Below are 144,179 nucleotides of genomic sequence, written 5' to 3' on the forward strand. Positions count from 1 at the left end.
ATGATAGGCATTCTAACAGGTAATCACAATCTCACTATGATTTTGATGTGCATTTCTCTGATGATCAGTGATGATGAGCATCTTTCATTGTGCCTGTTGGCCATCTGTAAGTTTTTTTCAAAAAATGTCTTCAGATGTTCTGACCATTTTTTAAATAATTTGTTTTTTGATATTGAGATGTATGAGTTTTTTTATATATTTTGGATATTAACTCCTTATCAATCATATTATTTGTGAGATTTTCTCCCATTCTGGTTTTTTTTTTTTTCATTTTGTCCATGGTGTCCTTTGCTATGCAAACTTTTAAGTTTAATTAAGTTTCACTTGTTTAGTTTTGCTTTCATTTCCTTTGTCTTAGGTTGTTGTTGTTTACTTGCTAAATGGTGTCTGACTCTTTGCGACCCCATGGACTGCAGCATGCCAGGTTTTCCTGTCCTCGACTATCTCCTGGAGTTAGCTCAAATTCATGTCCTTTGAGTCGGTGATGCCATCCAACCATCTTGTCCTCTGTCGCCCCCTCCTCCTTCTGTCTTCAATGTTTCCCAGCATCAGGGTCTTTTCCAGTGAGTTGGCTCTTGGCATCAGGTGGCCAAAGTATTGGAGCTGCAGCTTCCGTCTCAGTCCTTCCAATGAATATTCAGGGTTGATTTCCTTTAGGATTGACTGGTTTGATGTTCTTACTGTCCAACGGACTCTCAGGAGTCTTCTCCAGCACCACAATGTGAAAGCATCAATTATTCAGCTCTCAGCCTTCTTTATTTTTCACCTCTAACATTTGTACATGACTGTTGGAAAAACCATAGCTTTGACTATATGGACCTTTGTCAGCAGTGATGGCTGTGCTTTTTAATATGCTGTCTAGGTTGGTCATAACTTTCCTTCCAAGGAGTAAGCGTCTTTTAATTTCATGGCTGCAGTCACCATCTGCAGTGATTTTGGAGCCCAAGAAAATAAAATGTGTCACTGCTTCTACTTTCTCCCCTTCTATTTGCCATGAAGTAATGGGACCAAGATCTGTCTTAGGTGGTGTTGTTATGGTCATTAAGTTCTGTCCAACTCTTGCGACCCCATGGACTGTAACCTGCCATGCTCCTCTGTCCATGGGATTTCCCAGGCAGGAATACTGGAGTTGGTTGCCATTTACTTCTTCAGGGTATCTTTCAAACCTAGGAATCGAGCCTGGATCTCCTGCATTTCAGGTGGATTCTTTACTGACTGAGCTACAAGGGAAGCCCCTCTGTCTTAGGAGACAGATGCAAAAAAACAACAACAAAAAAAATTGCAGTGATTTATGTGTGTCCTGCTTGTGTTTTCCTCCACAGGTTTTGAGTAAAAGACTCAAGCCAGCACTTCCAAGAAGAATAGATCTATATAGCCAATATGTTTTTAAAACGGTACTCAGCTTCATTGGTCATCACTGAAACACAAATTAAAACAGTAAAGGACAGGACAGCTAATGTGAAAAACAGTCTCAAAATGGTTGAGGACATGTAGTAAATGGGACATTCGTAGACTGCCCGTGAGAGTATCAATTACTGCAGCCACTTTTGACAGTACCTACTAAAACTGAACTTACATATGCCCTAAACTTTATGACTAAGGCACCTAGAGACAAATATAAGAATATTTCATAACATCACTCTTTGTAACGTCCCAACACTGGAAATATCCAGTGTTCAACCATAGAACAAGGGAGTACTATACAGCATTAACAAATTTCAAATCCCATGCAGCCAAAGAAGGTCAGTAGTTGCTTTCAAATGTTACTTAAATCTTGAGTTCACTGTTGGATTTTATTTTTGGTGGTGACCTATTGGACTTGACATAGCCCTGTAACCTAAAATAGAACACTTCCTCTCATCAAATAGTACATTAGATGTTATATGTTGGAGATGGTGTGAAGCAGAATAATTTGGGGGAAAATGCTCAATATCTCTTTCTAACAAATGTTCAGTGTAAGTGTTACATATAAATCCATAAAGAAAATCATGTTTCATGATAAAATTAATTTCTTCTTGTTAACAACTTTTGTTAAATACATACTCTGAATCATTTCTCAATAATGTGAAATATATAGCATTCATAGATCAAAAGAGTGAGGCAAGTTAAACTGTGTTTCAGCTTTTTAAAACTGCATATTTAATTTGTTTCACTCTTGTGATCACAAGCATCTATATAAATTTTCAGTGTGGTGCTACAGCACTATAACTTTTGTATATTTCTATACAATTGTACTGAGGCTTAAACAGAGTTTGGGAGACATGATTTAAAAATAAACAAGATTAGAACTCAGTTTAATAAAGTATAAAGGGCAAATTGTCTCTCTTATATGCTTCTTATGTACAGCTTATTTATTTTGCTATAATTTTAAGAATGGATTTTGACTGGATGCTCACAAGGAAGTTATATGAGTTCTATTCAATCCTCTTTAAAAAACTATCTAACAGTTGAGTAATCTGAGTAGATTAGAATTTCATAATTCCAATTTTACTTCCTTCTGTGTGCTGTCTCAAAAGTTATTAGAGGCTGACTGCAGTTGACCATGTCTGTTTAATAATGGTTTTTATTGTTATGTAAGTACTGCATTTTAGGAATTGTTTAGAAACATAAAACTCATGATATGAGTTTCACAGGAAACCCCTGTGAAACAGTTATTATCCCCATTCTACAGAAGAAAATTAAGATTCAGAAAGATCACAAAGCTAGTGGGATTGCAACAATGCCTGTATTAATCCAAGCTTTATGTTTTAACCATTGCGTTCCTTTGCTTCATTCATTTGTTCTTTTAACCGTTTTATATTAATTTTCCTTATATGTCAGACATGGCCCTGGACACTGAGATTCCCTTGGTACATAAGCCAGTCAAGGTACAGCTCCCAGTCTGATCTGGGAGACAGTTATCAAGTAAATGAGTAAATAAATAAACAAGAAAGGTATCAGATCAAAAAATGTATGAGGTGATAAGGTAGAGACTGAGAGATCAGGAAATATATCTAAGAAGAAATATTTTAACTGAGATCTGATTGACAATAATTAACCAGCCATGACAAGATCAGAAGGAAGGTATTGCTTGGCAGAAAGAAACTAATTTAAAAGCCCAAAGGCAAGAATTCTAGGGAGAGAAGAAGAATTTAGTTCTATTGTTGAAACAGAGTGGATGATGTGAAGCATAAGGCCAGATGAATCAAGGAGGCAAGCAGAATCAAATCATGTAAGACTTTGTAAGTCAGGAGAAGAATTTATATTTTGTTTATGTATGATGAAAAACTACTAGAATTTTTAAACTGGCTATTGCGTGAATAATGAATTTTTCATAGTAAGAGTTAAAGCGAAGAGTCCAGATAGGGGGTCGCTGTGGTGGTATAGGTGAGAGATGCTGTGCTGTGCTCTGCTTAGTCACTCAGTCATGTCAGGCTCCTTGTGACTCATGGACTGTAGCCCGCCAGGCTCCTCTGTCCATAGGGGTTCTCCCAGTAACAATACTGGAGTGGATTGCCATGCCCTTCTGCAGGGGATCTTCCTAACCCAGGGATCGAACCCAGGTCTCCTTCATTGCAGGTGGATTCTTTACCACTTGAGTCACCAGGGAAGCCCTAGGTGAGAGATAATGCTAGCTAAATATGAGAGGCAATGCAGGTGGAAAGAAACAGATAGTTTTGGGTTACATTTTTGAGGCAAAGTTGATAGGACTTGCAAACTGATTAAATATAAGAGGGAAAGAAAATGGTAGAAGATAGCTTATTGACTTAAGCAACTTGTTGGATGGTAGCACTGTATATTAAAATGTGGATCAGAAGGAATTCATTTTGCGGATGTTATGACCATGTCCTATTCATTCCATGGCTGAAAGAGAGCTCCTATGTCCTAAATCATAGAAGATGGTCAAATAACAACACCTGACACTAGGCAGACGAGATGGACAACTTATTAGTCATGTACTCTCACAGCCCAGGGGAAGAGGATACCACATGCCATGGCAGGTCTAACAGGTGTTGCACTCTGGGCCACAGTGAACCAGAAGGGGCTGTGGAAGTAGGTCTTGTAGTAACAAGAGGGTGAGTTGCCCCCTGGTTCCTGCCCTCTGGTTCCTGCAGTAGGATTTGATTAGCTTGCTTAAATAATTTCATAAGTTGATAGACAGGTGATTTTGTTACCTTGAGGACCAGTTGGGGGCAGCTGGTTCAGCTAATATGGAACTAGTAAGATGGGAAACATTTTCTATTGGGTAGGAGCATTTCTGGCAAGCGCAGGGAACTCACAGCTAGAACTTTGGGACCCTCTGAAGCTCAAAGATGTCATGGCAGCACTTGAAATATTAGATCTTATAATACAGCAGGAAAATCAAGTTCTCTTTGGTCATATTATGTTTGAGATGCTTGTGTGAAGATTCCATCCAAGTAGAGCTGTGAAACTGTATATACACATCTAGAACTATGAGAGGTCAAAGCCAGAAGCAATGATTTAGGAGATAGGAATATTTAAAATGGTGAATCTGGATGGGAGAATATATTGATAGGGAAGAGAAAGGGGCCTAGGACTTAGCTTTGGATACATTTTCAAAGGTATCCAAATGTACACTGATAGAAGGAGCGTCAAGCAGACTAGGAAGTGTAGATGGTGAGATTGGAAGAAAACAAAATGGCTGAAGTTTCTTGATCGAAAAGAAGCATTCCAAGAAGGAAGGGATTATATATGACACACGCTCCTGAGTTGTCTTGTAAGATAAGTAGTCATTAGAATTAAAACATGATAACCACAATGAGAGTCTCTGTGGAGTTGTGGGAAATGGAGAGGATATTGGAGATTCTTTGTTGGTCCTCATTTAGAGTCAGCGAAACTGGTAATGTCTACTGATCTCTAACCTCTAGTTATTTCTAAATGTTGACAACACAGCAAAAGTTCCCTATGGAATCTTAGGTACACAGATACAGCAAATAAGCATGGAGTTTCCTTCCATAGAAAATTAGTCTCATCTCTCTTTCAGAGACCGATGTAAGAATTTGTGAGTTGGGTTTTATAGGGTAAGTACTTATCACCTGAGAATCACAAAAGGCAGAGGTAGAGTAGCCAGCTCATGGTGCTGCCTTCCTCTCATGTCATAGTCCCTTAGTATTTACCTCTGGAGCCTTGATAACCTTTTAGTTTCACAAGCAAGACAACTTCCTGCTTCAAAGCATTTGTATACTTTTTTTCTCTGCCTGAAAAAAGAATCTCCCGTTTTCTTAAGGATAATCTAAATCAGGATCAGCTTAGGTTTCTGTTTAAATGTCTCTTTCTCAGGAATCCTCCCCATCCTCTCAAATGCGGTTATGTTTCTCCAATTGCATTCTCACTGCGAATTTTTCCTTCACAACTCTTCCATGGTAATCATTAAATGCATATCCATGTAATTATTTGAGTACTGTCTCCTTTACTTGACTATAAGTTCTATGACGTCTCAGACTCTATTTTGTTCTTAATGGTATTTCATGTGCTCGACACAAGCGCTGGTATAATGAGAATGAACAATAAATATTTCAATTATTGTCTTCCCAGTCACAAGTGAAAATGGAAGTAATTCATTCAATAGGAAGGATAAGGACAGAACCCATTTTTTTTTTTTAATTTTATCTTATGTCTAGGATAGCTTTTTAAAAAATTGAAGTATAGTTAGTTTACAGTGTTGTGTTAGTTTCAAGTATACAGCAAAGCGATTCAGTTATACATATATATCTGTTCTTTTCAGATTCTCTTCTATTTTAGTTTATTACAAGATATTGAATATAGTTCTGGGTGCCATACAGAAGGTCCTTGTTGTTTATCTTTTTTTATATATAGTAGTGTGCATATGTTAATTCCAAACTCCTAATTTTAGGATAGCTTATTAGAATAATTTTATTGAAAATATTAGTATGTGGTGTAGAATTTCCATGCTGAACTTCATCCTTTAAAAATCTATTCAAAGTTTTAACTGTAACATTGAATTAAAAAATAATAATTCCAAGGAAGACTACCCTAGTTAATATAGTTCTTTATCAAAGTTATTTTATCTATCTTTGTAGCTATTTTTATATTGTCTATGTCTGTTAAATATTAATAAATGACAAATACGGGAAAATTTTGTTGGTGTTGGACTAGTGCCTTAGAATTATTAGTATTTTTTTTGGTTATCTCATGGACATTAGTGTTAGTAATCTACTCAGGAGCAGTAGAAAAGGTTATGAGGAAAGGCACTCTGACATGGATTCATTACCTTTACTTCATACGTGATCTTCAGCTCATTCTGAACTTGATGTCATTACATTCTTGATCTCTGTATGTTTCTTCCCCCCTCCACCTTAAGTCCTTGATCTCTTTACTCATACCCGACTATCGTCTTTTCCTTCATTTCATCCCTAATCTTAAGAAATTAGTCTCAGACATGCACTAAGTTCATCTGTTTTACATTAACGTCTTCCTGAAACAAAAATGATTTCATTAATGTTGCTGGGTTAAAATGAAATGTTATGTATCCAGTAGCTCCAATAGCTTGTGCAAATAGTGTAAAATAATTTTTAAAAAAATTTGGAACTTAGTGAGGCCTTGCAGGGCTGGGAGGCCCGGCCGGCCTGTGGCCGCAGCCGGGGAGACTGAGGCTGGGGCGTTGCGTGCAGGCGCTACCCGGCTGGGCCGTGAGCCTGCCGAGGCCTTGGGGCAAGGCCTCTCGGATGCCAGTTGGAGCTCTGTAGAGCAAAGCAGAGTCAGGGGTAGAAGGCCAGCGGCTCCACTCTCCCACGCGCAGTGGATGCAGCAGCGGCGATGGATGCCCTAGAGGAAGAGTGCTTCACGCTGTCCTTCTCTTATGCCTCTGATGCAGAATTTGATGCTATGGTTGGATATTTAGAGGACATTATCATGGATGATGAGTTCCAGTTATTACAGAGGAATTTCATGGACAAGTACTACCAGGAGTTTGAAGACGCATAAGAGAATAAGCTAACCTACACGCCTATTTTTAATAAATATATTTCTTTGGTAGAAAAGTATATAGAAGAACAGCTGTTGGAGTGGATTCCTGGATTTAACATGGCAGCTTTCACTACAAGTTTACAGGACCATAAAGATGAAGTGGCTGGTAACATTTTTGACATGCTGCTCACATTTACAGATTTCCTGGTTTTAAGAGAAATGTTTCTGGACTACCAAGCAGAAAAAGAGGGCCGGGGACTGGACTTGAACAGCAGTTTAGTGGTGACTTCACTGTGAAAATCTTCTTTGCCAGCCTCCCAGAACAATCTGCGGCCCTAGGCCCCAACTCCAGGCCGTGTGCTCTTCCTGGACGTCACCAATGCAATAGAGTGGGAGAGGTTTTGGCTAATGATGTCAGAAGAATACATACTGACTCTGTTCTGCAACTCATTAATGTTAAGTATTGATGGGTCAGAAGAAAATTACCTGACCTTCCTGGGACAAGACGTTCTTGTTTTTGGTAACCCTAGTACTCCTCCCCAAGTAGACCCCTCTCTCCGACTTCAGAGTCTGGCTCCTGCAGCAAACACAAGTCCAGCATTCCACCTGGGATTCCATCCCCAGCATTCATGTTGGGGTGTCTGTGTTGGGAAAATCCACCATCACCAACTCTCTTGGCCAAGCCAGCCTTACATAGCCTGTCAGGCTTTTTGTGCACTCACAGCTCTTTATATGGATCACAGTCCTGCAGCCTCAGTGGGCATTTTGACTGGGAGTAATTACCTAGGGGTTAACTCAAGCTATGCCCATCTCAAGCTTGCTGAAAATCCTACCATCACAGCTAGTAGGAATCAACTTAACAGAGATTTCCTTTACCTAAAAGCTAATGTGAAAATGAATTCCTAGTCTTACATGTGCAGTCTTTGTACCACTGTCTTCTACAGGTCCAGATGTTGTCCCATTGTTTCTATAACCCTCGTTGATGTGTTTTTGAAAAAAATATTTTCGTAGGTGAATACTCAGGCTAACCTGTGGATACAGTCTTGGAACTTCCATGATTACCCACTTCAAGATCAGAGTATTATATGCTGTGTGTTTTTTAGCTGTTAGTGGTGTGAAAGCTAAAATGCTTTCTACCTTGGTGGTCCATTTAACTGGGTGCCAATGAATGTATGCTGGAAGTAGTCTAAAAGATATCCTTTTCTTAGACCACGTTCAGGTTTGTGCAGGTTTGCTTAAAACCCTTTCTATATAAATCCACTCCTTAGATATGGGATAGGGGCTCTGCACTTCCTTCTTGGCTGTCAAAATAATCCTACCAAGATAACGTTCCATGGTCTAGCTTAGCATGAGTAGGAGATAGCAAACAGCTTTACTGGTCATCTGCTTAGATTCAGTACATTGTCTTATTACAGTGTTTGATAGAACGTTACTGGCCAGAAAACATGGGTGAAAGAAAAAATATAGTAGTTCAATTCCCAATGTATAGTTAGTTTTTTGTTTTTACTTTTCAAGTAAAAATTAAAATTTCTAAAGAAAATTTGTTTTATTTCCTTTACTGACTTAGGAAACACAGTGGACTCTGAGTTTGATTTGAAATGTTACAGAGGAGAAAGGCCTTGATCATTTGTAATCAGATTAGCATCCATTCTTATGATGTTGATGCATGGTTGGAAAAACCTAAGGAGAATGTGAGGAAGGCACTTTGTTTGAATCTAAATTGATGTTATAAAAGGTAACTGGCTCTGCCTAGTGGAAGTGATTTATTATTTGGCATAGTCAAGCCTCAAGATAATTTTAGGGTTGCCTAATGATGTACTGTTAGCTTTATTTACTTTTAACTTTAAAAGTAATTTAAAAGTTAGTGGGGAAAATGTAGATTATTTAGGCCTACTTGGCCCTGTACACTCTGTTCTCTATACTTCACTTTTTCTTCTCCTTGGAGAAGAGATTTATCCTTGAGGATTCAGCTCAAGCATCACCTCTCCTGTGAAAATTTTTCTCTATACATCTTTTTTTCTTCCAAATTTTCCCAGGCAGACAGAGGTGCTCTTTCCCATCACAAGGCACCTTATAAATATATTCTTTAATCCTTTGCTATATTGCAGTGAAATTATTTGTTGACAAATGAAACTGGGGCATAGCATTTTGAGGATTCAACAAGAGAGATTCAAGAGAACAGATGTTATATTCATCAGCAGTGTCTTAGTCATAGTTAAAGAATTGTCCAAGGAAAGACATACAGAGAAAACTAATAAAAGAAAATGACTATAACTCTTGTTCTGATTCCATTCTCAATAAATTTCCTGAATAATTGTTTTTCCATGTAGGAAGCTAATATGCTAGTTAGCCAGTATTCTGATATCTTCTCCAGTTGCTTGTGAGATTTGCTAATATTACTCAACTACTGAATTTGGAGTTAACTCTGGGATGCTGCAAGCTTAGACTAAGAACCAGGACTGACATTTATTCACTGGGGTAACCAGACCTCATAAGATATCTCAGAAGGTCAGGATCTTCTCTGAAAATTCTACATGTTTTGAAATGTTTGATGGTAGTAGTTCATCTACTTCAAAACCACCAAATGCAATATATACTATCCATACTTTAAAGATTACAGTATCAGAATGTGTCAGGAGTCTTTGCTTCCTAAGATTGTTAGCAGAGTCAGAGACAGATGTACATAACCTTCATTTCATTTTATGTAGTTGGATCTCACAAATTACTAGTCAAAGGTAAAGGTAGCTTCTGGAGTCAAATAGTCTGAATTCAGAGCTTTATTTTCACCAAAAGCAAGCTGCATAATTTGGACAAGATGTTTAAAATATTTGTGTTTTCATTTATTTACTAAGTTAGTAAATAAACACAGGTATAATATTTCACCTTATAAAGCTGTATAAAAATTAATAAGCTATGCATGATTTAAAAATATACTCTAAGTGCTTCAATTGGTAATAAAGAGGGAGAAGCTGATTGAGGATGATGAATTTTATTTGTTGAAATAAATATGTGAACTTTAAAAATATTTTCCTAAATTGGACATGATTTTCTCTTGCCTTCACATAAGTGTTTTTTGTTGAAAACAGACAAAATAAGCTGAGCAATCACTATGTCTACATGGCAAGGAAATCCTTATGTCCTTGGCATAATGTTATGGATTATTGTGAATGTTCTGTACCTTCATAGTCTGTATATACTCACAGTTTCTGAGGATGAGCATAATGATAAATTTTAAAATTATTGTTGTCTCAACCCTGTACTGAAAAATGAAATTTTGTATGATCATTGTGGAATATTAGTGCCAAAGCAATTATATAATGTTGCGATGGCACGAGGAGCTACCCCACGCCAGAGGTCAGGGGTGGCGGCCGGGAGGAAATACCCCACACCCGAGGTCAGGGGCGGTGGCCCTGAGGAGCTACCCCACATCCAAGGTAAAGAGCAGAGGCTGTGCTTTGCTGGAGCAGCCGTGAAGAGATACCCCACGTCCAAGATAAGAGAAAACCAAGTAAGATGGTAGGCACTGAGAGAGGGCATGAGAGGGCAGACAGACTGAAACCACAATCACAGACAACTAGCCAATCTGATTACATGGACCACAGCCTTGTCTAACTCAGTGAAACTAAGCCATGCCTTGTGGGGTCACCAAAGATGGACGGGTTATGGTGGAGAGGTCTGACAAAATGTGTTCCACTGGAGAAGGGAATGGCAAATCATTTCAGTATTCTTGCCTTGTGAACCCCATGAACAGTATGAAAAGGCAAAAAGATAGGACACTGAAAGATGAACTCCCCAGGATGGTAGGTGCCAAATATGCTACTGGAGATCAATGGAGAAATAACTCCAGAAAGAATGAAGGGATGGACCCAAAACAAAAACAACACCCAGTTGTGGATGGGACTGGTGATAAAAAAAAAAAATGTTCAATGCTGTAAAGAGCAATATTGCATAGGAACCTGGAATGTTAGGTCCAAGAATCAAGGCAAACTGGAAGTGGTCAAACAGGAGATGGCAAGACTGAATGTCTTGGAATCAGCAAATTAAGATGGACCGGAATGGGTGAATTTAACTCAGATGACCATTATATCTACTACTGTGGGCAGGAATCCCTTAGAAGAAATGGAGTAGCCATCATAGTCAACAAAAGTGTCTGAAATGCAGTACTTGGATGCAATCTCAAAAACGACAGAATGATCTCTGTTTGTTTCCAAGGCAAACCGTTCAATATCATGGTAATCCAAGTCTATGCCCCAACCAGTAATGCTGAAGAAGCTGAAGTTGAACGATTCTATGAAGACCTACAAGACCTTCTAGAACTAACACCCAAAACAGATGTCCTTTTCATTATAGGGGACTGGAATGCAAAAGTAGGAAGTCAAGAAACACCTGGCATAACAGGCAAATTTGGCCTTGGAGTACAGAACGAAGCTGGGCAAAGGCTAATAGAGTTCTGCCAAGAGAACACACTGGTCATAGAAAACACCCTCTTCCAACAACAGAAGAGAAGACTCTACACATGGACATCACCAAATGGTCAACACCGAAATCAGATTGATTATATTCCTTGCAGCCAAAGGTGGAAAAGCTCTATACTGTCAGCAAAAACAAGACTGGGAGCTGACCATGGCTCAGATCATGAACTCCTTATTGCCAAATTCAGACTGAAATTGACGAAAGTGGGGAAAACCCCTAGACCATTGAGGTATAACCTAAATCGAATCCCTTATGACTACACAGTGGAAGTGAGAGATAGATTTAAGGGACTAGATCTGATAGACAGAGTGCCTGATGAACTATCGACGGAGGTTCATGGCATTCTACAGGAGACAGGAATCAAGATCATCCCCAAGAAAAAGAAATGCAAGAAAGCAAAATGGCTATCTGAGGAGGCCTTACAAATAGCTCTGAAAAGAAGAGAAGCAAAAAGCAAAGGAGAAAAGGAAAAATATACCCATTTGAATGCAGAGTTCCAAAGAATAGCAAGGAGAGATAAGAAAGCCTTCCTCAGTGATCAATGCAAAGAAATAGAAGAAAACAACAGAATGGGAAAGACTAGAGATCTCTTCAAGAAAATTAGAGATACCAGGGAAAAATTTCATGCAAAGATGGGCTCAATAAAGGACAAAAATGGTAGGGACCTAACAGAAGCAGAAGATGTTAAGAAGAGGTGGCAAGAATACACAGAAGAACTGTACAAAAAAGATCTTCATGACCCAGATCATCACGATGGTGTGATCACTCACCTAGAGCCAGACATCCTGGAATGTGAAGTCCAGTGGGCCTTAGGAAGCCTCACTACAGACAAACCTAGTGGAGGTGATGGGATTCCAATTGAGCTGTTTCAAATCCTGAAAGATGACGCTGTGAAAGTGCTGCACTCAATATGCCAGCAAATTTGGCAAACTCAGCAGTGGCCACAGGACTGGAAAAGGTCAGTTTTCTTTCCAATCCCAAAGAAAACCAATGCCAAAGAATGCTCAAATTACTGCACAATTGCACTCATCTCACACGCTAGTAAAGTAATGCTCAAAATTCTCCAAGCCAAGCTTCAACAATACATGAATTGTGAACTTCCAGATATTCCAGCTGGTTTTAGAAAAGGCAGTAAAAGCAGAGATCAAATTGCCAATATCTGCTGGATCATCGAAAAAGCAAGAGAGTTCCAGAAAGACATCTGTTTCTGCTTTATTGACTATGCCAAAGCCTTTGACTGTGTGGATCACAATACTGTAGAAAATTCTGAAAGAGAAGGGAATACCAGACCACCTGACCTGTCTCTTGAGAGGCCTGTATGCAGGTCAGGAAGCAACAGGTAGAACTGGACATGGAACAACAGACTGGTTCCAAATAGGGAAAGGAGTATGTCAAGGCTGTATATTGTCACCCTGCTTCTTTAACTTATATGCAGAGTACATCATGAGAAATGCTGGGCTGGAAGAAGCACAAGCTGGAATCAAGATTGCCGGGAGAAATATCAATAACCTCAGATATGCAGATGACACCACCTTTATGGCAGAAAGTGAAGAGGAACTGAAAAGCCTCTTGATGAAAGTTAAAGAAGAGAATGAAAAAGTTGACTTAAAGCTCAACATTCAGAAAACTAAGATCATGGCATCTGGTCCCATCACTTCATGGGAAATAGATGGGGAAACAGTGGAAACATTGTCAGACTGTATTTTTCTGGCTCCACAGTCACTGCAGATGGTGAATGCAGCCATAAAATTAAAAGACGCTTACCTCTTGGAAGGAAAGTTATGACCAATCTCGACAGCATATTAAAAAGCAGAGACATTACTTTGCTAACAAAGGTCCGTCTAGACAAAGCTATGGTTTTTCCAGTAGTCATGTATGGATGTGAGAGTTGGACTGTGAAGAAAGCTGAGTGCCAAAGAATTAATGCTTTTGAACTGTGGTGTTGGAGAAGACTCTTGAGAGTCCCTTGGACTGCAAGAAGATCCAACCAGTCCATCCTAAAGGAGATCAGCCCTGGGTGTTCATTGGAAGGATTGATCCTGAAGATGAAACTCCAATACTTTGGCCACCTCATGCAAAGAATTGACTCATTGGAAAAGACTGTGATGCTGGAAAGGATTGGCGGCAGTAGGAGAAGGGGATGACAGAGGATGAGCTATCTGGATGGCATCACCAACTCGATGGACACGAGTTTGGGTAAACTCTGGGAATTGGTGATGGACAGGGAGGCCTCATGCTTTGATTCAAGATAATGCACTCACTTTGGAAACTAGATTTTGAAAATTCTGATGCTGCAGAGGAAAAGAGCTCAGCTTGGAGGAGAACCACATCTTCCTTATCAAAGACAGAAATTATATATTTTTTTGTTTTTTTAATTTTAAATTAGTTTATTTATCTATTTTTTAACTTTACAATATTGTATTTGTTTTGCCATACACTGACATGAATCCACCATGGGTGTACATGTTTTCCCCTTCCAGAACCCCCCCTCCCACTTCAACTTTGTGTGAAAAATAAACTGTTTAATATATTTAATGATTATTTTATAATATACATTTTTTGTTTCATGCACTTAATTGATCATTACTTGTACTAATGCAAATATGTGTTTGAAATTTAGAAGTCAAATTCTTCAAATAAATACAATATTTTGTGACTTTAAATTAGATATGTTTGTTAGGACTATTTTTAGTTTTTGTCTCTCAGGGAATGCACATCTGATTTCTGAAACTATTGCTCATTTTTAATTTGAGGTAGTTAAGCTACCAACTTTAATAAATGGTATCATAGGTCTGTGTTTTCCATATTATCACCTTGTTCTTTCCATTTTAGAGGACTAACATTCTTTCTAAAGTTTTTGAGTTTGAAGACAGCTATCTCTTTGCCATTTCCACTATTAGTATTGCAGATCCAACCTTGGGATAGTGTAAAGGTAAGATAAAAGCAGAGCACTGACTTGTCCAATGGTGGTACGGGATGGCTGGGTTGAGGAGATGCAACATAAAAGGATGAGGTAAGATGAAATGGCATTCTTGTGTAGCAGCAGGGTCTGCTTTGGTGAGTTGGGAGGTAAATTTCATATGTTTTTTGAGCACATTAGCCTGGATAACTATTCTTTAGTAGATAAACTGTTATTCTGTACCTGTACTTGCAAGGCTTTGAAATGAAGAGGTAAAGAATATTGGCCAGGAATTTATGTTCTTCTCTTCATACCTTTATTTATGCAGAAAAAGTTTAATTTCAGTCAGATCCCTTCATTCTTTAGTAATTAGACATATTTGTCAAGATTTGCCTTTTAGCATTAATTCTTTGAATATAAAAACTATTTTTAAGCATGCAACATTGTCTTTGAGATGCCTGTATTCCTTACCTTTGTGTGTGTTAGTCGCTCAGTCATGTCTGACTCTTTGTGACCCCATGGACTGTAACCTGCCAGGCTCCTCTGTCCGTAGCATTCTCCAAGCAAGAATACTGACGTGGGTCGCCATTCCCTTCTCCAGGGGACCTTCCTGACCTGGGTATCAGACCCGCGTCTCCTGCATTTCAGGCAGATTCTTTACCATTTGAGCCACCAGGGAAGCCCATTCTTTCCCTAATACCCAACATTTTTTAGCCTGTTTCTCTTACTTAAAACCCTCATACAGCTCTTCATTGATCCAAGGTCCCCATTGGACTCCCCCTTGATCTGTTGCACTTGGTTCCAACTTGCCTAATTCAGGTCCTCAGTGGCTTCTTAAGTGCTAAGAATCTGTTGCTATCATCAGTGCATATTTTGAAATCAGTTCATTCATCCGTGCATCTTGTAAACTATCTCTACTCACTAAACTTGCATTATTTAAGTATTAATGGTGCTCTGCCAAATGAAGAGTCTTATACTTTGAGGGTCTGCCTAAATTTTAGGAACACAAAGCTGAGGCTTTACATGTTTTAGTGCTTCTTTAGTCTAGTGCCTAAACATATGCTCAATGGTTAAATTCATTTAAAATTCATTTATCCTTTCAGGCTAACTAGGACTTCCCACCCAGATCGACTCAGGGTATTTGGAGGTTGGAGGAAGATGGAATCTAACAATTGAAACCTCTGGTATAGATAGTGATTCTGATTTAGAATGTAGGACAAAATTCTGATGCCTTTTAAAAAATTGGAGCTAGTTGCTTTACAATGTTATGCTAGTTTCTGCTGTAAAATGAAGTGAATCAGCTATTTGTATTCATATATCCCTTTCTTCTTGGACTACACTCCCACCCCTTGCACGTCCATTCCACCCCTCTATGTCATCAAAGGGCACCGAGTTGGGCTCCCTGTGCTATACAGCAGGTTCCCACTAGCTATCTATTTTGCACATGATAGTGTATACATGTCAATCCCAATCTCCCAAGTCATCCTGCTCTTCCTTCCCCCTGCTTCATGCGTCCATAAATCTGTTCTCCACATCTATATCTCTATTCCTGCCCTGCAAATAGGTTCATCTGTAGCATTTTTCTAGATTTCACATACATGGGTTAATATACAGTAATTTGTTTTCCTCTTTCTGACTTACTTCACTCTCTATGATGCCTTTTTGATTCATACGCTAGAATCCTTTTCTACATCCTTTCCAATACATTTTAGAATGGGTTGTGGGCATCTTGTTATAAACTGAAAAGAATGTTTCATTGCTAAAAAAAATGTCAGTCAGTTCAGTTCAGTCGCTCAGTTGTGTCCAACTCTTTGCGACCCCATGAATCGCACGCAGCACGCCAGGCCTCCCTGTCCATGAACACCTCCCAGAGTTAACCCAAACCCATGTCCATCGAGTCGGTGATGCCATCCAGCCATCTCATCCTCTGTTGTCCCCTTCTCCTCCTGCCCCCAATCCTTCCCAGCATCAGTGTCTTTTCCAACGAGTCAACTCTTCCCATGAGGTGGCCAAAGTATTGGAGTTTCAGCTTCAACATCCGTCCTTCCAGTGAACACCCAGGACTGATCTCCTTTAGGATGGAATGGTTGGATCTTCTTGCAGTCAAAGGGACTCTCAAGAGTCTTCTCCAACACTACAGTTCAAAAGCATCAATTCTTCGGTGCTCAGCTTTCTTCACAGTCCAACTCTCACATCCATACATGACCACTGGAAAAACCATAACCTTGACTAGACGGACCTTTGTTGACAAAGTAATGTCTCTGCTTCTTAATATGCTGTCGAGGTTGGTCATAACTTTCCTTCCAAGGAGTAAGCGTGTTTTAATTTTATGGCTGCAGTCACCATCTGCAGTGATTTTGGAGCCCAGAAAAATAAAGTCTGACACTGTTTCCACTGTTTCCCCTTCTATCTGCCATGAAGTGATGGGACAAAATGCCATGATCTTAGTTTTCTGAATGATGAGCTTTAAGTCAACTTTTTCACTCTCCTCTTTCATTTTCATCAAGAGGCTCTGTAGTTCTTCTTCACCTTCTGCCATAAGGGTGGTGTCATCTGCATATCTGAGGTTATTGATATTTCTCCTGGCAATCTTGATTCCAGCTTGTGCTTCTTTCAGCCCAGCATTTCTCATGATGTACTCTGCATATAAGTTAAATAAGCAGGGTGACAATATACAGCCTTGACATACTCCTTTTCCTATTTGGAACCAGTCTGTTGTTCCATGTCCAGTTCCAACTGTTACTTCCTCACCTGCATACAGGTTTCTCAAGAGACAGGTCAGGTGGTCTGGTATTCCCATCTCCTTCAGAATTTTCCACAGTTTATTGTGATCCCCACAGTCAAAGTTTTGGCTAGTTTTGGCATAGTCAATAAAGCAGAAATAGAGGTTTCTCTGGAACGCTCTTGCTTTGTCCATGATACGACAGATGTTGGCAATTTGATCTCTGCTTTTACTGCTTTTTCTAAAACCAGCTGGAACACGTGGAAGTTCACCGTTCACATATTGCTGAAGCCTGGCTTGGAGAATTTTGAGCATTACTTTGCTAGCGTGTGAGATGAGTGCAATTGTGCAGTAGTTTGAGCATTCTTTGGCATTGGTTTTCTTTGGGATTGGAAAGAAAACTGACCTTTTCCAGTCCTGTGGCCACTGCTGAGTTTGCCAAATTTGCTGGCATATTGAGTGCAGCACTTTCACAGCATCATCTTTCAAGATTTGAAATAGCTTAACTGTAATTCCATCACCTCCACTAGCTTTGTTCGTACTGATGCTTCCTAAGGCCCACTTGACTTCACATTCCAGGATGTCTGGCTCTAGGTGAATGATCACACCATCATGACGATCTGGGTCGTGAAGATCTTTTTTGTACAGTTCTTCCGTGTATTCTTGCCACTTCTTCTTAACATCTTCTGCTTCTGTTAGGTCCCTACCATTTTTGTCCTTTATTGAGCCCATCTTTGCATGAAATGTTCCCTTGATAACTCTAATTTTCTTGAAGAGATCTCTAGTCTTTCCAATTCTGTTGTTTTCCTCTCTTTCTTTGCATTGATTGCTGAGGAAGGCTTTCTTATCTCTCCTTGTTATTCTTTGGAACTCTGCATTCAATTGGGATTATCTTTCCTTTTCTCCTTTTCCTTTCGCTAATTAAAAGAGGTCTTCAAAAAAAAAAAAAAGTAGGTCTTCATCTCGTCCTCCTGAAATCTCAGACCAGGCAGAGGTTCAAGTTCTTTAGGAGGAGATTGGGCCATTCATCACTGCCTGTTTGGCTTGTCAGAGTCATGGGAGTTCCTTTCTAATTTATACTATTCCTTTATGAATGTGACATTGTATTTAGAAAGTAATTATGTTAATTTCCCCTAATTGTGATATCATCTTCCTATTAATAGCCAAATATTCTGACCTTCATAAACCTGTAGCAATTGTTTTACAAGTTGACAAGACATGGTAACCTTGAAAAAATGGAGATTCCATTTAAATAGTTTCCATTTAAATAGTTTCACTCTTCTCCTCAGAATAATACTCTTAAAATGTTTATTACTTGTGCAGCATATAATTATTAAGGAAAATATGGTTAACACAGAACAAAAAAATTGTAAACTGTTTCTTCGGATGAGCTAATGTGGTATGGTTGGTATCTGATTGTTAAAGGGGTGCAGCATGGTTTTTACTGTTATCTTGCTGGCTGCATGGAAAGCTTGTGCTGGAGTTGTTGAAAGATGGTAACGGTAGGTGCCAAGTGTTTGCTGCTGCTAGAACACTGCTGAACAGAATCTTTCCCCTTCTACATTCTGAGTTCCTTCTACTGACTCCCATTATAGAACCTAACAAATTCAAGCAATAAGAGAATGTATAATTTTACAAAATATTAGTCTTGGTTTCACAGTGAAGAGTATGCAAAAGAGGGGCTTGGTGGTGACAGACAGTTGGAAAATGTCATCTGACATACTCTTACTTGAGAAATGATGCCTATATGAAGAAATGATGGCTTCAATCTCCACTATACTTTGTATCAAACTTTTATATTCACTCATTAATTTAATAATTATTTAGTGAGTCCATTCCCTAGTAGAGTTTATATTGATCTATTTGGGAGTAGGTAATAAATATAATGAATAAGTAAATTATATGGTATTCTAAAAAATGCTTAATGCAGGCTAATGTTAGCTCAGCTGGTAAAGAATCCACCTGCAATGCAGGAGACCCCAGTTCAATTCCTGGGTCAGGAAGATCCACTGGAGAAGGGATAGGCTACCCACTCCAGTATTCTTGGGCTTCCCTCGTGGCTCAGCTGGTAAAGAATCTGCCTGCAATGTGGGAGACCTGGGTTCAATCCCTGGGTTCGATCCCTGGGTTGGGAAGATCCCCTGGAGAAGGGAACAGCTACTCACTCCAATATTTTGGCCTGGAGAATTCCATGGACTGATAGTCAATGGGGTTGCAAAGAGTCAGACATGACTGAGTGACTTTCACTTCACTTCTGTGAAAAAATAAAGAGCAAGGTGGAGATTGGGAGGAACTGGGGTAGGGGTGAGGATTTGTTGTTTTAAACGAGGTGATCAGGATTAACCTCACTGGGCAAAGATTTAAAGAAAACGATGGAGTTTGTCACGTGGTTATCTTGGTGTTAACATACTGGACAAAAGAATATTCTGAGTCGAAAGCAGGAGCAGATTAACTGGAACATAGACTCAAAAGCCAGCTCTGGAGTCCTGAGGTTGTAGCATGCTTGACACATTCCAGGAAAGAAGTTGATGTAGATGGCTCTGTGGATCCCGTGGAATATGGGAGGGAAAAGCAGAAAAACTAAGGAGGGTCATATCATTAAGGGCCTTCAAGGCCATTGTGAGGATTTTGGCTTTTATTCTGAGTGGAATGGGAAGACATGAGAGGATTTTAGGCAGAGATGTGAGATGATGTGATGCAGTTTTAAAAGAATCACTCTGGTTGCTTTCTTGAGAATAAACTTTAAGGAGGGCATGGGATGGAGACTGTTGCAATAATCCAGGCAGGAGGTAATGGCGACATGGATCAGGTTCGTAGTGGTTGATGTAGTGTGAATCTATAGAACATTGGATATCTTTTCAGAGCTTAGAAGATTTCCTGATGCTTTGGATATGTGGTGGCTGGTGAAGATATCTTGCTTTTTTCTTTCCTTCTCGCTTCATGATAAGTTGTTGGGATAGGTAACGATTGCTTGTATCTAAATGAGGTTGACAGACTGAATCAAATAAGATGTCCTTGCAGCTGGTGGAAATGGAGAGTCAGTGTGGGTCTTTGCTGCCCCCTGACCTGAATTTGTCCTGAAGCACTCTTCCTTGGAGCAGTCAGTAATGCTGCCAAGGAAACTGGAAAAGACAAATTTCTGCTTTTCCTCCCTCATCTCTTATCTTCTGAAGTTTAACATTTTTATTATTCAACCTAAAAGGCTTGCACCATTCCTAAGAAGTAAGTTTAGTTTCATGTGTCCGAAGCTACTCCTTCTATTAATTGACCACGTCTAACCCTTCACCTGTATAGCTTTCCATACTCAGGGCCCACAGCCAGATGGCTAATTTCCAGAACACTCAGGTAACCTCCAAGATTTTGTGCAGACTCTGAAAACAGCCCAGAGCTCAGAGATAGGAGGCTATAGGCTACTTCTGCCCCTCAAGGATCTTTGGACGAGAGCAAAATGATACAGGCAACAAGGGTTTCTCTAATCCCCCCATGCACATGACACCAATGATGTTTCTGAACATTTATTTAAGTTTGACCCTGCCTTATTCATGCACTAGCTCATTCAACCCTCACATTAGCACTTTGAAGAAATTAGTATTTTCTTTTTTCACTGATGAGTTAAGTGAGGCTCAGAACAGACAATCATTTGCCCCAGATCCTCTAGCTAGCAGATGGTGGGGCTTAGGTATAAACTCGAGTCTGTCACTTGTTACAGCTCTGATGCCAGGGCTCTAAGATGCTCTGCTCCATACTCAGCTACATGAACTTGTTTTATTGGTGTATAATTGCTTTACAATGTTGAGTTAGTTTCTGCTGTACAACATCATGAATCTCCCATATGTACATATATATCCCCTCCCTCTTGAGCTTTCCTACCCCCCACCCTTGCATCGCACCCCTGTAGGTCATCACAGAGCACCAAGCTGAGCTCCCTGTGCTGTAGAACCGCTTCCCACTAGCTACCTGTTTTACACAGGGTAGTGTATCTGTGTCAACGCTACTCTCTCAGGTCATGCCACCTCTCTTTCCTCACTGGGTCTACAAGTCCATTGTCTATGTCTGCGCCTCTATTCCTGCCCTCTAGCTATATGCACTTTTGAGTGTATGTTCCAGTTAGTCTGCTGCTGCTTTCTACTCAGAATATTATTCTACAGTTTAATATCTTTGCTCCCCATAGACGCTTTTTCTGAACCAAAGTAATTTAGGAAAACTAGACATTTATGGGGTTTCCTAACTGGCACTAGTGGTAAAGAACTTGCCTGCCAATGCAGGAGACCCAGGAGACGTGGGTTCAGTCCTGGGTTGGGAAGATCCCCTGAAGGAGGAAATGGCAACCCACTCCAGTATTCTTGCCTACAAAATTCCATGGACAAAGGAGCCTGGTGGGCTACAGTCCATGGGCTCACATAGAATCGGACATGAGTGAAACAACTTAGCAGTGGCACTAGACATTTTATGAGGAAAAATAAGGGAGGAAGCACAAAATAGTGTTGAGGGATGGTTAGGTATGTTTAGATAAGATAGAACTTTCCATAACATATGTTTTGCTAACCAGTAGGAAAATATTGACTGCTTTTATTTTTAATATTATTTTTAATGATTTTAAAGGAAAATAAAAATAAATTAAATCTGTTACATATACCACACATACAAAGGGTAACAAATGTATTAAATCTGTTAATGCTCAGTATAATTATCACAACTTGAAAATACTTTATTCACCAGCTACAAACCTTATATACATTTATTTCTTATGTACACAGAATTTTTGCCAAGCTATTTACAACACACAGTTACTATTGGACATTATTCTTCATTCATGCTTGGCCCGAAGTAAAATCTCACAACCTGGCCAATGTCATGCTTGAATTTTCTTAACTTTTGGCACACTGTCAACAATAAGTGGTATCTCAGATTGTTACTGGTAAAAGTATGAGAAATCGCTATAATTCTCCTGCCTTTATATTTGATGAAATAATTTGACAGACACTAATCAGAAGTTTTCTGATGGAATTCTGCATTGACAAAAATCAAATTCAAGTTCTGAGCTAGCCAGCATTGATTTTTCACATTTATTTTGTGCTTCTGAGGTTTGATACTAAGCTTCTTGGCATTCTTCTGTGTGCTTTGTAAGGTTGGAGCTCACTTTGAAGTACCTAGGATCTCTGTTTATAAGAGATTGGCCAGATCTGGAAAAGAATATGAATTTGGCTGCTGGGTCAGAAATGTCATCATCATGAATTTGGAAGACAGAATAATGCAGTAGCATACTAAGCTTGCTAAAAAAAAAAAAAAAAAAATGAAAGCTGTTAGCTTGTATTCTGTAGTAATCACATTTGCTTTAATTTTTTCCCATGCAGGTAATTTAAAAAACATTTTGTCCAGATGCAAAATAATAAAAATACAATGTTAGTTATTTTTTATCTTTAAAAAGAATATTTTAATTGGATCTTTTTTTGAGACCTTTTAGAGTGCTGTCAAAATAGTTTGTATTTTTCTGCTGCTGATCTAGGTACAAAAAAATCTAGAATGTTTTGACCATCTGCTGGTATTTCCAGTCAGTGTTAGCCTACAAACAATGAAAAAGATTCACAGTGAACTTGAACATGAGAGAAGAGAGTGAACTTTGGAGGCCAATTCTTCCAAACCCTGACAAATATGAAAACACTGGCACAGCTTTATTTAAAATGACACCTACTAAAGCTGGTTTCCATGTGTTATTCTACAGTTCTCAGTGTGAAGATTCAGACAAAAGGACTAAAATCTTATCTCTTTCATTCTTTCATATTGTACTCATTTATTTTATTATTATTACTTCTTAAATTTTTGAACTTAAAATATTCTGCTTTATAAGGTCTCAGTTTAAGAGTCATGAGCATTGAGTTAATGATGTCAGTTTTCTGTAAAAAGTATTAAAGATACTGTCTGGACCTCAGGTATTTCCATCATGCCAGAAGGATGATCCTTGGCAAGCAAAGCAACAACAACAAGAAAACAAACAAAACAGCTGATTGGAGCAATATTTTCCCTTAAATGTGCTACAAAATTATATTGAGTTTCTATAATGTGTGAAGGCAGGAGTTATGTTTTTCAGATGTATTAATGTGCTTTGGTAATGGCTGATTACATTGAATTTGAGGGCCGGATTTCACATTCTAATCTACAGCTGAATATGGTGCCATGCATCTAGAACATTCATTAGTGCTAGTCTCACAATCATTCATAAGTTTAAGAAGAAGAAATGTTTGCTTTAAAATGTTAGGCTTTTTCTTGACATTTTCACGTTGTACGAAAAGCATTTACATGTTTTGGAATGAACACTTAAACACTATATTCAATGACTAGGAACTAAATAATAATACATTTGCTTATCTAAAGCATGCGTACAAGCTTCACAGACTTTATTGAGCTGTTTGTGGCAACTCTGTAATGGCCACTTACTATTTCAGCATTCAGTTTTGAATTTAATTCTTTGAAGTTTTTGCATACATTAAACCGATTGTATGTGTCTGCACACTTGCATATTTATGTATATACGTGTATCTGTTTATTAGTGTAATTAAAATAAATTTAGCTAAAACACTTATGATAGGGGTGTTTAGACTTTTAACACTTTGTAACAATTAGATACTTCTGATGCTGGATCCAAAACAGGGGAGGAAGATTGAAAAATTTAATGTTGTGGCAGAAAACACCATGTATTCTCCTGAAATAATTGTTTTTTATCTTGTTCTTAAGAAAAATGGTCCTATATTGATGGAGGCATAACAGTCCAGTAAAGTGTCACAGATAATTGTAGTTGGATAGCTTTAAAAATCTAACTGAATATTTTGAAGGAGAAATTTGTACTACACATCCACATTCTCAGAAGGTTACTGCTTTCTTGAGTGGGATTGGTGATATCTCTAATTCAAGAAAAGATGGCTTTTAAACACTGAGGTCTGGAAGATAAATTCCACACTTAATGGTGTACCTTGATTTGTTATAGCTCTCAGAAATGTGTCAGTATATTTTTTTCTTATAGTAAAACAGGTTCTTCTTTAGGACCATTAGCTCATTTCTTTCTGGGGGAATTTCTGAACTATCTAAGCAGATAAAGGAAGGCTGTTTCTGTAGAAATATGTATATTATACTCCTATTTGCCCGGTATTAGTTCATGTGTATCCGCATTTTGTCCAGTTTTTTATTCTAACAGTTGATTCCGTTTTCTACATCTTACTTGATTTACCTATATGTATGCTAGTACATCCCATGGAGGAGGGCATGGCAACCCACTCCAGTCTTCTTGCCTGGAGAATCCCATGGACAGAGGGTCATGGCAGGCTACAGTCCTTAGGATCACAAAGAGTCGGACATGACTGAAACAACTTAGCATACACTCAAACTAGTACATATAAGTAGTACATAGACTTCTGTCCTAAGGCTTTGCATTTAAATATATTTTACGATACCTTCTCCTAGTCCTTACTCTTTTTTTTTTTTTTCCAGTGGGGGAAGGAGAGAGAATAAGGGCACTAAACAATTGTTAATACTCACCTTAAACTTTTTCCTTGGGTTATGGAGGAAAAATACATTTTCCTTTGGAGCTAATAGATGCTTTTGTCTGCTATCATAACTATGAATTAGTATCTTTAATTCTTGCCTAAAAATTGGTAGTCAGTTTCAGAAATAAATGAGATTCTTCCCTTCTTCATTAGAAAGCCTCTTTACTATTATATAATCCATTTTTTTCTTAAACCTACAAATATTTGTGAAAAATAAAATAAGGAGGATCATAGGGATTTGCTTTGTCATTTTAAAGTTCTATCTTTGACTATTTCTTAGTTTGGCTCTTTAAAATATGTAATAGTCAAAAACTAAATGATTATGTTTTTCTTTTGAAGACACTTTCCCAGAAAAATAAAGAGAATTATGTGTGCAGCTGCCTAATAATTTGATCAGGTTTCTATTTCAATTATATTTCATGGCGAATATCTTTGAATCTCAAAAAATTTTTATCCTACAGAGTTAATTCTCTTTAGCAAAGATTTTCATTAATTTTTACTCTTAGAGGTTAATTTCCCATCATTTTAGTGGTAAAATAAGTCATATAACTTTTTTCTGTAATAGCTATAGGTGAAAAAGTTTCATTTTATATAGATTTTATTTTTATTCACTCATATCATTATATTTTTATGGTTATTTAATCTTTTGGGGAAATCATATGTCACTTTAGTGTCACAAATATATATTGAAATTTTTCAGTGAGAAAAATGAAACTCTTTACAAATATTTTTCAGAAATATTTTCCTGTTAATACAATTATTAAGTTTTTCAAAGAATAAATTTAAAGCCCATTGTATTTTTGAGGGGGAAAATACCTTAATAGTGTCTTTGTTAAACTCAAATGCTACCTTTCTCAGTTGAAACACAGTTGCCTAAAAATTGCCCCTCTTTTTCACAGAGGCTATGTAGGACAGGGCTGACAATCAGGAGAGTGTGGACACTATGGTGACACTATGATGGCCTCACTCTACTCTTCCCACTCAGAAAATGAATTTAAGAATATTCATCCACAGAAGTATAGGGTGAGCTTATGAAACTTGAAGTGGTGGAGCCAGATTTGGAATTCTGGCGGGAGCAACCACTGAAGCTTGGGTCTCTTGGAGGCGCTCTCTTCTTCCGACTGGATTTGGTATTATCTGCATCACTAGGGTCAAACACCACCGTCATGGACTCCATCCTGGTCACAGTGTACAGACTGCTTTGCCGAGTCGGGTGAAACCTGGTAGTCTTGAGCTCCAGCTCATCATAGCTAGAAACTTCAATGAAAGGACACCAGCGGAATGCTCTCTTGAAGCCTGCTCGAAATCTGAGGAGAAGCAGGCCACAAGAAGAAAAAGTCATATTTTCAAGTGGAAATTTCCTCCAACTTCTACAGAAAGCTCTGGTTAATACAATTAAGCCAACCCATTTTTTGAATTTAATTTCTAGTCTAACTTTTAGAATTTATGCCACAGTATTGGTACTAGTTTTCTAAGTCCTTTTTGTTTGAATTGAATCTTAATTTCCCATTGATTAAAAGCAAGTCATCAAAGAGTAAAAGTGCAGTAGGGGTAATCAATATGCCAAAGAAGCAGTGTAGGTTTCTTCAATAATTTTATACATTTGCATAAGTGAATTAAACTTCCTGGGTACGGCCCTGAAAAATGACATATTTTGAAATAGATTCTTACGGTAATAATTACACACTCATAAATTAGTCTCATTTAATATTAAAATTAATTGCTCAGCTGGATGTTTTTATCTAATTGTGTATGAAAGTACAAAATCCTTGGTTTTGTAAGCCATTAAATGAAGTTGATTAAAAATATATGTTCTGCTTTTGAGGTTATTTGAATTGATATATGGCTTGTGCAATTACCGAAAAAAAGTAAAAATTAAATAATAGTTTTAAGAAACTTAAGGAATGGTGTGGTAGAGGTCTAACTGAAAATAGAGCTGAGAATTTAGGTTGAGTAGCTACTTATATGAAGTCCCGTTTCTACTTGGCTATTATTCACCTTATGAAATTTAATGCTACCCCTCTCTCCATGTGTTGACCTTACAACTAAGGTGTTTTTAATCTGGAAACTACAGTTTACCTTTTTTTCCCAGTCTTAAATTTAATTGTGAATATTTCTCCTTTTCTTTCCAACTTCACTTTAAAACTAGCTTCCGCTCTTCCAGAGGCTGCACCCTGTCTTACTCACTGACCTCATCATACTGGAGGGAGGTTTGGGATTCTTCTCCTTGGTGTTGCTTCTGTTACTCTTATAACACCTTCTATTTTGAAGTCTAATTTACAAAACATCCTTCTTCATAGAGTCCACTCAGATATGCCATCATCTCTCCATCTGTGCATTTTTACAGTGTCTTCATTTCTTTGAGGACTTGAGCACACCTTCACCTCACCTTCTTTAATAATAGGACATTGCTTTTTCTTTGGCAAGTAAAATTCTGAAGCATTTGGAGAGAGAATTTGGCCTATGTAGAAATCAGCCGTTTACAACTCCCAAGAGCATTGTTTTGAGGGGATAATTCTTAAGGTGAGATAGTTCATTAAATAGGAAGGAGTTGGGTTTCCCTGGTGTTTCAGCTGGTAAAGAATCCGCCAGCAATGCAGGAGACCTGGATTCAATCCCTGGGTTGGGAAGATCCCCTGGAGAAGGAAAAGACTACCCACTCCAGTATTCTGGCCTGGGGAATTTCATGGACTGTATAGTCCATGGGGTCACAAAGAGTCAGATGCGGCTGAGTGACTTTCACTTTCACTTTTTCACTAGAAAAATACCTAGCTCTGTGCTCCTCTCAGTGAATTTTTCAATTTTCCATTCTTTTTGAATTTTAACTGTGTACCAAGAAGCTTAAACAATATTATATACTTTCAGTGAAGCCAGAAGTGACAAGGAACTTGCATTTGGCAATCTTATTTTTACCTCTTATTCAGACAGCAGTAGATGATGGGGTTGTACATGGTTGAGCTCATTGCCAGCCAAAAGCTAGCCAGATAGACCTGCTGAATATATTTCCACCTGTTTAGTTGTTGATAGATTGCAGTGAGGATGAAATAAATATGATAAGGCAGCCAGCAGATGGCAAATGTCACCACCACAATAATCATCATTTTTACAACCTGGAAAGAAAGAAAGAGGTCATTTTTGGCAAATATGGAAGTCACTATATTAGTTCTAATAGCTTACCACAAATTGTATTTTGTTGCCAATAGAGTTAAATATATGGCATGCCTAAGAAATAGTCAATAAGTTAAAAAATGGCAAGGTAATATCAGGATAGTTACCTAAGTTTCAAGAAAGCATTCTTGTGTCACCTAGTGAATGGGTGGCACTCACTCAAATAGAAATATATTTTAATTGGCTTGAAGAAAATAAGTGTTTATAAAACAACAAAGAGCCTGGGGGCAGAAAGGAGAAAGAGCTAGGATTTGGCTGTGCTAGCCCGCACTATAAAAGAGTGAAGACATTATACCTAGAGACACTGACTGTTGAGTGACAGTGGGGGTATATCAGACTGTAGGGGCTGAGCAAGTTCCTCAGTATTTATTATTGCTTGAGTATAGCTCATGACTATTCAGATTTCTTTACTCTAATACCATGCTCACTGGGAAACCTTCAGAATGTTAATTTGGTTTCTTTTGTAATCTGATATTGGGAAAGTTTTCTCTTGATAGTGATAAAGGATATTCACATTAGTCTGAGAAAATATGACTAACTTTAAATTTGTAAGTAGGCAGTTGTCTTATACACCTGGTCTATACATCGACTTCTGTGATTTTGGCAAGCATGGATTATTTCCTCTATTTCCACACTTTTGAACTACAATATGTTTGAAAGCTCCTGTCAAAGTAGAATGCAATCTCTCCTCCACTAGTCTTTAAATTCCTAAAAGGCATAGAGAATGTCTTAATTATCTTAATATCCCCAGCATCTAGCACAGTGTCTAGTATATTGCTAGAGATAATTAGATATAAGATGAATGAATAAGGAATGACTGTACAATTTGTAACAAGAAGTTGAGTGGGAGGATGTTTTGTATGTCTCTAAATAGGATAAAATAGGATAAAATTTGCTAGACTGAAAGTAATCAACACAGTGATTACTGTGATCACAGTGATCAACACAGTGATTAAAGTGCATAGAAAGCCAAGTGGCTTGGCTTGGTTTCTAAGTGAAAGGGAAAAATTAGTAACAGCATTCTAGAATAATCTCATTTAATATTCCTCATTTACTCAACCAATCTGTTGAGTAAATTTGTTCATACTTCTTTTGGGAATCTGTAGAAAGTTTAAAATAATGCATATTAAACAAAATGAGGTTTACACATAGTCATATTAGAACACAAATCAGAGAAAGTCCTGATGTAAATGACCTATGTAGCATCTTGAAACTATGAAAATACATTATTTTATTTAAGTACTGGGTTCATCATTTGATTGCAAGTGGGGATTCAGATGAAAGTTGACAAGGTTAAAAATCATGAGAGACATGATTCTAGAAATAGACAAAGCATGAAATGGATCAGTGTGTAAGGCAAATCTTTCCCAAGAGTCTAATCACGGTAACATCCAGGTATCTGGTATTGGGTGATAACAATTGGCCATCAGAGCTGAAAATCCAGATCAGTAGCTCACAGAATGTCATCATTGGCCACATCATGTAAAATGTTTTGATTTTTTCCCATGTTTTTTCAATTGCATTCTTTTTTTCTGAATAACTGTGTTCAGAATTCTGTACTTTATCTCTCTTATTTTTATTTATATATTTGTAGAATACAAGTAAGGGGCATATTCAAATATAATTTACATTTATACAATGCTTCACACATCTAACAACTTACTAATTGGTTTTCAATTGGACTTTAGGAAGCTAAGGCAAAGACCAAAAGACTTGACCACTGTGATTCATGAAATCTAAGTTAGATTTTTTAAAACCCAGACTCTTAAGTCTTTTTTTTCTGCTTACAATTAATAATACTTACTGAATGTCTATTGGGTCTAAAAACACATAATAGAGAAAGATAATGGGTAGAGAACCAATTCCTTATCCTGAAGAAGATTATGATATAATGAAAAATATTGAAATATACATTAAAGTACATAGAAATCTGAATATAAACATGTGTAAATAAAGTAAAAAAATAATATTTATGAGACCTTGAAAGTGAAAGTCGCTCAGTCATGTCAGACTCTTTGCAACCCCATGGACTATACAGTCCATGGAATTCTTCAGGCCAGAATACTGGAGTGGGTATCCTTTCTCTTCTCCGGGGGATATTCAATCCAGGGATTGAACCCAGGTCTCCCACATTGCAGGCAGATTCTTTATCAGCTGAGCCACAAGGGAAGCCCAAGAATACTGAAGTGGGTAGCCTATCCCTTCTCCAGAGGATCTTCCCGACCCAGGAATTGAACTGGGGTTCCTGCATTGCAGGCAGATTCTTTGCCAGCTGAGCTATCAGGAAAGTCCATTTATTAGTTTATTACAAGCAGGAATGACTCAGTGGATGTTACCTGTAGATCAGGGAAGATTAGACTGAATGACATGGGTTTGGTTGATTTTTTTTCATTCTTGAGTATGTGAACATCATACTGTTCCTCCAACATGGTACACAGAAGTTCCTGTCCAAGATTATTTTCCCTAGCTCCTCCCTCTCCCTAGCTTTCCCCCTCCTCCCTATCTCCTCCCCCATCTCCCTAGCTCCTCCCCTTCCTCTTGCCCCAGTTTTTCTCACTGACTAACAACCTCTTCTCCCACAAACTTTTGCACAATTACCATTTTTTCTATGACCAGCCTATTCAAAATTGCAGTCTGTCCTTCCAGCACTCCCTAAACCCCTTAGCCTGTTCTTTATTATCAGTTTATGTGTCATGTGTATTCTTTACTTTGTGTTCTGCTTGTCTTATTTACTTACATATTTCAGGCATCTAGACTAGATTTCACACAAAATTGGTGTTCAGAGTTTTGAAACATAAGTTAATTAAACTGAATAAAAAAAGAAAGAAACTAAAAGACATGTAGTTGGTAAGGTGATGCTCATGAGTTTACTCTATCATGAATTACTGGTATCATTTGTCCTCCAACTTTAAATGAGCATATATGTAATATACAATGAATTATTTCCTTTTCTAGGTAAACAAATTCAAGTAAAGTCTTGAGTGCACAAGCAATATTATCAATATATTATTTTGGATGCATGAATGCATTGCATTTCATTCTGAATAAATGTTAAGAGCAAGAAAAAAATATTTATGACAGTGTGAACAAGGTTCAAACTACTATGTTAAATACAGTATCAGTAAACATACATAAAATTGCTTTTGTACAGACTAACCACAAACTCCCTTTGCATGAAATTGTTTTCCAACAATAGCTGAAGAGCTGCAAAGGCTATCAGAACCTTTTAACGTAACTGCCAACCATCAGTGTGGAAGAAGTCCAGAAAGAAGGAAAATTAAAGTGCGTGTGTAGAAACAGTATCAGATAACTTATAATTCACATACACATGGCCTTAAGGATTCTGTTGCAAAACATTTAGAAGCTTATTTGAAGGTTTTTAGGAAAAATCTAAAAGAATCTAAGAGAATGGATCTTTTACAGTGAAACAACTGCTGTATTTTATTTATTGCTATACAATGTTTTAATCACTACCATGGGTCTCTTCTCATAAAATTTTGTGAAATGATTTCAGATATCAAACTCTCAGGCCCCCCAGGTTTGATGTAAATGCAAAAGCAGTCTCTCGGGTGGACAGAATTCTTTTGCTTTATGAAATACTGAAATCATGAAATTGTAATCATCTTCCTCATAAAAAGGCGAGGGAAAAAGCACTTTGAAGCACAAACCTTGAGCAATGATAGATGTGTAACTGCTCAGTTCCCCCCATGTCTCATGGCTGGATAATGGCACCAGCTCAGATAGGCTCTAAATGCTACTCAGGAAAGTTGGTAGACTTGATATATTTTAGGCAAGATAAGAGACTGGGATGGAGATTATTCAAATCTCTCACCATGTCTTAACAAATTTTATTGTGACTTGATACAAAGATGGATTGGTGTTGGGTGTTTCTTGAAGCTGAAAGACATACCAGCTTCTGAGGCAATGGGATTTATTTTCCACAGCAACATGGACACTTGTGGCCACCCTGTCCTTGGTACAGGCACTTGTTAGCAGAAGAAGGGAGGTGGGACAAGTGAAGTAGCTCTTGTAACAACACTGCCCCTCTTTAATAGTTTAGAATCCACTTTACTCACATAGGCAGGATTGAAATGCATATTGAAAGTTAGTGAGAATAAGCTTTGGGCACATTTTATTCATGTATCTAAGGGAAAAATATTCTTTGATTTTCATATCCTATGCAGATTAGACTGGAATGCCTGCAGCTGTTCTTATCTATCATATTAAATTAATGCAGGATGGATGATTTTGAGGTTTTTAGTTGTAAAAGAAAAATGGATCAGTCTAGGAGATTGAATGAAATATTGCCAACCTTAAAAAAAATCTGGGAATTATACTCTTCAAGGCAGAATTTATTCTTTGTGAATGTCTGGATTGGAAATGGTCAACTTGTAGTGAGAAGAAACATCCTGTTTTGAATAAAATCTCAGAGCATGTTTTAAAGAACCATCTCATGGACTATACCCTACTACTTCTCTGTAACTTTTGTCTGTACAAATGTTGTTAAATGACAAATATATCTGTTTAGGTCAAAATTACGCGCTTACTTATTCTAGCTTCATATTAGCAAATTAAAATGATATTCTCAAGAATAATATATGGAAAAAATTAATGACAAACATCAAAATATAAAGTACTGCATCTTGGATTATTTAGGTGGGCTTTTTTGTTGCTTAATTTTCAAAGAACACATTTAAAAATGTCAATCCCAAGTGAAAAAATAAAACTAAGTAGTAACACTTGTGACAAAAGTTGAGAGTAGTCCAGAAGATGAGTTGAATTTTCCCAATAATTTCAGAATTAAATGAAAATATTGTGTTAGTGTCATTCAAGAAATTTGACACTGTTGCCAAATCCAGCTAATGTGACAATCCAGTTAACATTAGCTTAGAGCAATGCCTGTATGGAATTATGTTGAGGCCAAACAAACAGAAAACCATATAAGTATATGCATGCAAATGTGTAAAATGCTTCTGTGTGTATGTGTAGGTTGTGTATATGTATAGTATTGTGTTTAGATTCCACTTCTTTACATTTCATTGGTTGTTTCACTTTTAATGTAATTTTACTTTTCCAATGAAATAAGCCTTTTAAAGTATTTTTAATTTCAGGTTTATGATCACCTGAAGCCAAAACAAAAGTGATGTCACATAAAGGAAAGCAAGAAGACATTAGAAAAGAAAGTACATTAAGGCAAGAGGAATAAAGACTGATGTTATGGCATCATGGCTAGAGATAAAACTTACAGAGGCTTATTATGGACTGAATTATGTCCCCACACCCACATTTTTAAAGTTTACTTATCCTTTAATTTATTAAAAATTTTTACCAGATTTATTGAGATATAATTGGCTCATAACATTATGCAAGTTAAAGTGTACAGCGTGATGATTTGATACATGTACATATTGTGGGATGATTATTTAACACCATCACCTCACACGGTTACTTGTGTGTGTGTGTGTGTGTGTGTGTGTGTGTGTGTGTATGTGTGCTTGTTGAGAACATTTAATATCTACTCTGGTGTAACATCTATGAGGCATCCCCAGTGGCTTGTGAACTGGCTTCCTGATGGGATCCATGATGGGTTAGTAGGATCTGAATCCCTTTGACATGTTCAGTTTGGAGCCCTGCCTACTGCTCTCCCAGCTCTCTCCATCCCCTAGCTGTGCAGATCTCCACAGTCCTCTGGATAGAGGGAGACAGAGATGGGCTCTTTGGCAGGGCTCCCTCCACACATATGAGGAAGCTGAGAACTCATCCCTCACATCCTCTTATCACCACAATCCCATCCCTCAGGGAGAAATCGCAGCTGAGAAGACCCTCTTGGTACGTAGTTGCGTCGCCATGGGGAGGACATGATGTGTACGAAGTCAGTTTGTTCCTATTACTCTTTCTGGGGCATCCAATCTCAGATTAGTTTTTGTACTGCAACTTCTCTATTGGAATCCTGGACTTCTGCAAAGTTTCTCTGATCCATGGGTGACCATCTAAATCAGTTTTTTTTCAAGGGACTCCTGGTTCACAGCTAAGGGCCACTCCAGGGTTCATGGAGTGAACAGGATTCGAAGTCTGTATGTTTATTATCTGACTCCCAGTGGGCAAGACTCTTCCCAGGTATGGTGCTGGTGACAGAACCAAAGCCAGATGGGGAAGTGGTTAAGTCCCCTGAGGTGTGGAGTTGTTTCTGGGTCTATAGCTGGGACCATGGTAGGTAAGCCATCCTCCAGGTGCAGGTCTAACTTCTCAAAGTGATTCTCCTCATTCTTGTACTGCACTGTGCTTTTAGTCTCCTACCTGGATCCCCCAGCTACCAGAAGGCACTGTTGTTTATGGATAGATGTCAAACTGTTGTTGTTGAGGTGGGTATGATGAGGGGATCTTATTTGGCCATCTTGTGGATGTCATTCCCCCAAATTCATATGTTGAAGTCCTAATCCTCAATACCTCAGCGTGTGACTGTATGCGGAGACAGATCTTTACAGAGATAATTAAGTTAAAATAAGGTCATTAGGGTGGGACCTAAACCAATATAACTGGTGTTCTAAAAGGAAAAGACAATTAGAATACAGACACACAGAAGGAAGGCCATGTGAAGACACAGGGTTACAGCCATCTGCAAACATGGCTGACAGGTGTTAGAAGAAACACTCTTGATGACACTTGAACTTATGCTTTTAGCCCCCTGAATTGTGAGAAAGTATTTCTGTTGTTTAAAGTAGCAGTCTACGTTATTCTGCTATGGCAACCTGAGCAGATTAATACCATGTTTGAAATGCTGAGGACAGTTTAATATGTATCGCTTCATTCCAGCAAACTAGGAGGCAAAATACTATACATTTTCCCAGTGTAAACAGAGATTTCAAGAGAGATTCTGATTGCCTGAGAATTGCTTTCAGGGAAGTAAAGGACAGACCAGGATCTTTATTTCCATCAGTCGAGCCTCTCTTATGTTATATATGGCCTTCCTCACAAGTGCTGTTTTCCATGATAATTCCTTTGCAACAGAAATGACAAGCACACAGAAAGCTTACTTGCTGGGCAAGGTGATAGATTCTTCGTGGTGGTTATATAAATCAAAAATCCAATTGAATCTGTCACTTGAGCTTAGACTGAAGAGTGGTTCCTTTCTTTAAGGAAAAAGGCTTCTTTGTTATTACACTTAGATATTCTCTTCTGAAGGAGCAAATCTGGCTTGTTAGTATTTAGAGGAAAATAATTAAAATAGAAAATAGCCATAAAAAATTCTATGGTTTATAAAACAATACAAGTAGATCTATTTGCCAGTATTTCAGCTATTCAATTAAACAAGACCAATTTCAACAGGGATTAACAAAAAACAAATTGTCACATATTATGAATACTGGGGCCAAGTCATGTTTTTGAGGCTTCTTTTATGGTAAAATAGGGAAGCACATTAAAATATGGTTTTAAATGTGGTTTACTTTAAAGGCATACATCTAGCAAATAGCACAAAATTGTAATGAAATTAAAAGTGTGTGTGTGCTCGGTCGTGTCCAACTCTTTGAGGCCCTATGGACTGTAGACTGCCATGCTTCTCTGTCGATAGAATTTCCCAGGCAAGAATACTGCAGTGGATTGCCATTTCCTGCTCCAGTTAAGGTTTAGGATCTTTTGACATATAGAAGGGGAGAGAGTCAAGAAAATTTCTGCCTCAATTACCCTTCTACGGAAGAGGGTTTAAGAGAGGAAAGAGCTGAAATCAACTGCCAGGTCACCTCATCTTTCTGTGTTCTAGAAGTTGCAAGGAGAGATCTATTTTCTTGAGAATGGACCTGGGCAGAAGAAGGACTAGGCTGACATCATTTGCCAAAATAACAGATTTCATGTCTTGCTATGTGTTGACATAGCTTGTCCTTTAAAAAATATTATTAATATGTTATTGTTACTATATTGTGGTCCAAAATGTTGAGCCAGCCAGTGTCTTTTGCAGTTGACTTTTTATCTTGAAGGTGTGCATATTTTGTTTTTTTGAAACAGCATAAATCTGGAATATTTGAGATTACTCTTTTCTGTATTTCTGTAGAAAATAAGATCAGTCACTGAAAATTAATTTTTTCTCTACAGTATATGACACACTAAAAAACATGATTTGTAGATGATCCTGTCCTTATTTGTAGTTACCTTGAAATAAGTCTGCATGATTTGTACATACTTACCCCTGGAAAGTCCCAATCCAGTTTCTTTCCCTGTAAAAATTTCTACTGAACCTTTGGGAGAGTACCTCTCACTCTTGGAGTAGCTTCCCTCATATTTCTTCATGCAGGTAGGGTTTAGATACTTCCTAATTAGACCTAGCGGGCTTCCCAGGTGGCACTAGTGGTAAAGAACCCATCTGCCAATGCAGGAGGTGTAAGAGAGGCAGGTTCGATCCCTGGGTCAGGAAGATCCCTTGAGGAGGACATGGCAACCCACTCCAATATTCTTATCTGGAGAATCCCATGGACAGAGGAGACTGGTGGACTACAGTCCATAGGGTTGCAAAGAGTTGGACACGACTGAAGCAACTTAGCACACATACATGCAGTTAATCCTAGCATATAATATCTTATAACACAGATATATATTATAGTCAAGCCTGTTTCTATTTCCTTCTCTCTGAATATGGGCAAGTGCATTATTAATCTTTGTGTCTCCAAAACTTAACATAATTCTTGACATTCAATAAATACCTATTGATTGAGGATATCTTAACTTTACCGTCCATATTTGAAAATTTTGATTGCAAGAAATATCATTTATCTTTTTCTTACCAGTGTTTTGCCCTATCATATACATAATAAGAATTCAAAAATAATATTTAAGTAAACTTAAAAGCAAAAATGATTTCAACTGTTTTAAATCTAATTAAAATCATTATTATTGCCCTTGGTCTTTATATTTAGCCGAACGTTTGGAAAGGACAGTTATATGAACCATGTAAAGTTATAACCTTAAGAAAGAAGTTCAGTTATCTTTGTTTACTTAATCAATTATATCCTTAAATTACAATTGTTCTACAATAATGCCACTTTTCTAGAGAAACCAAGGCCCTACGCTCTAGAGATACAGTGCTAAATTAAAAAGAAAATATATTTTCTGTTTTCACAACACTTACATTATACTAAAGAGGTAGTCATTAAATAATAATACATAAATATGTATAACACTACAAATTATGATGAATTCTATAGAGAAAAAGAATGTCTAGGTTATAGAATACAATGGAAACTCTATTTGAGGAAGTAATATTTCAGCTGGAATCCAGAAGATGTACAGAGAGAAGAATCAAGGGCACATCAGTCTACATCCTGATAACAGTGTGAATGGAGACTGAGAGATGGAGGAAAGGGCAACGGAAAGCAAGCATCATTGGAACATAGTATGGGAATAGTGAAGTTGCATAGAATTAGGATGACAATAAATAGTAAGATTTGCAAGATTCTGCAGGACCCCATAAATTGTTTTTGGAGTTTGCAATTTTTTTAATCTATTTTCTTAAATATATTGGAGAACCACTATAAAGCTAAGCAGATTGCAAGAATTGATTTAGAATTTAAAAACATCATTTTTTACAGCATGATGACTGCTGTTAATAGTACTGTATTGTATACTTAAAAGTTGCTAGGAGAGCAGGATCTTTGAGGTTCCCATAAAAAGAAAAAATTATACGTACCAATGGACTTATTGTGGTATCATATAGGAATATATACAAATATTGAATCTTTATGTTGTACATCTGAAACTAATATAATGTTATATCATAAATTACATCTCAAATTACATCTCTTGGATGCTGAATAGAGAATAAATCTGAAGAGCACAGGTGTAGATCTGGGGAAATGAGTTGGAGAGGCTGTTGTAGTGGACCTAGTGGCTGTTGTAGTGATAATATCTTGGAGAGTTATTTTAGTGGAAGTAGAGAGAAGTACAGAGATGGGAGATATTTTTAGGGAGGAGGATCAATAGAATTTAGTGATGCATTAGGTGACAGTGAGAGGGAAAGGGAAGTTTCAAGAATGACTCTTCAGAATTTAACATCTGGGTGAATGGAAGTAAAAAGTACTAGTATTTGGATGACTTCAGGAAGACTCTCCTTTATGCCAGATATGAAGACAAACTCAAAGATCAGTTTTGTATATTATAATTTAAAAATACCTCAGAAATAACAAAAACAAGGACATCAATTATGCAGCTGATTATTGTATACACTTAGAGCTAATGGAGAAAGAACTCACTTGGAATAGACACATCAGAGTCAATGATCTTAAGATGATATTTAATGTCACGGAAATGAATGAGTATAGGAATGAATATAGAAATAGAGTAATGAATATATTGTATACAATTGGTTCTTTTTCTATGGAGAACTCTAATACAGCTGTAATATACTTAACAGCTCCCTATTATATACTCTATATTTTTGGCCATTCTAGAAGAAGTAGTCCAATTTCTGAGCACTTTCATTTTTATATAAAAATATATTTGATCTAGGGGAGAATACATTTTTTTCTGATCATCTATTCTATTCCTCATCAGTATCTAATGCCATTCATTCACTGGCATTATGGCATTGCTTCATACTTTGTTAATCCATTGATTCTGCAAATGTTTATTGAGCATTATATGTTATTGGCTCAAACAATTCAGAAGTCTGAGAAGTTCCACAGTTTGTCATTTGCAAGGTGGAGACACGGGAAGGCTGGTGTGGTGGAGAAAATTGATATAGCAACTCAAGTAGTCAGACAGAGAGCAAATTCAACCTTCTTCTGCTTTTTAGTTGTATTCAGGCTCAACATGATGTCCACCTACACGGGGGGGGGGGGACCATCTGCTTTACTTAGTCTACCAATTCAAATGCTAATCTCTCCTGGAAATATCCTCACAGACACACCTAGAAATAATATTTAACCAACTCTCTGGGTACCCAGTGTCTCAGTCAAACTGAGACATAAAATTAACCATTACAATAGCATAGGCTTCCTTATGCCATTGAATTGAATTTTAGTATATTACTAATTAGAGTATATTACTAATTAGTATAGTTCAGTCGCTCAGTCTTGTCTGACTCTTTGTGACCCCATGGACTGCAGCATGCCAGGCTTCCCTGTCCATCATCAACTCCCAGAGCTTACTCAAACTCATGTCCATCACATCAACCATCCAACCATCTCACCCTCTGTCATCACCTTCTACTCCCACCTTCGATCCTTCCCAGCATCAGTGTCTTTCCCAGTGAGTCAGTTCTTCACATCAGGGAGCCAAAGTATTGGAGCTTCAGCTTCAGCATCAGTCCTTCCAATGAATATTCAGGACTGATTTCCTTTAGGATGGACTGGTTTGATCTACTTGCAGTCCAAGGGACTCTCAAGAGTCTTCTCCAACATCACAGTTCAAAAGCATCAATTCTTCAGCTCTCAGCTTTCTTTGTAGTCCAACTCTCACATCCATACGTGACTACTGGAAGAACCATAGCTTTGACTAGACAGACCTTTGTTGGCAAAATAATGTCTCTGCCTTTTAATATGCTGTCTACGTTGGTCATAGCTTTTCTTCCAAGGAACAAGCATCTTTTAATTTCATGGCTGCAGTCACCATCTGCAGTGATTTTTGAGCCCACCCAAAATAAAGTCTGTCATTGTTTCCACTGTTTCCCCACCTATTTGCCATGAAGTGATGGGACGGGATGCCATGATCCTAGTTTTCTGAATGTCGAGTTTAAAGCCAACTTTTTCACTCTCCTCTTTCACTTTTTATCAAGAGGCTCTTTAGTTCTTCTTCACTTTCTGCCATAAAGGTGGTGTCATCTGCGTAACTGAGGTTATTGACATTTCTCTTGGCAATCTTGATTCCACCTTGTGCTTCATCCAGCCTGGCATTTTGCATAATGTACTCTGCATATAAGTTAAAGAAGCAGGGTGACAATATACAGCCTTGACATACTCCTTTCCTGATTTGGAACCAGTCTGTTTTTCCATGTCCAGTTCTAACTGTTGCTCCTCGACCTGCATACAGATTTCTCAGGAGGCAGGTCAGGTGGTCTGGTATTCCCATCTTTTTAAGGATTTTCCGTAGTTTGTTTTGATTCACACAGTCAAAGGCTTTGGTGTAGTCAATAAAGTATAAGTAGATGTTTTTCTGGAACTCTCTTGCTTTTTTGATGATCCAATGGATGTTGGCAATTTGATCTCTGGTTCCTCTGCCTTTTCTAAATCCAGCTTGAATATCTGGAAGGTCACAGTCCATGTATTGTTGAAGCCTGGCTTGGAGAATTTTGATCCTTACTTTGCTAGCGTGTGAGATGAGTGCAATTGTGTGGTAGTTTGAGCATTCTCTGGCATTGTCTTTCTTTGGGATTGGAATGAAAACTGACCTTTTCCAGAGATATTTGTCTGCATTGCTCATTGCATTCTGTTTCAACCGTGGCTAGAGAAACTATTTCCATACACAAACTTACTTTTATAACATGTATGATTATGTCAGTGCAGATATATTTTTACCCTAAGGTAAATATAAGTCAAAAATGCATATTCTAGAAGCTTGTACTTTCTTCTCTTAATAGAAGCAGTGTTAAAAAAGAAAGAACTTGCTTTTTTATTTTTTAATTTTTGCAATGTTGTGTTGGCTTCTGATTGCAAATCAGAACTACAATGAGGTATAAGCTCACAGCAGTCAGAATAGCCATCATCAAAAAATCTACAAACAATAGATGCTGGAGAGGATGTGGAGAAAAGGGAACCCTGCTGCACTGTTGGTGGGAATGTAAACTGATACAGCCTTTATGGAGAAAATTATGGAAACTCCTCAAAAAAACTAGAACTTGCTTTTTATTGAAAAGAGTAACTCAGAAAAGAATAACAGTATGTAGGTACATTTATTTTTAAAAGACTGTTTAAGAAAGAGGATGGTAGATAAATAAATAAATGATAAATAAAACTTCAAAAAGTAACAGTAAGGGACAAACAGTTGCTTCCTGAAGCAGAAGGGAAACTAAAACTCGTTGAGGCCCTTTTATGTGCAAGGTACTCTGCTTGCATTGTATGCTCATTTTAATTAATGCTATTGGTATATATTAGAAGTGCCTAGCATGCTGTGTTTTAATTAAAGTGAAATGTCTAGTACGTACAAATTTATTTTCTAATAGAGAGTGTTGTCAAGGAGTTACAGAGGCTGATTCAGGAGGTAAAGGTAAATAGAGCATTTTTCTGTACATGAAATTCTATTCAAGTGAGTGACTCCACATTGCTAAGCTAGACCTCTCCTCTAACCTGTTATTTTTTGCCTTGTGATCCTTAGATGTTTTGCAAATCTGTTTGTGTTTTGATGTATTTCTTCACTTTTCCATGGTAACATCTTTCAACAACTGGAGTTTTAAATTTAAAAATGATACATGTAATCTCCTTATTTTCATGCCATAATTAAGAGATCTTATCTTTTCTGTTTTAGTTCATGAAGTAAACTTATTCTAGGTACTCTGGTTCTTTGTCTTGTTTCTAGCAGGTAGATTCCTCAAGGTCTGTTTTTATTTCCTTTTTGTAAGTCCAGGCTCTATCACTGTTTGCCTGTAAAGATAAACTGAAAGTGTTCTTTTCAGGACAGTAAATCTGGACATCATAGAAGGAGCACAGGCTTCTCTCCTGTTGGACAGCTATGTGTCCTCAGAAGATGGAGCAGTCTGCCCCATGTGTCCCTAGTGGGTGCATTAGCCCTTTCACAGTCTCAGGAATAATGAGGTTGTTGTATAAAACCCTCTGCTTTTCTCCGCTTGATTGCAGCACCCACTTGGCTTTAGACACTCCTCTGAGCTCTGCCGACTGTCCTATCACAGTTGCTGTTTCACTCAGGAGATTTAGCAAGTGGCAGATGAGAAGGTAGAATTCAGGCCACCATCTTCCCCAACAGATAATCTGTCTGAATATCTCCAAGACATCTCAAATGTTATGTATTAAAAAAGCTCCCTTCATTCTCCACTCCCCCTCCACCCCACCTCCAAAGCTGTGCTTTCTGTGAATTTCCCAATCTTAGTAAGTGGCACCATCACCCATCTAGACACTTAGAAGTTATGCTTGTTTCTTTGCATCCCCTCATTTTCACTGCCCTGTTCAATACCTAGGCAAATCGTGTAGGCCATGTCACCAAAATATCTCAACATTTCTGTCTTAGCTCTATTACTATAACCTCTGATCAAAAATCATTATCTTTCTCCTGGACAAATGCAAAAACCACCAAATTGGATTTTACCGAAAACGTGAACTTTCGCTTCAATTTGAAGCAAACTTTGAAGTCTGCATTGCACAGTCGTGTACAGCAGTGTCGAGAGCACTGGACTCAAATACTTTGATTTAAATCCAGGCCCTGATTGTAAATAGCTATGTAAAATTGGGTAAATGACTTAAATCTTTCTGAACATCAATAATCTTGTTAGTAAAGAAGAGATAAGAACACTCATCACACAGGAGATTGTGAGGATTAAATGGAAATGAGACTGCCAGGCTCATAAAATACTCAGGGCATGCTGAGGTATTAATTTTTACTTCATTCCCAAGAACTGACTAACTTATAAGCATATTTTAAAGTTATTGGTACTATGGCCTAAACTGATTATGAATTTTGTAAAGGCAAAGGAGGGCTCTAGGGGTGAGCCGGGGGACAAGATGTAAAGTGAAGATTGGGTACTGAATAACCCAAGTTTTCTGTTAAATTTTGTGATAGAAGGTATACAGACAATAGGAGTTTTAAAAACAGTTCTTTTTAAGCATCATAGTTCCTGCTCTCTGTGTTTATATGACTGTGACTAGAAGTAGAGATGGCATCAAATCCATGTTTTTCATTACAGCTTAAAACATAACAAGCCCAGTCATTTTATAGTTACAATGGCTTTGTCACTTCTTCAATACAGCATATTTCTATAAAAGAGCAAGATAACTGATATTCCTTGAAAAGCTTTCTACAAGAAAAATGATTAATATTTTTATAAGAGGGGGAAAAGAAAAATAAATATTCTCTTCTTGATATATATTTTAGTTTTATACTAGATAAGTAGCAAATTGAAATTTATTTAATAAAATATTAATTTAACAACAAAAAGACCATAAATATTTTAAGAAGTTAAAAATACTTAGACTTACCTGGCCATGTATTTATTATCTATAATATTTACAGCATAAAATTAATCCAAGGCATATAATCTCAGTATCTTTTTATTAGTATTTAAGATTTCAATTTGTTTGCAAAATTTATCTGACAAAAATAAAAATAATCTGTCTACATATTTACTCTTTTAGATACATGAATAATTTTTGGAAAAGAGAAATGTCCTCTATTCTAACAATTCCAGAAATATATTTTAAAACATCAAATTTAAGTCCTCATGATATGACAGGAAAATTGGGGATGTTCCAGAAAATTAGCTTCTTATTCCTTGCCTGCTCCTGCAATGTACAGGACAAAACTATGAGCAGTTAATTAGGTGAAAAACAGTTGAAAGCTTTTAACTATGATAAATATGTTAACTGAAGTATTTACAGAAACAGATAGTTATAGTGAGTTAAAAGGAAGAGAATTTCAGGAGATAAGGGAAAACCGTAAAACTAAAAAATTCATGTGGAAATCTTAGAACAATATCTGAAATCATCTAATAAAGTCCTAGATGTTTCATTTCAATTCTGACTATGTAAATATTGGATAATACATACTAGATAATGCTTGATTCATTTTGTCAGTATCTCTTATCACTTTCCAAGATTGTATTCCCAGAAAAACACATTTCTTTTGTTTTCACTACTATTAGAAGAGAAAAATACTTTTTTAGGACCATGGAAGTGCTAAGTTCACGTTAATTGATGCTCTTTCTGGCTAGAGTCTATTCTTGCTAGCAAGTCACACAACTTGGTACATTAACTGTACCAAGAATTGGTACATTAATCAAAAATGATTGCTTCTTCTCAGGAAAGCTGTGACAAACCTAGACAGGGTATTAAAAAGCAAAGACATCACTTTGCCAACACAGGTCTGTATAGTGAAGGCGGTGGTATTTCCAGTACCTGCAGTTGGATTGCTCCCATTTGGAGAAGTGCAGAGTGACTGCCCAGTTGGGTGGGAACAAAACTCAGATGATCGTGGCTGCAGTAGAATCTTGCTTGCAGGTGCATCTCATGGCCTTGGACACTAAGGCAGAGTGCCAAAGAATTGATGCTTTTGAACTGTGGTGCTAGAGAAGACTCTTGAGAGTCCCTTGGACTGCAAGTAGATCAAACCAGTCAATCTTAAAGGAAATCAACCCTGAATACTCATTGAAAGCAGTGATGCTGAAGCTAAAGCTCCAATGTTTTGACCACCTGATACAAAGAATAGACTCATTGGAAAAGACCCAGATGCTGGGAAAGATTGAAGGCAGGAGGAGAAGGGGATGACGGTTGGTTAGCATCACTGATTCAATGGACATGAACTTGGGCAAACTCTGGGAGATGGTGAAGGACAGGGAAGCCTGGTGTGCTGCACTCCATGGGGTTGCAAAGAGTTGGTCACGACTTGGTGACTGAACAACAACAACAACAAAAATGAAAACCAGATTTGGAGAGTCAAAATGAGTCATGATCTTTTAATATTTTGAGTCATAGATGTTAGAAGATCGTGAATCATTTGAGTTGTGGTTTAAGACAAATAAGCAAAGAAACATAGAAAACTTTCATTCATTTTGAAATATTCCATCCTTCATAATAAGTGTGACCTTTCACATGCAATAATAATTCTTTTTAAAGTAATGATTCACTTGAGCCCTTACGCTTTGTAAAATTTGTTGGAAGAGCTAGTTAAGCAAATTGATGTTTCCTGTGTAATGTTGTAAGTTGCATGCTAGAGTTTGCCATGTGATATGATAGGAGCACATGGACAAACACTGAATGCAGATTGGGGGTGGAAGCTTGAAAGAGGCTTTCTAAAGGAAGAAGTGCCTGTGATACAGTTTTAAAGACAAATAGGAAATAGCCAGGTGAGAGAAGCAAAAAAGGAGTGGGAGAGAAGGGACAAGAGTGCCCTAGTCACTGAAATAAAATATGCAAAGCTCAAGCCTCCCTATAGTACTACAAACAGTTTGATGGTGATTTAGTGCATAATATTATTATGAGATATGCTGATGGAGAAAGTGAGAGCGATAGATGGAAGTTAGATTAGGGGGGGCTAGAGAAGCCACTATAGGACTTTTAAGGAGATTATTAATAAATTTGGGGCTTCCTGGTGGCACAGATGGTAAAGAATCCACCTGCAATGAAGGGGATCCTGGTTCAATCCCTGGATCGAGAAGATCCCCTGGAGAAGGGAATGGCAACCCACTCCAGTATTCTTGCTTGGAGAATCCAATGGACAGAGGAGCCTGGTATTCTACAGTCCATGGGGTCACAAAGAGTCAGACATGACTGAGCGACAACACATACACACATTAATAAATTCAGATTTCAGAAAGATTACTTTGAAGGCAGTGTAGAATCAATTTTATTTGAATCAGATCTAATGGATGCAGGAAAATCTTTAGTTGACAAGCATATTAATCTAGGCAATAAACTGTGGGTGTGTGCACAGTTGTGTCTGACTCTTTGCAACCCTATGGACTGTAGCCCATTAGGCTCCTCTGCCTGTGGAATTTTTCAGGAAAGAATACTGTAGTGGGTTATCATTTCCTACTCCAAGGGATCTTCCTGATCTAGGGATTGAACCCATATCTCTTGTGTCTCCTCCATTGACAGGCAGATTCTTTACCACTAGCTCCACCAGGGAAGGCCACTTTACTAGGCAAGAAACTATGTAGGTCTAAACATAAGTGAACCAAGAGCTTGGGAAAGAAAAATATATATGTGAGTTCTTTTAGAGTTAATTTAAAGGACTTTGGAATTAACTGGATTTCAGCTGAGGAAAGAGAGATGTTATAGATCATTTTCAGTTTCTTTTGTCTTTGGCTACTCTATGGGTATCAGTAATATTCTGTGAAATGTGAAGAGTTTCAAAGAATTGATGAAAATGATTATTTCATTTTGACAAGCTTATTTTGAAGTGTCTATTATACACAGCCCTGGTGTGAGAGATGGTTAATAGGACTTACATCGAGCTCAGAGCCTGAATCTTAGAAGTCTGGATATGAACAGAATGTTAATGTCAATTTGGAAGTAATTTTCCAAAGGTGTTAATGTCCTGGGAGTGGATGAATTTATCCAAATAAGACTGTATTTGAAAGCTATAAAAATGTGAAGAATTGGCTTCTGTGGTAAAGAACAGCATTTATGTGGTAGAGGAAGGAAAGTGAGTAAAGGATACTAAGAGGAATGGCCTGAGGAGAGAAAGGAGGTAAAGAACATGGGAGGAGAGACCTCTGAAGTAGAGAGTGATCGAAAGGTTTCTATTGTGTCAGTCTGGTCAGGGAGTGAATATATCCAATGAAGTTAGCAACAAAGAAAGCAAAGGTAACTTTGGCAAGACTAGTTTCAGCAGAATGGTATGTTGGAAGTCACAAAGCATTAACCAGAGGAGTAAAAGATTGGTAAATAGGAGAAAGCAAATATGAGCAAAACAAGATGGAAGAGCTGTGCTTACATTTTGAAAGGGAAGTACAGTGAAATGAAAGAGGTCATGGTTCAGAAGAGAAATGGTTTAATTGAGGGATGACTGCTCTTGAGAAGGAGGTGCTAAGGATCTAGAACACAGGTAATGCATGGATGAAGAACATAAGAAGACAGTGACAGAGGAAGGAGGCAGCCACTTGATGAGGCATGCGGACAGTGGGCCTCGTCAGCAGTCCATGACCACTTGAACCCCCATCCCCACACTGAAGGGAATCCAAATGTAATACTGCAGAAGAGCTATGTTGCTGTGAAGATGTGGAGCTTAGTTGCAAGGAGCAATCAGACCCAGAAGAGACCAATGTCAAGGTGACTGGGTAAGGGTATTCATTAGCTGTAAGGAATCACACTTCCAAAAATAAAATGAAGCACATAGTTTTAACCAAAATGAATTGTAAGGAAAAATGATCAATGGGAATGTTGTGAATTCATTTGCTATATCTATCTGCTCTCAAACCTACCTACAACTCTCAGGATTCAAAATGAATAGATTAATTCTCTTTCCAAATACTTAAAGCTAATATAAATAAAGCTATTAATATAAGTTTTCCCCACTCAACTAGTGTAACCTGGTACTTTAGTTTGCATGAAAAAAAATGATTGCATGTGAAGCAATCCATTTCAGAGAAGTGAGAATCTGATAAGTGCTGTTAAATCACCCAAAGACACAGACTCTGTGACTTTCCTCTAAAACTTTAAAATGCCATTAGCAAATTCATGTGTGGAAAATAGTTCCTTTTGTGTATGATAATTTTTTTTCCTTTATTATCACAGAATATAATAGAGCAGCCATTGCTATACCTTATATGTATTCAGAAATGAAATCATGTAGCAAAACTCTCCTAAACTATGCTTCTCATCTCAGGCTATGAGACTTGAAGAAGGTGTTGGTAAACACTTTGCCCTTTGAATCATTTGCTCAAACCTGCCTAAATTCTCAGATATAGGAAACAGATAAGAAAGCAAAAGAAATGAAATTGTAAGGTATAGGGTCTCTCATTCATTGTATTATAGGTGATCCTTAAGCGAATGTAGGTTCTCTTTATTAACTCAAAGCACCGGAGTTTGTGCTCATTGTACTGAATACTTCCTAGTGAAAATATGTGGTCTGGTAATGAGATGTTCCAGGAGATGCCTCATGAAATCTTATGTCTAGAAGATAGACAGTAATGTTCCAGGTATTGTAATGATGGAGATCTGGTTTGTATTCTCAGTCAAGTAAAGGATCTTCTAGTTCTCCATAAAGTCTTGTCTAAAATAAAATACTCTCCCTTGTTCAAGCTGGATTAACTGTGGCATGCAAACTTATGGTCACCAATCATTAGTTTTCAATTTCCAAATAATGCACTATGTATGTAGGGAATTATTATCACTTGATTTTCTGCTTTTTAATCAGCATGGGTGGCATTTGAAGGATGTTTATTCTAACGACTACTGGGGTTCCTATTCCCTTTGGTTTGCAACTACTATTCTGTCCATTGTTTTCAGTTCTTTTAGGATGCTGCTTTCCTTTACAAATTTAATATGTGAAACATATTCCTTTAAGGTATCAGTGAAAATTCTTGTTTTCATCTGGGCTTAGATGGCTGTGGCAAAAAGGCTTTAGAAATCCCTATTTCAGAGGCTTATATAATTTGTATGATTTATATTTCAGATCATGTTGGAAGATGATGAAATAATGAGGGTAATACCTGAGAATCCAAAGTTAAGAAGTATCCATAATATATTATTTCACCAGTTCTAAATATTTCCAAATAGAAACAGATTAAAGAAAAGTTTGGGAGAAGTACACATGTACAAATTTGAAAATTTGTAAGTTTGGAAATACACTGAGTGAGGCATATAGAAGTACAGAGAATCATCGTCCTTTTGGGATCTACTGCTTAAGCAAAGTAGTAGAAGAAAGTCTCTATGAAATCTTTTCATAAGTGAAATGAAAATGAAAACAGTAGAAGAAAAACCTATGGAAAGACTTGGAGCAAGTAATTAGAATTACATCCATTAAGGGTTCACGTGACGACAGCATTAGTTTTCTACTTATAGTCCTCTTCTGACTTGAAGGACAGTGAAAGTGGGTCTATGGAGATTATTTTGTTTGCTGAGAAGGGTAGTGGATGTAGATGGGGATTGTAAGTTTGGAATCCTTTGAATCATAGGATCTGTGCTACAGTTTGAATTGTAGGAACTGTGCTGGATTTGTTTGGGAAAATTATGGGTGAATGGTCTTTCTGAGGCAGAGAAATAGAAATAGATGAAGGAGAGACTACAAGAAGGAAGCGTAAAGAGGGAGAAGGAAAGTGGGAAGGAGAAGAGGAAAGAGAGACATATACATATTAATACAGTCGCCCAGGAGCGACTAGAGAAGAAATGCCAGAGGAGTTTTGTGTTCCCAGAGGCAAATTCTTTGGACTAACATGCAAAATTCTCAGCAGAATTTACATTCTTCTTTTTTTTTTTTTTTTTAAATAAATTTATTTATTTTAGTTGGGGGCTAATCACCTTACAATATTGTAGCAGTTTTCATTTAGGTTACATGAAAATGAAAAAAAAAGTGATAGACATGAAGATAGTTAAAATTTGGGTCATATAAATAATGGTAAATGAAAATAAGTAGGTTATTGGGAACTAGCTATCATACAACATCAAGGGTAAGAATCACTTAAAGAGCACTATGTGGAGGCAGACAGTGTGTGATTCTAGGCTCTTCTAAAGACTGCACTCTCCCCTGATGGAAAAAATAAGTAAAGATGGAAAGGCAAAATAATTTCAAAAAGAACTGTCTCCTCTAAGGCAGGAATGAAGAAAGAGGGGTAGAGGAGAAAGGGAAAATAGAAGCGCTCTCAAAAGTAAACTGCCCACTGAGAATGAGATAAAGGAGTAAAACGTTCAAGTCAAACAAACAGAAAACAGTTTCGTCAGTTTTCTTTCTGCTTAAGGATATGCTGTTAGAATGAAGCGGAGAGGAGTGATACGCTGGTCTCTCATTAAAGAGCACTTCCACAGGCCAAGGATCATGTACCTTCATAGCAAAGCAGAAATCCTTCTTGGTGCCCAGAAGCCCTTGACTCTATCAACCCCCGTGTCCTCGCTGTCAGCCAGGGGGACACTAAGAAAGAAATATACTCATGTATTCTTTACATTTTAGAAAGGAGTTTTGTTTTCAGGAAAATTATTTATACCTGATGTTACCAGCTGAAGGGCTGGAGTAGAAGGGAGGCTCGTGGAAATATTTGCTAGGCTACTAAAACTCTTTTGGAGATATTCACCACTTAAGCCCAAGATTATAATCCCTGTGATCCATCATTCTGTTAACTGAACCTCTCAATTATTTTCTCGACTAGGCAATTTATATTTGATGTTGATAAAGTTAGTCTTGCAGAACATTGAAGTGTTTTTTCCCTCTAAGAAAGAAAGAGGCAATTTTTTTTTTTCCAATGTAGTTTGATGTTAAGGGAATTCGGAATTTTACAATGAGAAGTATATGCATGGTATAAATTCTTTTTACTAACTATATATTGTTTTACTTGTGGCAGGCCTAAGAAATGTTTTTATTTAATGAAATATAGAAAACTTTCAAGAACAGTTTAATTTATTCAGCAATAGATGAGTAAACCTCATTTTTAGTTCTGAGGATATTAATATAATCCTGAAGACACGCATTTTGTCCTGAAGATTCAGACCCAAATGTTTCCTCTGTGTGCTGGGTCCAGGGGTAGAGCATCAGGTTGGAACTCAGGAGAGTTAGTTCTCCACCTAATAATTTTTGACCTTTAGCAAATCACATCACATGCCTACATTTTCTCATATATAAAATGAGAAAGTAGTAGCTGATTCACAAAACTTCATTCTTTCAATCATTTATTAATTCACCATCCATCCATCCATCCAGAAAGTATTATGCTAGGCACCAAGGAGACAGTAGTGACTGCAGCACACCTGTTGTTCAGTAGTCTACAACAGATCTGAGAATCTACCTGTGATAAAATGCCCCCCCCATTTCTTAGGGGTATTACCAAGCATCATTTTAAATTAACCTAATTTTAAAGTACCTTATTCTTTACTCCTCTATTTTTTGTGTACTGTAACAGTACTTGAACTTACTTGAAAATGAGGTTTAATTATAAACTGAAGAAGTGTCAATGGTTATTAGATGATATATTATTGTTGACATAGTGAAATTTCAATTATTCATACATAATCTAGTTAAGACTATTTAAATTTACTTTAAGAACTACTCAAGCAAGGTACAATAGGAGAATATGATTAACACTTAGCAATGGGCATTAGTTTTAGGAGCAGGGAAAAGACAGCACGATCGAGGAGATTTACATTTATCAGAGTAGAAGTGGAAAACATTGAAATGCATTTTGTCAAGAAGAGACTCAGAAGACCTTCACACTGCTGGGTTTCAAGGAAGATTTTCAGATGGACGTTTTTAAGGTCCTGGCGGCCATCCTACATCTGGGCAATGTACAGATTGCAGCAGTGGGCAACGAGAGATCGGTGATCAGCGTAAGATACGTGACCTAAGTCAAGAATCTCGTCAACTGAAAACCTGCACTTAAAGCTGAATGAAAGGACATGAACAAAGAAAACCATACATTAAAGGACAAAGACCAGCCTATTTCCATAAGAGGTGCCATTAGAAAGGTAGAAGAGCGTTTTAGCCTTAAGTGCAGAATCTAACAACTGGGCTTCCCGGGTAGTGCTAGTGGTAAAGAATCTGCCTCTTTCCACCTTGCTAGATTCTCCTCAAGTAAATTTATCTTCTTCATCCAAAACTGCTATATTTTCTCACAGGCTTCATATTTCTTGTCAATAATGTCCTAATTTTCTCAGTGATTGAGTCTTTAAATAGAATTTGTCAATTTCCTCTCCCTCAGACTTCTGATCAAACTGATGATTATTTTAAAAGTTTTTTTTTTTTTCACATAGGTGTTCAGTTGCTAAGTTGTGTCCTACTCTTTGACACCCCATGGACTGCAGCCCGCCAGGCTTCCCCGTCCTTCATTATTTCCCAGAGTTTGCTCAAATTCATGTCCACTGAGTTGGTGATGCTATCCAACCATGTCATCCTCTGCCACCTCCTTCCCCTTTTGCTCTCAGTCTTTCCCAGCATCAGGGTCTTCCAATGAGTGGGCTCTTCACATCAGGTGGCCAAAGTATTGGAGATTCAGCTTCAGCATCAGTCCTTCCAATGAATATTCAGGGTTTTCCAGACTGATCCCTTCTATTTTGCAATTACCTTCTCTAGCTTCAACATTTCTGCTTATTTGTCTTTAAAATAAAACATTTTCCATTTATTCCAGAGTATTATTATGAGGTAAAATTTAAAAAAATGTGTATAGATTGCATTCTGTAAAAATAGAATTGGGAAAAAAGGAAAAAAAAATTGGAAAAATTTTTCCTCACAGATTCTGAGCTAGTTTTGGACTCCATGATTGCTCTCTTGCCTTGCCATCTAGGGCACATATATTTATTATGTGTATTTTACATGCATTCATATATACATATTTATAAAGGTAATGGATAGAGAACTACTATATGTAAACAACATGACATTGCACTATAAATTGATGCTCTATGTATTAATATTTCCTGTGATTTTCTTTCCTGTTTCTGTCCCACTAGTGTGCCTATGAAACACTTACCTAAGCATAGGTCAAAGCATGTATTATTTTCTTTCCTCAAACTAGATAGGGCTAGAGGTAGGAGAAGAAGGAAGTGGAGGGGTGGCTTGAGACTGGAGAGAAAAACTGTAGGAACAGAAGTCCTACAAAGTAGAAGAAGAGCAAATTTTATTTTTGAATGGGGGGTGCTTCATGCTGAACTGACCTTAAGTATTGATCTCCCCATCCCAATCTCTGCACAGTATCCTTGCAAACAACAGTATAACATGAGTGACTGGTTACTTATGTGGGGTCAAAGGTGTGAAGGAATATGTTGCCTCCAACTAAAATCAACTACACAGAACCCATTAGAAAATTTTCTATAAGCTTTGCTCACTAATATTTATGACCTGAAATATACCCTCTTTTATAGGATTTTATAAGGTTTAAATAAAGTCACTTGTACACAATGCCTGGTCCACATTAGATGTTAAATAAATATTTGATGATCTCAATCATGGATATGTATAGCTGGAAGAGAACTTGGAAGTGATCTGCTTCAATCTTCTCATTTTACATAGATGACAATGAGCCCAGAGAAAAGTGATAACTCAAACAAAGTAAGTCTGAAATAAAATACCATGTCTGGAACTCAACTGTCCAGAGTCCCAGTTCTTCCACAGTAGTATCTCTTCTATCTCTTGTTTTGTATCATATCTATCACTCTCTTTCCTATTATGTCTCTTTCTCATTCAGGCCCACACAAGACATTGTGCTTATTTGGCTTTACAAACCTGAATTTTCTCCAGATATGAGAAACAATTACATTTATATCTGTCTATTTGGCAGTGATGATGTAATTATTCTGGAATATTTTTAGTTGCAGGAATATCAATATCATTATGTGTTAGGGTGTTATATTAACTAGAGAGAATTTAAGTGACGTTGTGTATTGTTTTTATTCGGCGTATGTTAGAGGAGCTTGAAAGTGTTTAAAAAACTCATTTGAACTAGAACAAAATTTTTAACAATCAAAATCAGATTTTAGTGTATATTTTTGCAGGTAAAATAGATGCCTCCTCACTTTGGTAACTGCATGCAGTTCCAGTGTACAGATAAACTGTTTTTTATTGTTGTAATTTTTAAGTTGATTGTTGGTACTGGAAATAAGTGTTAAGTTGACTGGTGGTACTGGAAGATAATTTTTTCTTAAAAACAACATTATATATTTTGGTCAGTTTAACCTACAAGAGCTTTTAAACTCAGAATACATGAATAAATAATACAATAATGTATTCAGTTGTACTCCTGGTAATGAAACAAGTAGAAAGACAAGGAAATAATTCAGTTCAGTTCAGTCACTCAGTCGTGTCTGACTCTTTGAGACCCCATGAACCGCAGCATGCCAGGCTTCCCTGTCCATCACCAACTCCCAGAGTTTACACAAACTTCTGTCCATTGAGTTGGTGATGCCATCCAACCATCTCTTCCTCTGTCGTCCCCTTCTCCTCCTGCCCTCAATCTTTCCCAGCATCAGAGTCTTTTCATATGAGTCAGCTCTTCGCATCAGGTGGCCAAAGTATTGGAGTTTCAGTTTCAAAATCAGACCTACCAATGAACACCCAGGACTGATCTCCTTTAGGATGGACTGGTTGGATCTTCTTGCAGTCCAAGGGACTTTCAAGAGTCTTCTCCAACACCAGACTTCAAAAGCATCAATTCTTCGGTGCTCAGCTTTCTTTATAGTCCAACTCTCACATCCATACATGACCACTGGAAAAACCATAGCCTTGACTAGACAGACCTTTGTTAACAAAGTAATGTCTCTACTTTTTAATATGTTGTCTAGGTCGGTCGTAAGTTTCCTTCCAAGGAGTAAGAGTCTTTTAATTTCTTGGCTGCAATCACCATCATCAGTGATTTTGGAGACCAGAAAAATAAAGTCTGACACTGTTTCCACTATTTCCCCATCTATTTCCCATGAAGTGATGGGATTGGATGCCATGATCTTAGTTTTCTGAATGTTGAGCTTTGAGCCAACTTTTTCATTCTCCTCTTTGACTTTCATCAAGAGGCTCTTTAGTTCTTCTTCACTTTCTGCCATAAGGGTGGTGTCATCTGCATATCTGAGGTTATTTGTATTTCTCCCAGCAATCTTGATTCCAGCTTGTACTTCTTCCAGCCCAGCATTTCTCATGATGTACTCTGCATATAAGTTAAATAAGCAGGGTGACAATATACAGCCTTGACGTACTCCTTTTCCTATTTGGAACCAGTCCGTTGTTCCATGTCCAGTTCTAACTGTTGCTTCCTGATCTGCATACAGGTTTCTCAAGAGACAGGTCAGGTGGTCTGGTATTCCCATCTCTTTCAGAATTTTCCACAGTTTATTGTGATGCACACAGTCAAAGGCTTTGGCATAGTCAATAAAGCAAAAGTAGAAGTTTTCCTGGAACTCTCTTGCTTTTTCGATGATCCAGCGAATGTTGGCAATTTGATCTCTGCTTCCTCTACCTTTTCTAAAACCAGCTGGAACATCTGGAAGTTCATAGTTCACGTATTGCTGAAGCCTGGCTTGGAGATTAAGCATTATTTTACTATGGTGTGAGATGAGTGTAATTGTGCGGTAATTTGAGCATTTTTTGGCATGGCCTTTTTGGGGATTGGAATGAAAACTGATGTTTTGCAGTCCTGTTGCTGAGTTTTCCAAATTTGCTGGCATATAGAATGCAGCACTTTCACAGCATCATCTTTCAGGATTTGAAATAGCTCAACCGGAATTCCATCACCTCCACTAGTTTTGTTCGTAGTGACGCTTCCTAAGGCCCACTTGACTTCACATTCCAGGATGTGTGGCTCTAGGTGAGTGATCACACCATCATGATTATCTGGGTCGTGAAGATCTTTTTTTACCGTTCTTCTGTGTATTTTTGCCACCTCTTCTTTTTTGTTGTTATTTGCCACCTCTTCTTAATATCTTCTGCTTCTGTTAGGTCCATACCATTTCTGTCCTTTATTGAGCCCATCTTTGCATGAAATGTTCCCTTGGTATCTCTAGTTTTCTTGAAGAGATCTTTAGTCTTTCCCATTCTATTGTTTTCCTCTATTTCTTTGCATTGATCACTGAGGAAGGCTTTCTTATCTCTCCTTGCTATTCTTTGGAACTCTGCATTCAAATGGGAATATCTTTCCTTTTCTCCTTTGCTTTTCTCTTCCCGTCTTTTCACAGCTATTTGTAAGGCCTCCTTAGACAGCCATTTTGCTTTTTTGCATTTCTTTTTCTTGAGGATGATCTTGATTCCTGTCTCCTCTACAATGTCATGAACCTCCGTCGATAGTTCATCAGGCACTCTGTCTATCAGATCTAGTTCCTTAAATCTCTTTCTCACTTCCACTGTATAGTCATAAGGGATTTTATTTAGGTCATACCTGAATGGTCTAGTGGTTTTCCCTACTTTCTTCAATTTAAGTCTGAATTTGGCAATAAGGATTTCATGATCTGAGCCACAGTCAGCTCCTGGTCTTGTTTTTGCTGACTGTATAGAGCTCTCCATCTTTGGCTGCAAAGAATATAATCCATCTGATTTCGGCGTTGACCATCTGGTGATGTCCATGTGTAGAGTCTTCTCTTGTGTTGTTAGAAGAGGGTGTTTGCTATGACCAGTGCATTCTCCTGGCAGAACTCTATTAGTTTTTGCCCAGCTTCGTCCTGTACTCCAAGGCCAAATTTGCCTGTTACTCCAGGTGTTTCTTGACTTCCTACTTTTGCATTCCAGCCCCCTATAATGTAAAGGACATCTTTTTTCGGTGTTAGGTCTAGGAGGTCTTGTGGTTCTTCATAGAACTGTTCAACTTCAGCTTCTTCAGGGTTACTGGTCAGAGCATAGACTTGAATTACCGTGATACTGAATGGTTTGCCTTGGAAACGGACAGAGATCATGCTGTCGTTTTTGAGATTGCATCCAAGTACTGCATTTTGGACTCTTTTGTTGACTATGATGGCTATTCCATTTCTTCTAAGGGGGTCCTGCCCACAGTAGTAGATATAATGATCATCTGAGAAAATAATTACTTTGTCTCATTTATCAGAAACCCCCAGCAAAGTACAGAAATGATCATTAAAATATAGAAATTATGATCACGTTCTCTAGAATTAGACTTTCTGGGTTTATATCCTGACTTTGTCATTCAATAGACTAGGCAATTACTTAACCCAGCTAATGACTGTTTCTTCATCTGTCAACAATAATGCCTCCCTTATGTGGTTGTCAGAATTCAACTGGCTAAACTATTTAAAGCACCTAAATCAAGTGTCTGGCACATAACAAGCACAGTAAATGCTTGTTGCTTATATAGAGCTATCACAAGAATTGTACTTTATATTAGTGATGATAATTAGGTTTATTTTTGTCTCATAAGTAGATGAAGATACATGCAGATTGGAATTGCATGTTTATGACATTAAGTACCAGACACATTAATACATACATTATCTTGATTAGCCCTCATCAAAAAACTTTCAGGAAAGGGAACAATACTTTCATATACTATGAATGAGAAAATGGACAGGAGACTAGTTCAAGGTAGCTGCCAATTCTTTGCAGTTCAGTGTAATGGAAAGAATGCATTCCACAGGATTGAAAGGGCTTACTGATAGTATTACTAGCTGTATGAATTTGGAATTCACCTTCCTAGACCTTCAGTTTCCTGATTTGTTAAAAATGGAAGAAAACAATTTCCACTATGCCTACCTCCTATTGATCCGTTGGATCACAGAAAAAGCAAGAGTTCGAGAAAAACATCTACTTCTGCTTTATTGACTATGCCAAAGCCTTTGACTGTGTAGATCACAACAAACTGTGGAAAATTCTTCAAGAGATGGGAATACCAGACCACCTTCCCTGCCTCCTGAGAAATCTGTATACAGGTCAAGATGCAATGGTTAGAACTGGATATGGAACAATAGACTGATTCCAAATTGAGAAAGGAGTAACTCAGGGCAGCATATTGTCACCCTGTTTTTTTAACTTGTATGCAGAGTACATCATGCGAAATGGCAGGCTGGATGAAACACAAGCTGGAATCAAGATTGCCGGGAGAAATATCAATAACCTCATGCAGATGACACCACCCTTATGGCAGAAAGTGAAGAGGAACTAAAGAGCCTCTTGATGAAAGTGAAAGAGGAGGGTGAAAATTTGGCCTAAAGCTCAACATTCAGAAAACTAAGATCATGGCATCTGGTCCCATCACTTCATGGAAAATAGATGAAGAAACAATGGAAATGATGACAGACTTTATCTTCTTGGGCTCCAAAATCACTGCAGATGGTGACTGCAGCCATGAAGTTAAAAGATGCTTGCTCTTTGGAAGAAAATCTATGACCAACCTAGACAGCATATTAAAAAGCAGAGACATTACTTCGCCAACATAGGTCCATCTAGTCAAGGCTATGGTTTTTCCAGTAGTCATGTATGGATGTGAGAGTTGGACCATAATGAAAGCTGAACACCAAAGAATTGATGCTTTTGAAGTCTGGTGTTGGAGAAGACTCTTGAGAGTCCCTTGGACTGCAAGGAGATCCAACCAGTCCATCCTAAAGGAAATCAGTTCTGAATATTCATTGGAAGGACTGATGCTGAAGCTGAAGCTCCAATACTTTGGCCACCTGATGGGAACAACTGACTCATTGGGAAAGACCCTGATGCTGTGAAAAATTAAAGGTGGGAAGAGAAGGGGGTGACAGAGGATGAGATGGTTGGATGGCATCACCGACTTAATGGACATGACTTTTAGCAAGCTCCAGGAGTTGGTGATTAACAGGGAAGCCTGGTGTACTGCAGTCCATGGAGTCACAAAGGGTCGGACATGACTGAGTGACTGAACTTACTTACTTACTTACTTACTGAGGCCTACCTCTTGGGGCTACTGTGATGATTAGTACAGTCTATGTATGAGAATGCACTTCATATAATATAAGTAATACTTGGACGTAAAGTATCAGTCTGAAACCTATTCCTTTGAGATAGCTCTCTAAAAGAACTCATCTCTAAAAACTTTGTTTAGGATTCAAGTCCAAGTTCTGCCACTTATTGATTTTGTGAATTTGAGCCTCAATTTCATTTTTCTATAAAACAAGAAAAATTCACATAGATAATGTGAGAATTAAATAATATTCATATGAAAGTTATTTACAAACCGTGACTCATGGTAAAATGTAGGTCAATATTATGTTTAAATAGATAAATGACCACTTTTATATCTCTTTACTTTTCTACCACATGATTCTTTCTGATCTTCATAATAAAGTGCTTTATATAGTCAAAGTAAAGTGCCTATGTAATAAAGTGCATATATATACAAAGTGCCTTAAGTAACAGGTACCATTTACTGAGAATAGTTCTATGTGCCAGGAACTTTTTGAAGTGCCACTGGTATTATTTTCAAAGTATGCCTATTGTTAGGCAGGACAAATGTAAAGGTTGAGTGGGGGTGGTTAATCCTCAATTTTCTGACAGCTTCACGTTAGTTTAACTTTTAGACATGTTAGGTTCTATATAACTTAGACATGGAATTTATTTCCACTGGCTATTCTTCATAGAATTTAATCTTCAGGACTCAAAACTGAATACAGTCCCTGAAGACCTTAAGAAAAAGAGAAATGGAAGCAATGCTTCTTGGTAGTTGCAAAGATCTTCTCAGTGTTTTGACTAAAATTTCTTAAACTTTTCTTTATTCTTATTCACGTGTCTGGGGGAGCTCAGTCAGTAACTGCTGTTCTTTTATTAATAGTACATTGACTCAGAGTTGTTTCTGGAGTTGTTTTTTCCCAGCAGTCATGATGAATTTGCTCTCTTCTAACTAATACTCTCTTATTTCTCAAGTCCAATCTGTAATATCAAAGATGTAATCTCTAGGAGACAACATATGATTAAATGGCCCATCCAGGGTAAAATTCATATATTTCACCTGAACAGTCATACTGATATAAGAAAAGAACATAATTACTAGAAATAACTGTACTCCAAACTGTACTAGACAATATTTAAATTTTAAATGAAAAAATTAAAGAGAAGAGCTATTTTTATTTTGAAATTTTAAATTTTGGGGCAAAATGAGGGTTACTTTCACAGTACTAATGGTCGTATCAGTCAGTGACTGTGAAAGAAACCTAAGGACAAGGTTGTTTATTATGAGAAGCCCATGTCATAAATGTCATTTTTTACTATTTCAGCCGAGATCACAACCTGAGAAATAGAAATATGGATTAGAACTTTTGTATATCTTAATTTTTGAAATATTCTAGAAGAGTCAATCTCTCAGTTTGAATTGATATTTATACTTTGAAATTGCAGAGTAATGTAGTAAAAATGAAATATACATGCCATATTCTCATCTGCTATAGGGGGTAAATGCAAAAATATTCCCTCTTTCTTTTGTTCCCTCTGGGATTCAACTCAAAAATAAAAAGGAACACTCAGATTAAATTTTTATCTCTTCCTAGAAAAATATTACATCAATATTAAGAAAAAGGAACTATAATCTATAATTACCGAACTTATTTTAAGTTGTGTAGCATTGAACAGGGGAAAAGTGTTTTAAAAATGCTTAAACTAGTAGGAAAGAAATAAAAGACAAGAAAGTAAGCAGGAAGTACAAAGACAAGTGATTCTGAAATATAGTACGTAGAATATTGGGCTTCCTTGGTGGCTCAGTGATAAAGAATTCTCCTGCCAATGCAGGAGATGCAGGAGCCACGGGTTCGATCCCTGGGTCAGGAAGATCCCATGGAGAGGGAAATGGCAGCCCACTCCAGTATTCTTGCCTGGGAAATCCCATGGACAGAGGAGCCTGGTGGGCTACAGTCCCTGGGGTCGAAAAGAGTCAGACATGACTTAGCAACTGAATAACAACAACAATGTAGACTATCACATCAGCTATTTAATGTGATTATGCCTAAAACACAGCTGTTAGAAAATACGCTCCCTGCAAAGAGTATCCTGCAGCAAGATCAAGATGTTAGAAAGTGAGGATCAAAATAATAAAGGAGAAGGAGAAACTGTTCACTTAAGATGATTATATTACTAAAGTTCTGCTAGTTCTATGATTCTTTTTATTTTAATGTGGTAAAGACATAGTTTGGTTGTTTGTGCACTTTATTTTTAAATTTTGTTGAAGTATAGTTGATTTACAAGTTTTGTTAATTTCTACTGTACAACAAATGATTCAGTTATACATATATACATTCTTTTCCATTAGGTTTTATCACAGGCTATTGAATATAGTTCCCTGTGCTATACAGTAGAATCCTGTTGTTTATCCATTCTAAATGGAATAGTTTGCATCTACTAACCCCAAACTTACAGGCAATCCTCTCTCCTTCCCCCACTTTTCCTTGGGAACCGTGACCTGTTCTCTATGTCTGTGAGTCCGTTTCTGTTTTGTGTGTGGTTGCATGCATTCTAAGTCACTTCAGTCGTGTCTGACTCTTTGCAACCCCGCGGACTGTAGCCCACCAGGCTCCTCTGTCCATAAGATTCTCCAGGCAGGAATACTGGAGTGGGTTGCCATGCCCTCCTTAGATAAGTTCATTTGTGTCATATTTTAGATTCTACCTATAAATGATGTCATATGGTATTTGTCTTTCTCTCTTTGACTTACTTCACTTAGTATGATCATTTCTAGGTCCATCCATATTACTGCAAATAGCATTATTACTTTCTCTTTATGACTTGGTAGTATTCCATTATATATACATATATATATATATATATATATATACACCACATCCTCTTTATCCATTTGTCTGTAAATGGAAAATTAAGTTGTCTCCGTGTCTTGGCTATCGTAAATAGTGTTGCAGGGAACACTGGGGTGCATGTTCCTTTTTGAATTATAGTTGTTTTCTCTGTATATATGCCCAGCAGTGGGATCATGTACTTCATTTTTAAGGTTTTTTTTTTCCAAAAATAAATAAAATGAAATTATATATATTATCGGCTGAAATAATTAAATTGATGTGAAAAAATATTTGCTTTCAAATACTCAACCTAATGATAAAATGCTAACCAAACATAAAGTCTTGTCTGTTTGTCAACAGAGAAAAAAACCTATTAATGTTAAAATAGAATCTATTTTCTATACTAGATTTTTAAAACCTGATTGATTGTTGTTAACTGAGTGTCGGTAAGTAGTAGCTCTACATAAATAAATGAATCATAAATGGAATAATAATAATTGACATAATCAGTGTGTCTCACTTATCCTTGGAAAACTTTCTGTGATTTGCACTAGGTACTCATCACTTGGAGAGAGGAAGATGGAATAGATGATTCTAAGATTCCTTTTAACCATGCAAATTTATTATAAAAAAAATCTCACTCACTGAGTCACATAATAGTAGTCAGAAAAGGAAACAATGAAAAAATAATCCTACTAAAATGTCACTATGATAATTTTTATAGGTTTTCTTGCTTAATGTGAATTTTTCAGAAATAATTTTTATCTTGTCACCCAGTAAGCTGTACAACAGTATTAATGTAACTTCATCTGTTAATCAGATAGCTGTGTAGAAACCAGATAAAGAATAGGGGTGGAATGTGGGGAGGTGTGGGGAAGGGAAGAAGAATAGGATACATAAATGGATATTACAGAATTATAGCACATACTAAGAGAGATGCCTTTCCTGGGATAAATGAAACTTCTGAAAGATTATATAGTACATCACAGGCATTTTGTTTATTAAAAGACTAAGATAACTAGAGCTGAAGAAATACAACCAACTGTGACTCCTACAGTGACATTTCAGAAGTTTCTGGTGGTATAATTAAGAATATTCTGCAAAAGGTAATAGTCTTTCTGTAAGAAAGGGACTACTCTTATCGTAAACTGCTATTGTACATGACTAGTGGCTTATAGAAGATAAAAAGAAAGCAAAATTTAAAAAAAAGAAAGAAGGGGGAAAATAAAAGTAGGAGTAAAGCATCAAATTATATATTAAAATGCCATAACTAGATTTTTTTTTTCCTTCTCTGATGCACCACAATTTACACAAATGCTGGGAAAGTTATATGGAACAGTACCTTTCTTTTAGCCTTTAGCTGCTCATGATACTTGTCACAGGTGTCCCCTGGGATCTCTCCTCCCCAGAGGGTGATTCCAACGATGGTGTATGTGATACCCATGACAAGCAATGGGAAACAGTACACTAGTATAATAACAATAATATGGTAACTGCAAGATATAAGAAAAAGACATGCTGAAGAGCGTATTGGAGTAGAATAATAAGACTTTGAATTCATTCCATTTTAAGTCATAATTGAAAATGCCAATGATTATCCCACATTTTCTCTAAGTCCTCGTTTCACAATTTCACCAAAACACCTAGCTACCTGTACTGGGTGCTGTGCTCAGTTGCTTCAGTCGTGTCCAACTCTTTGCAACCCCGCGGACTGTAGCCCACCAGGCTCCTCTGTCTGTGGGATTCTCCAGGCAAGAATACTGGAGTGGGTTGTCATGCCCTCCTCCAGGGATCTTCCCGACCTAGGGATTGAACTCATGGCTTCTGCATCTCCCACATGGTAGGTGGATTCTTTACCACTGAGCCACCAGGGAAGTCCCAGCTATTGTCATCTACAATCATCCAAATACTACCAGTTTAACTTTGTCAATTTTTACTTCACATATGAAAACTATAGCATTCATACAGAGCTCATTTAAACTGCACATTTCCCCTTGTCTAGAGGCTTCAGGATGAGTACTTTTCCTTTGCTTGGTAATCACTAAGCTCACCTAATTAAATAGAGAATCAGAGGAAAAGAGATGGCACAGAGTAAACTGATCAACTGATACATTTTCTTCTGTGTAAAGCTATTACATATATCTTGCAACATCAGTTATATTTGAAATAAATCATTTTTCATCCAAAGGAAAAAAATGTAACTAGATGTTCTGAGTCATATTAGAGTTTTTTCAAAGTCATGACACATTTGATTGCATCACTAAATTTGGTAAATAACATATGGAGGTATTAGTCACATCAAAGTAATTATACTATAAATTATCAAACTAAATTTTGGGATTTCTTAGCTTCAATAAAAATTATAAAAATATTATTATGACAGACTAAGACGGCAGCCAATAATATAGTAGCCAAATTAGAATTTGTATAAACTTTTGAGTGACTTCTACTGTCTTAGGAAGGCTCTAAAGTAATTAAAGATTTTGGTATACTAATCTCAATATCTGTGTTTATTTGGTAAAGCTGTCTTCCTGATAGCTTATTAAGTGTTAAAGTCAGTGGTGAATTGATTCAGTCAACAAATAATTTAATTATTATTATTATGAATAATTTTGTTTTGCTATCATACACATAAGATATATTAGTATTACATAATGGAAAAAATGCGGTCCTCAGTTTAATAACTGCTGCCTGCTTTTCCTTTAATAAATACTCCTCAGTCTTTTTCTTTAAAAATCTGGACTCTGAGTAGAGCAGAGTTTGATAAAATATCTGCTTTAAAAGATGATCATTGTATTTGCATTATTTGTTAGTTTTTAAAGGAAAAAAAATAGATCACTAAATAAGAATTTTATTTGAAATAAAATTTAAATGGTCAGAATAAAAAACAAAATGCAAACAATTGAACAATTGTTTTGTTAGTTTGCTTTTTTTAAGGTGTGTCCAAAATATGAAATACCAAATTCTAACATAGCATTCCTATCTCCTTTCTGACCTAAGAGTTTAAGTTTTTAATGCTAAAACAAAGGAATACAACCAGGAACAAACCAAGACTCCCTTTCCTTTCAGCCAGGCTTCTTACAAGAGCAATCCACACCTTTGGGTTTCAGTTCCACCCTTCTCACTCATTCGTTAATCCATAACAACTTGGTTTTCCTTTGTGCTTTCATGTCCAGTTATCTTACTGTCTTCTCTGGAAACTCTCCAGAGCTACCCCATATAGAGGTCATCACATTTTTCCAATTAGAAATCATTATAACTTATACAAACTAATTGATCATATCATACTGTACTATATACAAATAGTATAGTATTTTTATGTGTCTTTTTTCCCAAGTAGTGTTTGAGCCCTTGAGGGAACTGTCTATGTCTTATCTGCTTAACTGTTGCTCCCAACCTATAGTTTCTTAAGAGCTCAATGCATTTAGTTGAAGATTATAATAGATAATTAACTTACGTGAAATGCTGTTTGGGGCCTTCTGGCCATTGCACGTAGCAAAGAGTACGGCCTGGCATGACTTTGGTTTTGGAATAAAGACACTGAGGGAATGCAAGTAGAAATGCTAGAATCCAAATGCCTCCAATGACAATCTTGGTTGCGGTGGCAGACAGTCTGGGCTTCAGGGGGTCAATAATGGCCATATACCTGTATAAAAACAAACAAAACCATTTTGTTGGGTCTCTTGTTAGTTTAAAGTGAGTTTCAGAGGAGTTTCAAGGGCCATGGTTATCTCTTTTCTGGTAAACAAATTGATAAAAATTTTTCTTGCATAGAGACAGCATAGAGTAATTATGGCATAGTCTTATCAATCAGGCAGATCAAGGTTCAAATCCTATACTGTCACTTATTTAACTTTTTGAACTTCAACTTTATTATTTTTAAAATAGAAATAAGAACACCCCCTCTTAGTGGTAAAGTCAAGATCAATAGAAATAATAAAAGTGAAAGGTATCAATTATTTGGTGCTGTGCCTAGCACATTATCAGAACTCGGCTGAACGGACTCGGAAAGGTGTGCATTAAGTGCTTAAAAATATGAGTTCTGTATCCCAAAACCTCTATTTTTCTTGTGTATGTTTAACTTTATAAAAAGAAAATTCTAGGGAACTAATATGGATAATGTCTACATGATTGACAAATATGAGGAATCCCTAGGAAAGATATTGTCAATATATCCATTGAAAAGCATCTAGAGATAAAGTTCAGAATTTAGATAAGGATGAATAAATCAAGTTTGACTGAGGCTATGCTCTTACCTCCAAAACTGAGTTCATACTACATCATATAAATCTTCATAGTGTCTATGTAACTATATATAACATAATTGTTATAGGAAAATATATTTAAGGCTCTAAGAAACATAAGCACGTATTATTTTTAGAGTGCAACTTTTTGGGAAATTAGAAACTCTTTGAATATGGTAACAAAAGTCAAGCTTTATTCACTTGGTAAAATAGTAACGCTATGTCCGGGAGGATCAAATTCTGGTTTTAAATTGGATAACGTGGCTCATTGCCAACTTATAGCCAATAATCAGAGTAGAAAATAATGTAGGCTAAATTAATTGTATCTTGGCATTTCTCTCAATAAAGCATATTATTTAATCATACTACTTTTACTGTTGGCCATTTTGTGTTTCTCAAAGGTAACAGTTTTATCAAAGAATGAATATTACTTAAACCAAAAACATTTAATCTTATGAATAAGTATTTCAGAATAAGAGTAATTCATTAATTTGCTTAATGCTCTTTGCTTTTGCAACTATTAAGTAGAACTAGATCTTCAGTAGATATATTCGTACTTATATACTATTCATAATGTTAGCTTTAGTTGTACTTTACTTAAAGGAAACATCCTTAATTTATTATATATGACAGCTAATGTGTCTGACTCTTTGCAACCCTATGGACTGTAGCCCGCCAGGCTCCTCATTCCGTGGGATTTTTCAGGCGAGAATACTGGAGTGGGTTGCCATTTCTTTCTCCAATGACAGCTAATAGGCAAAAGTGAATGTTAGATATGACAAAAGTAGCCATAAAAAAGTACCCTGGTTTAGGCAAATACACTGCCTAAAAAAGAAAATAAAATGCATACGTTTGAATCTGAAAACTGTTTAAAATTCACCTCTCATGCTTATATTGGTATAAATTAATTCTAGCAATATATATTGATTGCTGAGCCTAACCAGGCAACTTATTACACATACACACACACACACACACACACACACACACACACACACACACTGTATATATATGTATATACATACATATATTTAACATCCAGAAAAGTTCAATAAATCAAATAATACTATCTCTATTTTACAGAAAAGAAAACTTGAGGCTTAAGGTTTAAGTACGTTGTTTAAAAATGTCCCATATGGTAAGAATTGGAATTCTAAGCCAGCTCTGCCAATCCTTGAAGTCTATATAGGTACAGATTATGGCTTTGAATGTTAACTATTCATATAAAGAATTATGGAAGGGAAAGAGAACTATGTAAGGTAGATGTCTTCCAAAGACTCAGAAGTCACATTTTATCTGTAAATTCAAACATTTATGTGTAACATTAAAGACAAAAATCAAATATATAAAGGCAATGATTTTGGTTGGTTATTTCTGTTCCCCCTGCTGTGGACTGTAGCTCACCATGCCATTTCTCTCAATATATTGAAGTGTTGCTTTATGGTGTTTACAGAGTCAGACACCGAACTTATCAATAAATGTTGTACCGAACTGAATATTCCTCAATCCTATCATAATCTTTGCTTTTTTTGCTTGTCCTGGAGATTTATGAATCCAATTTGAATGTTTAGACAGTTGCTATTTTGAGACTAAAATGAGAAGTTGAGTGACATGAGGTTTAAAGTCCTGTACAGCCACTTCAGCATGGACAATTCAAAATAAACTGCAAAGTTCTCATTGATCTTTTTTTTTTTTTTTTTTTTGGTCTATTAGTTTAGTGTTAGAGAAATTTTTCTTACAGGTAGAATACTATTTCACTTAAACTGTATGGAAACAATCAATTTATGTTCTTGCCAACACTTCAGCGAAAGTAGAAATTTTGAAACTTCAAGCTGACATTTTTGTCATTTTTGGTTTGATCTATTATTCATTCATTCAACCAAATATTTATTGGATGCCTGCTGTAACATTCCAGACACTGAAGTAATACAACAGTGAGAAAAAATGACCTTTGCAGAACTCACAAGTCGAGTGAAGTAGGTAGATATTAATCAAATAATCTCACCAATAAGTTTAAAATTACAAATATAATAAGTGTTACAAAGGCAATGTTTATGGCTGTTTTAGTGCATTTACTGGAAAAAAAACATTTAAATGATCAATCAGTTCTCCCTAAGAAAAGAGTTCTGGGTTGAAACCAGAAAAGGTGACTAGGCAAGGTAGCAAGCAGAAGGGTGAGGGTTGCAAAATAGATTTCCAGGAGAACAAGCAACACATGGAAAATTCCTGTGCAGATAGTGGGGTTTTCAGTTCAGTTCAGTTCCATCACTCAGTCATGTCTGACTCTTTGCAACCCCATGGAATGCAGCACGCCAGGCCTCCCTGTCCATCACCAACTCCCGGAGTCCACCCAAACCCATGTCCATTGAGTCGGTGATGCCATCCAACCATCTCATCCTCTGTCATCCCCTTCTCCTCCTGCCCTCAATCTTTCCCAGCATCAGGGTCTTTTCCAATGAGTCAACTCTTCACATGAAGTGGTCAAAGTATTGGAATTTCAGCTTCAACATCAGTCCTTCCAATGAACACCCAGGACTGATCTCCTTTAGAATGGACAGGCTGGATCTCCTTGCAGGCAAGGGACTCTCAAGAGTCTTCTCCAACACCACAGTTCAAAAGCACCGATTCTTCTGCGCTCAGCTTTCTTTATAGTCCAACTCTCACATCCATACATGACTACTGGAAAAACCATAGCCTTGACTAGGCGGACATTTGTTGGCAAAGTAATGTCTCTGCTTTTTAATATGCTGTCTAGGTTGGTCATAACTTTCCTTCCAAGGAGTAAGCATCTTTTAATTTCATGGCTGCAGTCACCATCTGCAGTGATTTTATGGGTTGAATTATGTTCCCCTAATAAAAGATACATTCCAGTCCTAATACCCAGTATCATAGGAGGTGACCTTGTGAGGAAATAGTTTTACATAGGTAATCAAATTAAAATAAGGTCATCAGGATGGGCCCTAATTCAATATAAGGTATAAAGGAGAATCCTAGAAACAGAAAAACAGAAAGAATGCCATGTGAAGATGGAGGACTGAGTGATGTGTCTACAAGCCAAGGAATGCCAAAGACACCAGCAATCCACCAGAAGCTAGGAAGGGCGGGCAGAATTTCCTCATAGGCTTCAGAGGATCATGACTCTTGCCAACACCTTGATTTCAGACTTCTAGCTTCCAGAAATGTGAGAAATAAATTTCTGTTAAGTCACCCAGTTTGTTCTGGTTTGTTACAGCTTGATAGGTAAGGGTGGGAGAACCATGTGCACTTTAGGAACTGAAGGCTAAAGTAATTGAAATGCTGAAAGTGAAGGGGGAAAGTGATTTGAGATGAAGTTGTAGTGCAGGTCATGGAATTTTGTCCTCTCAAAAGTAATTGAGGTGATTCAATCAGGAAGGGAAAGTAATCAGATTTTAGCATGGAGAATGGATTGAAAGAGGGAAAGAATGGAAGCAGGGAAGTAAGTTACCTCATTACTGTTTTTGTTTGGGTGAGAGATGATTGCTGCTTGGGATAGAATATTACCACTGGAGACTGAATTACATTAACGACTGAGGAAGATAAAGAAATGTTGAAATATTGTAGAAAGGGAGAGCCAGTAGGCCAAAGAAATAGGTGGAACTGCCAGGTACTGCTGAAGAAATTGGTGATTGAAACTGGTGATTAGGAATTCACTGTGGTATCAATATTTCCTATTATGCAACTCTCTCTAGGAATAATAATTTGTTCAACAGTAACATGAAGAAAATGGATCCTTAGGGTCTGCAAATAAAGATCCTTTGGACCTTGAGGAGAAATGATCAAATCCAGGATATAATTTTACTCAAATGATTGTCAGTACTTTATTATTCCTTTAAATAAATATATATCTTTGATATGATCACATTCGATTTTTCTAGGTGTTTGTTTGAGCTCACTACCATTCTTCCCTCACCAAACAGATTCTCAAATTTATTAGAGCCCCCTTAGTATGACTTGTTTCCCAAAAAATAGCTATGATTGGATTCTTCACTCTTCTGCTTAGTATATCACCTAAGGAAGTTTTAAAGTCACTTTTTTAAAAGATTTTTTTTTTTTTGATGTGGACTATTTTTAAAGTATTTATTGAATTTGTTACAATATTGCTTCTGTTTTATGCTTTGGGTTTTTTTGGCTGCAAGGCATGTGGGAATTTAGCTCCCTGACCAGGGATTGAACCCGTACCCCCTGTGTTGAAAGGCAAAGTCTTAATCATTGGACCACTAGGGAAGTCCCTATATACATCAGAAGCTCACATTTAATGCCATCTTTTATTAGTTTTCCTTTTCACTGCAATACTAGATCACTTTCCTTTATCATTTACTTCTTTTTCTGATATGATTCAAGGGGTCTTTTTCATCAGAAAGATGTCTTTTGCAAAATAGAATTCTTTGACATAACTGCTTACTCTTAGTAAGTAAGCTTTTCCATTTTGTAATTGTTCTTGGTATGTGGTATAATTCTTCCTTTTGTTAGCCTTTTTATAAGCTCTGTTTCTGGATCTTTATACGCTTATACACACTTAAAATTTTGGGTATAAAGACAGTGCAGCCTTCAAATGTTTGCTTGATTACATTAAGTATTATTTACCTGAAATAATACAGATTTTACTATTTTCCACTCTGCTTCTGCCAGAGTAGACACTGCTTTAGTATGTAAATTCAGGACCCTCTAATCTGAAGTGAAGAGATGAAGCCTTAGGAAGAAGCACTTGGTAAGAAATATGTGTACAGCTGGAGACTTAGCCAATTTGTAGCAAAACTGAAAGGCAAGAGTGGTACATACATCTCAAAAGTTATCTTCTTCCTGCCATGCCTTCTGGGGGTCTACATTAGGTAAAGCCAAGAGGCCAGAGAACAAGCTATTGATATAGTCAGTCTATAGAAGTAGTCAGCCTGGTAGGCAGGGTCAGAGAAAAGAGTGGAATAGACAGTGAGTAGATATGAATTGAAAAGTGGAAATTATCCAGCTCAGATAGTCATTTCAGGTTTTTTCACATGCTGATTTCCTTGCTGAAGTGATTTTCTCTTGCTCATACATTATTCTAAAGTTCTATGGCTGGAAAACTTCTATCCATCCTTTAATTTCCACTCAGATTACAGAACGATCATTGTAGATTTTTTTCTTCTCTCTATCCAGAGTTTGTTTTTATGTCTTCAGTGCTGCAACAGAATTATGCTCGCACTTTGATTTTAGCTCATTGGAGATATGATTTATTCTTCAGTGTTTTCTAGCACCTAACAAATTATCCATAGTAGTCAGCTTGATTGTTGAATAGTGACTGCAAATAGTTGTTGAATATTTGGACAGATAGATAAGTGAATAATTGTTTACAAATGAAAACTTCAGAGTGTACACAATTTTAAAAAGGAAGAAAGACGAAAACAAGGGAGGAGAAGACAAACTGAAAATGATTTGGGAATATTGGCAAATCTCAAATGGTTTGAGACTGAGCTGAATTTAATCTGTTGTGACATTTTGGATGTACTGGACAAACACTTCATTCCAGCAGCTAACACTGGTGAGTCCAAGGTTTTCTATTATAAAATGAAAGGGGACTACCACGGGTATCTGGCTGAATTTGCCACAGGAAATGAAAGGAAGGAGGCTGCAGAGAACAGCCTAGTGGCTTATAAAGCTGCTAGTGATATTGCAATGACAGAACTTCCACCAAAACATCCCATTTGCTTAGGTCTTGCTCTCAATTTTTCTGTATTCTACTATGAAATTCTTAATTCCCCTGATTGTGCCTGCAGATTGGCAAAAGCAGCTTTTGATGATGCAATTGCAGAACTGGACATGCTGAGGTGAAGAAAACTATAAGGACTCTACACTTATCATGCAGTTATTACGTGATAATCTGACACTATGGACTTCAGAATAAGGAAGCGCTGCAGGATGTGGAAGATGAAAATCAGTGAGACATAAAAGTCAACAAGAGAAACCATCTCTGACCACCCTAGACCTTCCCACCCCACCCCTCTTGGAAATTCCCCCATTGTCACTGAGAACCACCAAATCTGGCTTTTACATTTGGTCTCAGAATTTAGGTTCCTGCCCGGTTGGTTGTTTTTTTTTTTTTTTTTTTTTAACATTTTTCAAACATTCTTAAAGGCAAGAGTGAATTTCTGTAGATTTTACTGGTCCCAGCTTTTAGGCTCTTTAAGAACACTAACAGGACTGCATAGAGGCTTTTTCAGCATTACTGTATTGTCCCCTGCCAGATGTGGCAAGATCACCATTAGAATGGAAATTACATTCATTCGAAAGCCATTAGAATTTTACGTGATGCAAGCATCTAAGAGAAAGGTTAATCACACTGTAGAGATGTATGTGCTATTATTTTCCCTTTTTGTAATTGTTTAAACTGAATTCTATACCAGTGTTTAAAATTAATTGGATGTTAGCTTGAGGTGGTAAAAGGTTGTTTGGGGACTTTATTGTAATGGTTTTGCTGAAAGTGTTTCAAACTCTGCTGAAATGTTGCTGAAAAGCATGGTGCTGGTAACAGTTCAACAATCCATGGCTGCTCATTCTTGCCTACTTTTACTGTCCCTCTGAAGCAGATTAGCATTGAAGGTGGTATGGAAAAGCCTGCATGTGTGTTCAATTCTTTGTTTCTTTTCCTTCCCTCTCCCCCTGGGCCCCGCCCCTCCCCTCCTTGCCGGCTCAACCTCTGTCTTTTGTTCAGTATGTGTAACTTGAAGCCAATTTGTAATACTGGATATCTGACTGGAGCCACAGACACAGAATCTGTATTGTTCTTATTGAAACACAGCATGGATTAACATTAAACTAATAAAACAAACCTAAATTAAAAAGGAATAGCTTTCTTTGTTGCTGTTCAGTCATTAAGTCGCTTAGGTTTCTTAACTTTGCTAAATGGGAATAATAAACATAATGCAGAGTTTAATTATGTGGTAAAAATGACATTAAATAACATAGTGTATACAAGGAGACTTAGATAATATCAGGCACAGTAGACCCTCAAATCACTCTAAAACTATGTTGAATACAATTAAATTAACACTTGAAACTTAAAAACCAAGCTGCTGTGGTAAGCTTGAGACAAAACCAAGCAAAGATCTAATGCGGTTCTTAGCTAGTTGTGAATAGAGTGGAAAGAAAAACAAGTTCATGCCAAAGTTCTGACCTAAGGATTAAAAGAGTTTCTTTTGATATTATCCTAGCTCTTCAACAGAAACTATTTCATCAAGGTAGTGCATTATAGGTTATTTCTCTTTCAAATCTCTCCTTTTAGACAATTTCCAGTATGGAGAGTAGTAAGGTCTTTGCAGCCTCAGTCAGGGCAACTTGTGCTCAATGCTTCAGTGATTAAATAGCAATGTTCAGTGTTATACTTGGAGACTCCGTAAGTTCTTTGAGTGCAATGGGAATTAATTTCCCTCAATTTTAATATGGATCTATACCATCTTAAAATCCTTTTTGAAGTGGCCTGTGGCAATTCTACTCTGTTATCTTTAAAATCAGAGAGAAGGTATTGTCAATCAAGCATAAGGAGTTCTACATCTTCAGGTATTTAAGTTGTGATGATGTAAATGCTTACTTAACTGTGCAAATGGAAGAAAAGAGGTATAGATAACCTCTAAACTAGAATAATAATATAGTCTTGGATATCATGGTCATGCTCAGTCACTTCACTCATGTCCGACTCCTTGCAACCCTATGGCCTATAGCCCACCAGTCTCCGCTGTCCATAGGATTCTCCAGACAGGATTACTGGAGTGGGTTCCCATGCCCTCCTCCAGGGGATCTTCCTTACCCAGAGGTCAAACACAAGTCTCCTGTGTTGACTGCATTGCAGGCAGATTCTTTACCTCTGAGCCACTGGAGAAGCCCATTCTTGGATATATACTTAATAATAAATATATTCATAACATCTGGGATAATACTGCATATATTTGGCACCCATAACATATTTATTGGGGCTTCCCTGGTGGCTCAGTGGTCAAGCACTCACCTGCCAATGCAGAGTATGTAGATTCGATACTTGGATTGGGAAGATCCCTGGAGCAGGAAATGGAAACCCACTCCAGTATTCTTACCTGGGAAATCCCATGGACAGAATAAGCCTAGTGGGCCACAGTCCATTGGGTCACAAAAGTCCGACACAACTTAGTGATTAAACAACATATTTATTGTATAACTAAATTAATGAATGAATGGAGGCAATTTTAAAAATTGTTTTTCTATTATTTCCTATCATTGAAAAATTTGTACTCAAATTAACTTAATACCATGAATATATAATTTAAAAGAAAAATCAGCTATGAAAAGAATAGCAAACAATAGCAACAATAACAACTACAAAGAAAGAAAGAACGAAAGAAAAGGCATCCAGATTCAACAGGAGTACTGTCTTTATTACTTACAGGAGTAATACTGGCAGAAGTAATACTGCTTTTCTTAGCAGATGAAATGATCTTCCATATTTCCATTGCCTACTCCAGTTGAAAACCCTAAGGAATCCACAGAACTCAAAACCCATTAGGATTAATAAATAAATTCAGCATGGTCACAGGATACAAGTTCAATCAACTGTATTTCTATATACTAGTTATGTCTTGCCCACACAAGTAGTAGATATGGGCAAGACATAACTAGTATATAGAAATACAATTACATCTATTTCTGTGGGCAAGAATCCCTTAGAAGAAATGGAGTAGCCCTCATAGTCAACAAAAGAGTCCTAAATGCAGTACTCAGGTGCAATCTCAAAAATGACAGAATGATCTGTGTTCATTTCCAAGGCAAGCCATTCAGTATCACAGTAATCCAAGTCTGTGCCCCAACCACTAATGCTGAAGAAACTGAAGTTGAATGGTTCTATGATGACCTACAAACCTCCTAAAACTAACACCAAACAAAGATATCCTTTCCATCATAAGGGACTGGAATGCAAAAGTAGGAAGTCAAGATATACCTGGAGTAACAGGCAAGTTTGGCCTTGGAGTACAAAATGAAGTGGGGCAAAGTCTAATGGAGTTTTGCAAGATAACACTCTGGCCATAGGAAACACCCTTTTCCAACAACACAAGAGACGACTCTACACGTGGGTATCACCAGATGGTCAATACCAAAATCAGATTGATTATATTCTTTGCAGCCAAAGATGGAGAAGCTCTATACAGTCAGCAAAAACAAGACCAGGAGCTGACTGTGGCTCAGATCATGAACTCCTCATTGCCAAATTCAGACTGAAATTGAAGAAAGTAGTGAAAGCCACAGGCCCATTCAGGTATGACCTAAATCAAATCCCTTACAATTATACAGTGGAAGTGAGAAATAGATTCAAGGGATTAGGTCTGATAGACCAGGTTCCTGAAGAACTTAGGAGAGAGGTTCATGACATTGTACAGGAGGCAGTGATCAAGACCATCCCAAGAAAAAGAAATGCAAAAAGGCAAAATGGTTGTCTGAGGAGCCGTACAAATAGGTGAGAAAAGAAGAGAAGCTAAAAAGAGACAAAGGAGGAAAAGAAAGACATACCCATCTGAATGCAGAGTTCCAAAGAATAGCAAGGAGAGGTAAGAAAGCCATCCTTAGTGATCAATACAAAGAAATAGACGAAAACAATAGAATGGGAAAGACTAAAGATCTCTTCAAGAAAATTAAGGATACCAAGGGAATATTTCATGAAAAGATGGGCACAATAAAGGACATAAATGGTATGGACCTGACAGAAGCAGAAGATATTAAGAAAAGGTGGCAAGAATACACAGAAGAACTATACAAAAAAAAAAACAAAAAACAAATCTTAATGACCCAGATAACCACAATGGTGTGATTACTCACCTATACCCAGACATCCTGGAGTCTGAAGTCAAGTGGGCCTTAGGAAGCACCACTACAAGCAAAGCTAGTGGAGGTGATGGAATTCCAACTGAGCTATTTCAAATCCTAAGAGATGATGCTGTGAAAGTGCTGTAGTCAATATGCCAGCCAATTTGGAAAACTCAGCAGTGGCTACAGGACTGGAAAAGGTCAGTTTTCATTCCAATCCAAAGAAACGCAATGCCAAAGAATGCTCAAACTACGACACCATTGCACTCACCTCACACACTAGCAAAGTAATGCTCAAAATTCTCCAAGCCAAGCTTCAACAGTATGTGAACCGAGAACTTCCAGATGTTCAAGATGGATTTAGAAAAGGCAGCAAAAGCAGAGATCAAATTGCCAACATTTGTTGGATCATCGAAAAAGCAAGAGAGTTCTAGAAAAACATCTACTTCTGCTTTATTGTCTATGCCAAAGCCTTTGACTATGTGGATCACAACAAACTGGAAAATTCTTCAAGAGACGGGAATACCAAACCACCTTCCTTGCCTCCTGAGAAATCTTTATGCAGGTTAAGAAGCAACAGTTAGAACTGGACATGGAACAACAGACTGGTTCCAAATCAGGAAAGGACTATGTCAAGGCTGTATATTGTCACTCTGCTTATTTAACTTCTATGCAGAGTACATCATGCAAAATGCCGGCTGGATGAAGCACAGGCTGGAATCAAGATTGCTGGGAGAAATATCAATAACCTCAGATATGCAGATGACACCACCCTATGGCAGAAAGCAAAGAGGAACTAAAGAGCCTCTTGATGAAAGTGAAAGAGGAGAGTGAAAAAGCTGGCTTAAAGCTCAACATGCAAAAAACAAAGATCATGGCATCTGGTCCCATCTCTTCATGGTATAAGATGGGGAAACAATGGAAACAGTGAAAGACTTTATCTTCTTGGGCTCCAAAATCAGTGCAGATGGTGACTGCAGTCGTGAAATTAAAAGACGCTTGCTCCTTGGAAGAAAAGCTATGACCAACCTAGACAGCATATTAAAAAGCAGAGACATTTACTTTGCCAACATAGGTCTGTCTAGTCAAAGCCATGATTTTTCCAGTAGTCAAGAATGGATGTGAGAGTTGGACTATAAAGAAAGCTGAATGCCGAAGAATTGATGCTTTGAAGTGTGGTGTTGGAGAAGACTATTGTGAACCCTTGGACTTCAAGGAGATCCAACCAGTCCATCCTAAAGGAAATCAGTCCTGAGTATTCACTGGAAGGACTGATGCTGAAGCTGAAGCTCCAATACTTTGGCCACTTGATGCGAAGAACTGACTCATTTGAAAAGACCCTGAGGCTGGGAAAGATTGAAGGTGCAAAGAGAAGGGGATGACAGAAGATGAGATGGTTGGATGGCATCACTGACTCGATCGACATGTATTTGAGCAAGCTCCAGGAGTTGGTGTTGGACAGGAAAGCCTGGTGTGGTACAGTCCATGTGGTCGCAAAGAGTCAGACATGACTGAGCGACTGAACTGAACTGATACTAGTTATGAACAATCTGAAAATGAACTTCAAAAAATTTTATTCAATAGCACAAAAAAGTAACATTTAGTAAAATTTAATAAATATAGGAAGAAATGTAAAAAAATAATTGTTACTTGTACATTGAAAACTATAAATCATTGTTGAAAGAAATTAAAGAAGACCTCAATAAGTGGAAGTCCATGTCCATGGATTGGAAAACTCAATATTGTTGAACTGACAGTGCTTTCCAAATTCATTGAAAGGCTTAAGACGATCCTTATAAAAATTCTTACTCCAATTCCAGAATTTTTAAAACTTACCCTAAAAGTAATTTGGAAGTGCAATTCTTTTAGAATAGTCAAAAATTTTTGAAAAATAAAAAGTTGAAGTACTTATACTTTCTGTACTTCACAACTTACTACAGGCTACAGTAATCAAGATAGTGTAGGACTGGCATAAAAATAGTCATGTAGTCATAGTCATGACTATGACTATATTTATAGTCATAGTCATGACTATGACTATGATTTATTGATCATAGTCATGATCAATAAATCAAAAATATCAAGAGTCTAGAAATAAACATATTTGTGTTCAATTGACTTTTGGCACATATACATCCAAGGCAATTTAATGGGGTTAATAGTATTTTTTTTCAATAAATAGTGCGAGGACACTAGCTATCAAGAAAATTTACAAGGCATGCCAAAAGACACATACACAAAAATTGAAGAGATCAAGCAATCTTCAGAACCAGTCATAGAAGGGATGTTGGAATTATCATGCTGGGAATTTAAAACAACTGGATTAATATCCTAAGGGCTCTAATAATAAAATAGATATCATGTAAGAATTGCTGGGCAATGCAAGTGGAGAGACAGAAATCCTAAGAAAGAAAGAAACAAAATTAGTAGGTTGAGCATGGCTGAAGAAAGAATCTCTGCGCTAACTTATATATAAGGTTCCGAAAACCTTAACAGACATATCACCAAAGAAGATAGGCAGATGGCAAATAAGCATACAAAAATATGCTCTGCATCATACATCATCAGGTAATACAAATTAGAACAACAACGAGACAACAATACACATCAGTTAGAATGGCAAAAACCCACACCACCAGATGCTGGAAAGGAGGTAAAGCAACAGAAACTCTCATACATTGCTAGTGGGAATGCAAAATGGTACAGCCATCTTGGAAGACAGTTTGGCTGCTTCTTAAAAAACCAAACATACTCTTACCATAAAATCCAGCAATTGTGCTTCTTGATATTTACCAAATGGAGATGAAGACTTATGCCCCCCTACCGCTCCCCCCACAGCAATCCCCCCACCCTGCAAAAAACCCTGCACATGGATGTTCATCACAGTTTCATTCATAATTGCCAAAAACTTGGAAGCAACGAAGATGTCCTTCATTAGATGAATGAATAAATAAACTGTGGTGCATCAGATAATGAAATATTGTTCATTGCTAAAAAGAATTTGATATCAAGCCATGAAAAAGCATTAACAACATTAAATCCATAATTAATAAGTGAAAGATGAAATCTGAAAGAGGCTACACACTGATTCCAACTATCAGTTCAGTTCAGTTCAGTCTCTCAGTCGTGTCTGACTCTCTGCGACCCCATGAATCGCAGCACGCCAGGCCTCCCTGTCCATCACCAACTCCCGGAGTCTACCCAAACCCATGTCCATCGAGTCAGTGATGTCATCCAGCCATCTCATCCTCTGTCGTCCCCTTCTCCTCCCGCCCCCAATCCTACCCAGCATTAGGGTCTTTTCCAATGAGTCAACCCTTCGCATGAGGTGGCCAAAGTATTGGAGTTTCAGCTTCAACATCAGACCTTCCAATAAACACCCAGGATTGATCTCTTTTAGGATGGATTGATTGGATCTCCTTGCAGTCCAAGGGACTCTCAAGAGTCTTCTCCAACACCACAGTTCAAAAGCATCAATTCTTCGGGGCTCAGATTCCAACTATACGATTATGGAAAAGATGAAACTATGGACACAATAAGAAGACAGTATTTGCTAGGGATTCAGAGGAATAGCGTTGAATAGGCAAAGCACAGAGAATTTTCAGGGACGTGAAAATACTCTGGAGGAGATCATAATGGTAGATACATGTCATTATACATTTGCCTAAATACATTGAATGTATAATACCAAAAGTGAAACCTAATGTAAATGATGGGCTTTGGGTGATTATGATGAGTCAGTATAGGTTCATCAATGGTAACAAATGTACCAGTCTAGTGGAAGATGTTGATAACAGGGAGGCCGTGCATAAGGGGGATGGGCAGAGGCTATATAGGAAATCTCTGTACCTTCTCCTCAATTTTGCTGTTCACCAAAACTGTCTCTAAAATAAACTCTTAGAAAAAAAAGTCCTGAATGTGAATATTGTTTACTTTATTCTTTCATATAACATATACAAAGCCAACATGTTTTTATATCTTTGTGTGTTTGAATTGACTTCAACATTTTATTCTTGAACTTGGAAAGTATTGAAATATCTCTGAGAGGTTTTGTTTTGTTTTTTAATATGACAATTTTTGCCAGTGTCTCTTCCTCAGACATCTTCCTCATTTGTCAGTATCATTTTCCTCATTTATGTTGATAAATTCACCTTTACTAATTTCCCCTGGCAGCATACTTTGAGTCTCTTGTTAAGTGACTGTCAACATTCACATATGCAGCTGTTGTTCTTCTTTATCTTCACCTATATTGGACTTGAATTTCACTTTCAGTGTTAATACTTTTTATTTCTTCACTACACTTTCTTCTTTGTTGGCAAGGCTTTCTCTTGATTAGTCATTTTTCCAAGATGTCATTTGAGTTCATCACTGAAAGACAATGAGGCAATGCAACTATGTCCTTTGCTATGTGTGCATGAACCAACTAACAGATAATCAGTGACCAGTCAGTAACAGATTTTGAAAAATAGGAATATGATTGACCACTGATTATGAAGTGCATATGTTATTTGTGCAATAATTCATGGACTGAAGAGCTAACAGCTTTACTTTATGCAAATACTTACAGTTAATATGACATGGTAACAAAAGCTTGAGCTTGCTCTTGAGGGGACTGGTATTATTTTATATATATATGTATAATATATATATACATATATAACTATTATGTATATTACTATATTACACATACATGTATAAATATATAACTAAATAATCTTGGTTAATTGAAATTTGTGGAAAGCAAGGAGTTCATGTATAGAATTGTGCATGCATATAATTTGTTGAGTATGTGTGTGTTCTTTGGCATATGTGTTCTATTTTTGAGCTGCTAAAACTTTAAAATAGTATCCTTTTATATGTTTCTAAGGAGACCTGTTCCATTCATTTTCATTAAAGATAGTCTCCACAATGGTTTTGTGACTAGTCAATGGGGATTGTCAGTGATTTCGTATGTAGAAAAACTTTGTAATCTATTATTTTAAAAATATTATTATACAGTTTTGTTTCTAAATATCAGAGCCCTCAACATGAAATTTAGATTATGTTAATTTTTGTTGAAGAGATATTGAAAATATTTTTATTTTTGAAGTAAAATATTTTAAGCTAATGAAACAAGAAGGAAGTTTAAGAGTTTTGAATTTATTTTATACCATGTAGTTAACTTAATGGAGAAAATAGCCTTCATATATCCATTTAGTTTGAAGGTTTAAAACTATGGTACTGTGACATATGGTACTGTGATATCTTTTAAATTCAGTTAATTTTATTCATCTAAGAATTCTGAATTGTGATTTAGAGTACTTATGCAGCATAAACACTCCATTTGTATTTTAATTTCTTCAGAATTGTTCCCTTTGCTCATTTGAAAATCTAACCTTTTTCTTTATAGATAATTCAGTTTAATATGATAGCTACATATTAAGCTGTATAGTTATTTTAAATATTTCATTTTTATTTAAATAGTAACTACTCATAGCAAATTTACTAGGAGAAATTTTCTACACTTTTGTAAAATAACTAAAAATATTTCTAGACATATTCCCAGTGGTGGGATTGCTGGGCCATATGACAGTTCTATTTTCAGTTTTTTGAGGAACCTCCATACTGTTCTCCATAGTGACAGCATCAATTTACATTCCCACCAACAGTGCAAGAGGGTTTCATTTTCTCCACACCCTCTCCAGCATTTATTGTTTGTGTATTTTTTTGATGATGGCCAGGATGGGATTGGGGTGGAAGGGAGGAACAAAAGGTAGCCGATGTATGTATACATATAGCTAATTCACTATGTTGTACAACACTGTAAAGCAACTATACCCCAATTAAAAAAAAATACCAGTGTTTCACAAATAAAGGTGATCACCATGTGAAAAAAAATGCTTCTACATTTCTGTGTTTTTCTGCTCTAACACTATAAAAGTGCTTTCCCTTGCTATGTGTTCTCATAGTTACCATAGACTCTATCTATTATTCGTTTACTCCATACAGATGAGCTGATTATATAGTATTTTAGAAGGTGATACAGATACATGTGGCAAAGAAAAATTTAAAGCAATTAAAACAACAGAGTGCTCAAGGTCCAGAGTAGTACAGGTAATGAACAATGTCGCTGCCTGGAGGAAGAGTATTTCACACAGAGGGTAAGATCCGGAGGTGGAAACATGCTTAGTATGTTGATGTAACAGAGGAGTCTAGAGATGGTGGAGCAGAGCTGTGACATGGTGAGTACTAGGAGATAAGGTAAGAGAGTAACAAAGGATCGGTTATTATAAAATCTTACAGACCACTGTAAGAACTTTGATTTCTACCCTGAGAGAACTGAGGAGCCATTGGAGGACTTGCAGAGGGGATCAGTGATCTGACTCATTACAGGATCACTTTGATAGTTGCATTGAGAAAGGGAAACAGAGCAGGGATAGAGAAAACTGTTCAGTTCAGTTCAGTCGCTTAGTCGTGTCCAAACTCTTTGCAACCCCATGGACTGCAGCACGCCAGACTCCCCTGTTCATCACCAACTCCCAGAGCTTGCTCAAACTCATGTCCATCAAGTCGATGATGCCATCCAACCATCTCATCCTCTGAGAAAACTGTTAGGTGAGAAGCAATGTTGACTTGGACTAGGGAGGCAACAGGGGGCTTCCCTGGTGGCTCAGATGGTAAAGCGTCTGTCTGCAATGCTGGAGACCTGGGTTCAATCCCTGGGTCGGGAAGATCCCCTGGAGAAGGAAATGGCAACCGACTCCAGTACTCTTGCCTGGAAAATCCCATGGACGGAGGAGCCTGGTAGGCTCCATGGGGTCGCGAAGAGTCGGACACGACTGAGCGACTTCACTTTCACTTTTCACTTTTGTTCATTGGAGAAGGAAATGGCAACCCACTCCAGTATTCTTGCCTGGAGAATCCCAGGGAAGGAGGAGCCTGGTGGGCTGCCGTCTATGGGGTCGCACAGAGTCGGACACTACTGAAGCGACTTAGCAGCAGCAGCAGCAGCATTCTCAGAGCAATGAAGCATAGGGAAGTAGGACAATCCCTCATCCTGGGCATATGGTTTAGAGCTGAGCCCCATGGAGAGAGAGTTGCAAGTAGAAGATGAAGGAACACTGGTCATTAAGAAATTGTTAGTGGAGCAAAGCTTAGGGACAAGATAATTTCTCTGAATTCTATATGGAACACAAATAGAAATCACAAAAATATCAGGCAGAGGGCAGTTTGTAATTTAAGACTTTTGCAGGTTTGGCTGCAATATGCCCAAAACAGTGACCAGGAAAGGGCATGGCTTATTCCGACACACTATTACACTATTATGCTCTGTACCGAAGTGTTGACATTGCTTTTTCTTTTTTGTCTCTCTGTCTCTCTGGCCAGGGCGGAGTAGGGAGAATGGAAATGCTAAAGAAGACTACTGATAAACTGTTATCAGACCTTTCTAGGGATTCTTTGAAATAACTGGAGACTAGTTGTTTTTGAAATAACTAGCAAGAAATGGTTTATAAGTAAAGGTTATGGACTAAAAAGTGTTGGATATGTTAATGTTAGCACATTTATATATATGTGCCTAGAGACTTGATAGAATTGATGTTATATTCAAATGTAATTTCTAATTTTCTAAGTAAAATTTGATTTTTAGACGCTTCCTCATTTATTTGCTCATTTCTTTTTGTTGGGGGTTTTAGCTGTTATCAGTTCTTTGAATTTTGATTTGAAAAATAGTTTTGAACCTTTTGGAAAATTGCACCCCTGAGAGACTTTTGACAATACATATCCAACTACTGCTGCTGCTGCTGCTAAGTCGCTTCAGTCGTGTCCGACTGTGCGACCCCATAGACGGCAGCCCACCAGGCTCCCCCGTCCCTGGGATTCTCCAGGCAAGAATACTGGAGTGGGTTGCCATTTCCTTCTCCAACGCATGAAAGTGAAAAGTGAAAGTGAAATCGCTCAGTTGTGTCCGACTCTTAGCGACCCTATGGACTACAGCCTACAAGGCTCCTCTGTCCATGGGATTTTCCAGGCAAGAGTACTGGAGTAGGTTGCCATTGCCTTCTCCTAGATTAAATCATATAAAATAATGACACTTTAAGCTATAAAAATTGGCAGTTACATATGGTTCAATCTAAAAGCATGTGTAAAAATGTCATATTTACTACAAGCATAGCAATATCTGTAAATTTTAATGGAAAAAGGTTGTATCTCATCACCTTAATTTTTATTTGATTACTTTTATGATTATTTTATTCAGTAGTTTGGATTGAGTGCTTACCATGTGCCAGCTAGTATGATAGACATAAGGATACAATAGGGGCTAAGCACAGAATAAATAAATTTTAATAACCCTGTATAGTAAATTTAAAATGACACAATAGTGTGATGCTATTTTATTAAGTTTAGTAATTAAAAATGTATCTTTATTTATGCATATGTATAATGTACTATGCATGAGTTGTTTATATATATGTATATATTGATATACATATGTATAAAATACATACATGTGAGATAAATATATCACGAAAAATGAGAGGAGAGTTAAAATGTGAACGTCAAGATCATAGATTGGCTATATTTGGGGTGTAGGACAATTATGGGTAAATTTAACTTTCTAATATTTATATGTTTAATTTTTTCACTATGCCTGTATGCTCTTTATAATTAATCAGGGGAAAATACGTTTAAATAAAAGATTGGTATGGAGGATGGATCAGGATCAGAGATTGGGGACTGGAATGAGAATGATTTACAGAACTTTTGTCATATGTTACAACTTTGAATTATCTGATTCTTAAGCTATATCCAAAGTTCAGGTAAAAAGATACTTTTGGAGGAAATGCATTTTATCCTTTCTGGCAGTTTTTTCAATTCAACAAATCAGGCCGTCTGGAAACTGTAATCAGATAGAGGTTTTACAACTTCATTCACTGAGTTTGCTTTGGCAGATGCCTGGGCTTCCCAGGTGGCTCAGTGGTAAAGAATGGTGTTGAATCCACCTGCCAGTGCAGGAGATTTGGGTTCATTCCCTGGGTCAGGAAGATCACCTGAGGGAGGAAATGGCAACCCATTCCAATATTCTTGCCTGGAGAATCCCGTGGACAGAGGAGCCTGGAGGGCTACGGTCCATAGGATCGCAGAGTCGGACAGGACTGAACAACTGAGCACGAGAGAAGGTAGAGGAGAATGAAGAGATTGGCTCAGGCACTAGAATGAACGACTGATAAAGGCATTTAAAAAAATTTACTGAAGTGTTTATAGCCATAACATTTAAAGCAATGGTAAAATTTACCACAGTACATTTAGATAATCTGTTATCAGATTGAGGCCTCATGATTTATGATTGTATATTTTCATCTGTCCATAATAAATTTCAAAAAAATCAAGGTTCTATGAATATTTTGCATAACATTTAGCTCTATGAAAAGCAACTTTTAAAAAGTATAGCATGCAGGTAAAACTTTAATTTATTTGGATAAAACAGAAATTATTTCAGTTAGATTAAATATTTATTTTCATAATTATTTATGTTAGGTGTCCCTGGGTTTGAAGAATATAAAGAATTTTTTGCTGTGTTTGTTAAGGCTTTTGGACTATTAAATAAAACACATTAAATTACTTCCTTAAGGTTTCCAGGTAAAAGACAGTGACTGTCACTTAAAAAAGTCTTTAAATATTTTAATTAATACTGGACTCTATGCCCTGAAATTGTCCTTTACTGTATATTAATAAGGGTTTCCCTCATAGCTCAGTTGGTAAAGAATCTGCCTGCAAAGCAGGAGACCTGGGTTCAATCCCTGGGTCAGGAAGATCCCCTGAAGAAGGAAATGGCAACCCACTCCAATATTCTTGCCTGGAGAATCCCATGGACAGAGGAGCCTAGCAGGCTACAGTCCATGGGGTCGCAAGAGTCGGACACGACTTAGCGACTAAACTACATATATTAATAAACTTTCCTAGAGTTTCTAACTTAAAAATGTGCTTATAAAATGGAAGAACATATTTTCTAATATCCGTATATATCAAGTGGTATATACCATATACTTAAAAAGATAATATTTCTATTATATTAACCATTCTATTAATAATTTTCTAACATCTGCTTTCTCAATTAAAACATAGGTAAATATACGTGAGATGTTTTATATATACATGTAAAATATATAACATAGACAAGTGCTAAATTTTAATATTAACCTGCAGTTGTCGCAACTACTTAGGAGTCATAAGAAAGTGTAGAGGTTAAGAACAGTAGGGGTCCTGGAGTGGACTGTAGTGGTTTGCAGCGTTACTGCGTGATCCTGTGAGAGCTGAACATCTTTCAGATAAATGTGTTCAAATGTTACATTTCAAAATGGCAAATTTGGGAAGGATAGTGGAGAGAAACAGTGACTCTTCATTGGCACTAATTCCACTGTGTGTGTGTGTGTGTGTGTGTGTGTGTGTGTGTATGGTGAAGTAGCCTTATAGGCAAGAAAGAACTGTGTAGAACTTAAAGATGATGTTTTGGTCTATAGAACATATATAAGATTTGCAAGAATTTCTAACAAAGCAAATGGATAGGATGTTTCAGGATAAGATCAGAACCTGTGAACTCACATTCAAATCTTTAGTAGAATTATTAATTACGTTAAAAATGTGAAGTTAGAAATCAAGCAATTATTCCAGTGCAGAATGAGTACAAAACACTTAAAGGAAAACACAGTGTTTTTATTCAAAATGTGTGACTGTTGGTTTGAGGTTTTCCATGTGTAAACTACAAGTGTTCATTAGAGAGGATCTGCAACCCTTTTCAGGTCTAAGATTTCTGAGGTCAGAGGAGGTTGTAAGCATTTTGCTACAGCTGAAGCAAAGCCATAAGTGCCTGGGTCAAAGCTGAAGTAGTTTTAAACCTCAGAAGATCTTTTTGGTTTTAGGCAGAGGGACACAAGGGCTTCCCAGGTGGCACTAGTGGTAAAGAATCCATCTGCTAACGCAGGAGACACAGAGATGCAGGTTGGATCCCTGGGTTGGGAATATCCCCTGGAGTAGGAAATGGAAGCCCACTCCAGTATTCTTGCCTGGAAAATCCCATGGACAGAGGAGCTTTCAGGCTACAGTCCATGGGGTCACAAAGAGTCAGACATGACTCAGCACACACACATGGAGAAGGACACAGTGAATTCAATACATTTTTCATTTCGGCTGGGAAGACACAATTCAGTTTATATTAAACGGGAATAGAGGGGATTCCCAGGTAGCACTAGTGGTAAAGAACCCACCTGCCAATGCAGGAGACATAAGAGACATGGGTTCAATCCCTGGGTTGGGAAGATCCCCTGGAGGAGGGCATGGCACCCCACTCCAGTTTTCTTGCCTGGAGAATCCCATGGACAGAGGAGCCTGGTGGGCTACAGTCCATAGGGTCACAAAGAGTCGAACATGACTGAAGCAAATTAGCACAACGCAGCACATGGGAAATTATACTCAAGGTCTTGTAATAACCTATAATGGAATGTAATCTAAGAAAACAATGGGAATAGAAAACACTCACAATTCAATAAGCCAAGTGTTACTATCACAGTCTAAATGACGTAATCCTTTATCAATTAAGACCTAAGTAGGGCTTAATTTTCTAATTTTGTGGTTATTTCAATAAAGCATTAATTATATTGGGAACTAAAATTTCTTAAAGCATATACTGTTAACCATTGTATATGGGACAGGGTGTCCATACAACCATAACCAAAGGCACCGTCATTCACCTGAACTTTCTAGGAGGGGTCGACCTTGCCAACTTGAATCAATAAAATGACTGCAAATACCACAGGACTAGTATATTCAGTTCGTGTTTGGTAAGACACCAATGCAGATAGATTCTGTTGACTGGTAAACTTTTGAAAATTCTAATAACTGTTATATTTGCATACCCTCAGGTTTGTAAAAATTATCTCTGTAATTTTTTTATCAACTACGTGCTCAAATGAAAGCAATTTTTAAATTAATGATTCTGAAAAGATTTTCAATATCTGAACTGAGTGTGCCTCAGATTTTGTTGCAAATTGTATAATCCTAAATTTTGAGTAGTTTTGGTAATGAATAATGTTTTCTAGTAAGGAAATAGTGAAGTATAAGTAGTAAAGCATTCATTGATTTCAAGCCAGTGAATGTGATGAAATAGCATTACATTTTCAATTAGAATAACTTCAATGTTATTTCAGATTTTGCATAAATATTGGCAGAAAGTAACTGGGAAAATGACCTTTTTTTCCCCTCACATACTTGAAACACTAATTTTTTTTTTCCCTCACAGACTTCACACACTAAATTTTCATCAAATTTCATAATGTATCGTTAACATTTTAAGAATATTGTGAGAATCCTATAACCTGATATGCTAATGCCTTTCCTCCAGATTATAGCAAAGAATAAATCAAACCATAACAAAACTAAAGACAGATGCTCAAACCAAAGAAACATTCCTTTCTATCTCAGTGGAGCAAGATTAGAGGTGGTTTCACTTGTTTTCCAACTTGGAACTGACTTTGTTTCTTCTCTGTACTCACTTTTGTGCCTACAAAAATGAAGGAGTGAGATACTTGAAAACTAGAGACAGAGGGGAAAAGAAGACTGGCAGTTTTAGAGGATTTAAAAAATGTGGTTTTGTGCTTACATATCCTAGTCAGTGGTGACTAACCACTGCTCCTTCAATTTAACCCCACAGGCCCGGCATTTGAAAATTGTTTCTAAAGCTTTATGCCTTCAATCCCTTCAATTTTAAAACAATAAACACAGAGGATGGACTGATGGGAAAAAGTAGGTTTTTTTTTCTTATTTTTTCTCATAATGGTGACTTAATGTAGTAAGAATTAATATTAAGCTCCATTTTATTTTCAAATAAGTTTGTTAATATAGAAAAAAGTATTCTTTCCTTTTCATGGATGAGAACACTGGTACTTGAAATTAAAGTCACTTCACCTCCCCCACCTCCATCAACCCCATGCAAACTGCCAACCACAAAATGGAGACTAAAACCTACTGGTGTGGTTCATTTTTAGCATAATATTGAATTAAAGTGTAACCATCAGTAACAGGGCTTCCCTGATAGCTCAGTTGGTGAAGAATCTGCCTGCAATGCAGGAGACCCCGGTTCAATTCCTGGGTGGGGAAGATCTGCTGGAGAGGGGATAGGCTACCCACTCCAGTATTCTTGGGTTTCCCTTGTGGCTCAGCTGGTAAAGAATCTGCCTGCAATGCAGGAGACCTGGGTTCAATCCCTGGACTGGGAAGATCCCCTGGATAAGGGAAAGGCTACCCACTCCAGTATTCTGGCCTGGAGAATTCCATTGACTGTATAGTCCGTGGGGTCTCTAAGAGTCGGACCAATTAAGTGACTTTCACTTTCACTTTCATTAGTAACAGGTAGATATTTACCATTGTCTTAACACAGTTTGCATTGTCTATAATATTCAATATGAGGAAGCAAACACACACTGAAATTTCATAAACTGGATTATGAGAACAAATGTTGGCTGTATCTCCAGCTTCTTATAATTGCTTAAGAATCTGGGGATTCCCAATGTAGATGGAGGAACATTCTAAAAGATTATCTTTAAACAGTTATCAAGTGGCATGCCTCATTTCCTAACCACTTAGTCTTTGGGCTTTTTCTTGCCTATCATCTGAATGAGTCAGATACCATCTTCCAGGCACAGGGTTTACCTAGCTCATAGTCTCCACAGATTACTGGAAGTGAACGCTAACCTGAAGAACTGGAGAAACTGCTGGCTGATAGCAATCATTTGGAGGGAGGTTGTTGCCTCTGATGGATCCTCCATAACTGGGAGACCAAACCAGTGCTGGCCTTGGGGAAAGGATCAGGTACAGGATGGATGGCACTAAGAAGCAGCAAACCAGAGAGAGGAGGTGGATAACATTCATTTTTCTGACAGAATAGTGACTGACAGGAGGAAGCCCCAAAAGTACAATTTATAGATAACATAGTTTTTGTGGCAGTTGTTTGAAGCCATTTGAGAAAATGTACTAGTGTTAAGTGTTTCTAGTTGAGTTTGTCCTACCTGGAATGACAGGTTTTCCCATCTCTTTCATTCACCTTCTTCATTCCCTCTAGATGACCTCAATGGGGATTAGGGGTTTAGGGTGGGATGGGGAGACCATAGAAATAGAACAAGTTCAGCCATTGATGGGCCCTTTTGTAAATGGGTTCATCATCATCAGGGTTAGTCACTCAGTCGCGTCCGACTCTGTGACCCCATGGACTGTAGCCCTCCAGGCTCCTCTGTCCATGGAATTTTCCAGGCAAGAATATTGAAATGGGTTGCCATTTCCTTCTTCTGGGGATCTTCCCAACCCAGGAATCGAACCCGAGTCTTCTGCATTGCAGGCAGATTATTTATTTTCTGAGCCACCAGAGTTAGTGACCTCCTTTAAGAACTTTCACCTAGTCCCTTTCATTTAATCAGATCCGTTTTGTCACCATTTCCTTTTAACCTTATCCCACTGCCCAGCTTCTCTGTCAGCCTCCTCCTCCTCCTTCCTCCCAGTGTTCTCCTCACCTGTCCACCGAAATGGCTGTCATAGAGTAGATGCTGGCGAACACCGCTGTGATAGGAAAGAAGTTCTGGAAGCGACAGTAGTTGGCCCCGAAGTACCACTCGCTGTGTAGCGCATAGATGAAGTTGACCAATGTGTTGAAGGCGGCCATGGAGGCGTCGGAGAAAGCCAAGTTCACGAGGAAGTAGTTGGTGACGGTTCTCATGCGCTTGTGCGCCAGGATGATCCAGATGACTATGAGATTCCCGAAGACGGCCACGGCCACCACCACGCCGTAGGCGAGGGACCAGAGCGCGATGCGCCAGGACGGCTGCACGAACTGGTTGGTGATGTTGGACCGGGACTGCGAAGGCGCGGGGGAGGCCGCCGCCAGACCCAGCGGGGAGAAGGAAGCGGAAAGATTGCCGGCTTGGACGAGCAGTTGCAGCCACTCAGTCTCAGCCTCTCCCGCGGCTGCCCCAGTCTCGAGCGCGGCACTAAGGTTCCCGGTGTCCGCGCCGGCCGTTCCCCAGTCCGTCCAGTTCTCGGCTACGGGGAGCGAGGCCATAGCGATGGGTGTGCAACCTGAATTCCCCTCGCTCACCCACCGTCAGCCCGGCCCGTCTCCCGCGAAGTTCTTCTCTGCCTCCCAGTCGCTTCGCTGCTGAGCGGACCTCAGCCCCGCCCCGACTCGAGATGGAGAAGGTACCACAGCCCTTGCTGGTTAAGGGATGCTTTGACCCTGCAGGTGATGGGGAGAAAGGAGGCGCTTTCTCCAAAAGCGACTTTGAGAATCTATCGGGCAGGAAGGATGAAACAGTCTGAAAAAGTGATGTTAGGGACTGGCGCCAGCGGAGATCCTCCGGGATCACTCCTGCGGGAGTTCCCCGGGCACCAGCTGAAGCGCTGGGGCTCAGGAGCCGCTGCGAGCTTTATAGTCGCTTACAGTGCTCTGCTTCGGTGACGTTGTGGGGGCCGCAGAGCTGACAACCCCTTCTTGGAATACGACTGCGCTCCTTTCCTCCACCCCCGCCCTCTGGGTTTCATTCATTCGCTACTCGCTGGAGCTTGGAGGTTGACAGGCTCAAGGAAGGGCTGCACTTTCTCATATGTAATTAAAATCTTGACAAGATTGTTTTTCGTCTTTTAACTTCAAGATATTTGGCTGAGGTCCACTGGCTTTTGGAATTTTACTCGAATTTCTGCTTGTGTGTTTCTGTTCTCCCTTCTCAGATCCCGTTGCTTTTCCCCCTTCCCAAACCAACCCATTCCCTCTCTGCCTATAATCTCTATCACCGGAAATTTGTCCCCTCCTCTCTCCTAACCCCCAGGCAGAGAGAGACGTTGGTCTTTCCCAGAGGATTCTTCTCAGGTTGGAATGCTGTAACACACTGAGGGTAAATCAGAAATATTGAGATGTAGGTTTTCTTGAAACACAAGGACAAGACTTAAATTTCATCATTTCTCTGGGATGAATGTATCCTGTGAACAATCTACATAAGTACACAGGGCTGTAGGGTTTGAACATTTCGAGCCTTGGCTTTCAGAGCCTAATCATGTGGATACACTGATGAGAATGAGACAATAACCTTAATTTCATGGGCAGGCCTGACTTCTGAGCTTTGGCTGAGAGTGAGCTGGAGTGTTCTGTGGAGTGTGAGCTGGAGTCTGTGGATCTCACCAGCCATTTATCAGGATGTTCCAGAGCCAAGACTCTCTTTTATTACTCTCTTGTGGAAGGGATTTAGGGCTACATGTATTTTAGCAGTCTCCCCAAAACACTTGACGTCTTTTTCCCCCACTTGAGCTCTTTTTTCTCCCCACTTGAACTCTTTGTGCCTTGATTTCCTCACTTGAAAATGAAGATTTTTTTAAAAATCTAAATTTCAGGGTAAACATGGGGATGATAACAGCCTTTCAACAACACCAAGCAGGAGAGAGACCTCAATAAATGTTAGTGCCCTTCTCTCTTGTTACAATATGCATTACAACCAAACATTTTCAGGTAAGGTGTATTGGAGAGCAAGTTTGATTTGCTTCAAGAGAATGTAGCATGTGATTTGTGAACACTATTCTTTAGTGTAAGTACCTATTTCTTAAAAACCCTAATTATTGCATATGTGGACTTAGGGTGATGAATAATATTTTCTTTCTTATAGTTTTTATGACAAAAAGTTAGTGTATAGAAATAAATTTGAGGCATCCTGATAATAATTCTATGGACACAACCCTGCCTCAGAATAAATGCATGCTGAAAATGATAATTATCAAAGGCTATTATTTTCTATTTCTTCCCAGAGAGACCTGAAAAACATGTGATAAATCATAAGTTAACAGATTCCATACTTCCTGCTAATTAATTCTAAATTAAATTGTTTTCTTTTGAAAGGCAAATTACTTCTTTCTGTCAATTTACCATCTTGAAATTACTTGAGTTAAAATGAAAGTCTTTCTTCCCTAATGAGATTAGTTCAGTTCAGTCGCTCAGTTGTGTCCGACTCTTTGCGACCACATGAACCACAGCACACCAGGCCTCCCTGTCCATCACCAACTCCCGGAGTCTACCCAAACCCATGTCCATTGAGTCAGTCATGCCATCCAGCCATCTCATCCTCTGTCATCCCCTTCTCCTCCTGCCCCCAATCCTACCCAGCATTAGGGTCTTTTCCAATGAGTCAACTCTTCGCATGAGGTGGCCAAAGTATTGGAGTTTCAGCTTCAACATCAGTCCTTCTAATGAACACCCAGGACTGATCGAACACACGTCCTCTGCATTGCAAGGCAGATTCTTAACCACTGGACCACCAGGGAAGTCCAATGAGATTAAGAAAGAATTTTTTTAAAGTTCTCTCGTATGACACACACCATTTATCAAGATTATGAAACGGGCCACGTTGTGGTTTGGTAATTATAACTTTAAATATTTGATCAAAATATGCATAAAAGTTACTTTTTTTGTGTAAAAATCTATTCAGTTTACACTACTGTTTTACTTATCTATAAGTGTTAGTTGCTTCAGTCGTGTCCAACTCTTTGCAACCCCATGGACTGTAGCCTGCCAGGCTTCTCTGTCCATGGACTTTCCCAGTGACTTTGAGAGATATCCAATGCTCCCACAGCTAGAACCTGGAAGTATGTTTGAGTATGCACCTATGAAAATATCTGAGGATCCTGGGAAGTAAGCCAAGCATGGTACCTTAGGAGACATTAATAGGTTTTAGACTTAGTGTGTAAATCTTGGTTTGATGGAATAAATGTAATGCAAGTTATGATCATTTGTGTGAGTGCTTATAGTTTGTTCCTAATAACCAAGAAATGTTTGCCTATTTTACTGTGCATAATAGATTACATTTTTCCAAATTTTATTTACTCTCCATATTTTTACTTATAATATATACTGATTATGTGCCCCATTAATTTGCTAACAATTTATATTAATAGAATGGATCCTGGCCATGTACTATTTTTTTCTTCTCTTACAACTCAAGGAAACAATATGGCATATTTCATGCTTATATTTTTATTTTTAACAGGCCTCCCCAAAATAAACATTTCAGGATAGAATTTCAGGTACTGTTGCTGGCTAGTGAAGGAGTTATTTTCAGAAAGGAAAAGTTGTCAAATTTCCAGATTTCTATCTCTGACAATAATCTGTTTGACAGTTCTCCAGCACTTTTAGTTTCAGTATGTTCATTATTCCCCATTATGTTGAGATATTCTTTTTCATCAATATCATTTCCTGATAAGTCTACTCTTTGACTCTCGCTTTATTGGTTTCCCTTTATTATTTCATTGTACCTGCTTTGCAGTTACACTGGGTCATTTCCACCCTCTGAGTTTTGGGCTGCTAAAATCAAACTGCTCAGTATTGCTGGCAACCCACCAATTAATCAATAATCGATCATCTCCAGTTAATTGTGTAGACAGCTACTCAGCAATATTTGCTGTCTACCAGATACCCTTTCCATGTGGGTCTATGATCAGTTTCCAGCCATTCTTCAGTTCTCTTTCTTCTCCATCTTCCTCTTTGTGTTTAACAAATTATGTTGTTTCCAAAGTATCTGACAAAAGAATTTCACATTTCTGTGCATTCCATCCATCTTTTAGGAATTTATTCTTGTCTCTGTGAAAGTGGTTTATCTTCTTTCATCTGTACTATGATGTGTTCTTTCAACAATTCCAATCCTCTCTCTCTTGAACACTTACCTTTCTCTAAGATTGAGGCATATTTAAGAATCTATATTAAATAACCCTTTTCCTGACTACATTCCATTTTGGTTACCACTGTTCTCTCTCTTCTTTTGTTTCTAGATGAAATTTTTAAACAAAATATCTAAATTTAATATTTCCACTTCCTCACTCACAATATCTTTAGGTATGAAAATACTTAATGCCGTTGTGTCAGTGTTTAGTCCTATCAATTACCTGCACATTAAACAAGTTTTCACTTTCCATCCTTAACTTTCTGGATCTCTCTGTAGCATTAGCATTTGACATTTGCATTAGTTTCTTAGGGCTGTCATAACACATTACCACAAACTGAATGGCCTACAACAGCACTTATTTTCTCACAGTTTAGGAGGTTAGAAATCTGCAACCAGGATATGAACAAGGTCGTTTTTTTCTTCTGGAAGCTCTGAGGGAGAATATGTTCCACATCTCTCTTCTAGTATCTGTTGGTTGTTGTCAATCTTCAGTGTTTCTAGGTTTGTAGATGTATCACTCCAATCTCTGCCTGTCATCACATAATGAACTTGTGTGTCATTTTATCACATCCCTATATGTTGTTCTGTGTCCAAATTATCCTTTTCTTATAAAGACATTAGTCACTGGCCTAAGGGAAACCCCAAGCCAGCATACCTCATCTTAACTTGCTTACATCTGCAAAGACCCTATTTCCAAACAGTGTCTTCACCTGTATAAATATATTCACTTTAACCCAACATGCCCCAAAGTTTTACCTATTCCAATGTCAAGTCCAAAATCTTATTAAATATTAACTCAAAAAGCTCCAAATCTTATCATTATCAGAAATGCAGAAGATTCTGTTTATAGTCTGTCATGCAGCAAAATTCCTTTCCGTTTATGGATCTTTAAAAATAGAAAGCAGGTTATCTGTTTTTAAGATACAGCGGTGGGGGCTTCCATAGTGGCTCAGTGGTAAAGAGTCTGCCTGCCAATGAGATGGGTTTGATCTCTGGTCTGGGAAGAATCCACAAGCTACGAATCAGCTGTCACTGTGCCACAACTACTGAGACTGTGCTGTAGAGCCCAAGAGTCACAACTACTGAGCCCACATGCCATAACTACTGAAGCCCATGTGCCTAGAGCCTGTGCCCTGCAACAAGAGAGAAGCCACTGCAATGAGAGAAGCCGGTGCACCACAACTACAGAGTAGTCCCTGGTTACCACAACTAGAAAAGACTCATGCAGCAGTGAAGACCAATACAGCCCCAAAGAAATAATTATTTAAAAAACACAATGGTGAGGCAGGCATTCTCCTCTGAAAAGGGAGATAATGGAAGGAATGAAGAAATCACAGTTTTAAAGAAAATTCACAATTGAGCAAGACAAAACCCATTAGATATAAGGCATGAAAATTACTTTCTGTTGCTTGGTGCTCTGTCCTCTAGGTCTGCAGATTCCATCTGTCCTTGCTTCTGAGTCAACCAAGGCCCTGTTGGTTCCTGCCTTGGGCTCTTAGTGGTAGTCCTGCCATTTTAGCTTGAGGTTGTCCCATCCTGCTGGCCCAAGGAGGGGGTAGCCCTATCCTCTAGAAATGAGGAGGTGCCATTCTGCTGACCACTCAACCAGCAGGATGGTTGAGTGATGTTTCTTTCCTTTTCTGGAAAGTCAACACACATTTACAGTCTAGTATCACTACTAGTTTATTTCTTGTTTCCTACCAACAGAATTCCAAAAGTCCAAATGCCCTTCTTCATTTCATCCTGTCCCTCTCTGCTTCAGTCCAAGATGGCAGTGTTTCTGCTAAGATGATTGTTTGGATCCATCACATGCCTAACCTTTCCAAATTTTGTCCAGCCACACTCTTTGTGTTTTCTCCAGAGCACAGTATTCTCATCTTTTACCATATGGACAGGCTGAGAATTTTATAAACTTTCTCAAATTTTCTAGTTCCTTGTTGCTTAGCAGTGCCTTCTCCAAGTGAACACTTGCGTTTTATTACTAGTCGCAAGTAGAAGCCAAGCCTGAACTTCCATGCTTTGCTTGGAAATCTCCTCAGCTAAATATCCAAGTTTGCGATTACAAGTTCTACTCTCCACTCAAAAGCAAATCTCCATTCAGCCAAGTTTAACAAACATAACAAACTGGAAACTTTCTTGCAGGTTCCAGTAACCTATTCCTTATTTTCTTCTGAGATCTCATCAGAATCACCTTGTACAATCATATTTCTTTTCTCTTTTTACTATTTTCAAAGTCTTTACTGAATTTGTTACAATATTGCTTCTATTTTTGTGTTTATGTTTTTTGGCCAAGAGGCATGTGGGATCTTAGCTTCCAGACCAGGGATTGAAATGCCCCCTATATTGGAAGGTGAAGTGTTAACTACGGGACCATCAAGGAAGTCTCTTCAACCATATTTCTAACAGTCTCTTCAAAGCAATCTAGGTTTTTACTACCATATACCTCAAAATTTCCTGGAGAAGGGAATGGCAACCCACTCCAGTATTCTTGCCTAGACAATTCCACTGGCAGAGGAGCCTGGCGGGCTACAGTTCACAGAGTCACAGACACGACTGAACGACTAACACACACACATGCACACACACACACATCCCTCAAAATTCTTCCAGCCTCTATCACCCAATTTCAAAGCCAATTTCACATTTTAAAATATTTTTTACAGCTGCACCCCACTTTCTCACAATGTAACCTAAAGCATTATTATTAATTTCTTCATTCTTAACTTCCTCTCCCTCTATGAGGCTGTGGAACAACTATCTGCTGCTTTCTCCTTCCTCCCTATATCCAAAGAATATTTGAAAGCTTTACTTCCTCTGACTACCATTTATTTTTGGTATTTTCAAAGATTACTGTCTTGATCCTTTGCTTGTATTTCTCTGTATACTCTTCTTGAGATATCTAACTTATGCAAATACAAATCTCTGCTGCCATTAGTCATGGTGTCTACCAAATCTGCTTTTCCATGCTCATATACTCAGCTACCTGCTGGACATTTCCCTTCAAATATTCTACAATCACTTCAGACTCTTCAGTACCCAAATTGAACTCACCTTTAAGGTCTTAAACCTGTTCTTTCCATTTTTCCCATGTTGATAAGGAAATAAATCTGGCTGAATTTAATTTTTCAAAGTACACACTGGGAAATTATTCTAGATTTCTTTGCATTTCTCTTTCTCCCCTTATTCCACAAATCCAATCACTTACTGACTCCAGTATAATAGATTCTACATTCTTAGGAGTTCTTACATCCATGGAATAATTGAGATTGAAAGACTGAAAGTATCCACTGGTGGATTCATACTTTCAATCTTATTATTTCTTCTGTGGATTCTGTGACAGACTCATGGATAACTCTAGTGAATGGATCACTGCTGATTTTAGTTAACACTCTTCCTGTCAACTATTTTTTACAATGGTTTGGAGAGATCTTTCTAAACATAAATTAGATCAATCATTTCCCTGCCAAAAAATCTTTCAGTGGAAAGCAATAAGACTGTTTATTATTGGGGTCCTGTTTGCTTCTTTAACTTCACCTTTTACTTCTCCCTTGCATGGTTCTTCTCGTTAACTATCTAAAAGTACTGGCAGTTCTTCCAACAATATCTTATTTTTTTACACATCATGTTTTCCCAGTCCTGGTCTCCCCCCCTGGAATATTTCTTCCCTTTCTGTACTTTATCATCTATTCTTTAGACTTCATTTTGATTATTTTGAAGAGGCTTCCTATGATGGAGGCAGTCCACTCTATTACCCTTGTTTATGTCATTCAGTTCAGTTCAGTCGCTCAGTAGTGTCCGGCTCTTTGCGACCCCATGAACCACACCACACCAGGCCTCCCTGTCCATCACCAACTCCTGGAGTCCACCCAAACTCCTGTCCATTGAGTCAGTGATGCCATCCAACCATCTCATCCTCTGTCGTCCCCTTCTCCTCCTGCCTTCAATCTTTCTCAGCATCAGGGTCTTTTCAAATGAGTCAGCTCTTCGAATCAGGTGGCCAAAATATTGTATGAAATAAATACTTAAATAAAATATGAACTTAATTCAGCAGGCTAGCTTAGAACCTATAACAAGTATACGTGAATGGAATAACAATGCTGAACAGGCCAGTTCTTTCTCTATATAATATGAAAGTAACAACCCTAGATTGGACATTGAATTATTTAAGAGCACATTTGACTTCTAAAATGTGACCTTTTAGAAATAAAGTTTTATTTTATTGGGTTTGTTATTTATAGGTGAAATTTATTTTGTATTGAAAATGGTAATTTTAGAAGTTAATTTGTGTAGTAAATTCTGTTAGGAAGAAATAATTGTTTTATTCAGGAAGATATACTGTGACATTTTACATAAGAAATGATCCACTGGCCTTTTCCCCTTATCCCAGAGACCTTGAGGTTAATACTGTCTGCCATTATTACTATATTTATAGAAGATCATATTAGATTTTACTTTTATAATAAGTTCATAATTGTCTCAAGATATATGTTTATGTGTGCTTAATCGAATGGCATAGTTTTATGAATTCATTCAATTTACATACACACACACAGGGTATTCAAATACCACATTCATTCCTTGTAACAAAATATCATATTCACAAAATTTTAGTTTTTGTCCCCTTTTCATATAAAATATATTGAAAATGAGAATTTTCTTCTATCTGAGTAAGTTCACTGGAAACATTGAAATATTTGATTATATATCAAATACTGAAGTATCCTCTAATAGCATATTAATAAAAATAAATATTATGTGACCAAAATTACTGATTCAATTTATCACTGTTACTGGTAACATCACCAATTCTTATGTATATTTACCCTGTCAAATTTCAGGCAAAGAAATGCAATACAGATATGTATAGTTTACGTTTCAAACAATAAGTCTGAGAAAACTTTGGCTTTGCATATTAAGTCAACTGAGAAAGTTTTATAAAATCTCAATAAAGGAAAAGTATACAGTTCCACTATACTGATTGGAAATGTAAGAAATTAAGTTATTTGAAAGTCCACTTGGTTTCCCAGATGAATCACTTGTGGAAAAGAGACAGTAATAGTTCATGATACATGAATCAGAGAACTATGTTAATTTTATATTATAATTAACTTTCCTTAAAAATGTACTATTTTCATAAAAGAGAATCTTAATCTTTCTTATTTTGCTTATTTTTGTCATTTTGTATTGTGATTCAGTTCTATGTTCATATGTGGAATGAATTTCCACATAATATGAACATAATGAATGAATCATGCATAGAGTTACTTCTTTTTCTGCTACTTTTATATAAAAAACAATGATCCATATAGCTTAGGTAAAAAGAATAGTGAGATCTTTGCAACATAGGAAAATACTTTGGAAGCATAACTCTCATTTTTGGAGTAGCTATGGTTTAAAGACTGGGGCCATGGACTTGAGCATATGGATATGAGCTATAGTGATGACTCAGAAGTGATTGATATCCTTATTACCAATGTTTTTAACCATCCACATGCATAATCACAGATTACATGAAGATTAGCTCTTACAGTTTGAAGAGAAAGTCACATTATTGAAGTCACCCTTGAGAATCCTCTGTATCACCTATATAGTATAATATGTACACACACCATATTTCCTAAGGGTTAATATAGATGGTCTTCAGGCTGGAATATATTGCTGCTTCTTCAGTTTAGCACGTGATAAAGTATTAGATTGTATTTAGAGTCCAGATGGTATAAAATACACATTTAAACACTAGAATTACACTTATTTGTACAAAACCTTTATACAGAGAGTTGAGAATGACTGAATAGAAGATTCATGTCTCCCATCCCTCTTCTCCCTGGGATTATGCTAAATGAAAGAAAAGACAAGTGTATTATATGAATAATGCAAATTATTTCTCTCCTTCCTTTCTTTTCTCCCTACCTCTCATTCCCATTTTTATCTTCTTTATCATTTTCTTCTTTATTTTCCAAGTATATCTATTGGAGTTTTAGAAAATAAGTGCATATATAATGTAATTCCATAGAATTATATAGTGATGATAATTTTGCCACCTGCATTTATACTCTCAAGTAATTTGGAGACAATTTCCCAAAGAAATAAAGAACATTTTCATACAAATGAATTAAAAAATAACTGTAGTAACATTAGAATTTGTTTATTTTTGTGTAAGGAGAGAAAGTGTTCTATCAAGTAAGTATAGGGTGATAAGTTAGACATCTGTTGATTATCTGCAGATGCTGGGATTTCTTGTATAGATTCAAGAGATACAGGTGACATAATAAAGAAAAAAATTAATGTTTCAAAACCATTAAAGTACATATTTTTCTAAATTTAAGAACTGCTGAATTTGAGGGGGAGTAGTTAGTTGAGCTTCCCTGATAGCTCAGTTAGTAAAGAATCCATCTGCAATGCAAGAGACTATGGTTCAATTCCTGGGTCAGGAGTATCCCCTGGAGAAGGGATAGGCTACCCACTCCAGTATTCTTGGGCTTCCCTTGAGCACAGCTGGTAAAGAATCTGCCTGCAATGCGGGAGACCTGGGTTGGGAAGATCCCCTGGAGAAGGGAAAGGCTACCCAGTCTAGTATTCTGGCCTGGAGAATTTCATAGAGTGTATATAGTCCATGGGGTTGCAAAGAGTGGGACATGACTGAGCGACTTTCACTTTCACTTTCAGTTGAATAATTCAGCTTCTTTTTAATCCTCAAAATGAGACTCCTTGGAGAGCTCCCATCTGGTAATTGAATCAGAGTTAATCAGTACAATTATAGGATTGCATGATTGGTATACAATTTCTGTGCCACGCATTCATTTACTACCATTTAAAGGAAGAATCACAAATTATTAGGTACAGGAGGTGCTGATATATTTATTGACATATGGTTGGCATAATTTTTCATATGAAATATGATCACTGTATAAGCTCCACAAAATGGAAGTATATTACAGAGAAAGTAGGTCAAATTTACTCATAGTAGTGCATGAAATTTTCTGGATACACATTTATTCCGAAATGTTCTTAGTGTTCTAAGAAGATTTCTAAGAACATAATCTATAAACAAATCAACATTTGACATGGTTTAATCTAAATATGGTTTAGCTGGTTTAGATTAAAAATTCATATATAACATTCTCTCAGGTATAAATTATATTCTTTTTTAAAAAAATTATTTATTTTTGGTTGTGCTGGGTCTTTGTTGCTACGTGGACTTTCTCTAGTTCCAGAAGAGTGGGGGCTACTTTCTAGTTGTGGTGTGTGAGCTCCTTATTGCAGTGGCTTCTGTTGTTGTGGAGTATAGGATCTAGGGCTCCTGGGCTTCGGTAGTTGATGCACATGGGTGCAGAGGTTTTGGTTCCCAGGGTCTAGAGCACAGGCTCAATAGTTGTGGCACACAGGCTTAGCTGCTCTGCATGTGGTATCTTCCCAGATGAGGGGTTGAACCTGTGTCTCCTGCATTGGCAGGCAGTTTCTTTACCTGTGCAACACCTGGAAAGCCCCACCTAATTGGTATGAGAATATAAATTAAATGCAAATTAATTGTAAATAATTTAAAAATATGTTCCCCTTTATTTTCTTTTTCATTCTGTTAGCTTTTAAGAAATATCGGTGCTTTTTTTTTTTTTTTTTTTTGGTCTCACCTTATTTTCTACCCTTTGTGTGATGTAAAACTAGATTAGCCTCTTCCAGTGACTTCCCAATTAAACTGAGGCCAGAGAGTAGGTGATTAAGACTATAAGTTTTCCTGTTGAAACATTTGGATTTCAATCCTGGTCCTGCTAGTTCAGTTTCAAATTACCTCTCTCACTTTTCCCACTCACAGAGATGTTAATAACAATTACGGCATTCTTAAAAGTTACATTTTAAAAAATGAAGTTACATTTTAAAAAACAATGGCAGGGGAAAATACTAGTGGCACCTCTTCATTTCAGTTTGGAGGTTTGATCTCTGGGTGGGAAATGGCAACCCACTCCAGTATTCTTGCCTGGAAAATTCCATGGAGAGAGGAGCCTGGCAGGCTGCGGTCCATGGGGTCACAAAGGGTCAGACACAACTCAGAGACTGAGCACATAGACACACATAGGCACATACCAATCAGATGTTTTTAATGCAAATAAGTTCTTATCAATTTCCCACAAAAACAAAACACCTATGAGGATATTTTACTTGATAGTTTCATTATTAATTTGAAAAATCAAAGTCCTAATATAATCAAGTTACTTAACAGAAAAAGATCACGGATTTTTAGGAAACAGGCCAAATATCTAATGGTGGTAGAATCTGGGAATTATAAAGTTCTGTGATCAAGGACATAAAATAATTTTTTCTCTCTCTCTTTCTTCTTAACAGGAACCAATCTTAATTTTATAGGTAGATTTAAAGAAAACCATGCTTCCTAATCTGTGAAGTAAATTGATTTTAATTTGATGCTTAAATATGGGAGAATTACATTAATTTTGAAACAATTCTCACGGTCTCATTATTTTTGTGTTTTCTATGGCAAAGCAAAATTCTCAGAATGGTTGAATCTCTAGATTCAAAATTCTCATAGGGTTTTGAAAAATGTACTAAGTATATATGAAATAAACCAGTATGAAAATCTGAAAATGCTGAGAAAATTAACATTTAAAAATCTCTAGGAATAACAATGTTCATAAAACAATGAAGTGGGAGGCATTATTCCATTTAAATAAATATGAATGGTTCTAACTCTAGAAGCTCTCCCATTTATTGTTGGTCTCCAAAGGAGGTATGTATATACTACATGCAGTGCTAGAGGTGATTCATTAGGAAATGAGAAGACCTATTTGAACTTTTATTATTTTATAATTTATCTTGTCCTTCAAAGGTTTTATGTTGTTAGTACGTTTTAAAATTTACATATTAGTAAAGTAGAACAAAGATACAAATTGTACATTGATGACTGTGTGTGTGTGTGTGTGTGTGTGTATGTGCGCGTGCGTGCGTGCATTGCATGCATTAATGTTTCAATTGGTAGAGATCTGTTATAAAATATCTTTATGCTGTCCTTCCCTTCCCTATACAATTTCTCCCATTGACACCCCATTCCCTAGCCAGAGAGAAGGTGCCTTGCTTTCTGCCCCTGACAGATATCTCTGTTGGTTTAATGTAGCAGCATTGTGAGCGTGCTGGGGTAACAGAAGACCACATCTACCCTCTTGTTTGTGTCATCTTCCTGAGTCTCAGTGGTGGTGTGAAAATTCAGTTCAGTTCAGTCGCTCAGTTGTGTCTGACTCTTTGTGACCCTATGGACTGAAGCACGCCAGGCCTCCTTGTCCATCACTAACTCCTGGAGTTTACTCAAACTCATGTCCATTGACTTGGTAATGCCATCTAACCATCTCATCCTTTGTTGTCCCCTTCTCCCACCTTCAATCTTTCCCAGCATCAGGGTCTTCTCAAATGAGTCAGTTCTTCCCATCAGGTGGCCAAAGTATTGGAGTTTCAGCTTCAGCATCAGTCCTACAATGAATATTCAGGACTGATTTCCTTTAGGATGGACTGCTTTGATCTCCTTGCAGTCTAAGGGACTCTTAAGAGTCTTCAACACCACACTTCAAAAGCATCAATTCTTCAGGACTCAGCTTTCTTTCTTTTCTTTCTCAACTCTCGCATCCATATGTGACTACTGGAAAAACCATAGCTTTGACTAGACAGACCTTTGTCGGCAAAGTAATGTGTCTGCTTTTTAATAGGCTGTCTAGATTGGTCATAACTTTTCTTCCAAGGAGCAAGCATCTTTTAATTTCATGATTACAGTCACCATCTGCAGTGATTTTGGAGCCCAAGAAAATAAAATCTATCACTGTTTCAACTCTTTCCCCATCTATTTGCCATGAAGTGATGGGGCCAGATGCCATAATCTTAGTTTTCTGAATGTTGAGCTTTAAGCCAACTTTTTCACTCTCCTCTTTCTCCTTCATCAAGAGGCTCCCTAGTTCTTCTTCGCTTTCTGCCATAAGGGTGGTGTCATCTGCGTATCTGAGGTTATTTATATTTCTTCTGGTAGTCTTGATTCAAGCTTATGCTTCATCCAGCCCAGCGTTTCTCATGATGTACTCTGCATAAAAGTTAAATAAGCAGGGTGACAATATACAGCAATTGATGTTCTCCTTTCCCTATTTGGAACCAGTCTGTTGTTCCATGTCCAGTTCTAACTGTTGCTTCCTGACCTGCATACAGGTTTCTCAAGAGACAGGTCAAGTGGTCTGATATTCCTATCTCCTAAAGAATTTTCCATAGTTTGTTGTGATCTACACAGTCAAAGGCTTTGGCATAGTCAATAAAGCAGAAGTAGATGTTTTTCTGGAACTATTCTGCTTTTTCAATGATCCAACAGACGTTGGCAATTTAATCTCTGGTTCCTCTGCCTTTTCTAAATCCAGTTTGAACATCTGGAAGTTCACGGTTCACGTACTGTTGAAGCCTGGCTTGGAGAATTTTGAGCATTACTTTACTAGTGTGTGAGATGAATGCATTTGTGTGGTAGTTTAAGCATTCTTTGGCATTGCCTTTTTTGGGGATTGGAATGAAAACTGACCTTTTCCAGTCCTGTGGCCACTGCTGAGTTTTCCAAATTTGCTGGCATATCGAGTGCAGCACTTTCACAGCATCATCTTTCAGGATTTGAAATAGCTCAACTGGAATTCCATCACCTCCACTAGCTTTGTTCGTAGTGATGCTTTCTAAGGCCCACTTGACTTCACATTCCAGGATGTCTGGCTCTAGATGAGTGATCACACCGTCATGATTATCTGGGTCATGAATATCTTTTTTGTTTAATTCTGTGTATTCTTGCCACCTTTTCTTAATATCTTCTGCTTCTGTTAGGTCCATACCATTTCTGTCCTTTATTGTGCCCGTCTTTGCATGAATTGTTCCCTTGGTATCTCTATTTGAAGAGATCTCTAGTCTTTCCCATTCTATTGTTTTTCTCTTTGTCATGATTACTGAGGAAGGCTTTCTTATCTCTCCTAGCTATTCTTTGGAATTCTGCATTCAGATGGGCATATCTTTCCTTTTCTCCTATGTCTCTTTTTAGCTTCTCTTTTTTTTTTTTTCTCTCAGCTATTTGTAAGGCCTCCTCAGACAACCGTTTTGCCTTTTTACACTTCTTTTTCTTGGGAATGGTTGATCCCTACCTCCTGTACAATGTCATGAACCTCTGTTCATAGTTCTTCAGGCACTCTGTCTATTAGATCTAATTCCTTGAATCTATTTCTCACTTCCACTGTATAATCATAAGTGGTTTGATTTAGGTCATACCTGAATGGTCTAGTGGTTTTCCTTACTTTCTTCAATTTATGAAAATTTGGATTATATAATAGCTATTTTTTACCTTTAGGAACTTATACTCATAATTGCTATTCTGTCTGGCAGAAGTTTAATCTGACCCTGATGTTTTGCATTCTGTTCTAGTGTTAATCCTTTATCCAGAAAGTTTAAATTGTTTTTCCAGGAATATTAGACTAATAGACTTATTGATATTTTTCCTAGTTTGTTATTATGTTAGGATAGGGGTTTTCCTGATGGCTCAGCAGGTAAGGAATCTGCTTGCAACAGAGGAAAAATGGCTTCAATCCCTGGGCTGGGAAGAGCCACTGGAGGAGGACATGGCGGTCCACTGCAGCATTCTTGCCTTGAGAATACCATGGGCAGAGGAGCCTGGCAGGCTATAGTCCATGGGGTCGCAAAGAGTCAGACCTGACTGAAGTAAGTAACTGAGTACACACATGTATTAGGATAGATGAAGTGTAGTGAGAGGGAAAAGTCTGAGTACACCATTCTTAAAATGGGAAAATTGTGATCTTAACCTTTGCTATTATCACCACTTTATTTTTGGGTTGTTATAATTCCTTATTTGACAATAAAAAATATCCACTGAGCTATAAATAAGGCTGTGTCTTTGAAACCTTAGAGGGTGAACTTATGAAAAGATGCAGCTATTTATAGAAGTGTCTCTTCAGACAGACATTTATAACTCTTCAGACAATTGTTCTCCCTGGGCTTAAAAGAAACTGATTGGTTATCTCCATAAATAATTTCCTTGGATGGCTGAAGAAATAAAATCAAGGGAGAGAAAAATTAACTCAAAAGTATTCAGAAGTCTCTTATTTTAGAGGGACTGTTGTAATCACTTAATCCAAATCTCTTAGACAAGAAGAAGTTGAGTCACCAGGACTTGACAAGTCATTTGTGTATGTATAGATAAAATGACTTAGTGATAGTGCAAAAACGTTACTAGTATTGCCGGACACTGGTGCTCAATGTACTGTCATACCTAGTTAGCAATTGCTGGAATCAAAATTTCTGGGAGAAATATCAATAACCTCAGATATGCAGATGACACCACCCTTATGGCAGAAAGCAAGAGGAACTAAAGAGCCTCTTGATGAAAGTGAAAGAGGAGAGTGAAAAAACTGGCTTAAAACTCAACATTCAAAAAAACGAAGGTGATGGCATCCGATCCCATCACTTCATGGCAAATAGATGGGGATACAATAGAAACAGTGACAGACTTTATTTTCTTGGGCTCCAAAATCGCTGCAGATGGTGACTGCAGTCATGAAATTAAAAGACACTTGCTCCTTGGAAGAAAAACTACAACCAACATAGACAGCCTATTAAAAAGCAGAGGCATTACTTTGCCGACATATGTCTGTCTAGTCAAAGCTATGGTTTTTCCAGTAGTCATGTATGGATGTGAGAGTTAGACTATAAAGAAAGCTGAGTGCTGAAGAATTGATGATTTGAAGTATGGTGTTGGAGAAGACTCTTGAGAGTCCCTTAGACTGCAAGGAGATCAAACCAGTCAATCCTGAAGGAAATCTGTCCTGAATATTTATTGGAAGAACTGATGCTGAAGCTGAAGCTCCAATACTTTGACCACCTGATGGGAAGAGCTGACTCATTGGAAAAGACCCTGATGCTGGGAAAGATTGAAGGCAAGAGGAGAAGGGGATGACAGAGGATGAGATGGTTGGATGGCATCACTGACTTGACGGACATGAGTTTGAGTAAGGTCCGGGAGTTGGTGACGGACAGGGAAGCCTAGGGTGCTGCAGTCCAGGGGGTCACAGAGACTCTTGCAAGACTGAGTGACTGAACTGAACTGAACTGAAGTAGTTCTTCGGGTTTAGTTAGAACTTCTATTGAATAATGCAGTTATTATGAGACCTGCAGTACCTATTGCAGCCTGTGTTGTAGCAGATCATCATCCCAACAGAGTGGGAAGTGCATGGAGTCTTTCCCCAGAAAGTGGAAATGGTATATGCAAGAACATGCAACAGGGGAAAGCACTGTGGGTACCAACCAACCAAATCAATGAACGTGCGTGCTAAGTCACTTCAGTCGTGTCTGACTCTTTGCAACCTCATGGACTATAGCCTGCCAGGCTTCTCTGTCTGTGGGATTCTCCAGGCAAGAATAATGGAGTGGTTTGCCATTTCCTTCTCCAGGGGATCTTCCCCACCAGGGATAGAACCAGCATTTCTTACATCTCCTGTATTGGCAGGTAGGTTCTTTACCACGTGTGCCACCTGGGAACACATGACTGTTATTCTTTGGGTCTCTTGTTAAATTTTCCTGAGGAACTATCTAACATTCTGGCTAAATGGGAATTTCTTAATAATCAGTTTCCTGAAGATGATAAGAATGCAACGCAATTTACAGATGTCTCAAGAGAGGAGAAAGTGAAACTGAAACTGAAATTTGCTCAGTTGTGTCCGACTCTTTGCGACCCCATGGACCAAACAGTCCATGGAATTCTCCAGGCCAGAATACTGAAGTGGGTAGCCTTTGGCTTCTCCAGGAGATCTTCCCAACCCAGGGGTCAAACCCAGGTCTCCTGCATTGCAGGCAGATTCTTACCAGCTGAGCCACAAAAGAGGAGGGTTGGCCCTTAATCTGGAAAGCATCTATACTGTGACTGGTCAATAATAAGATATTAATAGAATAGATATTTAACATTTATAGGATAGTAGTCAATGAATCAGCAATATATTTATTAAAAATGAGCCTTAGATAAAAAGACTCTCAGTAGTGCTGTTACAGAAAATATTATGAATGTCAAAAGGGAGAACTTGCTTATTCATGTGTCTCTGATCATTTGTCCATCATCTAGGAGGCTATGGAACAGCTGGCAGGCTGTCAAACAAGGTTGATAGATGTTGCAATCTCTTTTTCCTCACTCTCTTCTATTCTCATCCCTCTTCAGCATTGCTCCAATTTCTCTGTCTGATAGGTAGTTTAGTAATTTTGATCTTTAATTTTAATATCCCTTGAAGTATGTGTGTGCATGTGCTCAGTTGCTCAGTCATGTCTGGCTCTTTGTGACTCCATCAAGTGTGGCCTGACAGCCTCTTCTGTCCATGGGATTTCCCAAGCAAGAATATTGGAGTGGGTTGTCATTTCCTCCTCTAGGGGATCTTCCTGACCAACAGATTGAACCTTCATCTCTTGCGTTCCCCTGCTTGTCAGGTGGATTCTTTACCACTGTGCCACCTGAGAAGCCCAAATGTGATTTTGCACATTTGAACTAATTGATAATTAAACTAATTCTCAATTTTAGTACACATTATTTGTCTTTTGGTGAATATTTTTTATCTTATTTTATATGTATATATTGTAAAATTTATTTTTTGCAATTTTTTCTTTGTTTTCTCCATCTTCAAGAAGTTTCCTGGATTGCATCCCACTTTCATAGTAGTTTGTAGATATTATACTATTTTTTAAGTACCAGTATGGGTTTCCTCAGTGGCTCAGTAGGGGAGAATCTGCCTGCCAGTGCAGTAGACCTGAGTTTGATCTCTGGGTCAGAAAGATCTCCCAGAGAAGGAAATTGCAACCCACTCCAATATTCTTGCCTAGGAAATTCCATGGCCAGAGGAGCCTGATAGGCTATAGTCCTTGGGATTGCAAAAGAGCTGGACATGACTGAGTGACTAAACAACAACAAATTATAAATAAAGAATTTCAATATAAATTTTATTTTTTTATTTTGTAGATAAGCATTTGACTTCCATTTGTAAACTTGTGTGATTATTTATTTTATTCCTAAAGTTCAGATTTTTTTAAAATTCAGAAATGACATGAGCAGCTGTGAATTTTTGTCAGTCTTCCAGCTTTGTTTCTCTTCATCTTGAGGACTTTTTTTTTTCTATTCATAGCTTAATTTTTATTTCTCTGCATCTATGCCTTCCTTTAAAACAATTAGCTACTAATATTTATACTTCATGTGCATTAATATATCCTCCAATCCCCTCATCTTTCTTTTCATTACATCCATTCCAGTTTTGCTCTGTGATTTAGATATTTCTTCAACTTGATATTTCAAGCCATTAACTTATGTTATAACTATTTCTGTCTCCTCACTCAATTAATCTATTGACTTTTTTAGCTGGAAAATCATGGTTTTTTTGTTTGTTTTTTGTTTTAGACTTAAAAAGATTTTTTTTATGCCACAGCATGTTTTTCTTAATTTGCATAATCATCATCATTTTTCAGTTCAAGTTTCTCTTGAGTTCAAGAGCCTCTTCCATCAACTCTGTTTTGCTGGATATCCTTCTGTTTAACTCATCTTTCTCTCTTTAGGCAACTCGATCTTTCTGAGGTACTAGAAGAAAGCCTGTTTCCCTTCTTCTTCATCTTAGGAAGCAGAAACAACAGAGTAATTCCTTCAGACTTTTAATTGCCTTCCTGGGGCCAGAGAGACTAGGCGTAGGCGTAGTCAAGCTGCCAATAATATTCTATTCCTAATGGCACCTGCACATCTCTTAGAATAAATTTATTTCCAGATAGTGAATTGTGGCTTTGCAATATAGTATCTCTTTTAAACTGTTCTCCAAACATATCCCCTTCCATAGATCGAAATACCTGTTCTCAGTAGAGATTCCCAAATACCTGAATGAAACACTCTAAAGTCCTCAGAAATCATTTGGTTTAAAAGAGAAAGATGGAATGGAGAGAAACCAGGGAGGAAGGAAGACCTCCTATGCCAGTTAGTTTTGTTCTCAGAATCCTTTTACATCTATCTCAGTAGATCTGTCATAACTGAAATGCAAAACATAAATTCAAGAATATGTTAGTAACCTTCCTGAAGGTAGAGAATGAATTTTATTACATTAAAAAAATTTATTCAGCAAAGGAATGTAGGAGATAAATAAATATCTAATTGATTACAGAGGCCAGCATTTCAAAAGAGTACGCATGAACATCATTCTGTGTTTTACAATATTTTAAGAAATCGTTTGTTAAACCTCTGCTACCTATGCTATCTAAATGTGAAGCAAATTTCTTTCTCATAAAATATACATCCCTTTAACTTTTGCTTTTCTGTGAAAGGTTAACAATTTAAAGGAAACTTATATGTATAGACAACTATTTATATGTAGAATTTTTGTATTCTGATTTTTATTTCAAGGCACAACAAAAACATGAAAATATTATATTTTAAATATATTTTGTATGTTTAAATTCATACCACAATGTGAAGAATAGTCCTAAGTATTTTTTTTGGAAAAATGAATTGCATATGTAAAACTCTTTTGCTCATTTGCATTATTACATACTTATTTATTGGATGTGCCATGTGGCTTGCAGAATCTTAGCTCCCTAACCAGGGATCGAACCTTCATCCCTTGCAGTGGAAGCATGGGGTCCTACCCACTGATTGCCAAGGAATTCCTTGAATAATTTTTTTAAAATCATTTAAAAGTATTTCTTTATAGATTTTTTTGATCCATGAAATTGGAACTACTAGTATTTTGAATAAAATATTTCCACTAACTCACTATAGCTCTATCTACTACAAGGAGTCGCATAGTGAAGAAAAGAATGTCTCCTATTGTAGTTGGTGCCCACCCAAGAGTCTGCATGTAGCTTGCTTATAGTGGTAAGGTATTTTCTCATTAGTTTTCAGGAGCATACCACTGAAAAGCAATATATCAAGAACTATACTACAGAAAGCAAGATAGCAAGAAGAAAGAAACTGTGATAATGCTGTGTGAACTTTATTTCTACAAATACTCAGGGTTTTCAGTATAAATTTATGTGGAAGCATAACCTAATGAAACATAAAAATAGCTCTACAGATTATACTTATGTTTAATCAACTAGGATCTGATTTTGGATAGCGTAGATAGTTACAACGGCTATTAGAGGATGTGGAGTAAGATAAAGATTTTCTCTTTGTGTGTGTGAATTTCTAAGGCTGAAGAAGTAGGAGAGAAAATAATTCAGAATTTGAGTGTGACTATATTCTTAATTATGTTAATTCTTATTATTCTTAATTGCTCTAAACTGTTTTATAACTGTGTTTTTTTTTGTTTGTTTTTTTTTTTACCACCATAGGGATGCCATAGAGAATTTCTCTGAAGCCTCAGAGGGAAAAAAATAAGAGAAAGTGATTGAGGTACTGTTTTCTCTCTTCAATAAAATTAGATTTTATATTTAAAGATTTTATTTAAAGGAAAAAAAAAATCCATCATTAAAAAGTTTAAAAACACTGCTCAGGAGGGCCTGGTAATCTCAAATGAGAGAGGTCATGGTGACCAGTTCCAGTAAGAGACTGTTCAGATTGAGTTGAGTAAGTAAAAAACCTACTGGTCATAAGTACACATTAATTGCTTTGAATATATTAGAAAGCTAAATTATTAATTTGCATTTTGCAGAGTGAAATGAGCTCAAACTAGATCAAATTTATTCTTCCTGGGAAGCGATTCCGAAATAAAACCAATTAACTCTTTCTTGCAGGAGGATGTTTGTATATTTTTTCACCTTGCTTATAGTTTCCTTTGTTGTGCAAAAGCTTTTAATTTTAACTAGGTCCCATTTGTTTATTTTTGCTTTTATTTCCAATATTCTGGGAGGTGGGTCATGGAGGATCCTGCTGTGATTTATGTCGGAGAGTGTTTTGCCTATGTTTTCCTCTAGGAGTTTTATAGTTTCTGGTCTTACGTTTAGATCTTTAATTCATTTTGAGTTTATTTTTGTGTACGGTGTTAGGAAGTGTTCTAGTTTCATTCTTTTACAAGTGGTTGACCAGTTTTCCCAGCACCACTTGTTAAAGAGATTGTCTTTTCTCCATTGTATATTCTTGCCTCCTTTGTCGAAGATAAGGTGTCCATATGTGCGTGGGTTTATCTCTGGGCTTTCTATTTTGTTCCATTGATCTATATTTCTATCTTTGTGCCAGTACCGTACTGTCTTGATGACAGTGGCTTTGTAGTAGAGCCTGAAGTCAGGCAGGTTGATTCCTCCAGTTCCATTCTTCTTCCTCAAGATTGCTTTGGCTATTTGAGGTTTCTTATATTTCCATACAAATTGTGAGATGATTTGTTCTAGTTCTGTGAAAAATACCATTGGTAGCTTGATAGGGATTGCATTGAATCTATAGATTGCTTTGGGTAGTATACTCATTTTCACTATATTAATTCTTCCAATCCATGAACACGGTATATTTCTCCATCTGTTTGTGTCCTCTTTGATTTCTTTCATCAGTGTTTTATAGTTTTCTCTATATAAGTCTTTTGTTTCTTTAGGTAGATATATTCCTAAGTATTTTATTCTTTTTGTTGCAATGGTGAATGGTATTGTTTCCTTAATTTCTCTTTCTGTTTTCTCATTATTGGAGTATAGGAATGCAAGGGATTTCTGTGTGTTAATTTTATATCCTGCAACTTTACTATATTCATTGATTAACTCTAGTAATTTTCTAGTAGAGTCTTTAGGGTTTTCTATGTAGAGGATCATGTCATCTGCAAACAGTGAGAGTTTTACTTCTTCTTTTCCTATCTGCATTCCTTTTATTTCTTTTTCAGCTCTGATTGCTGTGGCCAAACTCTTCCAGAAAATTGCAGAAGCAGGAGGATGTTTGAAAGTGTTATGTAGAAGTGTTTCATAGGATTATTACAAGATTGGTCATTAGTTTTTCCACTAAAAAGTAAGTCATTTATTTCCAAAGTATGTAGACTAAAAAAAAAAGTACAGAGAGTGCCACATCCACTAAAGAGTAGCACAAATATAAGATGTAGCTCTCAGATATAGAAAGGCAGAGGGCTTTCAACAAACAAAAATGATTTCATTAACTGCAAAGCAGTTAACTATCTTGAATTGGAGAGTTTCTTAGTCTAAAGCAAAATTTTAGTAGATATCAGTGGCAGAACAAGGAAACAAGCAACAATACTTAAAGGCTTTATTTTGAGCAAGAACATTAGCAGATAGACACTTAAGTCTATGCTATCTAAGATAGTGGCCATAAGTCACACGTGGCTACTGAGCCCTGGAAATGTGGTCTGTCTAAATGTAGGTGTGTGTGAAGTATAAAATACACACCAGACTGACTTCAAACACTTACTATGAGAGAATAAAGTAAAATATCTCATTAACAACTGTATATTGATTACACATAGAAGCAATAAGGACATATTGGTAAAGGATTATTATTTGTGTCTTTGCAAGGTTAGAAAAAGAGTACAGAAGAACATATTGATAATTATTTTATATGACACATAAGAAACTACATGTAACTCAAGTGCTAGAATTTGGTTCAGTCACTCTCAATAAATACTTTGTTAATTTTAATCCTCTCTGTAAAATGAGTCTTTTAGATATTGAGTGGGATGAAACTTACCTGGTTATTAGAATTAACATTTTCAGGCCTACAATGAAGTAAATGATGTGAGCAATTTACTGCCAGATTTTGGTCAAATGAGACCGTTTCCTGTTCCAGTTCAGTTCAGTCACTCAGTCGTGTCCGACTCTTTGCGACCCCATGAATCGCAGCAAGCCAGGCCTCCCTGTCCATCACCAACTCCTGGAGTTTACCCAAACCCATGCCCATCGAGTTGGTGATGCCATCCAACCATCTCATCCTCTGTCATCCCCTTCTCCTCCTGCCCCCAATCCTTCCCAGCATTAGGGTCTTTTCCAATGAGTCAACTCTTCGCATGAGGTGGCCAAAGTATTGGAGTTTTAGCTTCAACATCAGTCCTTCCAATGAACACCCAGGACTGATCTCCTTTAGGATGGACTGGTTGGATCTCCTTGCAGTCCAAGGGACTCTCAAGAGTCTTCTCCAACACCACAGTTCAAAAGCATCAATTCTGCGGTGCTCAGCTTTCTTCACCGTCCAACTCTCACATCCATACATGACCACTGGAAAAACCATAGCCTTGACTAGACGGACTTTTGTTGGCAAAGTAATGTCTCAGCTTTTAAATATGCTATCTAGGTTGGCCATAACCTTCCTTCCAAGGAGTAAGCATCTTTTAATTTCATGGCTGCAATCACCATCAGCAGTGATTTTGGAGCCCAAAAATATAAAGTCTGACACTGTTTCCACTGTTTCCCCATCTATTTCCCATGAAGTGATGGGATCGGATGCCATGATCTTAGTTTTCTGAACGCTGAACTTTAAGCCAACTTTTTCACTCTCCTCTTTCACTTTCATCAAGAGGCTCTTTAGTTCTTCTTCACTTTCTGCCATAAGGGTGGTGTCATCTGCATATCTGAGGTTATTGATATTTCTCCCGGCAATCTTGATTCCAGGTTGTGCTTCCTCCAGCCCAGCGTTTCTCATGATGTACTCTGCATATAAGTTAAATAAGCAGGGTGAGAATATACAGCCTTGACGTACTCCTTTTCCTATTTGGAACCAGTCTGTTGTTCCATGTCCAGTTCTAACTGTTGCTTCTGACCTGCATACAGATTTCTCAAGAGACAGGTCAGGTGGTCTGGTATTCCCATCTCTTTTAGAATTTTCCACAGTTTATTGTGATGCACACAGTCAAAGGCTTTGGCATAGTCAATAAAGCAGAAATAGATGTTTTTCTGGAACTCTCTTGCTTTTTCAATGATCCAGCAGATATTGGCAATTTGATCTCTGGTTCCTCTGCCTTTTCTAAAACCAGCTTGAACATCTGGAAGTTCATGGTTTATCTATTGCTGAAGCCTGGCTTGGAGAATTTTGAGCATTACTTTACTAGCGTGTGAGATGAGTGCAATTGTGCGGTAGTTGGAGCATTCTTTGGCATTGCCTTTCTTTGGGATTGGAATGAAAACTGCAGTCCTGTGGCCACTGCTGAGTTTTCCAAATTTGCTGGCATATCAAGTGCAGCACTTTCACAGCATCATCTTTCAGGATTTGAAATAGCTCAACTGGAATTCCATCACCTCCACTAGCTTTGTTAGTCACTGTAATAAACCTTAACTGTTAGTATAACAGCTTTTTCTGAGTCCTGTGAGTCCTTCTAGGGAATCACTGAGCCTGAAGGAGGTCATGGGGACTCCACCACAAATCCTTAACATTAATCATAAATATTTTGATTTCTTTTCTGGTAACACCAACATGTGTGTAATATCTGAGTCTAGTTCATTTGATTGTGTTGTCCTTTTTGACTGCGTGTTTTTGCGTTTTTGCATACCTAATGACTTTTTTTTGAGAGCTGTACATATTGTATTGAGTGTGTGTGTGTGTGTTAGTCACTCAGTCATGTCTGACTCTTTGCTACCCCATGAACTGTGTCCTGCCAGGCTCCTCTGTCCACAGGATATTCCAGGCAAGAATATTGGAGTGGATTGCCATTTCCTCCTCCAGGGGATCTTCCCAACCCAGAGATCGAATCTGGGTTGCCCGCATTGCAGGCAGATTCTTTACCATCTGAGCCACCAGAGAAACCTTGATGTATTGAGTGCTGCTGCTAAGTCGCTTCAGTCGTGTCCAACTCTGTGCGACCCCATAGACGGCAGCCCACCAGGCTCCCCCGTCCCTGGGATTCTCCAGGCAAGAACATTGGAGTGGGTTGCCATTTCCTTCTCCAGTGCATGAAAGTGAAAAGTGAAAGTGAATTCGCTCAGTCGTGTCCGACCCTTAGCAACCCCATGGACTGCAGCCTACCAGGCTCTGTCCATGGGATTTTGGCAAGAGTACTGGAGTGGGGTGCCATTGCCTTCTCCAGATGTATTGAGTAATAGGACATAAAATGAATAGGCTTCTAGTGGGAGGATTTATGTTCATCTGTATTGCAGTTGAGCTGTGTTTAGTGTTTGTTGTAGCTATATGTACCACAGCTTCAAAATCCTCTAATGTCCTTATTTTAGTCTTTTTTCCTGGCCTAGAGGCTTCTCTGTGTATTATTTTTTTTTCTGTTCTTTCTAAAATATTTTATTTATTTTTTAATTGAAGGATAATTGCTTTACAGAACTTTGTTGCTTTCTGTCAAACCTTAATTGTTCCTCAGAGGAAGTCAGCTTTGCAGCTTGTTCAGTTGTTGCTGTTATTACACGAGAACCCTTTTGCTGGCATGGGAAGGTATAGGAGAGGGAAATTTATATAGTCCTTTGATTAAAACTCAGACTTTTCATGAGACTTTGCCTAGGGCTGTGACCTTCGCAAGTGCTCTTGATCCTCTTCCGGGTTACATTTTTTTAAAAAAAATTTGTCACTTATTCCCTCCCTGAATAAATAATTCCTAATTTATATCCTTAAGTCCCCATTTCCTGTTCATTTTAGGTTTTCCCCATAGGTGAGATAGGAAGATGGGAAAAGCTGGAAAGAAAGTGAAAAGTGAGAGTGAAAGTGATGTCTGAGTCTTTGTGACCCCGTGGGCTATACAGTCCATGGAATTCTCCAGGCATTCTCTAGAGTGGGTAGCCTTTCCCTTCTCTAGGGGATATTCCCAACCCAGGTCTCCTGCATTGCAGGTGGATTCTTTACCAGCTGAGCCACAAGGGAAGCCCGAGAACACTGGAGTGGGTAGCCTATACCTTCTCCAGAGGATCTTGCTGACCCAGGAATCGAACCGGGATCTCCTGCATTGCAGGTGGATTCTTTACCAGCTGAGCTATCAGGGAAAAGCCGGAGCAGGCAGGAATTCCCTTTATCTTACTGAAACAGGATTTCAGAATTGTGCTTCAGAGTTCTTACCCCTGGAGAGACAGCTTCTGACTGGAGAAGGTTTTGGGAGTGTTTCATGGTGGATACTCTTCTTCTCACCCTAACAGAGCCACAGGGAGATCTTTCCTGGAGCTTCACAATGAATACCAGGTATTCATTCTTGGGGGCTTCTCTTGTGGCTCAGAGGTAAATAATCGGCCTGCCAATGCAGGAGATGTGGGTTCGATCCCTGGGTCAGGAAAATCCCCTGGAGAAGGAAATGGCAACCCACTCCAGTTTTCTCGCCTGGAGAATTCCATGGACAGAGGAGTCTGGAGAGCTACAGTCCATGAGGTTGCAAAGAGTAGAGCACTACTGAGCAACTAAACAACAACATTCATTCTTGGAGGGGGAGCCCACAGATGTGGGAGTTCCTCTGAGACTGTAGCCCTACTCTCATGCTAGTCCATCCTCAGTCTCCAACAATTATTACCATATGTTTCTTCAGCTTTAGAGCTCTGTATGCTTCTGTTCCAGGTAAGCAAATTTTGGTTGCTGTATCTCTCTGGATACACAACTCTCTCCACATTTGGGAGGCCTCTACCTTTGCGCTATGACCTCAGTTCTCTGATAGGTCCAAATCTTGTTGTCAATTTTTAGTTTATCCAACTATTCTTCATTGTAAGGATAGGAGTGAAGACTTCCAAGGTCTTTACATGTTACACCTGAAACTTGAAGTCTATTAGTGAACTTTTAGAACATCTATTTCATATATTTCTGCCATGCTTTTGTGTACTATCAAAGTAATGATTCTTGCTGTGTACTGTTTTTTTTTTTTTAATGCTTATATCACAACACTGAAGTACTTTATACTGTGTTTAGTAAACATTGTCATGTTTTAAAATGATTAAGTAAAATTAGAATAGACTATATTTTATATAGGATTATTAAATGTCTTCTAAGATGGTACCGATGAACCTATTTGCAGGACTGCAATGGAGACACTCAGTCATGTCCGACTCTTTGTGACCCCATGGACTGTAGCCCACCATGCTCCTCTGTCCACATGGTTTTCCAGGCAAGAATACTGGAGTGGGTTGTAGCTGATAAAGAATCCACCTGCAGTGCAGGAGACCTCAGTTTGACTCCTGGATTGAGAAGATCTGCGGGAGAAGGGAAAGGCTACCCACTCCAGTATTCATGGGCTTTCCTTGTGGCTCAGATGGTAAAGAATCCATTGGCAATGCAGGAGACCTGAGTTCAATCCCTGGGTTGGGAAGATCCCCCGGAGGAGAGCATGGCAACCCACTCCAGTATTCTTTCCTGGAGAATCCGCATGGACAGAGGTGCCTGGTTGGCTGCAGTCCATGGGGTCACAAAGAGTTGGACATGACTGAGCGACTAAGCACACACAGCAATAGAGATGTAGAGATAGAGAACAGGCTTGTGGACCCAGTGAGGGAAGGAGAAGGAGGGATAAATTGAAAGAGTAACTTTGAAACATACACACTACCATGTATAAAATAGACAGCCAATGGAAATTTGCTGTATGACACAGGGAGCACAAACATGGTGCTCTGTGACAACCTAGAGGGATGGGATGAGGTGGGAGGTAGGAGGGAGGTTCCAGAGGGAGGGGACATATAGATACCTATGGTTGATTCATGTTGATGTATGGAAGAAACTAATACAATAGTATAAGCAATTACCCTCTAATTTAAAAAAGTGTCTCCTAGAAAGTTTATGTTGAATTGTGTAAACTGAAATAGAAATAGAAAAGGTACTGTGTGTCTTAATAATTTGTTTTACTTATCATGGAAGTAAAGGAATGGACAGGGTTGTTTAGTGAGAAATACAATTAGAGTTTGCAAATGCACATAGTCTAGAGGAAGCAAATGAGGTTCTTTTATTTGAATCACATTTTAGCAATACCACACCAGATGGGAGAGTGCAAGATATAATTGCATAAAGTAGCAAGAATGTTAAGAGGAAAACAGGACTTACCATATAAACAAAAATTGTAATGGTCAAGGGAAAATGATATCAAATCTTGGTGGATAAAGCTAGCCTGCTGAGGATCTATTGTTTCAAAAATGGCCTGTTGCTGAGTCATCTTATCTGTGGCTCAGTGTGCTTTGTAATCCTTAGATGTGTTTCATAAACAGACATAACTGTTCAATACAGAAATATCATTTTATTATGTAAGGAATTTTGATTTTTAAAAATTTGATATAATTTCAGTTGTTTCATTTTTATATTTGAAACTTTACTACTAATCTACTAATTAATAATACACTTAGCTAGTATATTCAGAATTTTTCAGACAACAGTTTTCTGTTATAAAAATTGATTTTTTATATTTATATTCTTATTATAAATTGATTTTTTGAGAGTTAATTCATCTTTTCTAGCTTTTCAGAGACAGAATGCTATTTCTGGCAACTGATGTTCAGAAAATATCTTTTCTAAAATGAGTTTTGAATCAGGCTGGCTGGCAAGATTTTTAAAGTTAAAGATACTCATAAAGTATTGTCCAAAAGGTATTTAACATGAAATGGAACAATCCATTCAATGATATTCTTTCAGTGAGGAGTCTCTGTATTTTCTATCTTTATTTCTTTAACCTTGGATTTTGTGAACCTGAGAATTTTGTTCCTTTCCATAATTAAACAAAATTTTGTATTAGCTATATTAAGAAAATTGTTATTATATTAATAGCTATGTTTTACTCTGTTTTGGGCTTCCCAGGTGGCTCGGACAGTAAAGAATCCGCCTGCAATGCAGGAGACCTGGGTTCAGTCCCTGGGTTGGGAAGATCCCCTGGAGGAGGACATGGCAACCCACTCCAGTATTCTTGCCTGGAGAATTCCATGGACAGAGGAGCCTGGTGGGCTACAGTTCATGGGGTCACAAAGAGTCGAACATGATTCAGCGACTAAGCACAACACAGCACGCAGTCTTAAATGTTCTTACCCTTATATTGGTCATTGTCAATAATACCAAAGTTTCCTTCCTCTTTTAAATACTAACTCTAATAAAAAAAATTGGCAGAGTATAATTTGTTCTAAAGGGAAAATGGAGATCAGCTAGGCATCGATTTTTTTTTCTGAAGTTGATAGGAATTGTTAAAAGATATCACATCTTTCAAGGCCCAGTTCAGAGCCAGCCTCCTCTATAAGGTTAATTTTTCCTAGAGTAGCTTTCACTGATACCTACAATTCCTAATATTCATTCAGACTCGTTGTTCAGTCACTAAGTTGTGTTCAATTCTTTGTGACCCCATGGACTGCAGCATACCAGGCTTCCCTGTCCTTCACCATCTTCCAGAGTTGACTCAAACTCATGTCCATTGAGTTGGTGATGCCATGCAACCATCTCATCTTCTGTCATCCCCTTCTCCTGCCCTCAGTCTTTCCCAGCATCAGGGTCTTTTCCAGTGAGTTGACTCTTCAGATCATGTGGCCAAAGTATTGCAGCTTCAGCTACAGCATCAGTCTTCCAACAAATATTCAAGGATTTAGTCAGTCCTTTAGGATTGACTGGTTTGATTTCCTTGCAGTCCAAGGGACTACTGGAAAAACCATGGCTTTGAATATATGAACTTTCATTGGCAAGGTGATGTCTCTGCTTTTTGATATGCTGTCTAGGTTTGTCACAGCTTCCCTTCCAAGGAGCAAGTGTCTTTTAATTTCATGGCTGCAGTCACCATCTGCAGTGATTCTGGAGCCCAAGAAAATAAAATCTGTCACTGTTTCCATTTATTCCCCATCTATTTGCCATGAAGTTGATGGGATTGGATGCCATGATCTTAGTTTCCTGAATGTTGAGTTTTAAGCCAGCTTTTTCACTCTCCTCTTTTACCTTCATCAAGAGGCTCTTTAGTTCCTCTTCACTTTCTGCCATAAGGGTGGTGGTCGTCTGCATATCTGAGGTTATTGGTTTTGATTCCAGCTTGTGCTTCATTCATCCTGGCATTTTACATGATGTACTCTGCATATAAGTTAAATAAGAAGAGTGACAATATACAGCCTTGACATACTCCTTTCCCAATTTGGAACAAGTCTGTTGTTCCATGTCCAGTTCTAACTGTTGCATTTTGTCCTGCATACAGGTTTCTCAAGAGGCAAGTAAAGTGGTCTGATAGTCCCATCTCTTTAATAATACAAAATTAGACAATAAATTTGTTCACTTTTTAATATGATCTATATTATTTATGTATTGTACTGCTATATCTTTGTGACAGATGATATTTTCCAAAGATGTTTGCACTGATATTTCCCATCCTATATATCCTTTGACAATTTGATCTTGACATCCTTCTCTTTCTCTCCTCTTGTAGGCTATGAGTCAATTATAGCCAATAGAATGCAGTGGAAGTAATATTGCATGACCACCAAGGCTATTTCAGGAGAAATGATTAACTTGTCACTGGGGCATTTGCTTTTGGCGCCCTGAAATGTTATTTAAGATGTTTTATTACTCTGAAGCAGCCATGTTATGAGGAAATTAAATTCTCACGAAAGGTGATGTGGAAGTCTCAGTTGAGCTCCCCCTAGACATCCAGAATCAATTGCATGATGCATGAGTAAATAAACTTTTAGTTGATTGCAGTCTCAGGCTGTTGAGTCAATGTCAATCATCTAGTCTTCCCAGCAGAAGTGAGCCATAATTGCTTCCTTCATCCACAGAATCCATGAGAAAAAAAATAGTTTTAAGCAACTAAAATTTGAGGTATTTTGCTATGCAGCAATAGTAATTTGAACAATCTTAAATTATATGGTAAGCTTAGAGGGAAAGAGATCTGTATTACAGTTATTTTATTCCTGTGTAGTCTTCTGTAGCAGGTGAGGGGGGAAAATTTGCTCTACCTATCTTATTAGTCCTTCAACCAACTAGATGAGTCACTACAGATGTTCAGATTTGAAGTCTCTGATTGAGTCATGATTGTAAATTGGTGGAGCTGCTGAACGAGAAAGTCATGCACAAAGGTATGGAACTCTCCTTCTACCTTTTGTGATAAAGAACCCAGGTTTCTGATGCATAGGATAACACCCAGCCATCTTACTTACTTTTTATTCTCTTCAAAGTTACTCAAAAGATTCTGCTGCTGCTGCTGCTGCTGCTAAGTCGCTTCAGTTGTGTCCGACTCTGTGTGACCCCATGGACTGTAGCCTACCAAGCTCCTCGGTCCATGGGATTTTCCAGGCAAGAGTACTGGAGTGGGGTGCCATTGCCAACTCCCCAAAAGATTCTGGTAAAATTTAAAGATGTGGGCCAAGGCCTAGAAGAGAGAGAAGTTCCTTAAAACCCTTACTTAAGCCAATACTCTAGCTCATCTCTACATTATTCCTAAGATTAGAGTTTGATGATCAAATCCAAGTGGACTAGACGGTACTTTATTTTCTTCTGTCATTCATTGTCCTGTGCTTTCAACTCTCCTGAAGCCTTCCCTCTCTTGAGGGAAAGAATATGAGTGCCAAAATTTAAGTGCCCTTTGTGGATCTATTAGTTCAATACTACTTACTAATTCTAATTTGCACAAGTAGGCAGAGGTGACCTATTAATTTCTAATTGGAGAACTCAAAATGCTGGTTAATTAGTTGAGCGTCAGCAACCAAAGTATATTACTTGGAAAACAATTGGTAATACTAAGAAGAATGACAAAAATAATAACATCTGTAATTTATTGAGAAGTTTATATGTGCTCACCCCTTTCCTTTGCACGTGTTCCCTCTTTTAATGGTTCTATCAGACTTGTAAAGTAGATATTAGATAATATTTTAGAGGACATATTTCTATTTTGGACATGAGAAGGCTAAGAAGCAATTGTTTATTCTAGGTGAACAGCTAGTGAGCAATGGCTCCAGAATAAACTCAGGTATCTGACTGGAAGAAATTACTTCCTTAATCTACATTTTGCTGAAGCTGAAAGTAGATTGTTTGGGAGATTGTATTTTTGTTGTTGTTCAAGGACTTTTCATATATTCAAGAACACTCATGGTTACTAGAGTCTTCTCCTACTGGAAGACTAAATTTAGAGTAAGAAAATACTTTCAGTTCTGAGGTATTTTTATTATTGAAACTTCAGATTAAAAAAATTTAGTATAAAGCATATGAACATTTTTATCACATAAAAGAGCTTACCCAGACTAAACAACTAAACATAAAACCAGTTTGTTTTAGTATAAGTCCAATTTTTTCATCCTTTAGTTTATTATATCTTGTGACCTATGACCCGATATTTCACTTCACTGGTTTAGTACCTTCGATTGACCTAGAAAAAGGAATTTTGTTAACCCAACCTCAGCGTGAAGATATTTATTCATATAAAATACATTCCAACTATAGAGTTTAGTGAATTTAGACACAACATAGAATGAAATGAGTTATTAATACTTGGAGGCAAGAGATATTAATAACTGTATCAAATTCATAGTCACCCATCACAATAATGAGGTAAGCCCTGATAAAATATCTTACAGATTAAGCAGAGATGCCAAAGACAAAGATATCATAAGATTATATCTTGTGGTTCTTTTTTCAAGTGTAAATATTACTTCATGCTTCAAAATATTGACCACTGCCAATGCAGGAGATGTGGGTTTGTAAAGGCTGTTTTTGTCATTTATTGCACAAACTAATTTAAAATTTTAGTATCATGTAAGAGACTTTTAGCTACATTAATGTTTTTTTCTCTACTACATGGAAATATTTATAAGATTTTTTCTGTATTTTTTAAGTATTTTTATTCCTAGTAGACTTATTACTGCAGAACATGGTTTTGGGAAAAATTTGAGAAATGATTGTTGTATACACAATTTAAAAGAGAACTTTTATTAGTAGAATGCTTTAATTACAAATGACATTAATTCAAGGATTTAATAGACAGCTAAAGGAATAAAAATTTGAAATTACATATAAAAATGTTCAAAGGCAAACTTTCAAAATAATGATATTTATACTACATTTTCATAATAAAAACAAGTGTGCACAATTATATATTTTTGATAGAGTGATAAATTGGCTTACATTTACTACATTTTAAAGGCTATACATAGATGAGGTTTTTTAAAATTTGTAAATTGAAAGTTATTGTTAATTTAAATACCCATCAGAGATGTAATAAATGAAGATAACTGATTATCAACAGTTGTGAAGTTTCAACAAGAACATTTGCCTAAATAACCAATTTTAAATTGGCTTCTCTGCTCATTTTCTTTGGAACTCATAATAGGGCTATTATTTGGACTTTAAATTCAATGTAAGGGGTGAGACAGAAATAATTGTACCTCTTAGTGCATGTGAAAATTGTCTTACTTTTAAAGTGAGAAGCTTTATTCCACCTCTGTTTGGGAAGTTAGGACAGACAACTGTTTCCCATAAGTCTTCCTGTCTTTCCCACTCCATGCAGCTTTACTGTATTTCCTAAATGCTCTCTTAATTATCATTTTCTCTGCACTTACATTATTATTGTACCTTTTCCTCTTCTCTGTTTATTCACTCCACTTGTTCTCATTGTGTACATCTTTATGGTTAAAAATAATTCATTATAATAAAACAATCCAAGTATTACTTTATATACACTACTATAAAACAAGAAAAGAAATTGCTCTTTACTGAATATAGAGTAATAGCATAAACACAAAACACTATTATTAATCACTAGAGATAGCTAGTGGGAAAAAAAAGGAGGTCAGGGAAGTGAAAGGATTTTGAATTGTAAATTGAATTTGGTCCTCTAGTGTAATATAATGTTGGTCTATTGATAATAGTGAGCAAGCAAAATAATAATTTAGTGTAATGATTATAATAAATCATAATTTAAAGAACTTAAAATTTTAATGAACTCCAGTTAATGCTTTGTTTGGTGCTGCTAAATTAGGAATTTTTTTCCTTATCTCTAATTAATATGAAGTTATTGGCATAGTTACTCTTTTCTTACAGATGTTGAATACAATTTAAATAGCCACAATGTTCTGACATGGTAGTTCCTTTTTTTTTTTTAAATAAATTTATTTATTTTAGTTGGGGGCTAATTACTTTACAATATTGTAGTAGTTTTTGCCATACATTGACATGAATCAGCCATGGGTTTACATGTGTTCCCCTTCCTGGGCCCCCCTCCCACCTCCCTCCCCATCCCATCCCTCTGGGTCATCCCATTGCCCCAGCCCTGAGCATTTGTCTCATGCATCAAACATGAAATGGTGTTCTGTTTCACATATGATAATATACATGTTTCAATGCTATTCTCCCAGAACGTCCCACCCTCACCTTCTCCCTCAGAGTCCATAAAATTGTTCTATGCATCTGTGTCCCTTATTCTGTCTCGCATATAGGGTTATCATTACCATCTTTCAAATTCCATATATATGCATTAGTATACTGAATTGGTGTTTTTCTTTCTGGCTTACTTCACTCTGTATAATGGGCTCCAGTTTCATCCATCTCAATAGAACCGATTCAAATGTATTTTTTTAATGGCTGAGTAATATTCCATTGTGTATATGTACCACAGCTTCCTTATCCATTCGTCTGCTGATGGACATCTAGGTTGCTTCCATGTCCTGGCTATTGCAAACAGTGCTGCGATGAATATTGGGGTACACGCGTCTGACATGGTAGTTCTACAGATATTTTTCATCTGTCTTTCTGCTTGTTGACATAGACAGCAAGTTTTTATTGTTTTCAGAATAGCCAGAATTTTCTAATGATAGTGATGAGGAAATCAGTTTTGTTCAATTGTATTAGTCTAGTGTGAGTCTCACAATGTATTCGTTTATTGAAACATTGCATCCATTCAGCTACTATTGATTAAATGTCTCCTGTGTGGTAGAAATACAGTGCATAGCATAGCAATGTCTACCCTCTTGAAATACGAACTGTGAGCTTCCTGCAGGCAGTCACAATTGGGAGGATTATCACAGGAGTACATGTAAGGTTGAGTGGGGGAATAGTCTATGATTTCTTGTTTTTGTTGTTCAGTCTCCAAGCCACGTCCAACTCTTCTCCATCCCATGGACTGCAGCACGCCAGGCTTCCCTGTCCTTCATCACCTCCTGGAGTTTGCTCAAACTCATGTCCATCGAGTCGGTTATACCATCCAACCATCTCATCTTTTGTCGCCCCCTTCTCCTCCTGCTCTTAATCTTTTCCAGCATCAGGGTCTCTTCAATGGGTCAGCTCTTCACATCAGGTGGTTAACAATATTCACTATTACATATATGTGTATTGCATATATACATCACATGTATCACATATAATTGTAGCTGCTATGATGATGTATGTAGTAGTGTATATATATGTATATATATATATACAGTGCATATCACTTATACATATATTTAATATATTATCTTATTATTGCTACAAAAATTCTAAAAGTTTGTAACAATGTATATATTATATATGTAATATATAATCCAACTTTGGTTGCATATCAAACTTATCTGTGTCACCTCAAGTCAGGCCTACTGAATCAACATTTCCTGGATTAAGCTCAGGGATGTATATTTTTATAAAGATCCACCAATGATTCAGGTCTATAAAGAGGAATAAATTCATCCAGTGTGGTGCCAAAGGGAATACACTTCAGAATGACATAGCTCTGGGTTCTGCACTGGACCGGGCCCCTACACTTCACCAAGTAAAAGCTTCCCTAGCCTTAGTGCCCTTAATTATAAAGTCAGTATGATACCTTTATAATCATAATCTGGTGAGGTTAAAATCCGTGCATTGATTTAACTAATATAATTCTTATTATGTGTAGAGCACTATTCTATATACTTTGGATACAATATCTTAAAACAGGCAAACAAAAATGGATAAATCTCTGTCCCAGTGGGAGGAAAAAATCTAAAAATTAAAAAAAAAAATTAAAGTCAAGTTATAAGATACTCAGTAAAGAAAAGGAATACAGGGTAATACAGGGTAAGAGGTTTCTCTTTCTGAGAAGGTGACGTTTAGCAAAAACCAAAGGAAGAAGGTTAGCAAATCATGGAAATATTTGGAGCAAAAGCATTCTCGGTTGAAGAAATTGACACAGGCCCTGAGACAGGGAAATGTTTAAAGCATCTCAAGGTGGCCAGTCTGGTTGAAGTGAAGTAAAATGTTAAAACTGAAGTGGTAAATTGATTTTGGAGATGTAGTAAGATGCCAGATAAAAAAGACTGTGTAGGTCTTCTTTTTCTTTTTTTTTAAGACAAGTTTAACTTATTGGAGAAATTTCAGCATTAAGTGATATTATCTGAACTTAATGTGACTGGCATTTTATCAGAATTACAGTTTGTACAGTGAAATAAATGAGACTACATCTGGGATGGTAGCCTAGGCAAGGACTGTTGGTGACTGGAATTTGGTAGTCAAGGCAGAGATCCTGACAGTTCATCAGATTTCAGATATATTTTAAAAAGTAGTGTCAGCAAGACAAAGTAGATGTGAAAGTTCATTGTAATATTCGGACATAGTTTCTTTTATTATTTCCTTTCTACTGTTCTTGTAACATTTTTGTATACTTCATAAACAAAACATAGCTTTCTCTACCAACCCTAAACTCAGTTTAAGAAATAAAAAACTTATTCAGTATCTAGCAGACTGTTCATACTTCAAGTTAAATTAAATAACAGAGCTTTAATAAAAACATTTTAAAATTCAGAACATTAAAAATCATTATGACAGAAACATCAATGTATTTGACAATAAATATACTACATATTTTTTGTCATTACATAAGTTAAACACAGCAATTTTCAAGCACTAGACCATGAAATCTTAGTAATTCTGTTTATTTTCTTTATTCACTGTGATGAAATCATCACTCCTACTAAGCTGTTAGTACAAAAAGAAACCTTTAAGCCTAATAACTTTATGATGGAGGAGAAGAGGGAAACAAAGCCAACATCAGTAGTTTTAGTGGAAGCAAAACGAATTATAATACATTATATACATATAGGTGTCATGTTTTGTTGCAAAGAGGTTCCCAGAAGCTTTGTTCTTTTTTCTCATGTAATTTTCCGCTGAAGATTTATTTTGGCTGTTTTATTTCTAAAATTTGTTAACATTACAAATTATAATAATGTTTTTTTACACGTCCATATACATATAAGTATACACATATACGTATACACATACGTTTGTGTGCATCTCCTTTAGCTTTGTCCCTTGCCTTGTTTCACTCTTCTTAATTTATTTAGATAAAATTGATTAATCATCTTGCAACTATTTAATACTTATTTTCAGCCATTATAGATTATATTAAGATGAACATGGTTATACATAAATCTTAATTTTTTTTTCTGTTTCACCTTAGTTTTAATTATTTTTCACAGAATTGTGAGTCAAAGTTTTGAGCATCTTTAAGGGGACGACAGAGGATGAGATGGTTGGATGGCATCACCAACTCAATGGACATGAATTTGAGTAAGCTCCAGGAGTTGGTGATGGACAGGGAAGCCTGGCATGCTGCAGTCCATGGGGTCACAAAGGGTCGGACACGACTGAGCGACTGAAGTGAACTGAGGGATCCTGATATATATTATTAAATTGCTTTCCAGAAAACTGACATGAATCATGAATTTATGTATCTACCAGCCTTGTGTGAAAATGTTTGCTTCACTTGATTTTCTATCATAGAAGTCATTAAATGTAAGTCATTATCCTATCTTTGGGACTTTGTGAGATTACTAGCTGTTTACATAAAGTATAAAGTATTTTTATCAGCTCTAGCACAATACACCATGGACATGGGAGGAGGCAGTACAAATTCATGTAGGCTGAATATTGACAATCTTATTCTCCTATACTTAATACATTTGGAGTCAGTGTCAATGTGATTGGATTAATCAAATTTATAATGCTTCTAACTTATAACAAATTAAGTTGGTGTTAGTGTTTTCTGAGTCTGTTCAGTCACTGAGTCTTGTCCAACTCTTTTGTGACCCCATGGACTGTAGCCTGCCAGGCTCCTCTGTTCATGGGATTTCCCAGGTAAGAATACTGAAGTAAGTTGCCATTTCCTACTCCAGGGGACCTTCTCAACCGAGGGATTGAACCCATGTCTCCTGGGTCTCCTGCATTGGCAGGTGGATTCTTTACCACTGAGCCACCTCAGAAGATATATAATGTTTAGGATGATTCACTTAAGAATTAATATTTAGGAGAGATCAAGATGGTAAGTAGGATGACACTGGGCTTACCTTCTGTCATTAAGATATCAAAACTACAACTAAATATAGGGTAACCCTCAATAAAATTGATTGGAAAACTAGCAGAATAGCATTTCTACAACCAAGGCTATAAAGAAAGAGCCACATGGACTCTGATAGGAAGGAAGAAGTGATCTAATCGGGATTTGCATCCTGAGTGGGGGCCACAGAAGAGGATGGGATATCAAAAGCTAGAGGATCTTCCCTGGGGAGCAAGGGATTTGAGCCACATTTTAGGCATCCCGTGCATGGGGTCTGACACTGGGGAGATGGTCTCTCTTGGTTTGAAAACCAGTCTTACTGGAGAGGTTTAAGAAACCAAGACTCTGCTCTTGAAGACTGCACACATAGACTTGCTTTCTTCCAGTCACCCAGAGCAGAGGCAGCATATTGAAAACTGCCTGGGACTCTGGCCAGCTTGCAAGGACTACCCCAGTGTTCCCCCCACCCCAACCTGCACTGGGCTCTGGCTTGAGCCCCTCTTGCTCAGTGCTAATCCCCACTAAGATGGAGTCTGCCATTGCCAATGAGAATGTGCATACTTGGAAGGAATGGTGCCAGCTTGGACACCAGCCTTACCTCTGACCAGGGTGGAGGTAGCCATTGCCAGCTCACATGTCCCTGCACACACTCTAGAGGAGTGAGGCTAGATCCAGTATGGAGACTGCCATTACCAGAACCAGCAACCCCATGCACAACGGAGGGAGTGGGGTCAGATCAGTGTGTGGAACCAACCCCTGTGGTCTGAACCAGCCTGTAACTAAACAATGCACAACAGGGAAAAAGTGAAACAAGGACAAGAATGCAATTGCAAGCCCTCAGATGCCGGAGTCCAGCTCCAGCAGGTCCAGGGGTTCCCTCAGGATGGACGGCGTCGGCGATGCGAATGAGAAGACACAGCGAGTCTCGGTGTTTCCAAGTGTCTCCCAACTTTATTGTTTTTAAGACAGCTTTTATATTTTTAGTGGTATATAGAAACAAATGTGAAGTATAGAGTCATACCAATTCAGCTTAAGGGACATACCGATTCAGCTTAATGGGTATATCTTAATGGGCCTATCAAGTTAGCTCAATGCGCCAGAAGCTTCGACCCTCATGGAAGCCGTTTGCATGTCTTTAGTTACAAAAAGGCCTCATTTTGTTTACATCATCTTCTGGCCTGGTGGCCTGCTAACACCTTGTGACTCTCTATTGATAAAGGTTGATCAATCAGAACACTTTTGTATAGGGCACATCAGGAAAGAATTCATCAACAGGAAGTTTTAAGGTAAAACCTGTTTTTGGTAATTTACTCTATGCCTTGAGCTTAACAGAAAAGAATGTAGTTCCATAAAGTCAAAGAACAGCAAGCTGAAATTCAGCTCTAAGTAAGAATCTTCAGTTAAATCAACAATTGTCTTATTATTTGTATTAAAGCTAAACTTCTATTTATATAAATCTCTAACTATTATGCTTTCATTATATAGGCTAAATATGTTAAGAGTAAAAACATAGTGAGTAAATATAGATTAAGTAACAGTTCCACAAAGCACTATTTTTTTGTATTTCCTAACAAGCCTTTTTTCCTGCGAAGGGTTTTGTGCCCATAGGGGCTTTCTGTGCGGAGGCTCTCAATGCTGTTTTTTTACTAGGGAGCAGTTATGCACATTAGCTCCAAAGGCACAGGTACATTTATTAAACAAACCAATATGTTAGCAAAAGGAATTTAGATCTGCTGCTGCTAAGCATACTCTATATCCCAGATAATTTTATTTAGGGTGCTACCGTTCAGGGGCCTTGTTGATTTAAGGTTGCAGAATGACCTTTTTTAGAAGGGAATCAGGAAAGGCCTTTTACCTAAGTCATAGAAAATAAGAAGAGGTTTATTATAGTAAACATCAGAAAGACAGATATCTTTAAGGTGAGCGCTGAGGCAGCCTTCCGAGAATCCCTGAGGTCTGAGAAGACTTGCTCAAATCACTCCTCTTTCTCATGACCCTGTCATGAGTGTGGGTCTCGTGAGCTGGCTCCCGGCACTCAGACCTCACCACACCCCAAACCAAGGCAAAGAGTGCCTGTACACCTGGGAGAAACAACTGCTTCAGGCCAGACTCCCTGCTCCAGCCCTTCAAGCACCAGCCCATCCCCTGATAGGACAATGATGTCTCAAGCAGAGGAGAAACCCCAGCTTGCCCCTGGCTCTAGCTCCTTAAACTTTAGCCCTACCACCCACCAAGGTGGTGGCTTCCAGCACACCCTGGGAGAAGACATAGTCCATGCTCATGTCAGGTCCAGCCCTCCCTTCACAGCCCCTGGGCACACACAGACTGCATAAGGATGCTCCCATGCAAGAACATACCTTCAAGACTGGGATAGGTAATTTTTCACTTAATTTCATACAAATGGAGAAAGTTAAACCAAATGATAAAGACAGATGAATATGTTTCAAACAAAAGAACTAAGAAAAAAACACTGAGGAAAAACGCTAATGAAACAGAGATAATTTGTTTGATAAATAGTTCAAAGCAATAGTAATAGGAACGCTAACTGAACTGAAGAATAGATGAACACAGTGAAAATTTTTACAAAATTTTTACAAAAGAACTAGAAAATATAAAAAGAGACTGGTCAGAGCTGAAGAAAACAATAACTGAAAGGGAAACACTGCAAGAAATTAAGAGAAGATTAGGCGATACAGAAGAATGCGTATGTGATGTGAAAGATAGAATAATGGAAATCCCCCTGTCAGAAGGGGGAAATGAAAAATGAATTTTTAAAAATGAGGATAATTTAAGAGGCCTCAGAGACAACATTAAACATCCTAAAATTTGCTTTACATGGACCCTAGGAGGAAGTAAGAGAGAAAAAGGGGTAGACAATGTATTTGATGAAATTATGGCTGAAAACTTCCTAAACTTGAAGAAAGCAGATATCCAGGTATAGGAAGGAAAGAGTTTCAACCAAAATGAACCCAAAGAGACCCACACCAAGACATATCATAACTAAATAAATTGAACAACCAGTAAGAAATAGATAAATTCCTAGAAACATAGTTTTCAAGATTGAATCAGGAAGAAATGAATAATCTGAACAGACCAATCACTTGTATGGAAATTGAATCAGTAATCAAAAACTGTCAACAAACAAAATTCCAGAACTGGACTCCTCACAGTGGAATTCTACTACATATATTAAGGAGAATTAACAACTATCCTTCTCAAACTATTCCAAAATACGAAGAGAAGGAAATACAACCATTACTCTATTTACAAAACCATATAAAAAACACTACAAAAGGAAAACTACAGGTCAATATCTCTGATGAATATAGATGCAAAAATCCTCAACAGAATATTGGCAAACCAAATTTTACAATATATAAAAAAGATCATACACCATAATCGAGTTGGATTTACTCCAGGGATACAAGCATGGCTAAATATCCAGAAATCAATCAATGTGATATACTGCATTGACACAATGAATAAAATCACATGATCATGTCAATAGATGCAGAAAAAGCATTTGACAAAATTCAACACCCATTCGTGATTAAAAACTCTTAACGAAGTTGGCACACAGGGAAAATATCTCAACAAAATAAAGTCCATTTATAACAAAGTCACAAATAACATCATACTCAGTGGTTAAAAGTTGAAAGCCTTTCCTCTAAAATCAGGAGCAAGACAATGATACCCACTCTTGCTACTTCTATTTAACATAGTACTGGAAGGCCAGTGACAGTAATCAGACAAGAAATAGGAATATGAGGGTCTAGTGGGTGAATAATATTATATCCTTGTTTTTAATTTGTATCTTCCTTCTAAGCAATAAAGTTGAAATTCTTATTTTTATTAGACAGTTGTATTTCTTTGACTATTAATAACCTGGACCATAAACTTTATATATTTATCTTTTGATCTTTTTTCATTTATCTGTTGAGGCATTTATCTTTTAGTTTATATTGGTAGGAGATTTTCATCGATTATGGATATTCATTTACGTTGCAAATATTTTCACATGTTCTCCTTTGTCCATTAATTTTGTGCTATCTTTGTTATAAAGTTTTAATACTTTGGTAGTCAAATTTGACAATCTTACCTCTGATGCTGTTGAAATTGTTCGTAGGAAGTTTTCTGACTTACAGTATTTTCCTTGAATGCTTTTGTGGTAGTTTGTGTGCGTGCGTGTGTGTGTGTGTGTGTGTGTGTGTGTATTTAAGGTGAATCTTTAGTTTGTCTCAGTTCAGTTCAGTTCAGTCGCTCAGTCGTGTCCAACTCTTTGCGACCCCATGAATCACAGCACACCAGGCCTCCCTGTCCATCACCAACTCCCGGAGTTTACCCAAACTCATGTCCATTGAGTCAGTGATGTCATCCAGCCATCTCATCCTCTGTCATCCCCTTCTCCTCCTGCCCCAATCCTTCCCAGCATTAGGGTCTTTTCCAATGAGTCAACTCTTCGCATGAAGTGGCCAAAATATTGGAGTTTGAGCTTCAACATCAGTCCTTCCAATGAACACCTAGGACTGATCTCCTTTAGATGGACTGGTTGGATCTCCTTGCAGTCCAAGGGACTCTCAAGAGTCTTCTAGAATGTGACAAATGCTTTGAGACAGAAATCTAATATTATTTTTCCAAATGGACAGCTATTTGTCCCACAACCATTTGTATTTTAAATACTGTATTTAAAATACTGTCAAATTTCATCTCCAAAAAAAAAAATGCCCTATTTCTCTTACATTAAATTCTCACATTAACTGAAATGACTATGTGTGTGTTCACCATTTTTGATCCATTGATCCCATATGTATTTGTATACCAAAACCACATGTTTATGTTTTTAATAACCTGCTAGTATGGGGTCACACAGAGTCGGACACGACTGAAGCGACTTAGCAGCAGCAGCAGTTACTTTACTGCTCTATTATTTTTAACTTTATAAATTAGCTCTTCTTGAACTTTTTTTCAAATTAATTTTAAAATTCATTTTCAAGTTCCATGAGGAGTTTTTTTTGGAAACGTTTTGATTTCCTAGACTGAGTTTAGCAGAAATAATTTATTTACAATATCAAATCTGTCCATGGAGAAACATGAGATATCTTTACATTTATTTGTGATTTCTTTTATATCTTTAAATAAAACGTCATGATTTTTTTAGGGGTAATGTTATTTTATCCTAACACATTTAATAAGTTCATTACTTGCATTTTTGTAATTTTTATGGATTCAGAAAGATAAAAGGAAAACTTTCTGTTTTAGTTAAGTAGCTTGAATCAGAAAGACTATTACATGTCTTCATTGGTTAGAAATGGCATAAAATATTCACCTTCACAGGATTTTTAAATGATTGAGATGATATATGAAAACACTTTATTTACCTGAAGGATTAAATAAGTATAAGGTGACTTTACTATGAGTGTTTGAAGGACCAGGACTAGACTTTTGGTGTATGTAAATGTTATTCACTTGGTAGTATATATATTAATATATGCACTATATAGTTATAATTTATATGATATATATACTTTAATTTTGATTGTCCAAACTTCTCAGAAGTTGTACAGGTTCTATCTGACTATTAATTGTTTCTCTTTTCATTTCCCATATTAAGATAATAAGGAGTCCAAAAGTTCTAAATATAATATTAAAATAAATAATGTATGAATTTATGCTATCTGATTGTCAGGAAAGCAAAATTTATCAGTCGGATATATGGCCTGACCTAAGAGAAAGACACAAACAATAATTCCTGTTATGTTTTTCTTACACGAAAGATATTTAGATTTTAGTACTTGGTAATGTTGATATCTTTGCTAGATAATTCCATAAGAAGACCTAGATCATCTTCATCTTTATGATCTGTCATTCTTATATGATGATCTGTATTCATGATTGATAGATCTATAGACTGGTGTTCTCTTTCAAGGGAAAAAAGTGCAACCTCCTTCCAAAAATAAATCAAGCAAAAAAATAAAGTAGCATCTATATATGTTTATCAGGACAGTAACAGCCTTCTCACTGGAATTTTTCCTTGTGCAAGGCTATGTCACATAGATAACCCTAGGTTTGAAAGGAGACTAAGAAATGATACTTGTCTTTGCTAGCTGCATGGTAGAGACAGGCAATGATAAAGAGGTTTAAAGTGTTTCATAATGTGTTTTGGGTCAACCACTCTATGTTTCCAGCCAAATAAATCTGAGAGGAAATGAGCTATGAAAATAAGATGTTCATTGACTTATGATTTATTATTCCAAATGATATTTACTTTCATTATTTTAAATGTACCCTTATTCTTAGTAGGTCAAATGACTACACACAGAGAGCTGTATGACATTTCTCCAAGAATCACAGATAAATAATTTTTTTTTTAATGTAGAGGTAACATGGGCCATCGTGAATCACATATTAGTACACAATTTCCATAATTTGTTCTTCTCTCATGTATGACTCATCTCTGAAGCTGGGAAATATTTTTATCTGTTAAGAGTAAACTGAATTATATGAAGGATGAAATAAAAAGCACACACATAAATAGATTTAGATTTTAATGGATAGTCACAAGAGACTAACAGAGTGTCTACTATTTGACAGGCAGTATCCTAGGCACAGTGGATAAACTCTGTAACAGTATAGATATGATCCCTGTTTTCCTACAGCTTATTATTCAATAGAACAAATAGGTGAATAACTCTGTTTTAGGAATTTACACACATGGTAAATAATCTAGGCCAAACTGTAATGTAGGCATTATTAATCCCTCTCTTTGTGTAAGGGGAAAAAATGATGTTTAGGATTAAAAGTGACTTAGACAATATCATAGAATTTGGGAAGGATCAAATAATAGTCAAATTAACGTAAACACAAATTTACCATATTCCTGTATACTACCAACTAGCACTAAGTTTATATTACACTAAACTTTGTTTATTTATATTTTACCTCATTAAAGTGTTTTTAGTATTCATTCCACTGAAACAGTAGAATATATATTCTTTTCAAGTGTGTAAGACTCTTTTTTAAGACAGACTATATTTGAAGCCATAAGACAAGTTTCAATAACTTTAAAAGAATTCAAGTTATATAGAGTTGTTCACTGCTCCAAATGGGATTAAGATAGAAGTCAATAATTGAAAGATATCTAAAAAATCCTAAAATATTTATAATTAAATAAGACCTCTAAATAATTCATAGTTCTATGAAAGAGTCAAACAAGAAATTAGAAAATATTTTAAACTAGATAAAAATGAAGATACAACATATAAAATTATTTGGGATGCTGCTAAAAGAATATCTGTATTAGAAAATGTCATTACTAGAAAATAAGTTCCCAAATACATGTACTGTACTTCTACCACAGGAAAAATTTGAAAAGAATGACAACAAAAACCCCAAACTAAGTATATGAAATGTTAGACTGAAAAGCCACTGAAATAAAAAGAAAAATCTAATAGAGAAAATTAAAATAACCAAAAGCTGGCTCTTTGAGAATATCTATAAACTTGTAAACCTCCAGCCTAAGTGATTTGGGAAAAAGTGATAAGACAAAAGTTATCCATGTGAGGAGTTAAAGAGATAGCAGCACTACAATATCTACAGATATTAAATAAGAAAATAAGTGAATGTTATAGACAACCTTATGCCAAAAGTGTACAGCTAGATATGGTGGACATATTCTTGAAAAGCACAAACTTCTAAAGATCACTCAATATGAGACAATCAGAATGGAAGTATGTTAAATTGATTGGATTTCCGCAAAGAAAACTCTGGGTCCAATGGCTTTACTGGTGAATTCTACTAAACATTTAAAGGATAAATACTACCAATTTTGAGCAAGATATTCCAAAACATTGAAGGGAAACGAATACACCATTTATTTTATGAGACCTGTTTTACTCTAATACCAAAACCGTATAATAACATTACAAGAAAATAAACTCTAGACCGACAACCCTCAAGAAAGTAAGTGAAGTATTTTGTAGCAAAATTTGAGCAAATGGAATCTAACAATATATCAAAAGGCTAATTAATTGCTAAGTGGAAGTTATCACAGAAGTTCATATTTGGTTCAATGTTCATTAATCAATAAATATAATTAATCATACTAACCAATGACTGAAGTGACTTAACATATTAACCAACTAAAGAAGAAAAACCGTATGATCATCTTGAAAGTGAAAAGTAAATGTGTTAGTTACTAAGTCGTGTCTAGCTCTTTGCGACCCCATAGACTGTAGTCCACCAGGCTCCTCTGTCCTTGGAATTTTCCAGTCAAGAATACTGGAGTGGGGTACCATTCCCTTCTCAGGGGATCTTTCCGACCCAGGAATCAAACCCGGGTCTCCTGCATTTCAGGCAAATTCTTTACCATCTGAGCCACCAGGGAAGCCCTATGATCATCTTAATAGATACATAAAAAGCATTTGATAACATGCTACATCCATTCCTCATGTAAATATCTAAGTCACCTCCCCAATTTGACAAACAGCATCTCCAAAAATATAGAGATTATATCATACTTAATGGTGAAAACCTGAACACTCTTAAGATCAGAATCAAGGAACTTACATCCACTCTTATTGCTTCTATTTGATGTTACGCTGGAGGTTCTGGCCTTCACACAGGAGAAGAAATAAAAGAAGAAATATCCACAAGGAGAAGAAATAAAAAGCACTGAAATTGGAAAGCAAAAAGGCATGATGGCCTGTGCAAGAAATTTTTTGAAATATATTTTTTTAAAAAGCTACTAGAATTAAGCTGGTGCAGGAGACATAAGAAATGCAGGTTCAATCCCTAGGTCAGGAAGATCCCCTGGAGTAGGAAATGGCAACCCACTCCACTATTCTTGTATGGAAAATCTGCAGTGACTTAGCACGCACGCGTGCAGAATTAAGCAAGTTTTCCAAGGAAACTGTATGCAAGATAAATATATAAAACAATTCCATATCTCTAGTTGTATGTGTGCTCAGTCACTCAGTCATGTTCAATTCTTTGTGACCCCGTTGACTGTAGCCCACCAGGCTCCTGTGTCCATGGAATTTTCCAGGCAAGAATACTGGAGTGGGTTGCCATTTCCTTACTCCAGGGGATCCCCTTGACCCAGAGATCAAACCCACATTTTTGCATCTCTTGCTTTGGCAGGCAGATTCTTTATCACTGTGCCACCTGGGTAATCAAAACTCAGAAATCAAGATTAAAATATTAAAATAAAATCAAATATAGAAACACTTGTAGAATATCAAAGTAAGGACTTCTGAAAATCTGCCCTTCAAAAAAAAAAAAATGATAAGTGGACAATTTGTGAAAATTAACTTTTTTAGAGCTCTGGAAATTAATTAAAAGCTTACAAAAACTACAAGGACCATTTATTCAAGAAAAATGACTAAATTTTATAAACAGCCTTCCTGTCTTTTCTGAGAATGACAGGAATGGAGAAGGGAATGTCAGGACATTTTGTTGTGTTGCTAAGGATTCTGGGATAACAATACATAATAGCTACGTTGATAAATGCATGGAACAGTGCCTTTCAATAAGACATTAAATTATATGTAGTAGAATGCCTTCCTAAAAGATAATTTCAGAGTTTAGTTGCTATGTAATCTCCAACTCTTTGAGACCCCCATAGATTGCATCATGCCAGGCTTCCTTGTCCTTCACTATCTGCCAGAGTTTGCTCAAACTCATGCCCATTGAATCAATGATGCCATCCAACCATCTCATCCTCTATTGCCCCTTTCTTCTCCTGCTCTCAATTTTTCCCAAAAGCAGGGTCTTTTTCAATGAGCCACCTCATTGAAGGAAGGGGTCAATTAAGAGTTTGGAATTAACAGATACACATTACTGTAAATAATATTATAATATTACTATTAAATAGATAAACAACAAGAACTTACTTTATAGCACAGGAAATTATATTCAATATTTTGTAATAACCTATAATAGAAAAGAATCTGAAAAAGAAATTATATATATATATGCCAGGAGCCAGCTCACGAGATCCCCACTCATGACAGGGTCGTGAGAAAGAGAACTGATTTGAGCAAGGCTTCTCGGGCCTCAGGGATCCTCGGAAGGCTGCTTCAGCGCTCACCTTAAAGATATCTGTCTTTCTGATGTTTACTATAATAAACTTCTTCTTATTTTCTATGACTTAGGTAAAAGGCCTCTCCTGATTCCCTTCTAAAATAGATCATTCTGAAACCTCAAATCAACAAGGCCTCTGAATGGTAGCACCCTAAATAAAATTATCTGGGATATAGAGTATGCTGATCTAAATTCCTTTTGCTAACATATTAGTTTGTTTAATAAATGTACCTGTGCCTTTGGAGCTAATGTGCATAACTGCTCCCTAGTAATAAAACAGCATTGAGAGCCTCCGCACAGAAAGCCCCTATGGGCACAAAACCCTTCGCAGGAAAAAAGGCTTGTTAGGAAATACAAAAAATAGAGCTTTGTGGAACTGTTACTTAATCTATATTTACTCACTATGTTTTTACTCTTAACATATTTAGCCTATATAATAAAAGCATAATAGTCAGAGATTTATATAAGTAGAAGTTTAGCTTTAATACAAATAATAAGACAATTATTGATTTAACTGATGATTCTTATTTAGAGCTGAATTTCAGTTTGCTGTTCTTTGACTTTATGGAACTACATTCTTTTCTGTTAAGCTCAAGGCGTAGAGTAAATTACTGAAAACAGGTTTTACCTTGAAACTTCCTGTTGATGAATTCTTTCCTGATGTGCCCTATACAAAAGTGTTCAGATTGATCAGCCTTTATCAATAGAGAGTCACAAGGTGTTAGCAGGCCACCAGGCCAGAAGATGATGTAAACAAAATGAGGCCTTTTTGTAACTAAAGACATGCAAACGGCTTCGATGAGGGTCGAAGCTTCTGGCGCATTGAGCTAACTTGATAGGCCCATTAAGATATACCCATTAAGCTGAATCGGTATGTCCCTTAAGCTGAATTGGTATGACTCTATACTTTACATTTGTTTCTATGTACCACTAAAAATATAAAAGCTGTCTTAAAAATAATAAAGGGGAAGACACTAGGAAGACACTTGGGAGACACTTGGAAACACCGAGACTCGCTGTGTCTTCTCATTCGCATCGCCGACGCCGTCCATCCTGAGGGAACCCCTGGACCTGCTGGAGCTGGACTCCAGCATATATATGTGTATATACATATATGTATATACACATATATATATGTATTCACTTAGCCGCTTCAATCATCCAACTCTTTTCAGCCCTGTGGACTGTAGCCCAGCAGGCTTATCTGTCTGTGGGATTCTCCAGGCAAGAATACTGCAGTGGGTTGCCATGCCCTCCTCCAGGGGATCGTCCGGACCCAGAGATCGAACCTACGCCTCCTGCATTATATAGGCAGATTCTTTACCACTGAATCACTGGGGAAGACTATACGCCTGAAACTAACACATTTTAAAGCAATTACAATTTTTTAAAAAATATCCAGAGCATGGAAAATGCCAAACAAATGTTAGTTATTTAAAAACAAAAAACAAAAAGCAGCCTTATTTGGAGACTCTAAACCAAGCAATTGTTTTTATTTTTACTTTAAAATAGCATCCTATAGGTTTGTAATTCAGATCAGTTATTGAACTTCTGAATTACATAAGCAAAATAGAGATAATTTTATGGTTGTTCTCTGAAGTTCTTATTGCTAAAATCTAAAAAGCTGCAGAAAGATCGTCTCAGTATATTGAATTTGTAACACATTACATTCTAGGAGCTATGCACTTGGAATTAAACTCAACTTGACATTTGTAAACTTTATTAAATTTACTATCAGTCAGAACATTCTTAGAACAGAACATTTCCATTGAGTCTATAGCAAACTATTTTAGTTTGGCATTTAGGACTCAATTACTTTGGAAGGCCATTTGCCCATAGAAGTTGACTGATTCATTCATATTCTGTAGCCAAAGATATCAAAGCTTTTAAAAAAATGAACTCCATTCTCACTCCTGTTTTTTATTGACCATTCTTTATCATTAAACATATTTCTGAAACAATAACTTCCTTTGAGATCACTTTTACTCTAGAAAATACAGCAAATACTAATGCACTTAATTCAATTAGTGACACCATGAGAACTCGATTTTAGTGCCCACTATGAGATAGGCAGTATTCAAGCATCTTTAGTGGAATAATTCGCTGCTTGGTTCTATGTGCTCTATCAATAATTAGATTAGTTATATTGTTATTTCCATGGCAAGAATTTGGGCTAGTAAAAGGAAGGATTGGAAAGGCTAAAACACTGAATGCCTAGAGAATGTTTTCTTCATCCAGATCTTTTAAATAATTTATTGCCCTTCTGAGCATTATAATACTTTAATTTTAATTTTCTTTGAAAGCAGTCCAAAGTTTTTACAGTGAATCTTCTTCAAAAATAAATGACACCATCACATAAACTAAACTTTATGGAGAAACGTAACTGATGTCTAAATTGAAAATTAAAGCAAAATAAAGCGTTTCTCTTTCCTATGATACGTAGCCAATCTTATTTTTCACAGAACTCTCTTAGATTACTTTATCTTCCATCTAACCTACCACCTATTAAAATAATCTCTTATGCTTTTCACTGTCATACAGAAATCTCTGCACTGGCTCCCTACAATCAGATTTGCCTCTCTTCTTTAGGTTTCTGCCTCCTTCAAGCTCAGTTGTGTCTGACTCTTTGCAACCCAATGGACCATAGCCTGTCAGGCTCCGCTGTCCATGAGATTATCGGGGAAAGAATACTGGAGTGGTTGCCATTTCTTCCTCCAGAGGATCTTCCCAACCCAGGAATTGAACCCGAGTCTCTTGTGGCTCCTCCATTTGCACGTGGATTCTTGAACCACTGAGCCACCTGAGAAGCTCCCTTCTGCCTCCTTGGGAACACTCTATTTTCACTACTCTTTACATTGTTGCTTATGAAAGGAAAAACTTTTGTGTCTTATCAAGAAGATAATCTTTTGCCATGTTTACATATTCTATATCAGATTTTTAAATGTTTCTTGTCCTATGGACCTCTTTGAAAGCCTAGAAAACCTATATACTTGAAAAATATATATTTTTGAATTATGTTTTAAGAGCAGTTTTAGGAAAGCAGCAAAATTGAGGGGAAACTATAGAGTTTTCCCATATGTCCCCTACCCCTACACTTGTAGAGCCTCCCCAATATCTGCCACCAGAGTGATACATTTGTTAGAATTGATGAGCCTACAACGACATGTCCTGGTTACCAAAGTCTGTAATTTACATTAGGGTTCATTCTTGGTGTTGTACAGTCTATGGGTTTGGACATATGTGCCCATCATTATGGTATCATACAGAGTAATTTCACTGCCCTAAAAATCCTCTGTGCTCTACCCGTTCATCCCTTTCATACCCTCCATCCCCCAGGCAGATTTTTTTTTTTTACTCTCCATTGTTTTGCCTTTTCCATAATATACTGAAGTTGAAATCAGACAGTATGTAGCCTTTTCAGGTTGGCTTCTTTCACTTTGTAATATGCATTTAAGATTAGTCCATATCTTTTCATGACTTTATAGTTCATTTGTTTTTAGAACTGAATAATATTCCATTGTCTTGGTGAACCACACTTTATCCATTCACCTACTGAAAGGCATCTTGGTTGCTTCCAGATTTTGGGCAATTATGAACAAAGCTGCTATAAACATCTGCATTCAGTGTAGACATAAGTGTTCAACTCTTTTGGGGAAATACTGAGAAGTACAATTTCCAGAGCATACTGTAGGATTGTGTTTGGTATTGTTTGAAATGGTCAAACTATCTCCCAAGCTGGCTGCACCATTTTGCATTTCCACTAGCAATGCGTGAGATTTTCTGTTGCTCCACATCCTCACCAGCATTTGATGCTGTCAGTGTTCCAGATTTTGACCATCCTTATAGTTGAGAGGAGGAGGGGAAGAAGTCAACAGGGTATGAGGTGGTTGGATGGCATCACCAATTCAGTAGACATGAGCTTGGGCAAACACTGGGAGGTGGTGAGGGGACAGGGAAGCCTGGTGTGCTGCAGTCCATGGATCACAAAGAGTGGGACACAGCTTGGCGACTGAACAACAACAGTAAGTTGTGTGGTATCTCACTACTGTTTTAATATGCATTTCCCTCATGACATATGATGTGTAGCATCTTTTAAATTGCTAAATGACTATTTGTATATTTTCTTTGGTGAGGTGTCTGTTAATGTCTTGACCCACTTTTTAACTGTTCTAATTGTTTCTTATCTTTTGTTTCAATTTTCTTTGTGTATTTTGGATAACAGTTCTTTATCAGATGTAACTTTTGCAAATATTCCTCAAAGGCTGTGGTTTGTCTTCTATTCTTTTGATATTGTCTCCATGTATTCTGCTATTGCTGGATAAAGTAGTTTATAGGTCCAGTTTAATGATGATGCTATTGAGTTCAACTATGTCTTTACTGATTTTGTGCCTGCTGGATCTGTCCATTTCAGAAAGAGAGGGCTGTTGAATTCTGCAGTTATAACAGTGGATATATCTATTTCTTTTTGTACTTTTTAAAATTTTTGCCTCCTATACTTTGAAACTCTTTTGTTAGGTGCACGGATGTTAAGATTGTTCTGTCTTTTGGAGAATTCACCCATTAATCAATTTTTCATTATGTAATGCTTTTCTTGATCCCTGATAGATTTCTCTGTGTTGGAAGTCTGCTTTATTTGAAATTAATATTACTCTACCTACTTTGTTTTGAACAGTGTCAGGTATATTTTCCTCCATATATTTATTTGAGATCTGTATGTGTCTATATATTTAAAGTGAGTTTCTTGCAGTTGTTTCTTTTCTTTCTTTTTTTTTGTTTACTCTGGCAGCCTGTCTTTTAATTGATATACTTAGATCATTGGTGTTCAATGTGGTTATTACTGTATTTGTTTTCTATTTGTTGTCCTCGTTCTTTGGTTCTATTTTTTCTCCCACTTTTCTGCTTTTTGTAGCTTTTAATTAAGCATTTTATGATTTCATTTTCTCTCCTTGCTTAGCATAAAAGTTATATTTCTTTTTTTTAACCTTGTTTTGGTGGTTGCCTTTGAATTTGCAGGGACTTCCCTGGTGGCTCAGACAATAAAGAATCTGCCTGCGATGTGGGAGACCCAGGTTCGATTCCTGGGTCAGGATGATTCCCTGGAGAAGGGAACGGCAATCCACTCTGGTATTCTTGCCTCAAGAATTCCATAGACAGAGGAGCCTGGTGGGTAAAGAGTCAGACATAACCGAGTGAATTCTGAGGAAGAAGTCAAATTTGAAATATACACTTCAGCTAATCCATGTCCACTTTTGAATAACATTATATCACTTCACGGGTAGTATGAGTACCTTATAATAGCGAAGTAGTTCCAATTCCTTCCTCTCATACCTTGTATTCTGCTGTCATCCATTTCCTTTAAACACACACAGACATGATGTATATATATGCATATGTGCATACAAATTGAATACACTGCTGGAATCATTATTTTGAACAAACTGTCGTCTTTTAGATCGGTTATAAACAAGAAAAAAAGTTTTTATTTTACTTTTACTTAATCTTTATTCAATGTTCTTCCAAGTTTCTCAACTATATTATTTCTCTACTCTTTAAAGAACTTTTAACAT

At 37.3% G+C, this 144,179-nt stretch overlaps 1 protein-coding gene and 2 pseudogenes across 1 annotated transcript; 2 read left to right on the forward strand and 1 right to left on the reverse strand.

The window, feature by feature from the left end:
* The first annotated feature begins 6,777 nt into the window (after positions 1-6,777).
* Positions 6,778-7,266, forward strand: LOC145521289 (ADP-ribosylation factor-like protein 2-binding protein pseudogene; annotated as a pseudogene).
* Positions 7,267-25,139: 17,873 nt separating this feature from the next.
* On the reverse strand, positions 25,140-89,829 carry TACR3 (tachykinin receptor 3). Its single transcript, XM_081551307.1, has 5 exons — positions 89,285-89,829; positions 64,142-64,330; positions 62,027-62,177; positions 27,473-27,669; positions 25,140-25,866 (listed from the first exon to the last, which is right to left on the reverse strand). Exons 1-5 carry the CDS (start codon positions 89,827-89,829, stop codon positions 25,554-25,556), a joined length of 1,395 nt encoding a protein of 464 aa, XP_081407433.1. The 3' UTR covers positions 25,140-25,553.
* On the forward strand, positions 66,873-70,864 carry LOC145538761 (14-3-3 protein epsilon pseudogene; annotated as a pseudogene).
* Positions 89,830-144,179: the final 54,350 nt, after the last annotated feature.

The sequence above is a fragment of the Giraffa tippelskirchi genome, chromosome 1, assembly GCF_054371585.1.
Source record: "Giraffa tippelskirchi isolate mGirTip1 chromosome 1, T2T-mGirTip1v1.2.pri, whole genome shotgun sequence".
Taxonomy (NCBI): Eukaryota; Metazoa; Chordata; class Mammalia; order Artiodactyla; family Giraffidae; genus Giraffa; species Giraffa tippelskirchi.

What these genes read in the sequence shown, in the direction of transcription:
- TACR3 (XM_081551307.1), bottom strand. Translation starts at nt 89,829, where the DNA reads ATGGCCTCGCTCCCCGTAGCCGAGAACTGGACGGACTGGGGAACGGCC. An exon ending in GGCCCCAAACAGCATTTCAC is followed by an intron (nt 62,178 to 64,141) that starts GTAAGTTAATTA and finishes TATATCTTGCAG; the next exon opens with TTACCATATTATTGTTATTA. An exon ending in AGCTAAAGGCTAAAAGAAAG is followed by an intron (nt 27,670 to 62,026) that starts GTACTGTTCCAT and finishes CTTTCTTTCCAG; the next exon opens with GTTGTAAAAATGATGATTAT.